Consider the following 132,276-nt stretch of genomic DNA (forward strand, 5'->3'; position numbering starts at 1 on the left):
GCATTGAGTGCTGCTGTACCCAGCCCGGGCTGATTCAGAGCTCAGTCTTCCCTTTGCCTATGGAGGCGAGGGAGGGGCAGAAAAGGCATCCCCAGGGAGCCGTGGTGTGAGTGCTGCAGTGAGCTGCACACACCACTGCCTGTGCCCACCAGCCATCCTGGTGGGCTGTGCGACACCGAGTGCACAGTGACATGCACAGGGGTGTCGGCTGAGCCTGTGGTCCCCAGGGTGTGCTCACTCGCTCTGCCCAGAGATGAAATACAGGCTTGCAAACGCTGCTTGGGTTGCACTTTGCACATGCATTTTCTCTAAGTGTTTTCATCTTATCAGGAGATGGTTGGTATAGCCAATGCAAATTACACATCCATCTTCCTGCAGCAGGAGAAAATAACAGAGGAAGGGATTGGGTGTTTGCTTTGGCTTCTAATGCAAAGTGTTAGTGGCTTTTTGAAGCAGTTATTAATATTTCTCATTGCTTAGCAGATAATCAACAGTGGCAAATCCCGCTGTTTCACATATTAGGCAGCGTGGAGAACTGATGAAAGTAGGAGTTGGAGATGCCTTAGACAATGGCAGCTTAAAGGTCTGCTGTAAACATCAAGCTAGGTGCTCCAAGTCACAAGCCTTACTTAGGTAAGAGCTTTTCTGTCCCTGCAGAGCAGGGATGTGGCTCAGAGGCCAGAGTTGCAAGTCTGAATGAGAGAGTGAAGTCAAAAGTATCCAGCACAAATCAGATCACGAGCATCTCATTCAGGGTTCCTCGGCTGAATGTGTTTGGTAATACAAGATACAATACAATAATACAAGATGGCTATGCTGAAGGCTGCAGTGGCAATGCCACATTATTCAGATGAATGGCTTGCAGAATTCCTTGCATCCTTTCTACCTTTTATCCTTGGGAATAGTGTTCTCAACTAACCTTTTCTTTTATAAATGTTCATTATTATCTAAATTGCTTTTTGTCTTTCAGTTATAACTGCCTCTTCTTGTAGGCAGTGTTCACAGGAACTTCTTCCAAGGAGAGAAAAATGATGAGTAACCCTTTGTTTGCCTTTCCATCTTCCCTTGATTTTAACAGGACATGAAAGGCAAAAATATGAGACATCTGTTGTTTCTTTCAGTCATTTCCACAGAGACATTAGATAGCATTTCAAGCACTCAACTGACAAAACAACTCACCTTGTGAGAACACTCTGATTTATTAGATTGTTGCATTGCACTAGTTTTGTACAATGTAGGAAATAATTTTTTTTCTCTGAGACTTCCTCCATTTTTGCATAAAGCAGTATTTTCACACGGTTTTATGGTATGTTATTATATATATGAGCAATGATATGTTTGATATTTGGAATGTGAAGGAAGTTAGTTAAAAATAATGCAATTAAGCTGACAAATAATTGTCTGATCATACTCAGAAATGTGGCTAATGCAAGATTTGCCATCTACTTTAATTAACAAGCTTTAATGTAGAAACAGAATACAAATCAAAAGCACTGGCAGGGTGAGAATATCATGCATATTACTTCTCGTGAAAGAAATAGTGATAATATATACTATTTCTGGTGATAGAAATGGTATATATAATCTCATCGAAGTAATAGAGTAAACTTCATTTTGTTAAAATAGGGTGAACCAAGAATAATTTTAAACACAAGGTGGTTACTGAAAACTAGTGTGGCGAGCAGGATTTTTACCCCCAATGTTCACTCTTAGGAGTTAATGTATGACCTTTTTTGAGCGGGAAGACACAGTGGAGTGTCCTGTTGCCAAGAGGCTCAGTGGGGGCAGTCCGTGGTGGGTATGCTCTTCTGTGAGGTCCTGCTCCATCTTCACTGTCTGTGATTCTTGGTTTCAGACTCTAGTGGGAACTCACAACTTCTTAAAAGGCCACTTAACACTGAGAAGCTACAGGGCAAACCCCAGCTCCAGCTGACCCATGCAGTGAGATCATTGGGGTGGCTGAGGCCTCACAGAAATGAGTTGTCCTGCACAGCTTCCAAGAGCAGGGAGTCCTCTTAAATTTTAACAAACACTTTGGGCCAAGTTTAGTACCAGTAAAACTCCACTGAGAACAGTTTTTTCTCTCTCCAGAAGAGCCCTTTATGAGCTTCTCAAGCTTTCTATTTCAAGTTTCATTACACAACTTCTTTATCTCTGTTTATAGCATGGCCAGTAATAGCACCTGCGTGAGCTGTAGGAGCTGGTCTGTGGTGCAGCAAATAGGCAAAATGAAGTGTTGCAAGGGTTGTATTTCTTTGCTACCTGATGATGTACAGTTGGGCAAGTGGCAGAAGGTTTGTCCGATATTTTTACAGAAACTAATTTGCTTACTCTTTGGTCCCTTTATTTCTGCCTTGTTGAACAGCTTCCAGAAAAGCTGGTTAACCTGGTGAGAATCCTTATGGCAACCTCAAGCTTTGTCTCTGTCCCTAAATTCTTACAAAGAACCCAATTTTCTGCCAATGTGAATTGATAGAGTTCCACAGCACACAATAATGCCATGGTGATTTTTATCAGCAAAATACCTGGCATAATTATCTTAGTGTAGCCAGTGTGGTCAAGTGGTGTAACGTAATCCAACACCATCTAAAGAATGCATGTGACAGCTTTGTTTTGCAAGAAGGGAGTAGAAAGGCTTGTTGGAAGGAGAGCTCAAATGCCTTTTAATTCAGGGAACTAGCATCTGACCCTAATTATGTGGTAAAATGGAGGTAGTGCAAGCACCAGAAAAGGGACAAGTCTGCAACAGGAACAAAAGCATCAACTGCTGTTGAGCTGTATGCAAAGTTCAACTGAGAGGGAGAGAGACAGACAGACAAAGTGGCTCCAGTTGCACATAAATACCAGATGGAAAGTGTGTTGAGGAAACAGGGCAACGGGTTATTTTTCATAAGCTGCAAAATTGCTTAATATAAGTGAAATGACTTGCCCTTTCTGTAGAAATTAATTATGAAAGCAACTTCGTAGAGCAGCATAATAAAGATGTAGGCAAAAAACGAGTGGCACTGAATTCAAAAGCTATGCATAATGAATGGTCTATTAACATGTTTATGATCAGTACCAAGAGACCTTGACTGTTGTATAGGAACATATTTAAGTTTCTAACTAACTGATTTTATTATTTAGTTTGACATGATGTTAGTTGTTTATCAAAGAACAAGGTCTGAAATAGCACCGCGAGCTCCAGGAACAACTTACCAAGGAATAACTTTTTGTATTCAGTGATACTTCATCAACATCCAGTGTGTTCTTTCTTAAGATTTCTCCCATCATAAACATCTGCCCTCATCAAAATCTGATTATGTCCATGTTTCACAATGAAACTGTGAGAACAGAGATTCTTGATCCTACATGGCTAAGATTTACTTTTTTCACCCAGTCTGATAGGGAAAAAGAGGATTCTTTGCTATTGACATTTATCATCACATAACACATTGTAACTGTAGGGACCATTGGGAATCCATGCTGTTACAGTATTTGCAGATGAGGAATATGCAGATCAGATACCTGTTAATAGGCAGTTTATGGAATTATCAGAGTGCTGATAAGACCATGTGGAGTCACTTCTTTTGGAATGGGGAGCGTCAGACTCTTTTTAAGTAGATGTATTGACATGCAGTCTTACCAGCTCGCCTTTCCTCTGTACAACACCTTAGCAGAGACAGCATCTGACCAGAGGTATCAGTGGAGGAAGAGTGTCTTTCACAAACTGGTTGAGGTTGGAAGGAACATATGGGGGTCATCTTGTCCAACCTCCCTGCTCAAGCAGGGCCACCTCAAGCCTATTGTCTGTGACCACGTCCAGATGACTTTTAAGTATCTCCAAGGATGGAGACTCCACAACCTCTCTAGGCAATCTGTGCCAGTGTTTGGTCACTGTTACAGTGAAAAAGTGTTCCCTGATGTTCAGAGGAAATCTCCTGTGTTCCATTTTGTGCCTCTTGCCTCTTTTCCTGTCGCTGGTCACCACTGGAAGGAGCCTGACTCATCATCTTTGCAACCTCCCGCCAGATATTTGTACACACTGATGAGTGCCCCCCTGAACCTTCTCTTCTCCTGACTGAGCAGTCCCAGCTCTCCCAGTTTTCACTCAAGGGCAAACTACTCCAGTCTCTTAATTGCCTCAAAGGCCCTTTGGTGAAGTCTCTCTTTTACATGTAAAGAAAAATACTAAAACACTTAAGAACCAATAATTAATGTTAAATTGTGGAAAAATTTCCATCTGAAATGAAGGAAATTGATTTGGAAACTGTAAGAGGGACTGCAAACTCTTGAGCTGCAGAGCTGTTACTGACAGAGCTACCGTAGAAATTAAGTTTTTAATGATTCAGGTCACAGGTGTAACATCCACAGCAAAAAATGTGTTAAAATGGCTTTGCAGAAGTGTTGTAGTGGCTCAGTCAGCAGCTTATTCCTTCCCTCAAACTGGACAAAATAATTCCCAGATACTCTGAGCAAACCCAGTAATGCAGTTTCTAAGAAGAAACAGGACACGATAATGTTTGTTGCAAGGACATTCCCATACAAACCCTCTTCTTCTCTGCTCTGAGAGCCCAGTTATCCAAATTGCTGCAGAGAAGAACCCCAGAGGAGCACAGAGAAGCCACTGCAACTGGTGAGACACAGTCTCCCAAGTGATACTGGTGAAACAGGGTCCACCACTTCAGGAAAGGGGTCTGGAAAGCGACTCAATTTCTAGCTTTCCAAAAGTGTGATATTTGTCTCTGACAGGCTGGAAGCACAGGAGATCTCATATTTTTCTGTTAGAAACATAGTGAGTCACCAGTGAGCCATTTGTTACCTCTAAACGTGTGTCCCTGCAGGTGTTGGCAGGTGTTCACACCTCAGCGGGGGAAATCCACCACCTGTCTGTGCTGGCAGGTAGAGGAAGCACCTATTTCTACCAAATTACACGAGGTGAGCATCCAGAAAGTACGATGAACTGCTATGAAGGGTGAGTAGGTATAATTTGCCTTATTATATTTTATAGTTGCAAATTTCATATCCGGAATTGTTAATTATGGTATAATTAGAGCATATAAAAATGCCATGCTAAATACTTAATTTTCCTCTGATTTATCCCCCAATCAATTTGTGCCTTTTTTCTGTGCAGATAGATGTGTTTGCCATCTTAGATGGAGATAACTAGCAAAGATCATGCCAGTGTCTCTAATCAAACGGTTAAGTTTTTCAAATTAATCCACATTATCTGAGGTTTTTTATTTCTAATCATACTTATATTCCAGTTTGGATGTGTGCTGATTAGTTATTTGTCATCTTACGGAGACAAGAAGTGCTTATATTTACCCTGATATATTATGCTAGTCATTATTCAGCACTGATTGGTTTGATGGAAAAATATACATTACCTCAGCAAGATAAGCTGCTTAGTCTTATTCATCATGTTAATTAGATGCTCAAATAGCTATTGCCATATTTATTTTTTTTAGTTTATTAATAGTTGTTTATCTGTGCAGCGATTATGTAGTTTATTTTTCCTTGTCCCCTCTCCCCCCACAAAATACATCTGCTCTGAAAGTGGTAAAGGTGTGGCAGTGGCCATGCCCTGAGGGTACCTGCAGCCTGTAGTCACACTTGTTTCCACCAGGTAGCTCTTTTCAACAGGAGGCTGATGAATCCTGAAGGAATATGCACATTTTAGTCTGGATAACGACTACATCAAATTTCTGATTGTAGTACCTATTTGATAAGGTACCAGAATCTTTACTTCTGTATGTACAGTTATGTGTGTTGTTATCTTAAATAGCTAATTTTCGAGAAAAAAAATTCTATAAAGATTTATAGATTAAGTTCAAAATTTATTGTCTCTAGATGATTTCAGGACAAAATCATTCATAAACATGATAATTGTTTCAAATTTTGTGATTCAAAATTTCAATATTCAAAATTCAAAAATTTTATGATTCCATGAATTCCTAGCTCTTCACTCTAGATTCTATGAATTTAGGAATTATGTGAATTTAGGAATTATGTGACTAACAGTTGCTTCAGTTTGTCAATCTGTGATATTTTCAATTTGCCAAGTCCATCATTTGAGTACTCATCAAAGTCCCATCCAAGAGGAGAACCATGAAAAAAAAAATCACAAAAATTATATGCAAGCTATTTATTAGTAATATTCTGCACAGGTACAACAGCCTGAGTTACACAAACATGTCGGGAAATCATTTTCAGCTTCACTCATTAGTCAGAACAACAGGAGGTGTCCAATCTCACTAAGATCTATCCCAAGGTAAGTCAAGGAAAGAAAAACCTCTTGGTATTTTTTTCTCTTTCATTTTTTTCTGTATAATTATCCTATTTTATACAATTGTTGGCTACGGTGTAATTGAGAATACCAGCCAGATTCTCATTCATTCTCCTCAGCTACGAGCTGGCAGGACCTAGAGGTATGATGAATCAATTTGAATGTTGGTCTCCAAAAGGACATGGATTATCCATGACGTGTCATGTCCAGTAGAAAGTGACTCCATCCTTGATACTGACTGTGTATCAAATCACAATGTGGACATTATATTACATAAAAATAGGTACTACAAACTAACTCTTATTTAAAATAACCCTGAAAACAATGAACTGAATCCATGATCCAGAGAAACATTTCTGGGGATGTTAAATCCTTAGGGGAATCCATTAGCAAATTTAGTAATAGAATTTACTTCTCAGACATCTTCTAACTTAGAAAAAGATAAACAAGATATTATTAATATAATAATATTATTAATATACTAATAAATAATAATGTTGTAGTGGTACCCATCCCAGTATTGCAACCACGATGGTCTGCAATGAGGAGATCCTTGTTTTAAATGGTGACTTTTCAAGGTATTATATCTGGATGCAGGTGTGAATGAAAACAAGAAGAAAAATTATGAAGCTGTGATATAGAAATTACAGAAGTGAATTCTTCTGATGTAGACAAAACACTTTAACTTGAATAAATAAATAAAATAATGGAAGAATTGACTTGTTGTCTCTGCAGATATCAAAGAGATTTTACGCCCTGTTCTGGCTGAACACAACAGACGGAACATTGTTGAAGGATGAAAGTGCCCGGTGTCTTGGCATGGTGCAGGGACAAGCAACATACAACGACTCTTTTGCAAATCCTGCTATTACACTGCATGAAAGAAATTGGTTTGGAAACGAAGGGGAATTATATCAGCAGTGGGAAGAGGGGCTTGGAATTAGACCTGTGGCTGAAGGGAAGCCAACAGGCAGCCCAAGAAAGGACACTCAAAAATAAAAATCTGGCAAAACTGCTCTGACTTAACGTGGGGGCCATTCAAAACTGAGGTCATCCCAGAACTCTAAGGACCTAAATAGGACCTCTGTGTTCCTTCAAATGGAGGCAGTTATTGATGTGTGACTCTATTTGTAGCTTTTACTTTCAGCTTCTGGTTACAGACACAGATTCTGATTGACTCTCTTCCGCTAGGCTGAAAAACCCTCAAGTATTGAGGGTTTTCTCCTGACAGATTATCATAACCCAATAATTTGTTTCCTTTTTGCTCAGTTAAAAAGATCAAGGGTTTAAGGTCTCTGATTGCAAAGAACTCTCCTCAAGCTCTAGGTCTTTTTTTTTTTTCTCTTGTGCTTTCTCCATAAATTTTTCTGTACCATTTTTTTGAGAACTGGACACAGTAGATTTATTTTGGTCTTGCCAATGTTATAGAAGAAACCTTTTCCTTGCTGTCAGCATACTCCCATTCTTTTCCTGCAGTATCTTACTGGCAGCACTTACATAATTACTTTGCCTCCCACTTCCTCTACAGAGCCTTCGTTTTCCAAGGTCATTTTCCATTCTTTGCATATGACTAGGAGCATGAATTTATAACTTTGCATTTGGTACAGTTTAAGGTGTTTTGTGCTGACTAGTTCGAAATAAACTGACTAGCTTATGAACTTGCCTGCAAGGCCTCCTTTGTCTTACCCGGGCATACCACACTTCTGAGACACCAGCTTAGCTCACGTGGATCTCCTGGCTTCTTTCCAGGATGGTATACAAGTTATTAACTACCTCTAGGACACAAAATGCTGTAAAGCATCCATAAGGAATCTCTTCATGTTTTAAAGGTTTACTAGGTCAAAATGGGAAAACTAGGGAACACAGAAAGGAGGTAACTGAGCAATGCTTTGCAGAGAGGTCTTTTTCCTTTCATTCTCAGGTATTTCTAACTAATATTGCCACGCCTGTGGCAATGCTGTGTGTTCTGACCTGCCTGCCACGGTGATCAATGGGTGTTTGCCAAAGAAGGAGGGAGGGAGGCATGTGAACTGTACCTTTGCCCATGCAAATCTGAAGATAGCTGCTGCTCAGCTGACTGCGACTGAAACTCAGCAAAAAGCAGAAGCACAAACAACCTCTGCAGTGTCAGCCTTGGAATAAGCTGGGTAAGGTAATCAATTTAATACAGAGCTTATCATTGGATCCCCTCCTTTTTCAGAACAGGGATCATCAGAGAACAGCAGAGAGAAATGTGTTCTTTTGAAAGGAACATAGCAGGTCCCTGTCAAAGCCTTTCACCTTCTTGTTGTTCCAAAATTGCCATTAAGTGCTGGACACTGGCATGTAGTTGTTTCTCTTGGATCTTCACAAACAGAAATGCAACCTTCCAATTATTATTTTTTTTAAACCTTTTAGCCTTCTTTGTACCAAGGCACTCAAACAGCACTTTTATGTTCCCATCACTCCTCTGGGCTGTGCAGGGATCCTTATTGGAAAGTTGCCCTATGGAAGTCATGCAAAAGGGCTTATTAAAAATGCAGCACCACACCGGCAGCTGTGTGGGGAGTGGAGCAGGATGGCTTTGTCCTGGCTCATGGGGGACTGACCATGTGGGAGACCCTGCCTGGGGTCTGGAGGGAAAGGAGTCATGGCCTCTGCTGACCATGCCAGCTGGGTTATGGGGACATGTGTCTCCATGGGCCAGGGGGCCCGTTGGATTTTTCCTCTCGTTTGCAGAGGGATATGGACAGGCTGGATCGATGGGCTGAGACCAGCAGCGTGAGGTTCAACAAGATCAAGTGCCAGGTTCTACATTTTGGCCACAACACCCCCCTGCAGTGCTGCAGGCTGGGGACAGAGTGGCTGGAAAGCTGCCCAGTGGAAAAGGACCTGGAGGTGCTGATCGACAGTGGCTGAACATGTGCCAGCATGTTCCCAGGTGGGCAAGAAGGCCAAGGGCATCCTGGCCTGGATCAGGAATAGTGTGGCTAGCAGGAGCAGGGCAGTGATTGCCCCTCTGTTCTCGGCACTGGTGAGGCCACATCTTGAGTGCTGTGCCCAGTTCTGGGCCCCTCACTGCGAGAAGGACATTGAGGTGCTGGAGTGAGTTCAGAGAAGGGCAATGGAGCTGGTGAAGGGTCTGGAGCACAAGTCCTGTGAGGAGCAGCTGAGGGAGCCGGGGGGGCTCAGCCTGGAGAAAAGGAGGCTCAGGGGGGACCTCATCACTCTCTGCAACTCCCTGACAGGAGGGGGGAGCCAGGCGGGGGTCGGGCTCTGCTCCCAAGGAACAAGGGATAGGATGAGAGGAAACGACCTCAAGCTGTGCCAGGGGAGGTCTAGGTTGGACATGAGGAGGAATTTCTCCACAGAAAGGGTGATCAGACATTGGAATGGGCTGCCCAGGGAGGTGGTGGAGTCACCGTCTCTGGAGGCGTTTAAGGAAAGCCTGGACGTGGCACTCAGTGCCATGGGCTGGTGTTCGGTCACAGGCTGGACTCGATGGCCTCAGAGGTCTCGGCCACCCGAATGGGTTCCGTGACTCCGCTCACAGCCAGGCCGTGCCCGTGCAGGCTCGGGGCGGGCGCCGAGGGCGCTCAGGGTACCCCGTGCCCGCCGCGCCCCGCCCGCCGGCGCTGCCCGCGGAGCCGCCGCGCCCGCACCCGCACATGCTCACTGGGGCGCCGCGGGAGTCTGGGCATGTGCAGAGCGGAGCGGGCCGGGCCCGCCGCGCCCCGGGGCTGCGGCCGCCGCCGCCCTCCCGCTCACAGGTGAGGCCGCGCTCGGCGGGGCGGGCGCAGCGCTGCGGGGCAGCCGCCGGCCCGCGGCGGCGGTGGCTGCGGCGGGGCACGATGAACAGCTCCGACGAGGAGAAGCAGCTGGAGCGCCTCGCCAGCCTCAAGGACCAAGGTAGGGGTGGGCGGTGCCGCCGCCTCCGGCGCTGGAAAAGCGCGGCTCCCCCCGCGGGGCTCAGGCTCGGCCGGCGGGAGCGCGGCCGCCGCGGGGCGAGGGGAACGGGGCGCGGCGGGGCGGGCGCGGCCTGGGCGTCCCACAGCCCCCCTTCCCCGGCCTCTTTCTCTGCTCGGGCAGAGGGACGCAGTAACAGCCATAGTAAAATAAATCGGGGCGGTGGAAGGTGTCGGCTCTTCCCCGCGTGAGCGCCTGCCTCGGTGCCCGCAGGTGAAGATGGGTTGGGCTCGATGATCTCGGAGGTCCTTTCCAACCTCATTGATGCCGTGGTGGTGTGAGCGCGGGCGTCGCGGGGTCGATGGCGGGAGGCCGAGGCGCTGCAGCACATGGCAGCCGGGGCAGAGTGCTCCGTGTGCGGGTCACACGGCCGACACCCGGGGCTGCTCCCCAGGGAGCCCCATCCCCGCCTTGCCATCCCTCTGGGGAGCTGAGCCTCGCGTGGAGGCCGCGCTGTGCCTGACCTGGCATCATGTCCCACCTCCCGCTCAGCCTGCAGGACCCGATCCCAACCCAGCCCGTCCAAGCCCTGCCATCCCACTGCCCATCAGTGAGCACGCTTCCCGCCGATAGCTCCGGGCTCGCCCCGGTGCGCCCTCAGTTTGTGTGGAGTGTTTGTAGCTGCGGTGTAAATGGAAGGCAGTGCCTGTCCTGGGCTGGTTTGGTGCCGTGTGTGAGTCAGTTTCTGCTTTGGAAATTGATTTGCTGTAGAACAGTCCGGTACCTCCGCGTGGTGCATGGGCAGTTTCAGGAGTGCCTGGTTTGACTCAGAAACTAAACTACTGTCATCTTTAATCCTCTGGAAGAAGGGGCATGGAAAAGAGCTTGGATGCTTATGAAGCAGCCCATTTTGTAACTCTGTTGGTCAGTCTATCCAGCGACCAGGTTGATCCAGCAAAGTATCTGCCTTAGTTAATCATGTAGGCAATGTTTGAAGATCCAGCTTTACCAGCCGTTTAAATTCTGGACGTCTGCTTGTGAGTGTGCATCAAGTGCCTGGTGCCTCCTGTCTCACAGAAGCTGTAGGTCTGAAGTAGCCACACTGCAATCCTCTGCTGGTAATTCCCCCAACTGACTTCTCCTGGTCTCCTATGAGCCTGGGAGGAGCTATTTGGAAAAGACCTGTTGGACAAAGTTACGTAAAACAGTGAAATTATGGCAGTGTGATCAGCACCCATTTTTCCACCATTCATTCTGACTGTAGGTGTGCTTGACCACCTTTGCTGTATAGCAGAAGCTTTTCCTAACCAAATTTCATCTGTTCATCTGTTTATGGTCTGTTTATGACCTGCTCTGGCACTTACTTTTTTGGTTGTTGTACACTCAGGATTGGAAATCCATGATGACCAGCTGCACAGGTTAGATTCTGCCTTGGAAGGGTTCAGTGGGTGTAAAATGATAATCTTATAGCCGTGTGTTTTGATACTTTGGGACCAAAAAATAAGGCTAAAAATCTGTGGGTTTTTGCTGACAGACTGCTTCCCTCCAGTACTGTTGCCTCCAGAGGAGTTGTCTGTGCCAAGAGGATAGTTGTTAAAATGTCAATAATCAGTTGCAAAAAAGATATGTTTGGGTTAATCTTTAAAGAAAACCAAGCCTCTTGAAATTATTTAGAGTGGGGCTTTAGTTCTGCTGTATGAATGTCTTCTGCTCCAGTAGGCTGGGTATCCTTTAATCTCTAATGAAATTTTACAGGACTACAGGAATTAGTTCAAGGGAAAGTTACTGTAACTTGAGGGCTAGCTGTCTAAGATCCACTTGAGCTGTTGAAATAGCAACTGTACTTGGCAAACCCAGTCCTATAAGGCGCTGTTCTTGGTGGTTGTTGCTGTTCATCCCTAAACATAGGAATTATAGTATATTGTTGTGAGGCTGGCATAGGCTTTAGTGATTGTATTGCTGATGAGAAAGTTGCTTTATATGAGTGAAAAGTTAGCCCGTGGAAAAAAAATTTAAAATACTCTTCTATATCCTGTTTTGCATCTAAAACTATACAAAAAATATGGTAGCACACATAGTTAAATTAATAGTTAAATTGTGTTAACTGACAAGTCTGAGGAGCCCAAAGTAAAAAATCTGAGTAATTAAAAGTTAATGAGATGCATAAAATTATTCTAACAGTAATGAACTAAATATTGTTACTATAGGTAAGTAAATTTGCTTAGTCTTTATATGCTGTAAGTTTGAATAGATAATGTCCTCTCCATTCTTACTGATAACAAACCAAGACTATTTTAGATACTGCCAACTTGCCTCAAGTAAGTTTAGGGTGGTCTGTTAAACAGATGGAGCATGAAAAGAGGAGGTGAGAAAGTCTTTATTTTCCTTTTTATTGCTTCCAGATGTAGATAACAGTATTATTTTGGAAATAGATATGGTTGGTGGAAGGATCTGCTGTCGCTGAATATTTGGGGTAATGAATACTTACTTGTCTTATCTTATTGCATTTAGAGTGGTGTATGGCTTCAGATTACTGTAGCATTATGGTCTGTAGTCAGATTTTTGAAAGACACAAATTGATTTGGAGGGGTTTCAGAGAACATTCTTTCAGTAGCCCTTGTTTGGTTTCTCTCTCAGGATGTGTTTTTCTAGTCTTGAGAAACCTGCCTGACACCAGGTAAATGAACTGTCTGAGAAGTGATGCAGAAGGTGGAGGGGAAGCAAAGAGCAGTGTAGGTGGCTGGCTGCTGTCACATCCCCACTGCTGCTCATACTCTTCCTAAACAAGGGCGGTGGATTGAACCCGAGGCAGTGTTTTGTAGCCGCCCGCTCCGTTCTCAGTGGCAGCTGTGAAGATGTCTGGGGCTTGGGCAAGTTCACTTGGCTGTTTGGCAGAGCTCTGAATGGCAACAGGGACACTGAAGCTCTGTGTGCAAGATATGCTTATCTCTCACCCGTGCTGAATTTTCCAAGTCCTGTGTGTTAGACTCGGATACCTGATACTGATCATTCTTCAGCCTCCTCCATTACCAAGTTTAAGGTGAGCACCACAAAGGAACATGATCTCTGTGTTGATATTTAGGACTTAAAAGTGTTGCTCGAGTTTTAATCCTCAAATAGTTTTCAGAGATGGCTTGGTTTAATAAAGCAGATCCACTATAAATATTACTATTACCTAACTCGAAGTGGTAATTCCAATGGTGCACACTTCTGTTCAACTGGCCCTTATAATTCCTATGGGTGAGACTTAAAATCGAAACAAAACCAAAACCAAATCAACTGGGCAAAATCTTGTATTATTAGTGGTTGTTTGTAGAACCTGTGGAGTTGTAGCAAACTTGACCAACGGCTGAATCATAACAGTAGTTGATTACCTGCCTGAAAGATTGCCTTGTTTCTCTTTGGTTTTATTGGCACTGTAGGTACTTTGCCCTTAAAGACAGTTACCTTCTGACATAGTTGCTTTTCTGTTCAGTCGAAAACAGCAGTCAGCAACCAAAATTCCTGGAGTTATAAACTAGGTAAAATTGCACTTCAGCAATGCCACTGTCATAGTCACATTTCTGGTCATTTTGCTACATTACAGTGGTTAACAACTATTGATAACTACGTATATACTGAACAAGTTTATATTGCCTGGATTTTTTTAATAAGTCTGAAAGGTCTAGTCTTGCTCTGTGTTTGCTGGTTGAATTTGACGAAGTGTGATGATTTCCAGTCTCTAGTCCCTAGTCCCAAACATTGTGACTCTATATGTGTTGTTCGTTTGTTTGTTTTTGTGGGTTTTTTGTTTTAATTAAGATCTATTTGATCTTAAAACTTTTTTTAGAATGTCAGAACCTTTGAATAAGGGAATATCATATATCTTTTAAGGAACAGAGCAGACTGACAATCTGACAGCAATATCTCAGAGTAGTACTATTTAGGAATATGCTATTGACAAGCTCTTAATGTGATTTGGTAAATTTATTTTTCTTTGTGGCAGGTGGGTAATTTTTATGGCCAGAGGAATTTCCTAGGACACCTTGTTGGCTGCTGTGCTCCCCTTTGTAGGCCTCTGCTCTGCAGATTTTTTCCAGTGTACGTGTCTGTATATGTTCATACACAGCAGCCATCCTTCCCCAGCAGAGCCCATCCTGCTGGAGTGTTTTCTTCATATATTACTGTGGAATGTTTTTCCTGCTTCAGTTTCTTGTGTTGAACCATGTCTGGTTTTCAGAAACTCACAAAGGCAAATCTTTTGGTGTGAACTTAGGTGGTTGGGCTTTATCAGGCAGTGGTGTGTTTAGTTCTTCTGCCCAGTTTCCAGGAAGCTGTAAGACTGCAGGTTGCAAATTTGGGGTCTCATTAAAAAAATTTATTTGTACACTCTTTCCTAGATTTGAGTAAAACCAAAGCATATGCGAACATAGGCGCAGGGTCCGACTGACAGGAATTGTACTTAACACTTACCTTTGTATATTTACACAGGTGATTTTTATTTGTTTGTTTTTAAGGGCTGTTTGGTAGTTGAGCTGTGTAGGTTTCAGCTGGTAATTTGTGAGCAAAAGCTTGGTTTGTCCACGTAAGCTTTAGGCCTGATAATAGGTTTATATACTGTGAGTCAAGATTTGGAGTCACTGTAAAGTAAGGAGTATAACACCATCACATAGATTCACCTTTGCAGAAGGAGGAGTTAAAAATGCTGCCCAGGCATCAGTTTGAAGTAGTTTGCACGTGGCTGGTGCTGTACCACATCCTGTTGAAGTTGAGATTGTCTGGGCAAAAGGGATCCTTGAGCCTAAAATGGGGAACAAGAGAAAAATTCATCCCTTTTGGCTTTTGTTTATCCTCTTGACAGCCCTTCACAGATCTTGTGCATACTGTGCTTCTAGGGTGACCTGTTTGAGAGACATTTGGCCTCATTCTTCCTGCTCCAAGTACACTGGGAGGAGGAATGTGGTGGCAGCAATTCCATTAAAGCTTCTGGTTCTGACAGGGGTAATTATGTCTCTAATGATACATCCAAAAAGCCAGGTGTTAGTTTACTTCTACCAACAAAAAAATGACTTAATTAGAATAGCTTGTTTCATTTGGAGCAGAGGACTTCTTGCACTGTAAGCTCTTTCTCCTGCCTCTACCAGTAAATACATGCCTGGTCCATAGTCTAGATGTATAAGCAGTGGAATGACACTTGCTTCCTTTGACAGCTCTACTTACTTTTTGATTAAATAAGTAGGTTTGAAATGCTGAAGTGGCATTACTTATTGATTTGGCATGGAAGGGCTCTCAGTCTACTCAAAGGCCACCCTGATTTGCAACATAAATGCTAAGGTATATGCATGTAGCATTTTTAAAGTTTGTGGTGTTGTTTTTTTTTCCTTGAATTTCTGTTTTTTAATGTACAGCTTTGGAAAAGGGGTTGATTAATTTTTCAATAAAAAGAGTAGGAAGAGTCTCACCATCTCGCTCTGTGCAAATGGAGGAGTCTTTTCCGTTGTTCACTATGAATTATAGTCATTACATACTTTTACCCTTATGACCTTGTTTTACTAATAAGTGCTTTTTAGCCATAGTAAATATCTAATACATAAAACATCTAATTTAGGTAATACTTTTCTTTTGGTAGCAAATCCTGGTTCAGGAGACACAGATTCACAAATAAAATTCAAAGACTAAGTTTTAATTAAAGGAGCTTCCGCATACAAAGTTGCGTACTTAATTTAGTGCAGATAAAGTGCATTGATACTGTTCACAGGACAGTCCCCTCTGGCCAACTGAGCTGTGGAGTGAGAAGTTGGTGAATGTGTGGTTGTTGTAAAGGAACATGCTGTGTTCCCTCGTGTTGGCTGTTTTGGGGTTTTATTGTTTTACTGTAAGAAAGAGCAGGGTTGGCTGGGGACATGTTTGGGGTGGGTTAAGAGCTGTAGCCCAAAATATTCGGTTATTTTCTCCTTTTCCCAGCTTTCTTCTCTCCTTAGTCTCGAAGTTGTAGTGTTGCCCTCGTACTGTGTAAAGATAGCCTGAAGCAGAAAAATGCGATTTGTGTCCTAATAAATTGTATATATCATACTGCTGTATATCAGGAATTATTCTACTACGGATAAAGTTAGTGTCAGACAGCAACAGTATCCCAAGAGATCTCTCATACATATTTGTTACAGTTTTTCAGGATTCACTGGGGACTAATGAGTTCAACATGGGCATTTTACTACCAACATATGCTACAATATTGATTCTTTAAGAAAATGATATATAGTTCTGGAATTTTAGTAGCACCTTTAGTGAAGTGTCTTCACTTGTTTGTTTCATTCACTACAAATGTGAAGAGATGTCTTTATTCCAGGATAAATTATATAGAGCATAATCTGAATGAGTCAGGATGACATGTAAGAAGTTTTCAGTTGCTCAGGTGAAGAAGTTGTCACGTATATTGTGTGAGTGCCTTCATAGATTAAGGAGAAGGAGTTCTATCTCTTGGAGAAAGTTTAGGGAAGTCCTTGTACAAAAGGATTTGTTGCTTGTCAATCTATAAAGAGTGGTAATGATACCTCCTAATCTACCAAAGAGGGGTTTTAAGGCTAAATAGTCTGTATGGCATTTGGACCATGTGAGCTGTTGCCTTATATTCCTCCAGTTACTGACTGTTCTAGTCAGTTCTAGAGCAAAGAGATCGTTGTTTCCTTTATGCCCTTTGGTGCTTCAGTGAAGATTATGTATGTAGGCCTTTTTTTTTAGATGGCCTCAAAACTTCATTGTACATTAAACACCTGAAAAACTTCATATCAAAACTTCCCAACAACCCCCACCCCCAATGTTAAAAAAATAAAATCCACCAACTTTCAACTTCTGCCTTTGCAGAGAATCTGATCCACAGCAGATGGGGTTGCCATCCAGGATGAACAACCTGATTTTAAGATACCAGATCCTTACTATGCATTAGCTGTATTCAAGGAAGAACTAAAGTTTTGCAGTGACAGTGAGGGGGTGGGCACAGTAAAAAGGCACTGAAGAAAGTGTGTGAGTGCAGCATGAAGTGGCTGCTGAGTTTCTGTTTGCATTCCACGACAAACCTGCTGTGGATCCGCAGTGAGAGAGGGAAGGGCTGCCCTGAACAGGCAGTTTAATTCCCAGTCTCACCCAGGTGAGCCCTTACTGGGGAATTTTGGACTGTTGTGTAAGTATTCTTGTTTCTGGTAGCTTGTTCTTGTATCCATGCCTTAAGGGCTCATGATTCAGAGTCCTCTGTTCCGGGAGCATGTGAAGAGAGCTATTAAAGGCATGGCAAATCTATATTTTTCAGTCATTTATAAAGTATCGAATAGCAAGTATGAGTTTGCCTTAAAGGTGAGCAAACAGTAGCAGTTTTCAAGTATGAAGAAACTTGAATTGTATCTGTCAATAACAGTTTTCATTCCTTTTTTTGCATCTGGATGCTAGAAATCTCTTTTCTTGCTTTCCTCCAGGGAACAGGGAAATGATTTGAAAGTGGAACAGTGATCAGGAGGCTTAGCTTTGCGTTCCTGAGTAGGAAACATGTTATTTCACTGTAGCTGCTCTGTCTTGGAGCAATGCAGCAGCATGGTTTCTTGCCTGTTCATCTGCCTGTTGTGTTTTTTCTTCTGTTTCCTGAGTATGGGAGGTGGGCAGGAAATTTGGTAGATGAGAAGTGGGGGCAAGTAAAGGGATGGGTAGGAGACCTTGGTTTTACTGGTGCAGGGATGCAGGGCACAATTTTAAGAAACCTGATTTTGTTTGTTCAACTCTTTAGATTTCCCTTTTTACTTGGATGAGCAGGAGTGAGGATTTTTTCCATCTCTTTGATTTAACAGTTTTCTTGTGAGTTTGCACGTGGACTTCACTTTAAGCTTTTTTATTTAACTTTTTTTTTCTTGGAGAGCCTAGAAATTTTTCTACATGGGTCGGTCACAGCAGAGCTGAGATTCTGGCTGAGAGATTTCTGTCATTCCTGTATTCTCTTTCTAGCTAATACAGTCAGCAGGGTCTTGTCGTGACCCCATTGCTGGTCAGGGCACACAGGGAGCAGAGTCCTGTTTTGAGTTGCTAGCCAGAAGCTAATTCTGCTGCCTGTATCCCAGACTTCATCTCTAAAATGATGTGATCTTGAAGAAGAGAGAAATTAGGCTAATTTGAGGTTTTACCTCTGAGGTACTTGTGTGCTGCTGCATGCTGAAGGCAAGCAGAACAGTGATGCCAGACCTCACCTTTAGGAGTGAGTTGAATTAATTTTTTTTCAGGAGATTTTGAAATGCTGGGGAGGGGAGAGAGGGCTGTCACAGCAGTGTAAATGTAACTTTGTACGAGCTTCTTGTTTGAAGAAGTTTAACTGTCTAAAGCTAGAAAGAGGTAGTAGGTTTTCAGGTGGCTGATCTAGCAGTCTACGTGTTCATGTCTTCAGATGTAGGGTAAGACATGTCAAGAGGAAACTCTAACATCTCTGATATTAACAGCTGAAAACTATCTATTCATACCCTTTATCCAGTTTAAATTAGCTTGAAATCCTGTATGCTAGTATAGCTTCTGCTAGGTACAGGGCAAAATTTGAGGAGATGCCGAGGGACTGGAATAAGATCCGTAGTGATGTCAACAGTCCCTTCGTTCCACTCTTGCAGTATGTCTTGAAGACCGACCAGTGTTCCTTTCTAGAAGAGTTTGTTTCTCTAAGTTTGGAGGTGTATTCACCTTCTTTCTGGTGACAATAAAATTTGTATGGTCTCGAAGGCCGAACAGCCCATGTGGGACACACTGAAATAAGAATGGAATTGGGAAGTTGTGGCAATGATGGCACATCCCTGAGGCAGTAAAATGAAAGGTTTACGAGGGGCACACAAAAATATGCAGTAAACTGAAAGTTTAATTGGTAGCTGATAGATTGTTTCTGCACATTATTTACTGGGTTGAAACAGTGGCCTCCCAGAATCCTGGGGGTTGATCCCTTTTCTGCTGATCCCTGCAGCTGAGCTCTTGTGATCTTGGGCAAATCGTACAATCTCTTCTTGTCTCCATGGGGAGTTTAAAGACAAAAAATACCTTTCATAGGACTCCTGTTGGAAGAAAATGTTAATAAACAAATAAATACAGAAAGGTGCTCAGCTACTCTGGAGGTACCTATGTATGGCATTAACTGTGTTTTCTGGCATTGATCTGTAACCTGAACCAGTGTGGGATTAAAATGGTGACTGCAAACCAGTATATTCACCTTGTATTTTTGAACTCAATCAATGAGATTGTTTAACTCTACATTGATCAAAAATTGATTGTTTTGGGAGCTACCATCTTTTTCAGACACTTTCTAATTGCTTCAATTCTAGAAGGATATCCAGTTCATAGGCCATTAATAGGCTGTTAATGAAGTTTATGACCCATGTTATTTAAGAAGTCTGTGTAAGCACACAGAAGAGTTTTCAATTTAATGAAGTGGAGAGCTAATTTGGGAAGAGGTGCTGCTATATTAACTCTTTTTTTTTTTCTTGTACAGCTATTGGTGAATATGAAGAGCTTAGAGCAGAAAATAAGAAAACGAAAGAAGAGGTTTGTATATATAACAATTATTCATTTAATACTAAAATGCTAAATATCAGAGTATCTTGTTGACTATGGCAGGTTGTTGTCTACTTTTTTGAGTTCACTGATACTTACTAGTAATAAGCATTACTTGTACCTGTATGTTTTAAGGAACAATAAGTGCAACTCCCACACCTATTCTGGCTGTCCCACTCCAGAAAGGTTTGTATAAATATATTTTAAGTGATGGCTGCTCTACCCACTTTGCTGTGATTACAGTGTGAGCACAGACCAACTCATGTGTTTAGATAAAATTGTTTCTCTTGGATCTAAAGCTTTATTTATTACGACTTGATTTGCACAAGGGACGGACTTGCTGAAAAGAAAAAATAGAACAACTTCCCTTACCCAGCCCTTCTGAAGATACAGAATGTAGGAATATGATTTCTAAAGGTATTTAAAATCTTCCCCTTCCCATTCCTCCTTCAAATCTCACCCAGTTTTTAATAGGAGAGCAAGATGTCCTAACTTGCAGAATGGTACTGCAGCATAAAATGAATTCTCAGGATATCACACATCTTTCTGTGACATCTGTGTGCCTGTCCAGCTTGAAAAGAAACTTTGATTGTATGATCTGAACTTCATACATTAGTGCAAGCTTCATTTTTTTATGTTCAGAGATACTGGAGTAAGAAACAATGCCTGCTTCCTAGATTGCTCATTGTAGTTACGCTGAACTGTCCTTCTAATACTAAAATTAAGCACATTTGGTAAGGTGTCTCTTTGGTGAGGGATCTCATTTGACGTACCTGCTTCCTGAGAGGAAGCCATTGGGAGCAGAGGACTCTGGGAGAGATGTGATGACAGTGCTGCATTGCAAAAATCCATGTCAGTGTGCAAAAGGTTTTTTTGCAGATAACCTTCCGAAAGGAACTGTGGTCGCTGAGAGCCTCTTATCAGGAGGAATGCAGAGGAGTAAGTCAGTGCTACACTGTATTGTAAACAAAATTCTCCTTTCTTCAGTATTAGTGAGCTAAAGATAGAAGACACCTGTTAGTTTTCAAATCCCTGTTAGCTGCCAAGGCATGTAGCTTTAATTTTGCTTTTTCTGAAGTAATTTTGGAAGGGTCATTTTTAGTCCAGTTATAAATGGTGCAATTCAAGACTGTGTTGAGAAGGCCTTGTCCTTAACTACTTTCTCATTACTAAAGAAAACTTGAAACCTGCCTTCAGTTATGATGGAGCAGTGATTCCATGTATTTCCACTGAGGTCAGCATGCTGTGCCTCACTCCCTCCTACCCTCTGACCTCCTTGTCTTCTTCGCTGGGCTTCTGGCTGCATTCCAGTTATGCTGTTCTACACCAGTCTCAGATAGCCTGGGAAATCTGTCCTCTATTTTCACTATTCAGAAGAAGTGTTCAGAAGAAAAGGCTCCCTTTGTATCAGGACAAAGAGAAGAGAAATTAATTTTTTTAGAAGGTGACTTGCAGACTATTTGTGGAAAGTACCACACAGGAGTTAGATAGCTGTCTGTGTGTATGTGCTTTTGACAAAGTTGGTGGGAGATTTTTCTAAGTCACTGCTGCAACCGTATGGCTTTGAGAGATGAGCTGTGTGTGCAGAAATTAGCCTAGTTCCTGTTAGTCACATGGAACTTGGTGGATAATGGACAGCTAACTTAAGATAAAATTTTAATTTTTGAAAATCTATGCTCTTTGTTTCATATTTTTTTCTTAAGATTAGAAAGTAAATTGACTTTTATGTAGGTTACTTTGTTCAAAGCACTACTGCTTTAAAAGGATGCTAATAGACATGAAAATTCAGGAGCAGAATGCAAGATCTTTGATCCATGGTGTCTCTTCCTCATTGCCTTGAGAAACTGCCAACGTGAAGACCACTGGTGGGGTCTCTGACAATATTGCCACAGACATTTTTTTCATTAACATTTTTAAGTACTTTCAGAAACTGAAGCAAAAATGATATTGGCAGATTATGTCTCTTAGGTCACCTTTTTTGTTGAAGTCGCTGACTGAACACGCATACCAGTCCCCCAAAAATAGATAACTAACGTTCAGTTGCACACAAATATGGGTAACTTAATATGCAGTTCTGACATATTCAGAGTCAGATCATGAATAAATATTTGACTACTTGCTAATCAGACAGAAATGACTCTGAACGCTGGTTTTGACAGTGTTTTGTCAGGCTGCCAATAGGGGGAAAAAAAGCAAGACAGCTATCCAAAACAGTAGGTGTAATACCGTATCTCTGATACATCATTCATGATGTTTGCTCTGTTAAAGCACATGTATAGAGTGGATTATATGTTTTGTCACCAAATGGGAATGGGAAAGGGATTCTGCCTTGATGACATGCTCATTGTTTCTGTAAGTAGAGTATAGCAAATGTCATTGGATACTTGTGAGCACTGTACCAAACTCATAATTTTAGAACAAGCATTAAATCTGCATAAATTTCACAATCTGTGTAAACGGGAAAGAATTGTGTCTTGTGTTGCTTAGCAATGGCTTGATTGACTATATGACTACTACGTGAACTTCTTGCATCCCAGTATCTGGACTGAACAATCTCCTTCTTGTTTTTGCCCTTTGAAGGCCTTTTACTGAAGTCAGTAGGAGCTTATGTGCAAAATAGTTGGCAAAAAAAGAAGCCTGTTAGTAAAGAATAGACAAGAAACCCAGGCCTCCCTGGAATTAGTGGCAAAGAATCATAAGGCTGGTGGGAGTGGGTGTGTGGCTTCCAGCTGGTTGAGTGCATCAGCTTCCCATCCTCACACTCCAGTATCAGGTTGCTGGGATGATGTGGTGCTGTCCTGGTGTTGTTCTCGCCCCCAGTACAGGCTGAGGTAATGTTAATTACTGTCTACATAGGCAGTATCTGGTTTGAACACTGATCTTTGATGTGTACATGGTTTACTTGTAATTAATCAGCATGTCAGTTCTCTGTGCTAGAAAGTAAGGTGCTGCCTCGTGGCTTTGGGGCCTTGAAGGCAAAAATCTGAAATGGAGCGGGATCGACAGATCCTCTGAACTTGTGCCTGCAAAGATGAACAATTGTATGGAGTTATTCACAGAATGAATGGCTACTGGATTTGTTTTTAAAAATACAAATGCAACATCTCTTAATTGCTAAGAGATTATCGTTGAAACCTGTAGCTAGTTCAGGAGTGGAATATTTCCGGTTTCCTTTGAGTTTTTTCAAGTGGGATAATGGTAGTATAAATATTAGATTAAAAATATACTAAATGATATTGAACAAATGCTTGTTTTCCTTTGCAGAGAAGCTGGAACTCCTAACAAAATGAAGTTTAAAAAAAGAAAATTGACAAACAATCCAGGAGTTACAGAATTCTTTATTTTTATTTGAGAGTACTCTTGAGTATGGAGCTATCCCTTAATACTGACAAGGGAAACTTCTCTTCAGCAGTTACATGTGCTTGAATGTGAAAAGCGAACAGCAGATTTTATAGTAATGTTATACTATTTGCCTTTTATTATTTAGGATTACTTATACTTTTATCAATTAACAGTTGTACTGTATATGCCTCAGATTTCTCTTTTGAGAAATGGAGTTGGTGTGAACTTTGAAGGTGTCTGTGCAGCTTTTTGTGTACAGCTCACACTTCTAAACTTCGATATTTTGAAACTTATTTGTTTTAAAGTAAGGTCAATTTATTTTAAAGGGTGACAATAATTTTATTATGAAACTCAGTTTACAGGCTTTTTTTTTGCGTAACCTTCTAGTCTGCCTTTAACTACTTGTACTCTTTCAATCTTAACTTTTTCTAATTATTAGGAGATAAACTAGGGTTTGTTTTTTTGTTGTTTTTTTTTTTTTTAAGGACCTGTAACAGCTCTGCTTGCACGGCTCTGATTGCAAGACAGAAGGCAAAGTGCTTTCCATTGATCATTTCAGCAAGGGCAGCATTCTCCCGCTCTCCTTTTCTTCCTCCTCTTTCATTCCGAAGCACGGTAGCAGCAAAAGGAAAATATTGAGAAAGCTGCAAGTGGGAGCAGGAATTGCTCTGCAGAGACCCAAACCTAGAGACCCTGATTGTGCAGAGAAATGTCACAGTTATGAGAACAGTCAGCTTGCCGTGGTCCAAATGGAGCTCTCTCTGCAAATAGCACTTGAGGTGAAGTGGAATAGGTCATTTAACTTCCCCTTTCACTGCACAGGGAAAGCTGTTGCTGGTGAATTTTAAAAGGAGTTTTTCCTGTCGTTGGGATAGGGAGTATACTATGTCCTCTACGTCAAGGTTTCTGTCAGTAGAAAAGTCTCATTGACTTCCATAGGCAACAGATCAGATCCTCAAAATGCTAATCTTCCTGGTTTCTAAACTGAGCATTAAAGGCATTTGCTCCCTTAATGTGCAGTGGGCTGAAAGCTTGCAGCATGCAGAAAAATCCATGGGTGAAGTATGCCAGCATGGCCACAGTGTTTTTCTGTAAAATACGAAGAGGCAGCGGCTCACACTGATCCCCCTCTTGCAGCAGAATTGTGCTCTGCAGGAACAGTCAGAAATACTACCCCTGTCTTTCACTGCCTTCCGTTCTTAGACTTCACTTCTCCAGTAAGGTGACACAAATTTTTGCTGAGGAAACTGAGAGGGAGGGCAGTGAGCAGCAGGAGTCATGCACAGATTTCCCTTCCTCACCTCTCCTGTGTAGGATTCTCTGAACAGCTTCTTTGTTAACAGGGCCACATGAAACGGTGAGTCCTCGTCCAGCACAGCTTGCTTGGCACGTCCTGCTCCTTCTGCAGCTCTGCCTTGTCTCACAGATCTTACAGCAGCTGGTGACTGACCTGTCCCCCCTGCTCAGCCCCTGTCCTTTGCCTCATCCCCCCAGTGCCACGAGAAGAGAGATTGCTTGCTGGGTGCAGCCGCTTTTCCTCCCCCAGGTAGCCATCAGCTCTGTGGAGGCTGCCCCTGCGGTGACACCAATGGCATCCTCGCCTTGCCCAAGAGCAGATCCTTCTCTGGGCCTTGGCCAGGGTCCTCCAGAGCCCATAGAAGGGTTCTCTTGAATTTGGCTGCCTTTGAATTGGGCTCTCCCCCCTCTTGTTACTTAACAGCAAGCTCCTTTTCCTGCAAACTCAAAGTGGCTCCTCATGTGGAAAAACTGAAAATCGAGCAAAATCATTTCAGGGTTTTGTTTTTTTCTTCCCAGTTCTGTTCCAGTAGCCAGTATCCTTGTAATTGGAGTTGCACTGTAAGGAGCTCAGTCACACAGATCTGTTCCATAAGTTAACTCCTGGTGGTACGTGTATTTATTGCTGTGAACATGCACAGCTGCATGTGAGGAAGGATGTCTGGTACGCCGTGTGTGTCAGACACGTTGTGTGCCAGTCATACTTCTCCTTGGGTCATGTGTTTTTCACACTGTGGTTAATCACTGACTGTCCCTCTCCTGAAGTTTACTCATGTCTTTGAGTTCTTTCATTTACTTATCAAAGGGGTTTTCTTAGAGAAGTCTATTTAACATCTGTTTTATTCTTTCTCTTTGAAGAAAGCTTTCCATCATAAGATCACTGATTGCAGCCCTGTGCAGTGTTAACATTAACCCCAAAATTAATAAAATTGAGGTGGTGGGAAATTCTTAAAGCATAAAAATTAGTGTCTTCCCCTCTACAAGGCTGAAGCTTTGCTTGTAATGTTATGAAAATAAACAGCATGTCCCTGTTTATTGGCTTGAGGTTTTCCTTGCACACGGTAGGTAATGTAGGCCTCTTTTCCGAGTCTATCTGTATTAAAGAAACTAGACTTAAAGCATGCAAGGAGCTTTTACTGTTGGTGTAATGACTGTTTATATCAATTTTGGATAATGTGTCTCTCCTGAAATATCTTTGGAGTAGCTCTGAATTGGAACCTAAAATCAAGTACAACTTGCCAGTTTGGTTAGGAATTTTTTATGCATAATATTCATTGATCTTATATGACTGAGAAGAAAGAGAAATGATTCTTAGATGGGCTTCTGAACCTTATTGTGCAGGCAATTGATCTTTGTTGATTTTGCATGTTGTGACTGACTGCTAATTAAATAACTGGGATCAGTATTTTATTTCAGTTTTCTCTTTCTCCTACAGTGTGACAAAATCAAGCAAGAACGAGATGAGGCTGTCAAAAAACTGGAGGAGTTTCAGAAAAGTAAGCTGATGATGTTAGTGGGATTTTCTCGATATAGTCAGTTTAGGAACAGGCTTTCTCTACAGTGGTGTTAATGCTGAGATTCGAGTCCACTTTGCTGTTTCCCCTTCAAGGCTGTGTTTTAAGGAGCTATTTCAGTGAGACTTTGGCCATTGTCAGACTAACTACTGTTACAGCATTTGTACTGTAACACAGGTAGTCATCTCAAGGTGCAAAATGGTGAAAATACAGGGGTACAGGTATGTCTCTATTCACCTGGATCCTGCAAATGACTTTTGGAATGATACGTGCTTGGAGTGAATGGAATTTGATACTGTTGCTGAAATTAATCATAATAATAATAATAATGGCTTTTTTTCCATGAAGGAGTAAAAGTACATTAAGCACAGACACACCAGTAAAGGTTTTTAGGAGGAACTGCTCTCTCCTGATAATTTTTAGAGCAAGTTATATCTTGTCTGGGCTGTGAGAACGTCAATACTCAGTTTTACACTTTTATGGTGATGGTTCTATTGAAACCGTATGGTGTCTGGAGGCAACAAAGCACATCTAATGGGAGTGGAAGTATCCTGGTGGAATAGCTCCTTAGAAGAGACAATTACAATAGGACTGTGGTCTGTTATGTCTGGTTTGTGCCAGTATGGTGAACTGCACGATGAAGCATCAGAAATGTGGATGAAGTTAATGCAGGAGAAGGCAATCACATGGTCTGTACTTTTGTGTGACTGTGTTAATAGAGGAATTTGCTCACTTCAGTTTTATAATGGTTCATATGATACAATTATGGAAGATAATCTAAAATCAACAGGAATTATCTACTGCCTTAAATGATCTTAGATAATTGTTCTGTGAAGCAAGAATGTTCTCTAAGAAGTATAATTTCTCTGGAAAAAAACTGCTGTCTGTTTTGTTTTTGTTATGATATGAGGAATACTGGAGTGTGGCAGAAAATGTCAAGTACTTAAGACTTCAAATTCGAAGTAATATTTGATGATGTAAGATTTTATAGGTTTCTTTTATCTTCCTTTCACATTTTTAAAGGACATACCTTGTAAACATAGTGATAAAATGCCAGGAATATTAGGATTTTAAAGCAATAATAGAGCCCATTATTTAAACGACAATATAAAAGGCAATTATATTGATGAAGAGCTACATTGGCTTTGTGTCTGTGAATAAACTTGGCCTGTACTCAGCTTCTATTTGTTCTCCTGGCATAAACACATATTGTGTGTGATTCCAGTTTAATGGGGCCCCGTTTGTATGCCAAGCAGCTGCATTTTAGGCCCTATTGCGTGATTTCATAGCTCTCTCAAAATTGGTTCTATTGAGCACAAGAGATAGAAGGTGGTGGTGGGGGGGAAAGCTTCAACACACAATCATTTCTTTTCAATTGGAGCCAGCAAGGTTGATGACAACATGACCATTGTGTTATAATGATAAGACCACTAAGGATCTGTACCTCTCATCAAGGCTTTCACACAACAGCAGATACAATTTAATTCACTGCTCTGTCAGCAGTGCTGATACCATTATGCCGTCTGTCTCCACAGTTATAATCACTGTCCTCCGAGAAATGCAGTTGAAATGATCTTGAGCAGTCAAAGAAACTCTCAATTAAGGCTGCCACTTCCAATGTGTCAGATTGTGTCTTATGCACTTGGTACAATTTTCACTTCCAATCCTGTTTATTTACAATGTCTACCAGTAATTACGCTTAACATGTCATTTAGTGAGGGTGCCCCTGCCAAGGAGATTGTTGGGTGCTGCAGTACCATTGAGTGGGAGTTTCTCGCAGTCAATGCCATCAGCGGCTTTTAGTCCCTGATGGGATGCAGTAGTAATGTTGATAATGCAAGTATCGTGCTCATCAAGTCATAATTAGATGCCACTCAAATGTGCCACTTGTAATAACAGTGTTGATTCATGTTTTCTCAGTGACTGCAACTACTAATTAGTTAAGTGGTTTTTGGTTGGCCTGCATTTGCTGCGGATTATTATTACCCCTGAAAAAAACTGTCAAGGTTAGAGATGTTTCAGGCCACTTAGTGCTGCTTTATGAATATTAATATTGACATAATAAGAACTTTAGACAGACTTAGGAAATAATATATTTTTTGTATTTAATTTGGAAAGACTTTTTCCCCTGAGTTAATCATAATTGCAGGTTAATTAAGTTTAAATGAACCAAGAGTAATCCCTAGTTCTGCCATGTGAGCCCAGTCCTTGTTTCCTAACTTTAGCCTTGCTTGAGGCCATTAGATTCCTGTCTGTGAAATGGGAGCAACTCTCTATCTCCACTGTTCCCTCATCCAGCCCAAAGCATCTCATTGCTCCAAGTTCTTAGAGCTAGGTAGAAAAATATCAGAAGAGATATGAACATGTACTATCTGAAACTTTTCCTCTCTCAAATTAAATGTAGCAGCTGATATGACACACTTGGAGCAGATAAATTCTCCAAAGTCAGGAAAAATGGAAATAAAAAGAAAGAGATATGGTTGCTCTGCTGTTAGAAGACTTCATGTGAATGTAGTTTTTGGACCAAGATTTCTTATACTCTGCCCTGCCTTTTTTTTTTTTTTTTTTTTTTTTTTGTCTGCTCATATTTTGTAAAACCTGTTTCTTTCATGCAGCTACTCAACAAACCAATGTGCTGCTGTTTTCCTATGGTACTGATGAAACTTTAATAATGAAAACTTTAGCTGACACTAGTATAAAGCTGCGTAAATAACACTTCTTAATGGCCTGCTTTTTTCTGTCCTGAAGTTCTGTTTTGTTGTCATTAAGATGACCTCTGTCTTATCAAAGAGGACTTAAATATCCCTCTTCAGTATTTAGGCAAAACTCTGGGAAAAGGGCAAGGGGGATTTTCTACCCAGTGGTATAAAATCACTATGTTTTAAAGCTTATCTTGATGAAAATAAAAGGACGTACTAGTAAAGTGCTCTGTATTCACATTGTATTCTTCCAGCCTTGTTCCTGCTCCAAAGTATTGTTCAGCTGCAGATACTCCTTTCTGTGCATTGAAATCCTGGCACTGGGCTGAGAAGGAGTCTGTGCCGTTTAATGACTTCAAGAATTAGGGTCCAGGCTGTTGGTTGGGATGGATGAGGGTGCGAGGAGCCAAGGGGGAATTGCATCAGTTAGAAAGGTGCTAGCCTGAGAAATGGAAAACTATTCCTGGGTTTTCTGCTTTGCTCTCCTGTGCAACTTTAAGCTTGTCCCTTAGAAAAAGGCTTTCAGCACTGGTAAAGTACCTTCGTAGTGCTGGAAGTTGAGTGGAATTGCAAGCCAAAGCATATTTGTACTTTTAAATTTCCTCTAACTCATGTTGGTATCCTATGTTAGAAAATAAGATTTATTCCATAACCCTTTGGTCACTCTAAGAATACTGCCTGTCTTTGACAGACTGAAATGTACCCACTGTTGTAATGGGGATTCCATCAGTGCAGATGTCTCCCTTGCTTCTGCAGCTGTGACATCAAATGTGGTAGCAGAGCCGTGTGTTTCAGACACCGTCAGACAGCTGGGTCTTGGCCCTGGCCTCAGGGGCAGTTGTGTGGAGGGTGTGGTGGAATCTGTGTTGTGGGCAGTGAAGGTAGGTGCTGAAACCACGGTGCTTATTTTAGGGCATGCTCAAGCACAGAGAGACTTCAAATAAGAAACAGTTCAGACATTACAGCCATGTAGTAACTTGGGTTGTTCAGCTGTGGTTGTAAAAAATCAGGCAGTGCCAGCCGTGTTGAGTTTCCCTCAGGCCTGCATCCATCCTGCTGCTGCAGGGAGCTCTGGACGGGACGGAGTAGAATGAGGTGAAGCAACTGTGCTGTGGCAGTGATTTGACTTCACTGGAGCACATGCTGTAGGAGATGCTGTGAATACGGAGGCTTCAGTCACTTAACTCCTTTCTCCATTTCTTAGTAAACCTGCTTCAGGCCTGGGCTAAATGTCCATCTCGCAGCTCTTCGTGTGCAGTGTGTTTGGCAAGTGTGATGGTATTTAAAATACCATACAAACATGAACACTGGAAAGTAAAAAGAATCTTTGTAACACTCCTGAGTTAACCTGGCAGTTTAAAAATACCGAGGTTCCAATCTTCTGAAAATGGTGTCCATACCAAATTTTCAAGAGGATTCTGATGGCAATCCTAAGGGGCAGTCCTAAAGGTCTCACTCTGATTCCTCAAATGCTAGTGAAAAAATTATGATGAATGAGAATGGTCAGGGAGGCTCCTGCTGGCCTTCTGCTTCCAGAAGTGTATGCTCAGTTCTGCAGTTGCCCCTCTAATGCTACAGACACGGCTTGAGAGAGTTGCTTAAAGAAACCAAGCAAATATTCAGTGTTCAAGACTGTTCCCATCTGTGGAGATTATCTAGGTATGTACTGCCCTGTATTTGAAATGCTTACATTGAAAGTTAGCAGGAAATGATGTACTGTTTCTGATCATGGGAAGCATGTGTCAAACGCAGGAAAATACTGACTAATTTTTGAACTCTTCCCTTAGTTTCTCACATGGTTATTGAGGAAGTAAATTGTATTCAGAACCATCTTGAAATTGAGAAGACGTGCCGTGAAAGTGCTGAGGCTTTGGCTTCTAAGGTGAGATCGTGGTTATGCTGTTATACCTGATCTATTTATTTATTTTAAACTTGAGATTGTGTGCATGTCCCTTGTAAGTTGTTTTTGTTTTTTTTTATAATCTTGTGGATCTTTGAAATGGCAAAAAAATAAAAGCTGCATGCAAGATGAAAAATGCAATTCCTGCCTTTAAAGAAAAAGAATACCCATTCTAGTTTAGTTTCTGTTTTCATGGACTAGCATCCTGATACCTAGTTTTCATATGCTTTTAGGTTAAATGGAAAATAAGTTTTAGAACTCTCCTGTGTGAAATATAAAACAATAATGAGCTTTTCAGTATCTAAATCAAATGGAAAAAGTCAACCACTGCATTACATTTCAGGTGATTGTTTATGAAAGCAAAGCGAGGGCAGGGGAAAGGTGACCTCCACTGCTCTGTTGATTGCGTCTAGTCTGATGAATTTAGCAAGTGTGTAATTTTCTATATTCCATCTCATCAGAAGTGCATTATTATTAAAGAATGTTTTTATCTCTCTTATATATTTTTGGTTGTGTAAAATGCATCTGAGCCACTTCATCAGAAAATGGATTACAGCAATTTTAAACCAAATTTCATTAGCAATGCTGACTGCCTTTTTTTTTCTTCCCCCCTCCTCCCCCCTTCCCTGCCCAAAGTACATCCTTAGATATGGTAAAAATCACACCAGCAAGAAATCACTTTAATTTAGATGCATTAGCAATGTACTTTCTGGAGGTATTTACTTAATTGTTTGCATAATGACACTATATTAGAATTCATAAGATAGACAATCAGCATATAAGTAAGAAAATGAACGCATTTATGCAACTTTCATTCTTCTCTGCACTTTTCCTGTAATGCATGTACAAGGGCAGTTCAAAGACTCACTTTACCCCATGGGGCTCTTTTTTGAAAGCTGCTGTGTTTGTTGCAGTGAGCTGAGTAAACCATCTAAGGTCCCTCACACCACCCTTCCCACTTGCTCAGTTTCGTTCTTTGGCAGTGAGATGAAGAAGTTCTTGAGTAAATCTCCCCTAGTTGAGGGGTTGAGGAAAAGGGGGATCAAAGATGATTGCTTAAATAAAAATTCAGTGCCAAAAAACCTGTACAGCATATGTTTTCTTTAAAGGTGTGTATTGGACTTCTGAGGTCCATGTTGACTGCGACACGTAGTATGGCATTAATAGAAAATTGAGTCTCATTCTCAGACCTGAACACGGGGGATGCTTGGCTGGTGGGTGAGCAGTCACCCTGACATACACCTGAACACCCCCATGTTAAACTTACAGGGAGCTGCTGCCATGGGGTGTCTGGATGCAGGACAGTGAAAGAAATGAGAGTGAAACATTTGCAGCAATCCCTGCTCAGTGTTTGCTGGCACCTTGTTAAGACAGGTGCCTTACAGAACCTCTTCCGTATCATCCACCAGCCAGCCATGTGCTTAAGCATCCATTCTGACTTGTGGTCTGACCCAGAAAGAATTGCCTTATGATATGACTCTCGTCTTACTCTTGTTGACTCTCCAGTAATAACTGAAAAGAATTCTGAGGTAATTCTGTTGCGACTGGAAGTAAAGTACTTTGACAGACTCTTCTTCAGGTCGTTCAGTTGGGACTCTTGATGGTGGTACATGCTTAAGGGTGAGGAGGTGAATCAGCTATCACAAAGCATGTGTAGCATTAAGTAAGCTTGATAGGTGATTTGATTGATTTGAACCTACACGGAGTATTTATTAAATGGAAGTACCAGAGAGGAAGGAAGGGCACAAATAAAACATCATGTTCAATTCAAGCCTATCTGAGGGAAGGAGGTGGATGAGCATCCCATCTTTAGACCATTTTAATTTTGAATAGAACACTTAATCTAATGTTATTTTGTCTTCTTTGTTTGATAGGCCTTTTAGTGATAGAGGAAAAAAAAAAAACCAAAACAGTTGACTTTTTTTTACTCACACAGCTTAAACACAGGCTAACTGCTTACTGTTTGTCTTTCTTAACTTTCAGCTGAACAAAGAAAATAAGACCTTGAAAAGAATTAGTATGATTTATATGGCAAAACTGGGCCCAGAAATTATCACTGAAGAGATTAACATTGATGAAGATGAATCATCCACAGATGCGGAAACTAGCTCTGGGTCATGCAATTCTGTGCATTGTCAGCAGCAAATAAAAGGTGAGCATTGTTGCTGATCCTACACCGCCCTGCAGGGCAGAAGTTGTCTAAAGAATAGCAGGATTGGATTGTACCAGAGGTGGTCTGGTTCTGAGCCACACTTGTGAACGTGGTCAGAATGAAAGGATTTCCAGGCCTGACTGTAAGAACGTGGTGGGCTGGCAGTGATGCTGTGTGACAAACCCGGGGGATATGCAGCCTGCAAAGTGAGTTACAGTGCCATAGCAAAGTGAGATGGACAGCTAACAGAGTTCAGTGTTACTGAGTCAGTAAAAGAAGTATTTCCTGAGACACTTAGTAAATTTAGCAGAAGGACAAGATCACTTTCGTGTTGCTTCAGCTGCTCTGTCGCTATTTCAGAGTTTGTAATAGAGGACTGTTGCTGTATACATTATGCACCTTTGTATGCATAAACTTCATTCATGTTCCAGAGCTATTACTAAACAAGCAGCTTAAAAAGGGACTGTTGTACTGGGTAAAACAGGAAAGCTTGAGAACATGGAAATATATTAATAACAGAAATCTGTGCTTTGTTTCAGAAATATCTAGTTCTTTTTTGAAAGCCAGCTTGTATTTCTGCAATCCAAAATCAGCCTTCCTTTCTAGTCCCTTTGATGAAATCATGGTGATTCTGTTGTGTCACAGTAAAAAAGGGGAATGCCCACATTCTGGATTTAGTGACAAGAGCGATTGAGTGTTTCACTTCAAAAAAAAAAGTTTTCGTATTTTTTCTGATTGCAATTTACAGTAGCAAATGATGTTTAAGTACAGCTTTTCTGAACTTTCAGCCTGACCTTGTTAATTTTTTCTATTTAAATGCAGTGGCAACAATGAAGTGGTACAAATTACCACTGAGAAAAAAGACCGAATAGTGTGAAAATGCTTTTAAAACAGTCCCACCCAAGAAATAAGGTGTCACAGTATCCTTAAGAAGCCGGTTTCCATCCTATAGACGTAGGAAAGCGGCAGCTAATGATGTGATCCCTCCTGAATTGGAAATAAGACTCTGAGGTCCCTCCTGTCATTCCTGGAGAAAGATGTCAAGAATACTTTTAAGGAAAGCAAAGACAGGCTGCAGATCAGAGGAGGACACTGTTAGGAGGATAGCAGTCAAATTAGGGAAATATTTTAGAAAGGCTCTGGTGTATCTGCTTTCTATCTTGATGAAGAATTCATTAAAGAATGAAAAGTGGCATGTTGGGGATTTTGGAAGTCCTTCTCACCATTCAGCAAAGTCTTGGATGTTTCTTGGAGTGATTCCTTCCCTCCCACCACTTTTCTGTAAAGATACACAGATAAGGTAGTAAAGTCTGAGGCTTTTTGTAGTAGGTGGATATGCTTTCTTCTCTAGACGATGAGGTTGATATATGTGTTGTAAAACCAGATTTAATAATTTCAGTGAGACTTTTTTTCTCATTAATGTTACTGGAAAACACAAATCCATAAAACGGACTATTTGGTTCCAGAATCTTCTGGGAAAACAGGTCTTTTTATTTACTTTAGAAAGCGTATGCCTTTAATTTAGGGGACAGTAAGTCTGAAGCTCCTGAGCTGGGAGGGGGGATGCTGGTGTAGAATCAATGTTGTCAAGATGTGAGACCAAACAGAATGACATCTGGGATGTCATCATCATCTGCAGTTGATTAGCCACAATTTTCCCAACTCGTGGCTGGTATTCACTGAACGGCACTACTGTGAAATACTGGAAGCAGGTGGGGAATGAGAGCACTTACTGAAAGCTAATATATATCAATAAATTTTTATTTTTTCTGGTGTTTTTATGTTAACCTAAACCTTGATATATTATGTATGCAAACTGATCTCCTGTTAAGAAGTGATTATAATAAAATGTTTTATTCCATTGTGACTTTAATTTATTTCATATTTTAATAATTAAGGAATAAAAATTCTGAGGGGAAAATTACAAGCATTAGCTCTTCCATCAGTAAAGGTTTATTCTGACTCTGTTCACATAATGTTACAAAGACTATAAATTGGCAGCTGTTCAGGACAATTTCTTCAGTGAAAACCTCCCAAGTATTAACTGCCTGTTGTTTTGTTTATTTCCCTTGTGACAAGAACTCATGATCCAAAAAGAATTAAAGTGCATTAATTTGTTTTAAAGGACGCCTCTTAAAAATGGCTTTCTGCTGCCTCCATACCAGAGTCTCTGTGACGTGACAGTCTCCTGAGTAGGACTGAGGACACTCTGTGGTGGCAGGATTGGCCCCATTGTAGCAGGAAATGAATCATTCAGGATGCAAATAAAGACTGCAGTACTGAACAAGGCAGCTTACCTCAACAGAGTAAATCTGAAACTGTAGCCCTCTTATAGATCTGTTACTTGACACTTGTGCAAATTCCATAAATTATTGAGGATGTACCTTGATTATAACTGGTGCTCGATGTGCAGTTTAGGTGTTTCGTACTCAGCCGTGCTCCCATTGCTATGACATTTCCTTTGTTGGTTTTTGAATAAAATATATTTTTCGTTTCCTTCCTCAAACTGCAGAGCTGCGAGATCAAGTCGTGTCTGTTCATGAGGAAAAGAAGACCTTAGCCATTGAACTGGAAAACCTGAGGTGCAAACTTGTAGAAGTAATTGAAGAAGTATGTATTGTACCATGGAAGGCGAGACCGTGCTAGCGTGTAGTCGGTACTTTTTGTATCTAATTTTGCTAAAAAGGCTCAGTTGTGAAGTTAATTGAATCCTATCTAATCGTGAGTCCTGCCAGCCTGCCCGTGCTGGATCGCTCGGGCTGTGTGCCCACAAGGAGCCTTCTCTGTCAGAGCCCCCTCAGCCCCTGCTGCTGGCGCGGGACCTTTCATCATCTGTGGGATCTGTTCAAATGCCCGTATTGTAACTGTCACCTCCCCTTCCTGACAGCTCATCACAGCCTGCAGGGGTTTTTTGGATTTCCTTTAACCTGTAGGTGTGCAAGAAATACTTTTGTAGGACACGTAGCTTAATCACTGGTGCTACTCCATCAAGCATATCTTTAAGTTTAGCCATTGGCAGTGCCCTGTCATGGTAGTTAGACCAGCAAATTGGCTTTTTGAGCCAGCAGAGTTTCATTCCTGGTTGAAAACTGGATAAGCCATGTACTGATGCAAATCAGGACTTAGTGGCTCTTCCTGTCTATGCAAGACTTGCATTCAGAAAGACACAGCTGACAGCTCTTGGACAATAAACAGAGCCCAGGAAAAACAGCCAAAAGTCTGACTATATTAAAATGCAAAAAGTCAAGGGCAAGCTAGTAACTTCAACCAGGTGCCTGATCCTGAAAGGTTCCAAAGATATTTGCAGCTGTGACTGCAACATGCCGTGGGAGGACTGGCTCATAACCCTTTTATGACATCCGTTATGACATCTCAAGGTGGAGTAAAAATGCTTTCCATCCCATTGGAAACCCTAGCATCAAGCTAAACCTAAGAAACACAGCCGATGAAAGCAAAATACTGCTTGCATTACAGCTGTGCTATATGCCTTATGCCACTGATTAAAGTGCCCTTATTTTCTGTGTGTTCTTTCTACTTTTCTAGGTGAATAAATTGAAAGAAGAAAAGGCTGTTTTGACAACGGAAGTTGATAAGCAACAAAAACTGTTGGAGAAATGTAACAGAGGTGTGTGGTCTCAGCAGGTTCTCTAACAGTTTGCTGCATCCTTTGCAGAAGCCTCAGAGCTTTAATGTTGTAGTGTGAAGAGTAGGTTACAGAACAGCGACTGTGGTCCAGATCTGACACTCGACCTTACTGCTGCAGGCACTGCATAAACACATGGACTGTTCTAGCCTATCCATACTCCAGGAAAATGTGACAATTTAAATAGCAGGTGTTAACATGAGATAGGAAACATTTTTTCTGTGTGGCACAAGTTGCAGTGGCAAAGGCAGTCCTTCCAAGAGGTGGAGTATTGAACCTCAGTTACCTGTTTTACTAAAACATTATATCAGTTTTCATTTCAGTTGGGACACAGCTAACCATTTTGAATATCTAAAGACTTGGGAGCGACTTGGTTTATGTTCAGAGGATGATGAGAAAAAGGTGCTAGAGTGCTAGAATGTGAGAAATAAGATTTCCAAATTATGGAAGGAAATCAGAAAGTGTAAAAAGAGATGTGGCTCAGAAAAGAAAAGCTTTTGCTTAATGAAGGTGAGTGCTTCTGCATGAGCAATGGTTGACCCCAAAGAAGTATAGAGAGGAGGGGAACGTTTTTGTGCCTTGGATTACTGTGCTCTTTTCTCTTGTTCCTTATTTAGCCTCGTGAAATTAAAAATTATTTGGCTAAAAGTCTTAACTGGCTGTTTCACATTTTCCTGAAGCGGAAGACAGTGAGTCTGGCCAAGTTCTGTTAGGGCATATCCTGTAAGCTTCCACCAAGTGTCCATCTCTTCCATGTGTCTACATTGCTTAAGCTTATGACAGGCAATATTTGAAGACTCCTATAACAGCAAACTTCAGATACATTAATGAAACGTGAGCATAAAGATTTTGATGGGATGGTGTGGAAGATGAAAAGTTTCTTAAATGTTTTCTTTTTTCTAAGCATGATCAAAGGAACAACCCCTAGTTTCACATTTGCCTGTTTTCCAGGAAGGAAGGGGAAAGGTCTAGGTCCTAATGCACTGGCAACATAAAGCAAGACTTTTTTGTATGCTTGAAATGAGTTACCAGAGCATCTGTTCAATACCTACTGTATCCTGTGTCTGTGGGGCACTGGATTGGAGCTGTGTACTCAATGCATTTCAGGCAGAGGCGCTCAATTTGTCTTAAGCTTTTCTAAGTATGTGGGTTGTTTATTGGGTATTGTGCTTATCTCCAAAAAAGTAAGGAACCTGTTTACAGCTGTGTTAGAAATCCAGTGTCATCCCCTTGCAAACTAGTCTTCAGCCAATAAGAGCTAAAGCCTACGAAGATATTGCAGGTGATCACTGAGCCATGTTAGGAATAAACAGTTGAGTGCTTTCAGATGATCCTTGCTGTCCTGGACTGCAGCCTGTTCAGAGTGGTTTGGGAAGCATGTCCATGATTAAGCTTTAGCCACCCGTAGAGCCTCGCTTTTGAGAGCACAGTTTAAATACAGGCAACACAAAATTGCACTGCTTTCTTCCTGGGGCTCCTTTAAATCTCTGTTGTAAAGGGGCACATCTAGCCTCACTCAAACCAGGCAGACAAATACAGATGCCTCAAAAATAACACAGCAGTCTCTGATAGAGTCAGCAAAGCTCTCTCGAGGCCTTGGTTGCTTAGACCCAAAGAGGTAAAATATGGTCTGTGCTACCTTGTGTCTGTTACTGGAGATTTTAAGTCTGAATAGAGGAGTATTGCTTCATTCAGCAGATCAGTAATTGTGCATATATATGAGGTTTAGAGCAAGTAGGACAAAGCAAAGTGTAGGCAGAAATGTAAAACTAGGTTACACTGTCAGACAAGGATTCATGACACTAGGGAATAACAGCTTATCAAACATTAGTTCTTTTGATCCATTCGACTTTTATTTCTGATCTTGTTTTATTATAAACAGTGTCTGTGATGGCAGTAGAGGAATATGAAGAGCTCCGTGTAAACTTTGAACTGGAAAAGAACCTGCGGAAGAAAGCAGAGTCATTTGCACAAGAGGTGAGTAGTTGAGAAAAAGGGATCTTGTAAAATTAAGACATTGCAACTAGGCAAGAACTTACCACCTTGGATGACTTGATTTCAATTCACCAATTGCACTCTTGTGCAACCCCATGTCCTACTTAGCTAACATCTATACTTAATCTGTAAAACGAGTTTACTGTTTCAAGAGTGTTTATAAAGCACTTCAGAATTATTCCTGCAGTCTTAGCTATGTCCCCTTTTAAGGTGAGGCTTATAATGGGCTTATAATGATGGTTGGATCTGGGAGGGGTTATCTGCCCCTCTAGTGATACAATCTGAAGCACTGTGTCGTTCCTGAAAAGTATGTAGACTCATAAAATAAGTGCTGCAGAAATACAATATTAGCTGAGTTTTGTGCAAGTTTGGCTGCTGTGTAACATGTACCTTTTGAATAAGCTGTTGCAGGGAGCATTCAAGCTGAAAAAAAATCATTTCCATGTTCTAGAAAAGATATAAACTCCCAAAGAGGAAAATGAGTTACTGGGTAGCATGATGGAATGGCTGGTGGCTGCTCTGTTGGCTTGTGACTGGCAATGTTTGCCTTAGAAAATGCTAACAAATGCTTTCATTCTGTTGATAGACTGAAGCCCTATAAAATCATGAGTTTGGTTTAGGTTGGATTGGGTTTTTTTCTTGCTTTGTTTGCATTCTGGATTTTAAAAGCTCTGCACTTGGTTTTTACTTTCAAGGTTTTCTATCCCAAGCTGTGCATCAATATTTTCTTTAATAAAAACTGGGCTTCCTAAGTAATCATTTTTCAGGGAGCTTAAGTTTAAAGAAAGCCATTGTGTATCAAAATTACATGAATCATCAATACTGAAGTATTTTAAAGGGAAACATGTGATATCTGATATGGAGTTTAGATTTTGAAACCGTGGCTGCCAGCAAGCAGGTATTTAGCCTTCAGGAAGTCAGCTTCGAGTAGAGAGCTCTTTTGCTTTTTATCTTTGCTGCTGCTCTGTCTCAAAAAAAAAAAGAAAAAAGCTAAAAAGTGTATTTAATAACTCCTGTACAGCTGCCTGCATTCAGTCAGTTATTTTAAGCAAGGGCATATATGCATTTTGAACCCGTATAGAAAACAGTGAACAGACTTAGTGTGTTCTGTTAATGTTGTGGGTTTTGCTGGGTTTTGAGTGTTTTGGGTAGGAACAGAATCATTGCAACATTTTAAACAGAACAAAATTTTGGAGAATTTGAGATAGAACGTAAGTAAATTTGACAGTCTGGAAGCCAGGGGTGAGGAAATGAACCCAGATGTTTCTTGCACTTGCTCTCTGTCCCTGACTGTGCTTTGTGAAAAGGTTGGAGAACTTTGCAGCATTTAAGAAAACATATTGCTAAGAATGTACATTTAGCATGCATTATTACAGTATCAATCCTACATCTCCTATTGTTTTGCTTTGTCTTCTGAAGTACAGAATAATTCTGTGCTTCTGCTCATTAACTGACAACAGAAGATTGTACATAAAGGTCTTACATCTCTCAGAAATGAGTATGAATATGTAGTTAAGCTGTTTTTCAGATAAAAGTATAATCTGATACTTGAGGGCAGAATGTTGCTTCTGTTTAGATTCGTAACTGTAATGTTCAGGTACATATTCGTTTTGAACAATTACATTGAAAGTACTTTTTGTAATTGAGTAACAAACTAAGAGGCAAGAAGTTTAGTACAAGTCCAAAGAAATGCTGGTTTTTTGCAAACAGGTACTCCTTGGATTTTGTGATGATTTAGTTGTTGTCTCTTCTGAGAATATGGGCCCCTGTTGTTGCAGGCTGTCACTGTAGCTGCTCACTTGAAGCTTTTCATTCCATGAAATTCTCCCATTCAGATGGAGTCACTACAACAGTGAACTTCAGCCTGCGTTAGTCGTCCCTGTGTGTGCCTGCTTGTCTTCCTTCGGTATCCCGCTGTGCAGAAAGATGTTTAGAAAGTTTTTTGAAATAGGGGAGCATATGACAAAAAAGGCTTTGCTCATGTGTGTTTGGGGAACTAGTATTTCAAGTTAGTTAGAAATCTGTTATCATTGGCATGGTTTCACACTAATGGTGTCCCTTGAGTGACCTGAGACATTAGAGACACAGGCTCTGGCCCACAACTGCAGCCACAGCAGCAAAGCTTTCTGCTTGAGTGAGGTTGTGTGAGTGTTCTCTCACATGGATCATGTCACAAGGTCACAGCTGTGTTTTGAGAGCTAAGTTTTCTAGGATGTGCTTACAGTAGCTGTTGTTTGGATTACGCTAAGGATGTTCAGGGATTTTCTGCTTGTTTTCATTAGCCACCTGGTTTCTCTGTCCATACAGAATGTTTCTTTTAAAAAACAAATTTTCTGCTGAATTTTTGCCTGGATTTTGCAAAAGCCACAGTGGTTGGTTGTGATAAGCTGTGCGGTGTTGAGAGAAGGAATAGCTTTTGAGTAAAGGGCAACACTGTACGTCCAGTGCTTTGTGCTCAGCCTCTTTGGAGCACTTCAAGAAAGGAAATAGGCTCCAAGTAATGCAGTTGTCACCACAGCACCGTGGCAGAGACTGTGGAATGGCACATCTTAGTGTTTGTGATATCTCAAACAGCCCAAACACGTCTTTTAGCTTGAAATATAGAAGTGCTGCCTGCGGAGGGGCTTCTTTGGTGGTGGGCACGTTGTCTTTCAGGGGGCTAGGGTATCTGAAGTTTGCCTTCATGGGGTGGTTGGCCCACGTATTCACAGTCACCCCTTTCTCCATAGTGTGGCTTCATCCTCCAGCTTTGCCTTCCTGAGGTTGCATTGGAGCTGCAATGGGAAGGGACCAGGGAAGGGACGGGTGTAGCCTGCTTTTTGAAGGGGTGCCCTTTGCCTGCTGCCCTTTTAACAGGTGAGGAAGATTTGCCACAGGTGAGCACTTGGGAGTGCAGGTGTGAGAGATAATGGGTGGGTGAGCATGTGTGCAGGAGCAAACGCAGATGGAGGAGAGGAAAGATGTGGAGCAAGAGATGGGGAGTGAGCACATATAGGAGTGAGCGAGCACTTGAAAATCAGAGCTTTTGATTAAAATAAAAAACCCCAATACAGCTTTAATTATAGTCATGCTGCTGGCACCACCATAATATATATTTAATTAATCAAAAATGATCCAACTTCAAACATTAGAATTCATGCTCTTTAGAGGTTCTAAAGAAACTGAGTAAATATTGTCAGCCGTGGTGTGGAGAGGGGGAAGGAAAAGCAAAGAGGATTTGAAGTGAGTCACAATCCGTTGTGAAAGGTACAGGAATCTGCATAAAAGAACTAAATAAATAGAGTGTGTAAGGGGCGGAGGCATGGAAAAATCTGTACCTGCCTGACTAAAACAGGGTTGTTAACACAGGAATCTTGGCAAGCTTAACCAGAATTCTAGTGTCAGGTTTAAGAGACACTGTAAGATCTCTCAGCTGTTTGTGAAGTAGTTTACAGGAAAACAAAGGAAGGTAAAGAGTATCTTGAAGGCCATTGCAATAAAATAGAGGCTAGCCCTGAAAAGCACTCTTCCACAAAGATGAGCAAAATACAATACATACAAGCCAAAGCAAGCCAAAAGAGGGGAACATGGTGTGAGAAGTAAATTGAAAGTCTTAGCGATGTAAAAATCTCAGGAGTTTTACAAAATAATCTTACATAAGTGGTTTGTTAAACATACATTCTGCCTTGCAAAAATATTTTGTAAAGAGATGTTGTAATTTAACCCCAGCTGGAAACTCAGCCCCTTGCTCACTCCCCCCGATAGGAGGAGAGAATCAGAAGATAAAAATGAGAAAAGTCATGGGTTGAGATAAAGACAGCTTCATAAGTAAAGCAAAAGCTGCACACAGAAACAAAGCAAAACAAGAAATTCCTTCACTGCATCCCGTGGGCAGACTGGAGTTCAGCCTTCCCCAGGAAAGCAGGACTCCCATCACATATAACTTGGGAAGACAAACTCCATCACTCTGAATGTCCCCCACTTCCTTCTTCTTCCCCAAGCTTTACGTGCAGAGAATGATGCCATATGGTCTGGAATATCCCTGTGGTCAGTTGGGGTCCCCAGCTATGTCCCCTCCTAGCAATTTGTACACCCCCAGCTCACTTGCTGGTGGGGTTGGGTGAGGAGCAGAAAAGGTCTTGACTCTCTGTAGACCCTGCCCAGCAATAAGGAAAATATCTTTCTGTTATCAGTGCTGTTTTCAGCGAAAATCCAAAACACAGCCCCGTATCAGCTGCTATGAAGAATATTAACTATTAGTTTTTGTCCTTTGTATCGTGAAGAAATAGAAATGAAGTGTCAAACTGCTGAGCAGTTTGCTGGAGTGCCTCTCACTTCTCAGTCTAGCACAGGCTTTTGCTCAAAATGCACAACTGGCAAAAAGTGAAAGGTTTCCCAGGTGTTTATGGTAACCTGTAAAAATGTTTCCAGTTGAGAAGTTGAAAGGCTGCATTCAAAGGAACTAAGATCCAGATGGATAAAAAATTAAGTGGATCTGTAATGTGCATCGTTCATCCTTCCATTGACTTTCCCTCCAATGCTCAATACTTATGGATGCCTTAAAATGCCATGCTACACCTGTCTGTGCTTCTAAGTAACTATTGCACAACAACATGTTTGCATTTAACTTGTATTTCCTCAAAATACCAGCATCCCATAGGTGGGCCAGTGCACAGCTGACATTACTTACTCTGAGACTGAATCTTCCCATAGAGAAAGGTAAAAGGTGGCTATCATTTTATAAGACTTGGGGGAAATTATTGTCATTCTTAACAGATGTCTGCACTACTCATGAGGTTGCATGCAGTGGATTTGGTTATCTTGATGATGTGAGCCCCCAGAGAGTGCTTCCTCAGATGCATTTGTGACTTTTGGGTTAATTTGTGAGGACTTTTGCATTAATGTGCTACATCTTTGAGTGGGTCCTGCAAAACCCGCACTCATGGAGCAACTCTGCTTACAAGTACCACACTCTGTGCATTACCGGGGGAGTTCAGCAGCAACTGATATCTGAAGGTAATTAATTTGCTGTCCAGCTGACTGAACTGGAAATAATAATTAAACATGATAAATAGTGCTTGAATTCTCCTGAGCTTGAATGTTACCACTTTTGAAGTATGATGTAATGCTAATGTTTTTGTTAGGCTTCTTCCCAAGAACATGCTTGTGAAATGGTAACAGATGTCTGCTCCAGGAAACTATCTCTTTGGTCTCTTTCTGTCCCCCCCCCCATCTGTTTTGTTCAGGCAGTCAATCTATGGGGAAAAGAAGTGAAGAGGTTTCTTCCTTTTCTATGTGGTGTGTGATCTACTTCTGAACATATTAGATGGTGTATAAATGCTGCAAGACTGTGAGCATTATAGAATGTATCACTATGCTTTTACCATGAGAAAAAAAATCCCTGTAGGAAATGCAGAAATAAGTAACAATTAGGATTATTTTTTTCCCTTTATTTTGGGCCTTGGGTGGTTGGGCCTCATAAGAAAAGAATGAGTGCTGTAATTTGTCAACTTCTTTTATATAGAACAAGCTGGTAAAATAAATAATACTCTGGTTTTAAGGAAGTCACACCTTTGATGGGAATTCAGTTTTCTCACGCTCAAAATACATACTCCAAGCTTCTCTGTGGTGAGAAGCAAATGATGGACAAGAAATAGACTTAACTACTCCAGTTCTCCCATTCTGAATAAATTAGACCTCTTCTTCTGAGCCACAAAAAGTGCTAATGCTACATCTTTTAACTCTTTAGAAATAGTCCCTTCAGACATTGTCTGGCAATTAGCCAAATAACTAAAACCAGCTGTATTGTAGCTTTATTAGTCTAAAGTATTATTACTCATCTAGACAAGTTGGCTGCCCATATTAGGCACATGTCCTTTTTCATGGTCACATTGCTCAGTTTTCTTTTGCAGTTTGAAAATCCAACTAGGACTAGTCTTTGGCTCCTCTAAAGGAATATATTTTTTTTTTTCCCTGATTAGCCATTGAATTAAAAGCCACACCTGGACTTATATTTTAATCCAAGTACCTTCTGAATTTAGAGCTACTTAGTGCTCTGTCAGGCCATAATCACCAGATCACTGTCTCCGTCACATAAAAATCCTTCAAACAGCCTGTTCTTTTGGGGAGATAGAAGTACCTTGATCCTACCTCCCTTGGGGTGTGTTTCAGGTCTGAACATAAGGCTTCAGGGTACCCAGGATGCAAAAGGCATCAGCTTCTGTAAACTGTGACAAATGTGGATGAATGGGTTGCCACTCCATGAGCATGTCTCACTGATTTTTCACTGGGCTGTGGGAGGGGATGGGGCAGCGCTGCTCAGGATTGAAATAAGGGCCAACTGCTCAGTCAAGTGATCTTTTCTGTTTGAGACTTCCCAAATTTTACTCTGCCTTGCTATTTGCCTTTTGTTATTCTATTCATATTGTATAGTGTTTGCCACTGATTTTTATTTTACTTTATGCAACCAGTGATTACCCCAGTATAAAAGTGCTGCTGTATTGGGACCTTCTTCTCCCTTCAAGCTGTAGCTAAGACAAAAATGGCAAATACCCAAATGATGTACAGATGAAAGTGGAGTCACACATGGATATTAAAGCATTTCTTTTGGCCTCATTTTGCTCCTGGGAGAAGAGTTAGTTGGAAAGCGTCCAGTTTTCCCCTGAACGTTACTTGAACGAGGGTCAGTGTTCCCAGGGACTTGACACTAACGCAGTTGCTTTCTAACTTTTTTAATGAGGAAGAATTCCTTTTTCAGCTCTGGTGTAAACAAAAAGCAGCTGCAGCGAATGCTCTGTTGGGTAATGGTTGGAGCAAGAGTCTGAGAATGAGGTGTGGTCCCACTGAGGTCAAGGGAAAAACTTCCAGTATTTTCACCCCCTTCTCTTTTTTCACCTCCTCAATTCTTGTGTAAAGTCTACTAATGGAAGGTGGCCAAGTCCCAGATTTCCTGCGGTTTGAGGCTTCTCTTCGTAAACTGGGGGGGGAAAGATACATAACTGGTTTGCACAGCACTTGGAGATTTTTAAAATTAGAATGATAGGTGTAAGCAAACTATTTTTCTTTGTGATCTGCCTTTAACTGCAGTTGTGGTCTCAGTGGATTCCTCCACTATCGACTTGTGTTTCCAGCATTGATTGGGATACTCTGCAGATAATTGTCAAGCAGGTGGCAAAGTCGGAACTAATCCATTCGTTGGTTAAATTCCACCTCGTCCAAGTAATCTTGTTAGTAGCTGTTTTGCCCTTTCAGCAGTCACTTTAATTAATATTCAGGGTTGTGCAGACAGTCAGATTTCTGCCCTGCTGAAGCAGGAATTGATTTTTTTAAATTTTAAATTAGAAATAATTTCTAAGGGTCTTTTTTGTCCTGTTTCAAACACAGAGCAGCCTCTTAAAAACTTGCAATCAGTTCATCACCAGCTTTCTGTCTGCTTTGTCTGACACAACTGTCCTGTCTAGTTTTGTCCCTTCCATTTAGAATATGCTGGCACTTAAAGAACATATGTGTAAGTAACTTCTGAAATGGATGGGACTCCCCATGCGGTCTGATTGCAGTCTTACATTATAAGCAACAATTTTTTTTGTGGTGTTGAAGACATTTGCATATATATATATATGTATATAAATTGTAAGCAGGAACGTATTTGCAGTATCATGAAAGCAATTTAGAATGGTGATTGAAAATGCAGGACTTTATGTGAAAGCTTCCGAATGAAAAAATTTTCACCCAGGTCTTCAAAAGGATTTTTTTCATTTTGCAGAAGAACATGAAACAAAGTGAATATGAATTTTCTGCATTTGGTGAAGTATCTGCTCAAGTTGAAGAAATCAAGTTGCTCTACTTGATTTCTTCTTGTTTTGGCAGCTTTCTGCTCCCTCAGGCTGGAACAACTCTGTTGGATCTAGTGGCAGCAACTTGGTGAAGAAAATCTGCAATAGATCACCTCGAACTATTTTTTAGATTCCAAAAAGGATAAATCCAAGTTTTCACTTTGCTTTGAAGGTTCACAGTGGGTAAACTGAGATGTTTGCTAAAGGTGGCTTTTAGGGAGATGTTGGTTCTGTCAGGGTTAAATAACTTCTGAGTGACTTGACTGCAACACAGGAGGCTTTGACCCAGTATTGAGTTCTTTAGCAGTGATTTGGGCCTTTCTCAACTATGATATTTCAAAGATGCTGTTTCTTTTAAAAATATAAACTGTTAAAGGAATGAGTGGCAATGCAAAGGCAAACCTTTATGGATTGTTGTGGGTAACTTTGATTCTGGAATTCTCTTGCCTTTGAATTGGTTTTGCCACTGCCCTACTAGTGTAAGGTAACATAAGCATAATGGTTTGACTGGCAGAATTTAGGGACAGGGAGCTGATGTCCAGTGCACATTTGCAGCACACCACTGTGGCCTGTGTATTGTCATCGATTTGGTTTTGTTTGTTTTCTAGCAAAGTGCAGTACTAGAGCCTACGTTCATCATTTCCTCTCCATCGAATGTTTCCAGTGCTTTATTGCTGCCCCCACGGCCCAGCTCTGCCCAGTGGAGTGTTCAGGGCAGTTTTTATTGCTATTAGGGCCGCATCAATTGGCTCCTGCTGGCCTGCAGGGTCAGGCTGTGCTGCCACTCAGAGTTCAGCACGGTCAGTGGGTCTCTGTCTGCACAGCTCCAGAGAGCTGCTTGCTAGGAAGGCTCAGTTGAAGTGGCTGTGCAAAGCACTGGATGGAGTGCTTGCCACAAATCTGCATCAGCTCGTACTTCTTGGATATCCAGTTGTATTAAAACAAGTAAATCACATAGCATTGTAGTAGCACCAGATGGGAAGAAACCATATTTCGTCTGTACATTTCGTTTGTGAATGAATAGGATGGGAATTTGGAATTTTTGTATTTCTAATACCTTATTCTTAAAATACCTTCGTGCTTTTGCTGTGCTCTACAATACAAGTGTTTTTACGGTCTGAGGGAGCATCTGCATTCTCAGACTGTTCTCTGTTCTCCTGCCATAAGTGGCTCTGCTGACCTGTGCACACTCATCTGAGACCTCAGCATGACCCAGTCCCTGTTTCTGCTGTAAGAACAGGCATGGCTGAGCTTTTCGAGTGGAAGCCCGTGTTGCCTGGGGGAAAACCTCTACCTGAAAGAGATGTCAAGGTGCAGAATAACTTCACTAGGAATTTTTTTGTCAGGAAGCAATCTCTTATTACCGGGTTCCTAAACAGTCTGGAAGGAGCAGATCTCTCACAGAAACTGCATGTGCTGCCAGCCTCTGCACCTCTTAGGTGAAGCCTGGAGGAGTGTGTGGTATTTTTATCAGTGTCAAGTCTTCAGACTATTTGATTTTCACCCCCCCCAATGTTCATTCGCCATATCAAAAATGTAACTTGGGAAGGGGAAAGAACACAAGGATCAGAACTAAAAGGCTGAAATTGCCCTGAAATGCCTTTTCCTGGGGCAAGTGCATACAGTGATTACACAGACATGGAGTGAAATTCGTTTCCCGAAGATTCTCCATCATTCACATATCCAGGTAACCCTCAAATAAATGGGCTTTATGCCAAGGCTTGCATACATGTTTGAGGAGGTAACCTATGAATTCACAGACATTTATCCTCCACCTAGAGTTCTTTCAGTCTTTCCAGAGCTCCCCAAATGGAGGCCAGATTGTTCCCATTTCCAGGAAACAAAATTCAGAGATGTGCTTAAACTTTGAATGCTGCCAACGTGTGGGTAATTGAGGTGTAGCAGTGGGTGGTTCTCAGCAAACACCTGGTTCCTTTCAGTGTGAGCTTAGCTCCTGTAAATTTTACTCTCAAACTTCCTTTCCCCCTCCTTCTCACCTTCTTCCTCACTATTTCTGCCACATTAACACCCTGTTAACTTCATTTTCTTTCCAATTGCTATTTTCCCCAGGATAGCATTAGACTGTGCCTAACTGTTGTTTTTGTTGGGTGTGGGTTTTGTTTTGGCAGATGTTTATTGAACAGAACAAGATGAAAAGGCAGAGTCAGTTGCTTCTGCAAAATTCTGCTCCTGATCAACAGCTTTTGAAGGCTTTGGATGACAATGCTAAGCTAACCCAGACATTAGAAGAAGAGAGGCTTCAACACCAGCAAAAGGTAAAACTGTGTTTCTTTCCCCTTATGTGGAAGTCTTTGAAAGTCTCCAGAATTTAAGGAGTGTCGTCTCTTTATTGTATTCAGAGTTATTTGAGATCTTATCCGCTTAAGAGTTCAGAGTTTATAAGCTAAGTTTCTGAGAAGATTCTGATTCCCTTTTTCTGGGTCACTGTTAAGACACGAGTACAAAACTTGAAGGCTTTTCAGCCTGAAGCCTCTGGTTTAGGTAGGTATTTTATTCTGAATGTCAGTAAAGTGCAGTTACAAGCACTAAGTCAAGTTCCATTAAGTAAAGAGATGACGGGAGAATATGTTGGACATTGAGTAGTGTAAAGGCTATCTTGGGAGGATAAGCTTAGAATACCAGGAGGTGAGAGGTAGGCAGTTCCTAGGCAGAGGTAGTAGTCTGGGTCTTGCTAAAGAAATGGATGGGGAAAAGCCAAGCATACTGGAGCAGGGAAAGGGTAGTTGAATGCTACAGTGTGGATCTAAATAGGATCTAAAATGCTGGGATATAAACAAATATATTCTTTAAAACTGGACTAGATAAATCTCTTAGCTGGGAGAAATCACCATTGCTTTCTCAGAAAATGAGCTTTCCTTTAGCCCTGAGGCATGTTCTCACAAATCTGATAATGAGTCTAGAGCAAAAGGTACATATTTAGGGAGCTGGGACTTTATTGCTACTCTGCATCTGAATGCTGCCTCTGAATCAGGTATTCCATAATTCACCCGCTGGCATCTGCATGAGTTGAGACAAGGGAGCTTAAATAACCAGCCTGTCAGTGGAAGCAGTCAGTAAGAGAACAAAAATGTCAACGTTCTCGTGCTTCAAATGAGGAAATGTTCTGAAATTAAATTCTAATTATGTGATAAAAATTCTATAAAAAGAAAAGGGAGCGACTTACAGCTTAAGTACTTTAGAGCTAAAGACATATTCTAAAGAAGAGATAAAGCAAGTTGGGATCATAATAGGAAATTCTGACATCTCTCGGAAAAATCTCTTCAGCTCTCGTTCAAACATTTTCCTCTTTCTAGGACTTGTAGTTCACTCCTATACTATAACATTATGTTTTCAGGATAACTGTGCCTAGTGGGTTATTTGTCAACAGGAGGGACAGAAAATGGATTTTATTGAGATGAATGCTCTTGTTTGCCAACTGCAGATCAAAGAATTGGAAGAGCAGCTAGAGAATCAAGCACTGCATAAGGAGATTAGTCGTCTTAAACAGCAACTAGAACTTCTGGAAGAAGATAAAAAGGAACTAGAGCTTAAATGTCAGCACTCCGAAGAAAAAGCTAGAGACCTAAAGCATTCAGGTAAAATTGTGTAATGACTTTCATTTTAGAGGTGAAGTGTGTGGAGGGTGATTGGTGCACATCTAATGGAATTATACATGTTATATTTGAGACCTCAGAAGCTTTTGTTCAGCTGAGATCCAGGCCTGTATTTCACTAGACAAAGTACAGCAACTGCCCTTAAATGCAGAACAATCATGTCCAAAATGTGTGTGAAAAAATAACCTTGTAAAAACTTCTGTAAGGTATAAAAATACTGTTGTTAAATTGCCCTGAGTCTTACAGATGGATATATACATGGTATGGGTGTCTGTGTGAAAGACACAATCCTTCAAACTCAATTTTCTTACCTAGTTTAAAAAAAAGTACAGTGGTATAACTAAGCAGAGGTTTGTCAGACTGGGGAGTCTTCATTGTATGAATTGTACAAAAACATCCCATAATTATCAAGCTACCCAGCCGTTTAATAGTCTTGCAATAGAAGACACCAGTGAAAATAAAGACACGTTTTAGCTCTTCATATTGACATGTGAGAAAACCATGTCTGTTGATGTGAGAGGGTCTGGAGGGGTGGGCTGTTGTTTTTTATTTAAACAGTTATTTCAAAGATGAGTACTGCCTTCAGAGCCCTACAAAGGGAGTTAGCCAAGCAAATCCAGGGGGCTGTTATGGCTCATATCCATGAGAATTACACATCTAAATCTCTTACTTGTGGTTGAATACTTAGTTCAATGAATGAAAGGAAAGAAACAGGCTTGCTAGCTACTAAGATGTAAACTAACTCCCAAAGAATACAAACAGAAAAGATTCACAGAATATTTAGTAGGGAACAACTGTTGCAGTGCAGGTTCATACAGTTATTGCAGTCAGGATGGTGCCTGGCTTGTCTGTAGCATCCTGTCCACTGAATGAGGAAATTTCTGATCTAAGGCTCTGAATTTGAAATTGGTTTTAAAAAGGGCTCTTGGTGTGTGTGACCTCATTATAGGGAATGTGGGGCCATGGCTGGTTAAGAATTTGCATGTGCATTTGCTTGCAGTCCTTGTTCAGTTCAAGGCCCATGCAAGTGCAAGGTTCAAGTTTGATACCTGCTCAGAGCAACGTTTGAGCCCCTGTCACGGGAGGCCAAAGTCTCTGTCCTCGGTTAAGGCTTCATGCATAGCCATGTTTTTTTGAAACATATCCTCAAGAACAGGGTTATCTTTGAGCTTGTTAGCAGTCCTTGTTGGAAGAACTGCTTTGTGTTAGTTTTACATTACCCACCCCTGCCACCCTCTACCTACAATATGCCTGGGCAGCAGATTGTTTCCATCCAGGCTTGTTTGTTCTTCAGAAGGAATTTATCAGCATAAAGGTTGTACCTGGAATTTAAAGTCACTCAGTTGATCTTTAATTTTTTTACCTTCTAAAATTTAAAATTAAGTGTAAAATATTGTAATTTTAATTTGAATCTATCATTACAAGAGCAAAGAACCTGTGCAGGGCTAAGAGTTGGACTCAATGATCCCTGGGGATCCCTTCCAACTCAGGATATTCTGTGATTCTGTGAGCCATATCCACGTGAGATTCCTATTGTATCAGAACAATTGCTGAGAATTTCTGTAACTAAAAGAAATTCAAGACTTTTTTTCCCCTCTGTTTCTGCCCTTCCCCATTAATTACACTTGACAGCATTTCAAGTGCAGAAAAGTAATTTCCGTGTTTTAGATCTGACATGTAAACAGAAGAGAAAGAATATACTTTCTGTTACCACCCAGATTTGACCATTTTTATGGGGAAAACCCACATCACCATCCAGTCTGGAAGCTGAAATTGTCAACTTCTTCCATCTCGTTAGCTCATTCTCAAATGCAGCCTCAAACAGACCATCACCGGAATGGGATGAAGTTTTCCCTGCTCTGTCATTTTATATGAAGAATCCTGTATGAGGGGGAGTTTAATGGGAATCCCATGTGTCTAGGACATTGTTCTTGGTAGAAAGTGTTGCTGAAAATAGGACTTCCTAGCAGTGGTGTGGTTTAGTATCGTTGTTTGTTCTTTAGTTAATAAGTAGCATTTTTTTCTTCAACCGTCAGAGTTGGTTTTGAGACTCACTGTGGTTTGTTTTATTGATCTTGTGCAGTTGATGAACTTCAAAAACGAGTACAGCAGTCTGAAAATCCTGCACCACCTCCTCCTCCACCGCCCCCTCCTCCCCTCCCTCCGCCCCCCCCTCCCAACCCTATACGGTAAGTGCTGGGAGGGGCACAGCGTTAATGCTTTAATACTTTGCACGGGCACAATTCATTACAGGAGCTTGCATCCAAGCAGGAAGAGTGTCTTTAAAGAAAAAAAAGGCTTTCTCCACCTGTCTTGGGCTCTTTACCAGCAGGACACAGACTGTGCCCCACCTACCAACAGACTAACACCCTGACCAGTTTTGAACAGTTTCTGCCTTGCCAAGCTTAACAAATTGTCTGGACTCTGACCCTGAAGGAGGAGGAGGGATACCTGTCTCCTCTAAATTTAGGAGATTTTTCTTTTCTATTCACCTGATAGCTGTAATTACAGACTTGTGAAATGCTTTCTGCTGCAAAGAAAACTCCTTTGAACCAAAGGATATGTTGGATTACTGTGTGTCCCTTCATGTCGGATACTGATGATGAAAATGCAGGCTCCATTGAGTTCCCATAATTACTTTCATAAGTTAAAAGGAAGAAAAAAAACCCAAACATAAAATCATCACCCCATCATCAGGTGGTTTGGACAAAATTACCAAAATTGGGCCTGATTTTTGCAAAGGACTATAAAAAGAGGCTGACCAGTCTGATGTATCACGCATTAGACCCAAATGAATTAATTAAGTAAGCCCCTAATGGGTGCTCTAGTTAATTTTAGAAACTCAGCTAATCTTCATGTTGTCTGCTTGGTTTTAAAAATAAATGGACTTCAATGACACTTTCCAACCTTCTGTAGTAGAAATGACACACAGGAGTCTTGTTAACTACTGTATTAAATATATGAATAGAGATGATTAATAGGGAGAATGCATCCCTTTGTGCATCTTGCATTGTTTTTAGAAACTTAACACTTTCTGAACAGTTGCGTTTGATCTTTTGCTTCTTTTATGTCCATTAACTCATTCAACTCGCTTGCTTGTTTCACACTAATGTATAGCATGAATGTGTAGAGGTATTGTAAGGGGGTTTTTGTTTAAATTTTTGCCCTTTACTATTTGGAATAAATAAAACTGTTCACTTTAAGCCCTGTAGTAGCTAAGTCAGAGTATTTCCTCATGCACTGTGATGTTTATGTGCATAGAAGTTACTTCAGAGCGTAGGCACTGGATGCTGCTTTTTTCTGGTTTTGACCCTTTATGCCAGGGATGCCACTACTCTGTAAGGAGCAGTGCTCAGTAGGGACTGATAGGCCCCACTGACACATCACATGTGCACAGGAGCTTATACTTGAGCTTGAAGATCATTTACTTGCCTGGACTTCTACGTTTTGACTGTAGTGAGGGGATAATTATTTGACACTGTAAGAAGATTACAAACTTGGAGATGGTGAGGAGATACTGATCACCATATTTAAGTGTCCTCTGGAGAACAATACTTCAATATCTACAGCTCTTCTTTCCATTTATTATGCTGGAGCAGCTTCAATTTGTCATGTGTCACAATGAGACTGTCTTTTAATATTCAGATCTGGAGTGTTTTGATTTGTGCCTAATGTCTGTTAAAAAGAAAGAAATTTCTCTGGTGCATTTTGATGGGAGGCATTGTGGGGGGTAATTCAGTGCATACATCTGCTTTCAAGAACAGTTAAATGAGTCTTTTGTAAGTAGCTGTATAATCAGGTATAAGCCAGCTGTTGGTGTGTGGCATTCCTGCTCATTCTGACAGTGTGTAACACAGGACAGAATGACAGTCTGCACTTTCATTTCCCCCAAAGGTCTCTCATGTCAATGATTCGCAAGAGATCTCACTCCAACACCAATGTGAGCAAGAAGGAGAAACCTCCTCAGCAGGAGTCAGGTATGGCTCATCCCTTCTCCAGTCCTGTGGCTCATGCCCCGGGTCCTGCAGGTGGAGCTGGTGGGAGTGAGCTGTGGATGCAGAGAGCCATTCAGATGCTTTTTGTTGCCAACGTTTCCTACAGCTGTCCATGTCCCAGCACACTCCTCTACCTTGAGTCCAGAAAGGGGATTGCAACCCAGGTATATGTGCACCGAGATGGGAAGTGGTATCTTTGGTGTTCCTGTGAGGGGTGGCTGAGGACTCTGGGCTTGTCTAGTTTGGAGAAAAGGAGGATTCGGGATGACCTGAGAAGATAAGCATGTAGCTGGGTGGGATGATGTGCTGGGTGAGATGGGTGGGGAGAACAGGACGGTTCAGTTTAGGCCCCATGCTGTTACACTGGCCGTGTGCAGCTTGTTGAGTTGCAGCCTGGCAGTTTGGTGCTGCCTGAAGTAGTTGCACTGTGGTAGCATTGAGGGGTTCAACCTGTGCCTCCAAACTGGAGACAGTGCAGCACGTCACTGCAGGACGGTGTGTGCAGGGCTTTGTGCAGGTTCCATGGAAGAGGCAGAGGAACAAACCCAGCAAGCATTAAGCAGAGAGCAGGTTGTATACAGCATAATACAGGGAAACTTCCAAACTTCCAGATGGCTTCTTGTTTGCAGTTTCTTCTGTCCAGAGCCTCTCCACAGAGCTTGTTTGTTAAATGCTTTGGTTTTCATCCTTCGATTCATATCTTGTGAAATTACCACTCAGAGTTGACTGTAATGCTAATCCTTTAATAATACTGAAAACCTAAAACAAAACAGAGCCCTGCACTAAGGTGGCTCTGCATGCACAGTGTAACAGCTGAAATTGCATTTTATTGTTGTTAATGGAAGCTGGAAGCTTAGTAGGTTGAGAACAGGAGTTAAGCAGAGATTTACAGATGATCATGAGTGCCTGAAGAGTCAGAGCTAGTTAGGCAGGCATTGCCCGTTAAATAACCAAGGGTTTTCTCGCTGTTTCTCTCTTCCTTCTGAAACAGCAGGAGTTTGTTTGTGGTGAATTGCTTAACTCATTTGCTGACACTCAAACAAAGAAGGAAACCTGGCTGAAATTATGGGTATAGGATATAACTGTTAAAGAAAAATCTGCTGTTAGCAGACTAATGGTATGTAAGTAAGGCTGGATTGTGGGATGGAACCAACAGGTGAGAAGTGGGGGAAAGAATTACCCTTCCCATTTCTCAGGTGAGGAACTGAGGAGTGTTGTGACTTGGGCAGATCCTGGGGAATTTTTGGGAACTGGTTACCAGTCTGAGAGAAATAAGGGTGTTGGTCTGGAAAAAAAAAAAAAAGAGAAGTGACCTTGTACCAAAATCTCTGATGAAGAGTCAATGTTATCTTTCAGTAAAGGTCCAGTTATGGTGTCTTCATTTATCAGGGTTCCTTACCTTGAAGTATCCTAGATGTTTTGATTACACCTTTTTGTTGAAACTATCCCAAACAGTGATTGCATTGCAGTAAATACTATGAAATTCACTGTATGTTCTCTAAACCCCATTCTTTCATTATTTATTACCAAACTTCAACAGTTCTTACCTTTCTTCAATCACACATAAACTCCTTTTTTCTCTCTTTATAGTTGAGCTGTTCTTAAAAATAAAAAAAGGAGAAAGTTCTTTCTTGATCTAGTTATTATATCCAACTTGAGGCTTGTTTTGACCCTCGTTAAGGACTTAGAATGAGTGGTTTCTATCCCATACCACCAATTAAGCTTTTATATTTGAAACAGCCTGTTTGTGAAATTAAAGCCTGACATTAAATCGGCTTAGAATACAGAAACTGCGTTTCTATGAATCATCAATAGTACCCTGACAAGTGAGAGAGCAAAAGCCTTTTTAATATTCCTGTTATACAAGGTACAGTCTTGCAGCTTTGAGTAGCATCGACCCTATTTCTCCATGTGTTTACTTTAAGTACTCTTTTCCCCCCACTTTTTGGTATGGCATGTTAAGTGTCTTTTATTACATTATCCAGAACACTGACAAGTTAACAGGTTCATCACACAGCATCCCATGTCATCTGAATATTTTGCAGTCCTAATAGCAGATCTCTTGAGAAAGCAGCCATTTCTTTTCCTGGTATTTCAGTTTTGCCCTTTCACTTGATGTGATGCAGTGTTATTTAAATGTTTGGGTCCAGTTCAGTTTGAAGTATTGGTGTGTTGTTCCAGCCAGGTTCTCAAACCACGTGGAATAGGAGACACAGTTGGTACTCTTGTGCACATGGGCCTTGCCATGGGGCATTGTCAGCTTGTGCTGTGTCAGTGAAGCTGCAGCATTTCTGCCCAGCCACAGAGAGGAGACACAGTGGAAGCAGAGCTGTGTTTTTCAGCCCCTGGGGCTTCAGCCTCTGGCATTGAGCTTTTACCATTCCCAAACACTGACAGGAGCTTTGCATTTTCAGGATCTGGGACCTGCTTCTGCCCAAACTTCTGCAGTTTGGCATTTGCAGCATCCACAGCAGGATCCTCGATAGATTGGCATTTTATCCTTGAAGAGCTTGTGACAGTTTAGCTGATAGCAAAGATCTCTAATAGCTCTGTATCCAGCAGTTCTCATAATCTAGAATTCTTGTAACTAGAGATGAGGTTGCTGGTTTCTGCTGCCATACAGATGTGTGCATTGTAAGGTAACCTGCCTCTTTGTGGTGTGGAGAAGGAAGAGTAAGATAGTATTCCTGTAAGAAAGGCCCTGTGAACAGCCCACTTATGGGGGAAAAGATAAGCGTATATATTTGTGCTTATATCTTTTTAATAAAAGTGGGAGAAAGCGTGGATCTGCATAGTCCATGAGCAATATGCATCACACATGCAGGCAGGAAGACCTACTGCACAGAGTATAACTAAGAACACTGTGTATGTAAATGTTGTTTCATCATTAAAACTAATTTCTGATTATGGTAACTGGCTGCCTATGGCAAGCAAGCTGTTTAGGAGGCTGTATAACACATTTTGTCTTTGTACCAGTTCTCTGTAGTTCATATCTGAAATATGATAGAGTCTTTGATTTTTGGAACAGGTGAAGAAGTTACGGATCTGAAGAGACAAGCTGTTGAAGAAATGATGGACAGAATTAAAAAGGGAGTTCACCTGAGACCAGTCAACCAGTCAAGCAGGCCTAAAACAAAGGTTTGGAATAAATAGCAGAGCAATAATATTAGCTAAGTACAGTAATTTACACTGAAAAGAAATCAGACTTTAACATTCTGAAGAATGCATTTTCCTCACCTCATTTACTTTGATTGATTTTGGATAAAATTCATTACAGCAGCATATAGCTGAACAACAGAAAAGGAAATGAAGGCAACAGTAGAAGGCCAGTTTCTTTGACACAGAAAAGAAACTTGTAAACAAACAGCTACTGAGAAATAAAAAGCACAGAGAGCGTAACTGAACTGGGTAGAGGAGTTGATGAAGTAGTAGACCATATTTAGCACTATTTCTTTCTTTTATGTAATACTTACACCTAATACCTGAGTGTGGCTACTATAAAATATTGCTTACCTTCTGCACAAAAGTATAATCTTTATGTGTAGTCTGTGGTTCACAGTGTTAAGAGCTGAGGCTCTTCCCTTCAGCTGTGTAAGAGAACAGACTGAATGTTGTCCATGTGCCCACAAAAAGAGGGAGCAGGAGAACGTGCCACAGCTGTAGCCTGTGCACAGCCCCTGGTGTGAAGCCTGTCGTCGAGTGCAGAGACTGTCGTGGTCCGTGTCATGTGTTCTTTAACACGCATGTGCTGTGCTTGTTTACAGCCAGAAACACCAAAGCCCTCTGAAAGTGCAATGAAGGAATTAAAGGGGATTCTGGTAAGAGAACTTCCAGTTTATATTTCATTTTCTTTTCTGGGTTGAAAGCATAGAGCAGTTTTGGAGCAAATCCCCCCAATTCCACCTTTGACTTATGGTTCGACTTAAGGGTTGGTTTTGGTCTTGCTGTTGGTTTTGCTGCCAGAATGTGTTCTAGGGAGACTAACCTGTGAACTCTTCTGGGCTTGTACGCGTCTGCCACTAGAGGGGATGTTATGGTTTGCATCTGCCACAGATCCTTTGGAAGCTTTCCAAGTACTCACAGTGGGGATGCTTAGGGATGGAGAGACAGCTGAATATCTGTATCTAGTCCAAAGTAAAGCCCCTGGATTGCACATATAGTAGATGTAGAGTTCTCCTCATCAACTGCTGCTCTCTCCAGAGGCCCCAGATTTCTTGTTATGTAGACAAAGCCTAAATAAAGCAAGAGCTTTAGTCTGTCTGCATTTATATTTAGAAAAATTTGATTCTGAATAGCTGTCCATGTACCCATTTATCACTAAATAAAAACATTAGGCGTGTGTTGGGTCCTGCTGAGAGCAGTGTGCTAAGTTTGCTCCTGTTGCGTCCTTTACTCATACGTTGAATTGTTTTAACTGGCTGTATCTTTTGCACAAGTGATAAAACTGTATGAAACAGTCAGAAGGAGCTGTAGTTCTTGCTCCCTGACTTCTGTAACCCTGAAACTTTCGAGTTGATGTACAACTTTGGCACATAAGGTGAAATTCCACCAGTATTGCAGCAAAATGCTTCACTTGCACTCTACAGAGGATGAGGATAATCATTCTTGTTATTCATAGTAGCACGAGTGTGGGCTCAGCCTGTGCTGTGATCTAAATCACAAGTGGGGCACCAGTGACATGTTACACTTGCTGTTCTCTGGACACATGAAGGCAGGAGAATAAGGGAGGAAATGATCTAGAGAGCCACCAGACCTTAATGCTGAGCTCTGATTAGAGGGACACATAATTAAATGCAGAGGTAAATAGGAAAGGAATAAAATGCAACACAGAGACTGTGTTTTAAATGGAATTCCATACTTACAGGAGTAGTTGGATATAGTGTGCCCTTTGGACCAGTGAGGGTTGGACAGGACGATCCTGCCAAAGATCCTTTCATTTTCTAGTAGCTGTTTTATTTCTTCAGCACTTGTCACTGACATCAGAGGAGCCTTGATTATGTACTTCAGAAGGAGCAGAGAGAAACCTGCAGTCACTGCACTTCTGTATCTGGCTTGTTGCTTGTTGCTTTCAGGGTCTTTCCAGTGTATGGCAAACTGTATAAAATCCAGCTCCAGTCTATTCTTGAGACCAGTGATTATGCACAGTCAGACAACAAACATGGGGGTGGAATGTGATGGAGAGTAAACATTTGTTGTTACTATGCTAATAATGCATTTTGTGTAGACCTCCATGTAATTATTACAAACAAAACACATTTATGTTTTGTAAATTGCAGAGTTTGAGGGACTCTGTTTTTCCATACGTGTACATTTGTACAGATCTGGAGTGTACTGCTAATGAATAACCTGCTTAGTTAAATTTCAAATAGTTAAGAATGAAAACATTTTACCTTCTAGGAAGGAGTGAAGAATTAAGAGTTACTTTACAGGGTTTCTAAAAGCAGCACAACTTCTGCAACTTGCAATGCTAATTCCTTTCATCTTTGGCTATTTCTGCTCAAAAGTTATGTGCTTGTCTACAAAAGATGTCAAGAGTATGTTATTTATGTGCTGGAAAAATGCTATACGAGTCTGATATGTTTTGGAAGGCTGAATAAACAGGATTCCTGGGCATTCCTAAAGATGGCAAGACTTAAAGGGAAAATGAAATAGTATGTGGGCACCAAATTTTCAGTTGTGTTATATAAACATTTTGGGGAAATTTTTTTCAATCAAATTCTGATCCAATGACTGACTCTTGTAATTTGGGAAATGCATGCAGTATGCACTGTATGCATCTTTAAATTCCTGTGGCAAGTTTGTGAGGTTTCAGGCTTTGTTCAAAGCTTCTTAAATCCTCTTTCCCCCCACCTTAAGAAAAGTGCTCCGAGACTTGCAGCTTCACTGATACTACATGCTGACCTTGGCATAAGGCAGTAATTGTGTGTATTTCTGGTTTGTATGTATAAAAAACTGTTTCAACCTGTGATCTAACTCTGTGAAAAAGAGTAACCTCGAAGTATGTAGACATAGGGTCAAGTTTATAGCAGATCAGCTAGATTATAGGATAAAGTATGCTGCAGTTGTAGCTAATAAAGATGCAGCAATGTGGGACCATGCTAAAATATAAAACCTGCTGGAGCAGTAAAATATGGATCTTTAGCTTTTTGATGTCAGTGGGTAATTATGAGCATGATGATGGTCCAGCAGTTTTTTAAGATCCTTTAAATGTTTGGATGGAGGAAGTTGGCAGTTCCCTGCAACATCAGAATTTGTTCATTGGTGATCCAGAGTATCTTTCTTAAGCCTGATATCAAACTCTGATGTGTGATGTGTGGTTTATGCCTACATCAGGAAATCCAAGGGAGTGCAGGAGTGGTGAGCTGATCCCCAGGTGCTCACTGTCGTACTAATGGCACACTGCTCTAGAACTGCAGTTGCTTTGATGCAGTTTAAAAGATTCTGAAGTTGTGCATATGAGATGCTTGGTAAGACATTAATATGTCCTCAGAGAGTTTCTCATGCCTATTTCTTGCTGTAGGAAACACTGAATAAATCCACTAGTTCCCGAAGCTTGAAGTCCCTTGAGACAGAGAGCGGCGAAACGGAGCTGGAGCGAGTCCTGCGCCGCCGCAAGGTGACCACTGACCAGGACAGTGGCAGTAAGTGGCTGCACTCCTTTGCAGTTCTCTTCCTCTCCCTGCATTAAGTGACTCTTGAAGCTTTACTTTCTCTTCCAGACCATTGCCATTTCAGCCATTATGGAGAACTCTGCCTGCTTCCACAGTGACTCACTTCCTGTCGCACCTGTTACTTTTCATGCCCATTTTCTCCAAGAGATGCCTCTGTTGGAATTTTCTGTGTGCACAGACACCTTCACTCGGGTTCTCTTTCCAGCCCATAGCTCAGACGTTGTTGCTGGAGTTAAGTCTGGGCCTACTGTGAAAATACTCCTGAAAGTAATGGTAACCAGAGAAATGAGGGTTTGGGGCTGATGATTTGAATTACCCTGCTCTGTGGAGCAAGTTTTATGCTGTGCTTTACTGTCATCTGTAAAAAACTTAATGTTCTGCTTGGTTACAAACACAGTCTGTGCAAGTGTAAGTCCGTGCCATAGCTGATGCAGATGTGGCTGGTTTGAATGTCGCTGCATAGTTTTATCTTGAACTTTATAGACAGTTCACTGGCTCTTCATCAGTATTGAGAACAGGCTTTTCTGTTATCAGGCTGGTTCTCCCTCCTGCTCCAGCTGGAAGAGCACTGGCAAGCTGTGACTGGGTAGTGCTGTGTGGACAGCAGGACTTGCCACCCCAGAGGGTGAGGGGATTGAGTGCATGTCTGTGTCAATACAGCAAACACTGCTTGTGGTAGAAGAAAGGGTTAATCTTGGTGGGGAGAGCAGAAGCTACAAACACGATGTTTTGATACTCTCCATGAACTGTTCATTAAAATTCCATTTTGATTTCTGCTTGAGTTCTGCTGTACTCGTGTTTTTTCTAGACCAGTCAATCTGGGTAACAGAAGCATTGAACTTTCTTTGGGTTTTAGGTCCCACTGGAATCTTGGCCACATCAGAATCAAAATCTCTGCCTGTGCTAGGTTCAGGAGCCAGTGCTGCACAGACAGCGTTGAACAAGAAAGATGTGGAGACAGAATTTGCTTCCAAAGTACCCAACTCAGGACCTGTCTCTAACCAGCCTCAGGCTGCAACGGGCTCCAGGCCTACTTTGCAGTAAGTAGAATATGGATTTCTAGATATGTTTTAGTAGCAGATGTGTTTAGATGGTGCATTTTGAAAGTGATTTAATATCAATTTTGGTTAACAAGATAAATGTACAGTCTGCAGCTGTTTACCACTGACTTGTCAAATAATTTGCAGTCTCTTTTGGAAGCAGAAATAAAATTCTCTATAATAAAGTCCTTTTCCTTTTAAAGTCTGTGAACAGTCTTCAAAAAGAGTTCATCTTTTCTGCCACAAAAAAGAATTCAAGAGTTTTTGAGGAATAGCAAGGTCGAGGGTTTTTTCCATATCTTGGAGAGAAGAGGGATGATAGTTATATTGTTAACTCTTGATTAAAAGTAGTTCTAGCAAATATTTAAAAAAATACAATCACATGAGTTATACTGGTCTGTATGCAGGTGTGAGGGTGGTTTCTGTTGGACAAAAACAAGTCCTGACTATTCCTCTTAAAAGTTTGCTGGTAAATACCTTGAAATCTCAAGATAAAAATAAAATGCAGCTAGTGCTGCATTTGCACACATGGGCAGCAGAATCTTTGGTTACAGCAGATTGAAGACCCGAGGTGCCAGTTCAGTATCAGAGAGTTAAACCTGCTTTAGCAACATTTATTTCATACAGATTCCCCGGAGGAGGGGTTTGTTTTACAACAATACCAAGCTCCTTTTGGATTGGGCTGTGCACTTGCTTTGGTTCCCTTGCCAGGTTGTTTGTCATTTTGTCACTTCAAGGGAAGGAAATAGATAAGACAAATCAGATCAGCAGAATATTGTAGTCATGGCTAATTAAACCTCTGATTTCCTGCTCTGTCAGTTAACAAATACCACCAGGACCAATTCTAGCAAGTCTCTGTTGCTTGGTTCAAATGGTAGAGTCATGACAAATGAGCTGGATATTCAGTTTGCATCTCTTTTATGAACTGATACTTCACTCTTCTGCAGGTACTTTCATCATTTATTTTTGAGTGGATAAAGAGCCCAGTTTCCTTTTGTGCTTTACAGTTGTATTTAATTTGCACTGAGTATTAAAAGCAGAATGCCTTTTCCAATCATATGTATTTTCTCCTTTTATTTCATTTAAGTATCCTTAGAAGAAAGATGATCTTCATTTTAATTTAATCAGAAAGATGAAGATTTGTTCAGCAGTTAATTTGACATGAATAATGCCATTGCATTTTTCTTGAACTGCTACCCTGGTAGAAAGATGAGGTTGTTCCTGAAAAGTACTGTTTGTAGTTTGTGGATTTCTACAATTTTGAACAGATCAGAAAATACAAGCAGCTCCCATCACCTTTTGTGTACCTTTATTCCACCAAACTAAGTGGAAATTGCATTTACAAGAAAGGAAATGAAATAATTGCAGGCCCCAAGGTCTCGCAGAATGCGTGGTGAATTGACAGTGAAAAGGATCTTGTGCTGACAGTCACAGTTGTTATGTGTTATAAAAGCATATGTGAAGCTCAATTTATTTCTCAGCTTGCCTATTCAGTGACGTACTGAAAGACACGTTTCACTTTAATTTATTTGTTTAAAGCATTAAAACAAATGTGGTGGGCCAGATTCCTTGATGCGGCAGGGCTTCTTTGCAGTGTGTCACTGCTGTAAACCTGCTTAATTGGAAAAACTCATCGTTAAGGATGACTTTCCGGCGAGGGAGAAGGTGCTGGGGCTCTCCCACGCTTCTGCAGCTGGGCTGGCAGGGAGCAGCAGGAATAACCTACAGGCTTCATGTTGCAGTGCAGTTACTTTTCTTTGCTCTCCTGGGTGCTGTTTGCAGCAGCCCTCAGAGTCAGAGGTGTGATGGCACTGGTTGGAAGCGGGGCTCTCTGGAAGCAGGGCTCTCTGGAAGCGGGGCTCTCTGGAAGCAGGGCTCTCTGGAAGCAGGGCTCTCTGGAAGCAGGGCTCTCTGGAAGCAGGGCTCATTGGAAGCAGGGCTCATTGGAAGCGGGGCTCATTGGAAGCGGGGCTCATTGGAAGCAGGGCTCTCTGGAAGCAGGGCTCATTGGAAGCAGGGCTCATTGGAAGCAGGGCTCTCTGGAAGCAGGGCTCTCTGGAAGCAGGGCTCATTGGAAGCAGGGCTCATTGGAAGCAGGGCTCATTGGAAGCAGGGCTCTCTGGAAGCGGGGCTCTCTGGAAGCAGGGCTCTCTGGAAGCAGGGCTCTCTGGAAGCAGGGCTCTCTGGAAGCAGGGCTCATTGGAAGCAGGGCTCATTGGAAGCGGGGCTCATTGGAAGCGGGGCTCATTGGAAGCAGGGCTCTCTGGAAGCAGGGCTCATTGGAAGCAGGGCTCATTGGAAGCAGGGCTCTCTGGAAGCAGGGCTCTCTGGAAGCAGGGCTCATTGGAAGCAGGGCTCATTGGAAGCAGGGCTCATTGGAAGCAGGGCTCTCTGGAAGCAGGACTCTCTGGAAGCGGGGCTCATTGGAAGCGGGGCTCTCTGGAAGCGGGGCTCTCTGGAAGCAGGGCTCTCTGGAAGCAGGGCTCATTGGAAGCAGGGCTCATTGGAAGCAGGGCTCATTGGAAGCAGGGCTCTCTGGAAGCAGGACTCTCTGGAAGCGGGGCTCATTGGAAGCGGGGCTCTCTGGAAGCGGGGCTCTCTGGAAGCAGGGCTCTCTGGAAGCAGGGCTCTCTGGCAGTGGGGCCCGTTGGAAGGAGGCATCAGAGGGAAGTTCCTCTGGCTGACATGTCTGAGAGCTCTGCTCTGTAATTAGCCCGTTTGCTGGGCTCCCCTGGGGACATCTGTACTAGCGGTTTAGTTTGGATCAGCAGAGCACTTCTGAAGCAAATCTGCCTATTGTCCCTGTTTGCTGTGCTTGGATTTGTATCCTGGAGCGTTCTTAGTGCAAAAACTGGATTCCTGGATTCATTGGATGAGTGAAACTAAACCAGGAGGTGTGATCCAGCCTTTAATGGGTGGCCCAGGGGCCATGTGAAAGCTGGTTCAGTGAAAGTACCCCCCCAAACCATGTATTCTGAGGACATTGCTCTGAAGCACAGGGGGGTTCCCTCTACACAGGGGGTTTCTGCTCCTGTTGCACCACATTCCCTGAAGCAGCCTGTGTTAAATAAACAAACACAACGCTGCCTGGACCAGATACCCTAAATTACAAGGGCATACAAAAAGTTTATTGTGGCTCCTCTTCTCCTTGTTCATACCTGAGGTTAAAGGATGCAGTCCTCTTATCATTTGCAATTCCTTGAAATCTCACAAAGGTATGACTTGTTTCAGCTGTTTGCAGCAGCCAAGCAAACCTTTCACAGCACAGTAGAGGACTGCACATCTCATAATTACCAGGTGTCTCTTGCAGTGCAGGGTTTATTCTTTTTTCTTCACCTAGATTTTAATGTACAGCTTCCTATAGGAAACCGTAGGAATAGTTGTGCATTAAATACTTCTGTTTGCTACACTATCCATTTATTAAGGCTTGTAATCTGAGGGAGGAGGTGATACTTGCAGACAGCCCTATATTCATCATACTTTGTTCATGTTGAGTAGCAGTTGAGCACACCCCATCTCATGGAGGAAGAAGGTCACACCCTTGAGAAAGCCCCTTGAAAATATATCTGTGATCAGTATGTAGACAGCAGTCAGCTCATTAAGTAAAATCCTGTATCCTTCCCACTTCATATCAGTGATGATCTAACCTAAATATGCATGAGGTAAAGAATTTCAGTGTTTGGTTGAAGTAGGGCTCCACACATGGTCAAGTGTAAACAAAGCACTGGCCTTCAGCTGAATTGGCTGGTCCAGTGGCCAAGGGAGGGCTGGGAGGAAGGGCTGCAATGTTGGTAAATACAGGTTAATTCTGAAATTTTCCTGTAATCAAACTGACAGATGATAGCTTAGAGAACGTGGAGAAGAGGAGAGTGAGGGCAGACCTCATTGCAGTCACAACTTCTTCAGGAGGGGCAGGGACTGAGCTCTGCTCTAGGGGGACCAGGGACAGCACCCAGGGAATGGCTGGAGCTGTGTCAGGGCAGGGTCAGGTTGGATCTCAGGGAAAAGTTCTTCCCCCAGAGGCTGGTTGGGCACTGCCCAGGCTCCCAGGGCAGTGGGCACAGCCCCAAGGCTGCCAGAGCTCCAGGAGGGTTTGGATGATCCTCTGGGGCACAGGGGGTGACTCTGGGGATGGGCCTGTGCAGGGCTGAGGGTTGGACTGGAGGGTCCTGGTGAGTCCCTCCCAACTCAGCACGTTCTGTGATTCTGTAACTTAACTCAGAAGAAAGATCTGAGTTTAGATCCTCTAGGTGAGGTGTTATTTCAGTGCAGGAGATTGTTAGAGGGGTGTGAAACCATTAAGCAGGTGATTTGGAATGCATAAAATTTTGCTGAGGTGGTGCTTAGGGGGGAGACATCAGTGATGTGTGTCCTGGAGAGAAACTGAGGCCTTGCCTGAGTGTGAAGGTAACTTCCTCTGCAAATCTCTTCCCAGTGTTTAACCCAGCATGAGTGTAATTCTGTGGCACCTGCTTGGCAGAGAATAGGTGACAGTTCAGTTCCCTTGGGAGCAGAGTTCCCGTGACCCCCTGCAGTGTTTAGGCACAGAAGGGAAAGGTGTGTCTGGCTCTCCGTTTTTTGGGTGTTTGGTGGGGGTTTTTTTAGCACTTTGTAAACATTGTGTTTCTGGGCAGCAGAGTTCTGTGCTAACAGAGTGAACTATAGAGAGGGTTGGTCTTAATCTGATGATTTTATACAATTAAAGGATTTGTCCTCCTTCTCCTGCCTGTAATCTTCGTACCCCCAAATCATCTACCAGCTCTGCAGGGAGCAGCTCAGCCTCAGCCTCACAGAACTGCAAAGGTTTTCAGTGCAGCTTGAACATGGACAAATTAGTTTGACCAACAAATGAACAAAACAATGAGATGTTCTGGAAGTTTGAGGATGTTCTCAGTTTTAACTGTTTTAAAAGTTACTGTCACACGTTTTTCTTAGCATGTACTCTGTGTTCCTTCTCAGTGCAGGTAGAAGCTCTCCAAGATTCTTCATTTAAATGAATTTGCCAATCTTTTTGAGCATTTTCAAAAAAAAGTGCCTAAAAATGGGAACAGTCTCCATACTAAAGGAAGTCTGCAGTGCTGTTCTGCTGGCTGCTGTGTTGGCCACCTTTCTACTAGATTTAGCAAGGGCATTCTGAAATGGAGAAGGTTTCTTGCACTTTTTTCATAGATATCTGGTGTTACAGGTAGCACTGGTATCAGAGAAGGGAACAATGGACTAAATCACTAGTGTCACTGTATTCCTAATAATTTCCTTTTGACAAATACTGGTAGTAGTGGGATGGAATTTTTTGTTCATTGAAGACTTCCAAAACTTGGAATTGGTGTATTTTTTTGCTATTGCTCAGAATTAGCCTTTCATTTTGTCTTTTTTATTCCCCTATCTTCTTAAGAATCCTAAAATGTTTCATAAACACATCTGCAGTTTATGCTTTTATTCTTAATGAAAGTTCTGAACTGCAGATAAAATTAACTCACCCTTTGGCTCATATCCTGTTAGTAATAAATGTAAGTACTATCCCCACTTTGAGTCTGTTTTGCCTGTGAAGGGAATCAGTCACTGACCTCTCCCAGCTCTTATCTCTACTCATGAATCCTTAGCTGTTTTTTTTTCTCTCTCCTCTGTCCAGTTGCAGAGGGGGGTGAGAGAGCAGCTTTAGTGGGTACCTGGTGTCTGGCCAGGGTCAACCCACTACACACAGGCAGTCCTCAGTACTGCATGGGACTTTGCATATCCCATACAATTAATCTAAAGTGTATTTATCATCTAAATCTGAATTTTCCAGTACAGATTTTATGTGTTTAGTCATAAAAATATATGCACAACTGTGTGTGAATGAGTACAAATAGAACTAGGTTCTCAATTTCTAGCTTAAATATATAGTTGGGCAAATAACAAGAATACTGATAACAGCATTAACAGTTTTAATGAGGGAAGAGCTTTGAATAGAACTAAATGCAAATACCTTGGCTAAACAAATTTGTAATTGTTCAGAACTGTGGCAAACTCCGTCTGCTTTTCCCAGCTTTATTCGTAGCAGTAAAAACTGTTTTTTGAAAGGGAGCACCAAAATTATGTTCATTCTTGCACTGAAACGTTCTGCTCTTGACAAACTGTTGAAAGTGAGCTGTGAATACCTGATAAATAAGGTTAATAATTTTTAACAGTGCCTCAGCTGTAACAGCAGCACTGTCAGACTGGTGCTGCACCAGTGTAAAGGATTTGAAGAAGGGAGTACTAGTACAAGGAAGCTGGATAGTAATTCTTATTTTTATGCTTGAAACGCTGATTTAATCACCAGTTTCCTCCATTAAACTACTTTATATCGACATCTTTCATTTTTCTGTCTTTGAAGGTGGTAAATATGATTGCCATTTTATCCATTTTTGTTATAAATGAAACAGACTTCAGAGCATTTGGCTGTGCATCAGTTGTTGGAATGCTGCCATACACTAATGCAGACTCCCCACTGTGAGCCCAGTGAAGAATTATACTTTGATTCACCAGATTGTATTAAATAGTCCAGCTGTTGGGTTTGAAAGATAGTTACCTCCAAAGTGAAATAAAAATGAACTTGGCATTTATGGCTTGACCATTTTTATAGTGTTGGGCAATCAGCTTTTCAAAAGTAGCACTTTTTAAAATAACCCTTTTCTGGTTACACTGCTTTAAAAAGTTTAATTTGCTGTAACATTCAAAATACCCCACCTTGTATTTTTCGGAATGATTGGCAACTTCTGCATAAAGTCAGCATTATTTTCTTTATGAAGTCACTAGCTTCTGATGATAATCAAATGAGTCTGAAACTGTATCTATTAGTGCCAATTTCTGCATTAATTAACTTATACCAAAGTTCTGATGTTAGAGACAATTCTTGTAATTAAAGCTTGAACGTGGAATTTCATTTGCTGTATCCAGCGCTGCAGTAGCAAGCTGAGTAAATTCTTTCTGAAATGGAAAGTGCAGCAGCTGTTGTTTCTATGATTATTTATTTGTTTTTAACCTGTTCATTTACTCTCTCCCTGTCAGGTGGGAGCCAGTCCATTCCCCACCCCGTGCTCTAATTGTTGGTGGGGTGACCTCTTTTCTTCTTTGTCATTTTCTCTAGGACAAAGACCGTCACAATAAAGGGCAGTTCATAGCAGATGGATCCAGTAGCCGAATTTCTTTTTCTGGCCTCCAGTCGATTCTGCTTTTTCGTTTCTAGGGTGTTATCTTACCAGAAAAAGGGGAAAATAGAGGCTCTTGACTAGCCAGTGCAGTTGTGTGCAGCAGCTCCACAGTCAGGCTTCCCAGGGGAGTGGAGCTGCACACCCAGCAGTGTGTGTAGGACCTTCCAGCAGGAAGGATTTTACCCCTGCCCAGTGTGGTGCTCGTGGCTGTGTGAGTGTGGGTGCCTGCAGTGGGTCCATTCCACTGTGCCGAGTACCCGTGTGTGTGACTGCCTTCCCTGAGCCTGCCCGGCTCCGTGACCTCGGGCACATGGGCTGGCAGGCTCTGGAGGGCTCAGTGAGGGAGGTCCAACCTGTCTGCCCACCCAGCAGGGTTAGGATGGCATTGGGAAACACCCCAATCTGCCACTTGTTCGGGTCGAGCGTTCCCAGTGTTTGCCATATTCTCTGCTGGTGCATTCCAGCTAATCTGAGGATTTGCCTGCATGTTTTCAACACTGGTATGACGCCTTTGAATATAGACAAGTGCTTTTAGTGTTTATAGCACGATGCCAGCCTGGACAAATAACCCGTGTGTCTCTGCCCTTTCCTTCCTGCCTGCTCGGAGGGCTCTTTATCCACACAAATCCCTGCCCCCAGGCAGTCGGGGTGTAACCCCAGCTCTGCAGCACAGAGTGGAAGTCTAACGCCCTCAATAGTTCAGCAAACCCAGCGGATGAATTTCCAGAAATCACTTGCACTTGCTCCCAGTGAGACCAGTGGCAGTCACAGGGAACACCTGGTTACACTTCCCAGTCCTGCAGTGGAGTGCAGCACAGGGACAGCCCCGGGCAGGTGGCTCTGGGATCCAGGTGTGGAGGAACCGTGTGCTCCTTCCAGGCTGCAGGACTGTCAGCACACACACTGCAGGAGCTGGTGGCATTTTCTCCAAGTGCAGCTGCTCTTTTGGACATGGGGGAACCTCTGAGATGAGCAGAGAGAAAATAAATTCTTATGGCTGTCTTTAAACCAATACTTTCATAGTCTAAGGATTTTTTCACTGCCTTGTGAGTTCATTTTTCATCTTCCATGCCCAGCTTAACAAATGATTCCTGGGGGGTAAAGTGACTGTTGCATTTTTTGCACTACTATCTGTACATAACAGCTGCTGTATCTGTAAATCTATTTACTAGCTTGGTAGACCTGTCCTGGTCATATATGCTATTAATAGAAATGCTTTTCTGTATATTTATAGTCTTCCTCCTGAATATGTGAACTGTCATCTGTATTAATATGTTTATTCTTTTTTCCTTTAGATCAACTAGTCATACAGAATTTACAAGAAAAGCTTCTAGCAGTGAAAAAGACACCAAATCCGTTGTAGTTTTAGATCCTGTGTCCACCAGTGGGGATCAGATGTCTGAAAACACGCTGAACCAGAATGAAATTAAGGAAGAAAAAAGCAAGCCAACACATAAAGAAAATAATGTTGAGAAAACAAAAGAAACAGATAGTTCTAACTGTTAATTGTTGTTCTGAAAGGCTGTAACTTTTGGGAGTCATTATCTGGACATGTGAATTGCTTAGGTGTGTTACTCGGGGCTACAGCCTGTACTCCAGACAGTTTTCAATAATACAGATTGAAATGGTCTTTTTGTATGCAGTTTTGTTACATGCACTGAAGTGTTAAATAACTGTGTGTCACTCAAAATCCCTTTCCCATTTTAATTTTGCAGAGAAGGTTATTAATTTCCTAGATAGTGTCAGTTACCTTTACTTTTAAACTGTATTTGAAAAGGCTTTTTAAATTCTTTTATTGAGAAGATGCCTTGTTAAAGGTTGCCAGAAGCCCCTTGCATCCCTCTTGAACTGGACAGCTTTGGGTTAGACCCTGTGAAGGTGATTACACCCTCATCAGCTTCATTAGGGGGGGTGTTACTAATTATTAGAAAAAACAAACCAATGTGTTTAGACACATTGCTTTAAAAATATTTGATATCTACTTAAACCAAGATCCTGCTGGTCTCCTCCACACATTCCTTTGAGGAAGTGAAAAGCACAAGCACAACCCTCCTGTTTCAGGTTGCCCAGAAACCTAAAAGCAGAGGCAGTGCAGCATCTCATTGTGGGACCAAGATTTTTGGCAACAATAGCCAGAGTCAGAGGTTTGTGGGCTGAGACTGGTGCTCTCATTTGGATTAAAAGCTTTGCAAAGGAGGACTTCTTCCTGCTTTTTGTTTCAATGTTATATGGCAAATTTTGGAACTGCTGCAACTGGAGTCTGTATTTGCTGCAAAAAAATAACTTGCCCTAGGCTATGGCTGGCACGGGCTACATTTGGGATTCAGTCGTAATATTTGGAATCAACATTTTGAGAACTCTCAGTTGAAAGCTCACAGTGCTAACAAATTAGCCCCTGCTTTGAACCTGGCACACACTGATGGCAATAATTTATTAGGTGACACTCGAGATATCTGTATTTGATAACAGAAATCCCAGTTTCCCTCAGCCCTTATTTCCTTTGAAGACAGTGAGATAGGAACATGACCGATTTGCTCCACTGCCAGTTCACATTCCACTGTAGTCTCTTTTTAAATTCAACACAGTATCTCATTCTTTTATAATGAATGAACAAATGTAATCAGGGATTTACCTAAAGATTGGTGTAACTGGAATTGGGTGGTCACGTACTTGAATGCACTTGGATTCTTTTTTTATTTAATTATTTGAAACAGTGATAGTATTGAAGGATGAATGTTCTGAGTTTGTTGGTTTGGCTCTGCATGCAACTGTCTGGTGCTTTTCCTAAAAATAAAATGATAGTAATGAGTGTGGTGGTTTCACATCTATTTCGGTGGGTTTTGCATGTTTGCTAAGAAAATCTTGGACTTGATCTAAGTACTGAACTACATACAGTTCATAAACTTGGGGAAATCTGTCTCTCATTGATGTTTTCATTTCTTGGGGGCCGTTGGTTCTGGTTGTTAATTTGTCAGTTATCTGTTACAGTGAATTTAAAATGCAACATTTCATATATGTGTTTTTCCTCAAATTATTGCTGCTGTATTATATGTTCAAATTTTCACATTATACAAAAACCAGAAGTTTTTTCAAGAAGTATTTCTTTTTCTTAAACTGTTTTGTTACCTAGGGCATAAATTATTTCTTTAACTTTTCATTGTTGCTTATTAAAAAGACTCCTGACAAGTTTCCCAGACCTTGTGGAATTGACTTGTTACTCCCTTCTTCCGAGTGATGCCAGTTCCAGCTTCGTGCCCTACATTTGGGGCTTGCAGTGATGCACTAGTGTTGATGCTCCAGCTGGAGTCTAACAGCAGCATTGAGGGTGTGGGGGGATGGAGCAGCACAACAGTCAAGGCCTTTGTTTTTTGTAAAATGTGGTGAGGTTTTTTTTTACTGTTTGTCAACAGCTTGCTCTTTGTATAGAGAGACATTTCCACTTCCCCAAAACAAACATTTAGCTTTGGACTTAACACAGCACAGTTTGTTTGGTCAATTTGTAAACGCAGCACAGAATTGTGTGGTGTTTTCAAACTATAGTCACTGCTCAGTTAACTTGGTTTCAGCTGAAGGCAATGGTCCCTGGGAAAAGAGAGGCCACTATTTGAAAGCTTTTAGAAATGTTTGGCTAAAGTGCTTGAAAATAAATGGATTAAAGAAAAGTTAATATATGAATTTCATACTAGAATGAAAATAAATGGATTAAGGAATAGTTATATGAGTTTCTGACTAGAATATTTTTTCTTAGAAATTTATCCTAAAGCTCATGTTGACAGCTGGGGTCAGTGTGCTGTTCTCTGGGAGCTGAGCAGGCAGGCTGTGAACCTGCAAGAGCTGCGGAGGCAACTAATCCTGCTCTGGGGGAGGAAGTTCATCAGAAAGTTGATTTTCTGGCTGTGATTCTTCAGCGAAAGCAACAAATTCAAGTTTTGTTTCACCTGAAACAGAAGAGAAAAAAGAAACTTGTGTTTGGTGTAATCTGGTTTCTTGTTACATTCTCTGGTGTGCACAGATGTTTTTAAGATGCCACATGATGCTTACAGGAGTTTAAACAGGTTTAATAAGTCTGGTCCTTAGAAAGAAAGGAGCACCACTCCTGCACTTTGCTTACAGGATCAGGGCATGGTGCACAGCAGCCTGAGCTGGGATATTTATTGCATTCCTTCCTTCATGGATTCCTCACCTTGCCGCCCTATTTTTTGAACATCCATCCTCCTCTGCACTGGTGCTCGTGCCAAAGTTCCCCCCAGCTCACTCTGCCCTTCTCTACCCCAGCCTTTAACAATCTTATGTAAGCCCATGTCCCGATGCTGACCCCGTGACTACAGTTCACAGTCACTGCCGCTAACCGCTGTTTTCCCAGTTCTGTTCTGCTTCCGAACCTCACCGCCCCACTCGCTGTTCGGCCACAGGCACAATGACCCCCCTCCCTCTGTGCGACTGCAGGGAAGGGAAGGCAGGTCTGTGATCCAGCAGCTCGCACACCCATCCAGGTGAGGGTGGTGGCTCATCATCGCTGAGCTCTGCACACCCATCCAGGTGAGGGTGGTGGCTCATCATCGCTGAGCTCTGCACACCCATCCAGGTGAGGGTGGTGGCCCATCATCGCTGAGCTCTGCACACCCATCCAGGTGTGAGGGTGGTGGCCCATCATCGCTGAGCTCTGCACACCCATCCAGGTGTGAGGGTGGTGGCCCATCATCGCTGAGCTCTGCACACCCATCCAGGTGTGAGGGTGGTGGCCCATCATCGCTGAGCTCTGCACACCCATCCAGGTGTGAGGGTGGTGGCCCATCATCGCTGAGCTCTGCACACCCATCCAGGTGAGGGTGGTGGCCCATCATGGCTGAGCTCTGCACACCCCCGGGACTGCAGGGCAGGGAAGGCAGCGGGAGAGCTGCAGTGGGTGCTCCAGGGCACTGCAGCCTCCCCGCACTCCCGAGGGACTCCCGGCGGGTCGGTGTGACCTCTCAGGACGAGCCCTGGGAGCTGTCCCGCACACTCTGCAGCGTTCCCGGCCCGCAGCCCCGCCAAAGGAGAGCTCGGGGGGCGGCTCAAACGCGCTACCGCACCACTACCCTGCTGGGGATTTACCTACCGGGTTTTGGTTCTGCCAAACCATTAACGCTGTTGGGGATTGTTGCTATTTTAATTCATGAGCTATAGGTCTAAATATTTGTCAGACTCGAGCTCCTTTGCTTAGACTATACCACTTGACAACAGTAGGGAATATATTAATATTGCTGAGGCAGTTAAAATTCATAGTTCTGTACTTAGAAAAGTGCATTCTGTGCAAATACTTCCTTAGCAAAAAAAAAAATTCCTGTCTATGTTTCTATTTTTCACAATGATTATTTATGAGCAAGGGAGAGATTTCAAAAACCTCAAAATATTTTCAATTAAAAACTTTCAACTGAAACCTTTGTTCTGTAGTGTGCATGTCAAGTGCTGCTACCCTTTGTATAGAGCACTGAAAATTACTAGAAGCAGGAGAGTAAAATGACTTCGTTCTCCTTCATGTTTCTTTTTCTTGGGCTTAATAAAATTCTTGCAAACCCTATCCTTCCTTTCTTCCTCTCCTTGTGTCTCTGCCTCCCCTTCAGACTGCATTTCTTTATTCTAGCTTGATTGATACCTGAGCAAGTGAGAAGTGGCTCTAATGAACTGTTAAGCATTTAACAGTGCCGTGGTACAGTGTAAAAAGAAGATGCAGACCCTGAAATGCAGGCAGGCAGATGCATACAAGTGGCTAAGGCTGAATGTGCATCGTCAACTTCGGGTTTTTTGGGGTTTTATTTAGGGCTTACCCATGCAATTGTAGTTTTCCAAACACGTTTTGCTGGAAATGTAACATACAAAAGAGAGTTGTGAAACGAAGTTTTGTTAGCAATATATGTTTAGGGGCTTGAGGGAGGTGGGGTATTTGGCCTAAAATTCCATTTTGGCAGCTTTTCTACATGTTATATGCATGGGTTTTGTTTTGTTCCTTTTGCACTGTGGGCTTCAAGATTTCAACCAATTAATTCTGCAAAAAAAGCCTAATGTAGGCTACTCCTCAAGAAGGGGTCTATTTTAACATTCAGTAAACAGATAATCCATTAGGACAACAATATACATTGTGGCAAGTGCTATCCTAGGTTTTTTTTGTCAGCCCTTATTTATAGGCTTTTGATTTCACTTCCCTCCTGTGGTGCAGTTTCAATCATTCTCCCTCCAATCTTTGTTCCCGTATTCATTGCAGGCTGAAAACAAAGTAAGAAAGAAGCTCATACGTAGATTTCTATTCTTGGCCAGTTCTTCCTCTATAGCCAGAAGGCGGTTGTATTTGGTCACCCTTTCTCCGCGGGAAAGACCTCCCAACTTGATAAACCTGGCACCCAGTCCAACGGCCTGAAATGAGAAAGTGTGCATTTTAAAACCCCACAGTTTGGGAAGTGAAGTCATTTTTTAATTATTAAACATGGTATCCTACTTCTAATTTAACACCCTCATCTTTCTACAGAGAAAAACCCCGCAATAAGTAGAAATAAAATCTCTTAATTAAAGATTTGCCGGGTGCAAACAATAATTTTCACTGGCATATGAAATGAAATTTTATTTGCAAATGTAGCTTTAGTACAAAAAGACTAAATATAATAGTGTTAAGAATTTTTGCTAAAAATATTATTACTACACAGGAATGTTTTAAGTAACTCACAATTTTTTATTAACTAATGCAACCAAACAGATCATACACACTCTTGAATATACTCCCCGTCTTGGCAAATTTCCTGCGCGTTCTCTTTAAACTCAATAACTCTCTGTGAGGAAAAAACCCAACTCTCTAGAAAAAGCCCATTTTGTAAAACATTGTTTCTTTCTGAAGCACAAAAAGGCTTTCTCCTTAAAAAATTGTACATGTTAAAAGCAGTATTTTGGCAATTCTGCAATTGAAGAGCTTTCAATACCTACCAGATCCACGAGGCTGTCATCAGAAGATTCTCCATCTGGGCTTCCTAATATGGTAATATGTCTCTGACCTATATATAACGGGAGCGAAAACTTCCATTAGCGTATATTTTATATATTCAGCACAGAAACTGTTTGGACTTCTCATTCATTTTTTACCCTTGGGTTATCTTAGCTTAAATACAGGCAGGAGTAAACCAGTGAAACCCATTTCATAAAAATGTAAGCGATATAAGTTTGCTCCATTAACATTGTGCTTTATTTTCAGCATGGAGAAGGGAATATCCTCTCCTAGTTTCTGTCTCACCGATCTGTCTGATCAGGCTAGAAGGCTGTTCTATTTATTTTAAATGTACTCCTCAACATAGTAATGATTTTTCTTCACTGTAAAAAAGAATTTACAATCCTGACTGAATGAAATCTTTTAGTTGCTATTTACTCTCTTTGATATAGTGATTCCGGGTGTTTTTAAGGAATAAGGAAAGAGCTTAGATGTATTAAATTTGTTCATCTATCCCTTGGGTATAAAAATGAGTAAAGAAAAAGTGATACAAATTAAAATCTTACATAGGAAACTGCACAAGTTCTTAGTACTGTTACCATGAAGGCTCAATAATTTGTAGTCAGTAATCTGCATAAACCACAATTTTAAACATTTTGGACTTGTTTGGATTTTTTAATTAAAAATACTAGTAATAGTCAAAATTCAGATTAATTGACCACATCTTTTTTATTTTCTTTAATTCTGATATCTAACTGTGTAAAACTTAGCTGCAGTGTCAAAGGGCACCCACATTCAGAATATCCACAATGTATTAACTGACTATAGTTGAAGCCTTGAATGCGGTTTTAAGCCCCTGGACAGACATCTGTGAATCAAAACATGAATTTCAGTTTCTTCTGACAAATGCTTTCTAAATTAGAAGTGGCTATAATTAAAAAAAGAAATGTAATCTTTACAGGTGTAGCTTGTAGGGTTTGAAAGGCAGCCTTTCCCCCCTCTACTCACCATCGAGAATTCCAGTAAGTTCTATGAGGTCTGATACCTTGGTTTCGTTAACATATTTCAGGACAACACCACTGCACACTGGTGTGTTTATGGTTTGGTCAGTTTTAAGTTTGGAAATACATGTGGCAGCATCTTCAGCAATCAGGTAACATTTGGAACCAAGGGCACAACATATGTTACTCCATTGTTCTCTGTCCTGTATAAAACAAATCAAGTAAATAACTAGAGTTTAAAAAACTAAACTGAATGAAAACTCTCAGGAGGTAAAAATAATTTCAAAAAATTAAATAAATTTGGGTTCAATCCTAAAGATATCCTTCATATAAAAATATTATATTTTATACTATATTTTAAATCTGTCTACCTAAGAAAAACATACCACTGGGATTTTCCCTGGATTTTAAGATTTTGTTAGAAAACATATATGTTAATCTGGAATTAATCAACACTATTTGCATAAAATATAGTTTAAAATATTTCAAATTAAATTAACTCTGGGGGATTGCTATTTTGATTTCCTTCCTGAAATTTATTTAATTTTAATGGACTATGAAATAATTTTCTATTGTTTTATTCAGATGTGTTAATATTTGAAGTGTCATAGTTATTTGAATGTAAAATAATGCAACAGGAGACAGTCATAGACTCAATGACTTGTATCAGGACAGGATGATCAGAGCTGTAAGACTGACACATAGGGAACAGCAGAATACAACGCTCTCTTTCCAGCAAAGCTCCATTTTTTAGGGTCTTTGTTTCTTGATTTTAATGCACTGTCCACATGGTACATGGTACAGGATAAATAAAGGACAGGGATATTTTAAAAATGAGAAAGAAGAAAATTATGATTTGATTGCTTTGTGACCACAGAATGCAAAGTTGAAAATATTATTTTTCTACTTCATAATTCTGCCAGTAGTAATTCTTGGTCTGTGTATCAGACAGACTTTTGTACCCATCTAGTTGCAATCTATATCAGAGTCCATTCCTGCACAGATTTCAAGCCTGTATGTATGTGAAAATGAAGTTTTGGACACCTGAACAAATGTTTAAACTTAAGCACTAAAGTGGTCTCGTGTCTGCCAATGAATTATTGAATTGGTATCAGAGCTAATCATCAAGGACCTACAGATCCATGGCAAACACGTGGCACAGGGAAACTCTGCAGACTTGCTAGGAGGAGGAGAAGCAGAGGAGCAGAGGCATTTTCCTTCATGGTTCTCTGATTCCAACTGTACTGCACCAACTGTAATTCTCCTGCAGACTCTCATACTGCAAATATGTTTCTTCATAAGGTTTCTCAAGGAAGTTTGCAGCCCCAGCAGGAGTGGGGAATAATCTGATGCTTTGGAACATGATAATTCAGAGAGTCAGACTGAAACAACACAGGGAGGCAAGGCTAACTAGAGAAAGGTAAGAGTAAATGCAGATATTTGAAAAATGAACTTTTAACATTCTAGTTAAGCACAGAATCAGATGGATTTTGCAGTTCATCCATTTTAGAGTTATTGAGTCAAGCACTAAACAGATTCACAAAACCAACATCACTTTGCTTCTCCCTTCAATCACAGTCTTTGTGTTTTGGTCATGAAAATGAACAAAATTTTTATTAAGTTTTGCAGCTGCAGAATCTAGGTCTACAACTGTAGGTTCTGCAACAAAGTTTTTATCTTTTTTGCAATACATGACTTAATCTTATGTATAAATTGTAAATATCTAAGGTTATGCAATCTGTCTCTTTCATCCATCCATAACTTGATATCATGCTTAATAGTATTTCATTTTATTGTTGTAGTCGGTTGGCCAGACTAATTAATTCCTCTAACTTTGATCACAGAGGTAATTACATGGTATCTTACTACCACTTTAAAAATTCTGCTAAGCAATGCTGCCAGTGACAGCATTGTCTTTGGTTATAAATTTCCATCAGAAAGAACTGCATCAGTATTTTTTTTTTGGTGATTCTAAGGAATATACAACCACATCCAAACTTTTGCTTCTCTAATTTAATATAATAAAATATTATATTACAGTTGAATTTTATAGTTTTATAATCTCAATTGTTTGCATAAAAAGGAAAACATAATCCAAATAATAGTGGTTTAACAAGTAGAATCACACAAAAAAGCAATTTTTTATAATTTTTTAAAATATTTCTACTGACTGTATTCTGTTCAGGTCAGGATTATTTTGCATCGAGAATTAAGTCAAAAGTATAGAAGAATGTAGAGTTATTGTCAATAAAAGACATGCAAATGAATTGTTAGATGCATTTTTATAGTGATATTTTGTGCTTAAAGACTCAAGAAACCAAAAGCCTTGTATTCTGCATATTTTGCAAAAATGAGAAAAGATCAGTGATGTGCCACTGAACAGTATTACCAGTTTTTCACAGGCTGCACTGTGGTATCTTACCTCTTTTCTTAAGGGATCTATTAATGCAATAATAAAAGGAAATTTATCAATCAGTTCTCCATACATAGCAACCATTTCATCAGGGCTTTTAAAAGTTCCAGTCAGTATTTCATATTTTCCTTTGTCCTAGAAAGTAAAGTAAAAAGCATAAAAGATAAGGAAGGTAAGAGCTTAAAAACCAGAGTACTAATGTAAGCATACACATCTTGTGTATGCTTACATTTATTAAGATATGTGTGTTCTTCAGTCAGGAGGCATTTACTCCTCTGCTTCACTCTGTGTCTAAGTTGTTAGCACATTGTTATAGAAAACTGCTTAAAATGACAGTGGGTTCCAGTGGGCTCATGCCAAAGTCTCTGAACGATGTCACTGCCAAAACCAGAGGGACCTTTTTCAGCATTGTGTAGGCAACACTGCCAGTTTTACACTACAATATCATAAAGCCAGCAATATTTGACTTTTTCACTGAATCTCGCTTGCAAAAAATCTCATTTTTCACTTGCAAAAAAGGTCTTTTTTTTTTTTTTTGTCCTTATTTTCATAAAGAAAATATTGTTGGGGAAATGAGTTCACCCTCAGTGCTCAAAACCAAGATACTGCCTTTCCTTGTCTCTTTCCCCTTTCAAAAAAAAAAGACAAGTTTAAAACCAGTCTCATCATTCTGGGAATCACAAACTGCAGCCTAGGAGGAGTATTAAAGGCAAACTGTCAAACTGTGCCACGATACCCACTGCTTTAGTGACTTTAACAGTTCAGTAACAGAAAGTTACAGAATTACTGATAATTCAAGGGTAAAGATTTTGTACACTGTTATAAGCTACAGACATCACAGTCAGGAGAGCAACTGCTTTCAAGAAAGATATTGGCTATGGAATCTTTGGCACTATAGAACACCCAAATACACAAAATCTCATAAGCTATTAAATGGAATAGGAAGTTTCTTTTTTTTCTGCTTAGAAAAAAAAAACCTGATTGATCTTGGAACAAGGGGCAAGAACTGTAAGACTTCATCTGGAGATAAATAAATTGTGTCAAAAATATTAAAAAATGAAAAATTAAAAAATGAATGTTGAGGCACAACGAGATGAACATTAATGTGTGTACAAACTTACCATAGAAAAAATAAATGGATATGTCAGGGTAGTTTGAAGAAAACAACAGATGTAGTGTAATATAATGGAAAAATGAGCATCTAGTGGTGTTAAGGAATTACAGAAGTATAGTTGTGTAAATAATTTCTTGTTCTTCATCTTTAAAATAAAGGTCGATAGAATATAATTATTTAATTTATACCTCGTGGTGAAATTAAAAAAAAAAAACAACCAAGCAACCAAACCAGGATTTGCTGCTTTATACTTTAATTCCAAATTGGCTGAGGTGTAATGTGAAATGAAGCTGGTTTGTTAGACAGAGCATGCAGGAGGTGTTTACCCATTAAAGCAGTTTGCTATATTTGATACAAAGTGATCTGAAAAATTGTGTTAAATAAATAGAGAAAAGGAATAAACCTGGCTGATACAGGCAGGCTTATACCATTTGAATGATTCAAGTGAAGCCATGGAGGTACCAGAGACTCCTGTAGAAGGACATGAGCTGTAAGAGGGGTCTGCCTTGGCCCAGTGAGCCTTATTCTCACAAAGTACCACCAGGATGTTGGTACTGGGAAGGAGGAACACACATGTTCTCACTGCTCCTGCTGTGTCAGGCTGCATGTCCCATCCCCTTGCACTCCCAATCCAACGACATATCTGCCACACTTGTAGGACTGATTCAACCATCATTTATAAATGCAGAGGTAATTCTTTTCATTTGCTTGATTGCTACCTTAAAAATGGAGCTAGAAGCTTCTAGGTGAGTTTGCAATGCAATAATAAATAACGTTAACAAACAGCTATGTTCCTTTTGAAACCCAAGAAAATAGATATTGAGAAATAACTTACATAATCCATTAATTCATGAGCAGCACAATTTATTGCTAAGTACACATCTGTTCCTAGCTCCAGACCTATGTTCCTGCAAGCTGTTTGCATAACGAGTAGCAGTTGTTCTACATCATCATATCCTGTTGTTAGGCAACCTAAGTGTGATATTCTTTTTAAGAACTGTGGCTGAAAACAAAACAAAAAAGAATCACTTCATTTACAAACATATATATAATATATATGCTCACTATCATTTCAGTCTGCATTTAATCTTCAAATTATAAATCTCAAAAATTGCATTGGCAGCCATAAGGACAATTCTCTAGGAAAGAGGGATAATCAGTTGCTAATGAGTAGAGAGCTAACAGTCCTTGGAAACGTGTCTCATCATGTAGTTCTTCGTCCTGTATGTCCAGTACTGGTTTACAAGAAGATTTTAAAGGCACTCTTAACAACTACTGAATTGTCACAAGGAACAAACTTGAGAGAGGGGAAATACCTCTAGCCCAGCTACATGCAGTTATACTTCAGGGACAGTATTCCTGGAAATGTGTCACAAGCCGAGTTGTATTGAGCAAATATTTCACATGTTCTTCTGTTGTCAGGGGTTTTTGTAGGTTTTTAAAACACTGATTTTTAACTTTAAAGTCTGTGAATTCTGGATTATAAAGAATGACATTAAGCTGCCTAGAAAGCAGCAGGATATAATCCTGGGTTAGACTGGAGAGATCAACTGGAAGGCATCAGTTTTGACAAGAGCTAGAGAATTAACTACAGACAGAACAGGTACTTAGCTATAGAGGACATATGAATGTTTCTTCACATAAAAATTGGAAAGAAAATGAAGGTCAAATTGTTATGAGATTATTTTGTAGCAACATACAAGACAATCTGACTTGTTGCTTGTGGAGCACAAAGCTGCAGCAACAGACAGCCAGAAAGGCTGCAGGCTTCCTGCAATTAACCTCAGATAGAGGTTGAGTCTGCAGTTCCAGGTGATTTTCAAGGTATCCATACGTTGTGTCTTGTTACATTCCACTAAGAGCATTGTTTCTCTTTATAAAAACATTTTTCTCTAGCATTTACTTCTATAACCTAAATAAGTTCTTGTTCACTGCCTACTTTGTCATTTTTCCTTTTTTTTCTCCCCACAGAAGTTAAAACTAACCTTGCGCTTTTATCAGTTTAAACTTCAGTTTAATTACTACCTCCTTTAGTATTCCTTTGTTGAAATAAATGGATTTTTTTCCAGAGAATCTAATGCATTTTTTCCTTATGTATATCTTATGGAATTATTCTAACTAAGGCCAGCAGCTTAATGATGAAGAATTTTGTGTTGTGTAAGCAAGAATAAAATAGAAAAACTTTTGTTCATCCTTTCTTTTGTATACTCCACAACAGTGACAATTCTCACTTGATAATATTTTAATAATCTCAGATTGGAGAGAAAACCTGCATGGCATTTCCATCCCACAATTTGGAAAACTCATCTGTAAACCACAGGTTTTGAAGTGATAAAAAAAGATCATTTGAGTCATATAAAATAATGTTCTGTGTTCTGTTGTGAGTGTTGCCCTTCAGCTATTGGTTTGTATCTGCCATTATCTGTAACCTCATACTGGAACTGGGAACTGGATGCAGCACAATTAAGAGGGGAGTTATTCTCCCAGGGTTAGGAAACAGCACAATATGCAGGTCTTACAGGTAGTAGTTTTATGGCCTACATAATCAAAAGGGCATGTTTCTCTGCTGGTGCTATGGGCTTGCAAAATGCTCATTTGGATAATTTACCAGGATTTCTATATAAGAAAAATTACCAGACCCCAGAAAAATGTCCCCTATTTCCGCTATTGTTCCACAGGAAGGGAAGGTATAGTCAGAAGGATCTAAATTATTATGTAAGATATGAGCATTTGGAATATTTAGGTCTTGCCTTGACCTTTCCAAAATGGTGATGTAGATTAATGCTTCATTTCTTAAGAATATTTTGGTTCTCTGCTGTTGTTAATACCTTGTTGAAGGCTTAAAATGAAAATCTCATTTCTTACCAGACTTTTCTTCCCTGAATTTTGTGCTCTTCCTTTTTTACCGTCTGCTGGTTGAGGACCAGGCTGTTGAGGGTGAAAGAAGAAAGAAATCAATTCCATGGAAAAATACAAAGATGACAGAAAGACCTCAGGAAAAAAAGGAAAGAAAAAAAAGAAAGATTGACTGAATTTCGGTCTAAAGAGATTACAAATATTTAAGCTAGGAAATAACTCCTATTTAGTCTTAAATACTATCAGCAACTATCCAGTTTTATTTTGTGCTGGTGACTCATTTCAAATGTTTATTTCTACGTGAGCATCAGTCCAACCATCATTTGTTTTTCAAAACATTCTCACCCAGCCCATCAAAAATACAGGGAATCTCAGAAATGAGAATCTAGACTGTACTTGGAGAAACCCAACAACCTTGCTTTCCAAAAAGCATATGCACACACCAAGACTGATATACTGCCACAGTAATAGTACCTTGAATAAAACATGTTGTGTGTGAGAGGCATAGCAAGATCAGAACTATATATATTGTACATTCATTCCAATATGATTCACTTCCAGTATATTTCTTCAGGTAAACAGAAAGTCTTACTATGCTTAGAACAATGTTTTATTCTATATTTTCTAATGTAGTATCACCAAATGGCCAATGTTTTACTCATCTGCCAGAGAAACACATCTTCTGTTCTGTGTCATGACATATAAAAGCTAAGTGTTCCATGTTTATGTTTAAAAAGACAGTAGTAGCAGATCAAATGAAGTATATCACTTTATTAGTACACATTTTTATTATACCATTTTGCCTGGAGACTCCAACAGTCTTGTCATTTCCTTCTGAATATCCAGAACTCTTTCTATGCCCTGAAATTAAACAACAATAATCTTCAAAATAAAGTTATATTATTTCATTTTAGCAGCTTAAATCAGAAAACACTTATTCTAAATACAAATCTTAATATAAAGTCTTAAAAAAAAAAACCACAACTATTACAGACTCCTTAACACAGTCTCTCCACTCACAAAATGCAGCCAAGTGCCCAGCCATAAAGGGTTAGTAGCAGTGGAATGAACAGGAATATTTGATCATGCTGCTGAATGGGACAGCAAGAAAAGCAGTCTCTTCCCCAAATGTAGCCCTTCCCAAATCTAGCAAGTAAACAGCATCCAGGTCTGCATAATATCTGAGAAGTGAGAAGATAATAATCCCTGTTCACAATTGTGACTCTAAGACTTCCTAACTGGAAACTCTGAGAAGATTGAATGCATTTACTTCAGAATATTTCCAGGAAGCACGAAAAAAATCATTTTCTTAATTTTAAACAGTGGGGAACACTCCAGTTAAATGAATCCATTGCTTTTAATGCAAGACTCGTTTTCTTTTTCAGCTGAGTTAGTAAAATTCAGTAAAACTAGTAAAACTTGGTAAATCACAGCTGAGATTTCCTCAAACTGTGCCAGTAAAGGAATACTGAAGGGGGCAGAAGTCAGTCACAGCTGACAACACATCAACACGGGAGGAACAGGCTGTTTTGAACGGCAGCAAACAGCTTGTTACCCTCCCATGAGCGCTAGGAGGCATTCTGGCTTTGAATGGCACAGAATTAGCAACCTTATTAACAGCTCTTGGTGACAATTCGAAAAAGTTAAAGGAAAAGCAAAAGGAAAGAGAATCGAGCTCAGCTATTTGTTCAGGTCACCAGCGTGCAAAGCAGAAATCACAGCCCTAATGAAGCATCTCGTGCCGATATATTCTTTAATACAACACATGGCTAAACAAAAAGAGATGGTTGATCCATCTGTCTCACCCATCCTTCTTGCTCTTTGTACTCCCTTCTATCTTCACAATTTCATTTTAAAGCAACTTATTTCCACACATTTTATGCTCTCCTGTGAATTTGTTGAGTTTTGTTGTTTTGTACGCTATATCAATCAACTGATACATACATTTTTAACTTGAAATATTTCTGGTTTTTGTTTTAAATCTTCATCTTATTGCTTGATTTAATATTATTGGTGTTAGAATTCTGCAAATTTGACAAATTTAGCATTTGTTAAAACTTCGGCCTTGCAAGCAAACAAAAAAATAAAAAATACAGTTTCTAAGGACTATATTGAAAAGACCTATATATTTATTTACACACATAGTTAGTATGGTGTCTGTAGAACACATTTATAAAAAAACAAAAATTAATCAGTACCTGTTTGAGTGACAACTGAACTGGTGGTATAAGCATAACTTCTTTCACTAATTTCAGCTTTGAAGGTGACATTTTTTCACAGTTCAGCAGAGTAACCATTGGGAGTGGTAGAGTCATTTCTTCAGGTGACTCCTGTAATTGGGAGTACCGGGTGAAAATAAAAATGTAAAAATCAAAATAATTCTTATATATTTTAATTATGGCATGAGGTTCAAAGACTGCTACAGGCAATGGTGTTAAGGGTGTATTCTATGAGATAAATTTAATGACACTGTCAGGAGGCACTGCTGGCTTCAGAATTCAACAACAACTATGATAACTGGGATAAAAGAAACAAACTGGCAAAAGCCACATGTACCTGCTCATGTTTCAGCAGTGCAATATGTGAGTACAGCGGGATGTGGCTGATGGTGGCCCCAGCCTTTGCTATGGCAAGGGATGTTCCCCCAATGGCCAAGCTGCCACACAGCACCGGCTCAGCAGGTTCTGCAGGGGGGATGGGTCTCTCTGCCACTGATGACTTCTTTCCTACAAGACAGAGAGTAGCAGCTAAGTATTTTCTTGTTTTTAAACACATGCTTCTGTATCACAGTTATATGAGTAAATACGATATTGTCATTTCAGGGTGTACTCAATGTATTAACAAATAATAACTTTTTTTTTTAAAACTTCATCTTGTCAGTTGTTTTATATGGAATGACCTTACAAGTAAGCAAAGTGTCTGTCCTTGCTCTGGTTTCAAATTTATTTCAATTCTGTTTCTTTTGGAGAACTTTCAGACACTGAAATCTGTATTTTTATTTATCTATGTTTACATCCAATAACATTATATAATTTTTCAGGTTCCTTTCAAAAGCATGCTTTCAGTCTTCTTTATTGTAATCCTTCAATTCTCAGCTTTTGCATAAACAACCTGAAAGACTACATTATAACCTATTGGGAGTATGCATACTTGATTTCTTCTAATGATGACTGTGAACAAAAATTAGGCCTATTTCAGCTGGAATTTCCAAAGAGAAAACAGATCTTTTAAATATTACACATCCATAGTCTTATTACATTTTCATAAGAATTTATTTCCCTTACAGATACAGTAACTTTTTCAAAAAATGCTTAAAACAAAGCACTTCTCACCATCCTCTTTATTGGCTACAGTTCTTACATGAACATGTACAATGAGCACCTACGTGAAGCTGACTCCCAAGTAAACCTGACTATTTCCTTTAGATCCTAACAGGAGTGTCATACAAATTCTGATTTCAATAAAATATAAATACTACAGCATACAACTGACATTTTAGGAGAAAATGTTCTTAGTGGGTCCTTAATTGGATATGCTGACATGACAGTGACTGACAGATTAGAGTATACATCTTTTGCATACTATGCACAGATTCTATACCTTTTACATTGAGGATGAAGAGCTGCACACAGACATCAGAGCAACTCTGACACAGGGCAGAGTTTTTCAGAGACCCTTCACCCTACACTACTTTGTAACTGGCATAAACCACAACATAGATGTTCCTTCTGAAGGAACCTGCTGGAAGTCACCATCTGTTAGTGGTCTCCTGTAACAAGAAGTAGCTTAATAACCATTGGCTCCAAATAGTCAGGCACTGAGTCTAATAATAATATGACAGTCCATGTCATAATTAGTGAAAACAAGTAATATATGTATCAGCAGAAGCTTGACTGAAAGTGTAATATACACCAGGCTAACATGTGGGTGGACCTGACAACTGCAGAAGTTACATTTCAGGTCAAAGATGAACTTACTGTGCACACATCTAACATATGAACTGGGAGGTTTTACTGATAGCATATGATAGTTATAACCCAAGTGGTGATAAATAATAATATGCCAACACTTTCTGCCCTTATAATAAATGGTAACAAGACTTTTTTTTCTGAGTTTAATGCATATATGGAGATAACATATGGTGCTTTCTTCCTTTGGGTTGGTTTTTTTTTTTTGGCCATGTGTTTTTACCTTCTTTTTCTAGTCTCACACCATTTTTTCCTTTAGTAGGATTGTTTTCTTACTTCTTTTTACTCCATACTGCCCATCATTCCCATCTCATCCCCTTCCTTCTTTCTCTTTTGCTTTTCACTGTATTTCCTCCTTTTCTCAGTGTTAGAAGGAAAGTTTCCTTCCTCCCTCTTTCAATTGTTTTCAACTTATCTTAATTCTATTTCTATTTTCTTTTCTTATCTTTTCATTTTTATTCTTCATTTGCATCCTCCTCCATTCCTATTCCTCACTTTGAAGAGTAATAACCTCCTGTCTAAGCCAACTGTAAAACAAAGGCAGAAACTCTGTTCAACCAATGCATGTGAATGATGAGAAAACTGTATTTTTCCCTCCCTCATTTTGCTGCAGAAACTGTTGTGATCAAAAAGGGCAGGAGAGAGTAACCAAACCCTTTTAACATGAGACAGTGTGTCATGTGTTCTGAAGTATCCCATGTCCACAGAATACATCAGAAAGTTATTTAGGACATTTATCAATATCTGTATTGCAGAAAACATTAAAATCAAATAAACAAAAACCTGGTTTTGCTGATTTTTTTTTCCCAGGTGGTGTTGCTGGGGATGGAGTCCGTGGAGGAAGGGCAAGAGTGGCTTCTGCTTTTTCTTCTTCTTCTTCTTCTTCTTCTTCTTGCCTTTGAATTTTCTTTTTTTCTTCTACCTTGTTTGTAAAGTATTCACTGAGGGAAGAGGCATAAAAATTACTGGCTTAAAATATTGTTAGACATGTGACAAGTAGACACACACAATACAAGCTAAAGAACATGCTAGGAAGTGGATTAGGTGCATCTATTTGAGCTTCTGCCATTGGTTCACTACGTGAAGCTGGAGAGGTCAGTACATTTATTATATCATTATTTTTTGGTAGTCATCTGCAGGACTGGTTAAACAAAAAGAACCACAAGTAAGTATCACAAACCTTAACACATGCTTTTTAAATCACACTGGTTTGAAAGTCAGCTCTGAGCAGACAATCTCAGCATGAAAGATGTATTTGCTTTGCGTGGGCAGTAACAGATCCTGGCATAACTTCCTGACATACAACAGCCTGGCCAAGGTTGCTAATCCAAGAGCTCAGTTGTACACTGGTTATCCAACTGGTTGCAAACTAAGAGGTGGCTGAATTTCAATTACGTGCATGAACTGGAAACTTTAGGCAGGGGTCACAGACATCCAAATCAGGTAAACTGAGTATGTAAGATATGTAAAGTAGTGTAAACAATGCATTAAAATCTTATTTACACTCACTTTCCAATTGAGTCCTTATTCCCTTCATCAAGGTTTTCCCAAAGCTAGTCCATGTGGAAGGCAATTAGGTCTGTTCAATACAGTCTGTGTTCAGTGTGGCAGCCCAACCTCTACCCCTTCCACACAGGGTCATTTCCCTCAGGGGTGCAGCTGAAGGGAACATTTCCAACTCCAGAAGAGGATGTGAGGCCATATTACTGCTGCCAGGGTGCAGACAGCCATACTGTTGCCAGGTGGCTTCTTCTAAGTGTACTTTAAAAATACATTCAAATCCATCTGTGATACTTTTACCTTATATATATTTTTTTCTTATAAAAGCCAGACATATTTCTTTGAATGGATAAATATGGCTGTTGTTTTTTACTTTGGGATGCTCTCAAGAAGAAATATTTATATGAAAAATAAACATGGATGTTTATTAAAGAAACTGTATTTCCAAACAAACTAATTACCCTAGTAAGATGTCTTCTGGAGCAGCTTGCTCAGAAAGAAAGCTCCACCAGGACGTGAAAGCTACACACATATACATGTTTTTGTGGATTAGCTCAATGCAGCAGACTCACACCCAGGCCATTTGCACCACTTGCCTTTTGCAGGGCCATAAACAGAAGAAGTGGAGTTGCAGTTTGAAAAAACCTCCCTACTAAATTAAACCGGCACTGAACGAATTTCTTAAATGTTGCCTTTGACTCATGAATGTGTTCAGGTATTTTTTTCTTAGACACCCTTATTTTTGTATCCCATGGATGAAACCTTGTAAAAACCAGCACGATTTTCATATCAAAATTATGAAACAAGCAGACAATAATATAGTGCAATGGATCAGAGACATATGCTACCACCTAAAAATATAAAAAATAATAGTAGAAAACACTAAATATTCTATATGCTTTCCATTAACAATACAAATAATATAAATTACACATATAAATTATATTATATATAAAATTAGATACATAAATAATATCATATAAAATTATATAAATTGTATTTTATATAAATTATTTGTATATTTCAAATGCATTAATTTGCATAATATGCAAGACCTACCCAAGCATCTTATCAACTTGACACTGGTCAGTAGGCTCCAAGTCCCTCAGCATTGTGTTGAGTGACTCATTGACCCATTCCACAGCAGTATTAACAGAGTCATTTCTTTCTTTTTCATCAGCTTCAATTTTTTCAGGTAAAGCATTTTCAGGTATTTGAGAATGGCAAGACATTACAGTGGAACAAATCCTCTGCATAAATAATAATTAAAAAAAAAAAACACCCATGTATAAAGGTTTTAAACACTATTTAATTTCTAACTTTGAAATGTCATTTGAAAGACTAAGAAGTATATGTCCTTACCAACTCTACAAGTACATATCTCCAAATCTACTGCTTGCTCCACTTATCTTTTTTCATCCTGCACCTTCTTTCTAGCCTCTTATACTTTGGTAATCACAGACATTATTCAAGTTTTTTGATCTAAATTATAAGTACGTAGGCAAAAACCTTCTGACAGATCTCTTTATATATATATTATGCTATTAGAATAGAATGGAGTTATTTTAAGGACCATAGTCATTAGGACATCTTTTATTGCAGCTGTTTGTAGCCTACTGTACCATGATTCATCAGCATTCATGCTTAATGCTATCCCTCATGGTCAGTTACTGTTGTCTTAGATAATTTAAGCTCATCTTTCTGTACTGATGAAGAATAAATGATATTAAAAGAATTCACTTAAGGAAGACATCATTTACAAATTTCACAGTTGCCTGCATTAATAGTATTAACTTTATACACTGTGAATACCTGTGAAGCTACATTTAATTCAAGAAAGAAGGGGACCATAGTTTAACTGAGGGAAAGTAGAAATAATTACTCCAAAATAGCTACAGCTGCAAAGACAGTAACTTGAATATTGCAGGATGGGGGAGAGATGTACCACCAATTTTGCATTGCAGGTGCTGGGGGGATATGTTTGACTTAACTATCACCCACATCAACCTATTAGCTTGGTGTAAAAAAAGTGCCTTCACTTATACTGTGCTTTTCACCTGTGCTGTGTTTTTCTGAAAGACTGTCACACAAAGAGAAATATAAGGATATGAAAATTAAAGAAAAAGGTAAAAGGAAAGTGATCTTACAAGGCTAGTATGGGGTGTAAGGAAAAGCTACATGAAGACAGATAAAAACTTAATATACAAAGATGCACTCATATCCCACTCATAAAATATTGTCTAATTCATGGAAAGAAAATTTTCATAGTTGCTTCCACTGTCTAACTTTTCAGGACACCTTTTTTTTCTAAGTTACAATACTCAACTCTTGAGTCACAGGGATTTATATCTCCTCACAAAGATGGAAAATAAAATGTTCCTTGGGATGTGAGAATAGTACCTCTTCCTGACATTGTCCTATTCAAATAAATAAAACAGGAACAGCTCATACCTTCTCATAGTTTTTAACTGTACAGTATATTTCCACTTCTAATGTTGACTGACCAACTCCATCAAGAACTTTTCTTCCAACTAATTTGCATATTACTGGAGCTTTTGAATATTTAGAAAGGTAGTTAGCCTTAAATGAAAGAGAAAGAACTTCATTAAAAGTCAATTTCCAAGTAAAGAGGTTTTTATTCCACAAAATATATTTCAGTCAAATCCACCACTGAACAAATCCATTATGAGTCGCTTCCAACTCAGCATATTCTTTGATTCTATGATTTATATGTTACAGCAAGTTTTGAGCCCTGTGAGAAAGGTGAAAAACGAGACTTCTGGTAGGCAGTTCACTTTCTTCTTCCAACATGGTCTTTAATGGGCCTGATGAACTGTCATAATCCAATATATTTTCACCTCTGTCCATAGGTAATACAATGTTGCTTTAGAAAACTGATTAAGTCGCTACCTGAGGTTTACTACATACTTCCTTACTAGTTTCATTATTTAGTCTGGTATTGGAGAGTCACCAAACCATGACTTACCAAATGGGAAAAACTGGAAACTCTTATAGCTACATAGAAAAGGAACATGTCAACAACCAGGCAGAGCAAGAAAAGGTGTTACCAGTTCTAGTCCCTTCCACTGGCGATAGCAAAACACTAGATGGGAAATAGCACAAGATGGAACGAAATGTTTCAATTCCACTGACACTTTCCCACTAAACAACATAATAGAAACCATTTTTTTCAAGAGTTGCTTGCTATTGTAGCGTTGGCAATTCTTGTATTGCCACTAATTGAGGTTTCATTATGACTACTGTCAACAATATTTGGCCAACCGGGAACAGATGAAATGGGTGTGACTCTCGACACTTCCCTTTCATCAACAGCTGCAGCTGAATAGCACCCAGTCTCTTGTCACTGCTGGCCCAGGAGAGACACCACTGTGCTGAGCAGCGGTTTTATTAGCTATGTCCATTTGTGCCCTCCCACTTTGTTTTCACAGAATCATAGAATTAGCCGGGTTGGAAAGGACCTCTGAGATGACATCAAGTCCAACCCTCGATCCAACGCCGCCGCGGTTACCAGACCACGTGTCGAGAGGCACGCGGTTACCAGACCACGTGTCGGCAAAGGGCCCGGCTGCTGCTTGGCCCGGCGTCAAAGTGCCCCTGACCACAAACACCGAAACACCGCAGTCGGGAGGAACCACTTCCTTATCACAGAGACGTCGAGCTCCTCGCTGCGCCCCTTCCCGGAGGGCAGGGACGGCGGGGACGGGGTCGGGCACTGCGGGCAGCCCCCCACGGACCCCCCGCGCCGCCCTCGCCCTGACGCGGGGCCGGCACAGCCCGCCCGGCCCCCTCCAGGCGCTGCCCCTCCCGGCGCTACCAGCTCCCCGTAGAGATCCCCGGGGCTCAGCGGGAACAGGGCGTTCAGCGCCTCCTCCATGCGCTCCGGCACTCGCTGCCCTCGGTAGTACTCGGCCGCCTCCCGCCGCCGCGCCCGCCGCCCGCCCGCCTCCATGGCGGGGCCGCCGCCGCTGCCGGGCAACGCTCCGGGGAGCGCCGCCCTTCCTTCCCTCCCTCCCTCCCCGCCGCTCCCTCAGGGGCACAGCGGCCTCCCAGGGCGCCGTGCCCGACCCCGCGCCCCGAGGGCTCTGCTCTCGCCCAGCCGCCCGGGAACAACCCCCCGACCCAGCGGGGCCGGGCTTTGTTTCGCCCTGGTCCGCTTTGGTTCCTCCACACCGTGCGGTGCTCGCGCTTCCCTCAGAGCCCGGTCAGGGCCTTCCAAGGATGCCGCGAGCAGGCGCTCCTCGATTTAAAAAGTCACCATGCAACAAAACTGTATAAAATTATCGCCCTGAAAGAGAGACGGAGTATGGTTTGGGAAATGTCTAACGCTGCCAAACGCGTCAGTAACTCGTGCGTTTAAAAGCTCTTTACTTTCAATGAAAAGAAACATTTCCCAGCCTAAATGGTTGTGGGTTTTGTTTTGTTTTGTTTTGTTTTTTTTTTAAGTCTGCAATTTCCTACAAAACTTTCACTTTGTTACATTGTTCATCGGTAATTTTGTTGGAGTAACTGAAAATGGAGATACTTAAAAAGCTGTTAGCTGCACACTTCCCCTGCTCTAAAATCAATATGTGTGGACCTCTGCTCATTGTGTGCTCACTTCTCCAGGTGGGGTGATAATGAAGAAAAATCCCTACAGAATCATTTTCTTCTCCTTTCACATCCTTCAGAAATAGTACAGTACCTCTCCAGAGAGTTAAACCCTCTTTTCCTTGGAAGAAGTTTCTAAACTGACACTTCCCCTTCCTTTGAGGACAGTGGGCAGCAAGTACCTCATTAGATTTTCTTCAGAAGGAGTTAACGTGGTGGGTGGCTGCCCTTTGAGCTCCTAACTGCTAGGAGGGGCTTGTGCAGTCGGAGGGCTGGGTGGCAGCAGTCAAATAGTGCCAGATCCGTGTCACATGCACAGGCTTGCCTCAGAAAGCTCTGGTTTAATTAAATAGTCCTGGAAGAACAGACCTCTAGAGGTGACAGTGCTGTTGTGTGCTGATCACACACTAGGTAATGCAACCCATCACGGGAGCTGTACCTTCTGATACATTTCAAGGGTCTCTAGACCAGTTTCCCACCTTTTGCCTTCTAAAGGGCTCTAAATAAAACACATTGTGAAGGAATATGGCAGTGATAAGATGAAGACTAGGGAAAATGTTGGCCTTCTCTGGAAGGAAACAGCAGAACTGGTTGCCCAGGATATGGAGGAGGCTGAGGTACTTCACAATTTTTTTGCCTCTGTGTTCACTGGCAAGTGCTCAAGCTGCAACACCCAAGTTGCAAAAGGAAAAGTCAGGGACTGAGAGAATGAAGACCGGCCACTGTAAGAGACGTTCAGGAACATCTAAGGAACTTGCAGGTGCACAAGTGCATAGGACGTGGTGAAATGCACCTGTGAGTCCTGAGGGAACCTGTGGACCAAGTAGCTAAGCCACTATCAATCATATTTGAGAAGTCATGCAGGTCAAGGGAGGTGATTCTCCCCCTTAACTCCTTTTTTGTGAGATCCTACCTGGAACACTACATCCAGGTCTGGGGGCCCCACCATGAGAAGGATGTGGGCCTTCTTGAAAGGAGTTCAGAGGAGGGCAATGAAGATGCTCAGAGGGCTGGAGCGCCTCTGCTATGGACACAGGCTGAGAGAGCTGGAGGTTTTTGGCCTGGAGAAAAGAAGACTCCAGGGAAACCTTAGAGCCCCTTCCAGTACCCAAAGGGGGCCCCCACGAGAATGACAGAGAGGTACAAGTGCATGTAGTGATAGGACAAAGGGTAATGGCTTTGAGCTGAAAGAGGGTAGATTTAGATAAGATATTAGGAAAAAATTCTTTACTGTGAGGGTGGTGAGGAACTGGCACGGGTTACCCAGAGAAGCTGTGGATGCTCCCATTCCTGAAAGAAAAGAAACTGGCCAGCTTGGCCTTTAGCAAAGCAATGAGCTGAAGCAGATTGATACTCAGGTTATTTAATAACCCTAAACTCCTGTTTTTTAATAAATTGATTGAAATACTAGTAGGGATTCCCCGAAGTATTTATCATTTTTGGTTCATGATCAGGTGAACGCTACGTGAATTATCTGTATGGCTATGTAATTTCCATTAATTGTAAGAATGTAGAAAGAGGATGGCTTATCCTGTGATCCTCCCTATTACGAAGTAGTTAACTGATTAAGGTTAGGATACTGCAAGCCACTTCATACCATCAGTGAACTCTCTGCAACCCCATTATCTTCATTAGGCTTGTGTGGGTGTAATTAATTGGTGTTTAGTTACCAGTTGTGTTGAATGAAAAGAATTAGTTCTATTTCTCTTAGTTTTATTGGCCCCATGGTGCTAACAGGCTAAAGTGTAATTAAAAACTCTCTAATCAAAGTATATGTAGCAAGAGCCAAGAAACAAACTCAGTGAGGAAAAGCCTGTCATTGGTGTAACTCTGGCCTTTGAAAAATGAAGATGCTTCACTTATATTAACATGTACATTAAAAATGTACAGAAAATGTATAAGATTGCAATCATAACATTCCTAGAGGTGTCCAGTAACACTGTATTTTGATGTCTTCTCAACAGATTTTCCCCCAAGTCTCTTAGATTGCATAGTATTTTGGGCGCACAGATAAATGGGTCTCATGTTTCTTTTGAGAGCAACTGTACATAATTCTTTTTCACCTCTTGCCTTTACTATAACTCTTGCTATGATCAGCTTTTCCTCATTTATGACACTGTACTGTGTGCATTCTTTCTGTCACATGTATCTCCTTTGAGTATATGAATATGTGGTGCTAATCTGGCATGCTCTAAACCCAAGTACAACATGGCATGCTTAAGCGTCGTGTGAAGGATTTGCTTTTTGCTGTTCTAAAATGCTGCTTTAAAAATATAAACTTGACCTTTAAATCATGGTCTCACTGCCATCTCTGTTCTAGGATTTCACAGAAGAGTAATGTGTGCTTATTCCACTGACAGGGTCTTCTTTGAAGTCAACTCTGAGTATGTAAAAACTGCCCATTTCTGATAAAATCAGGATTGTCTTTTTAGCTTGGTGATACAAGTACTCTTGTACAGGTACATTACTGCTTTTGAGGCATTTTAATTTCTTAAATAAAAAAGAAATTTTAATTTTTTTCTTTTTATACCTAAAATGCTTCTGTAGTGTTTCTTTTAATTTTTAATATTTTGGGTTCTATAAAGAATAGACTCCAGTAACAAAACTAAATATGTGTGTAAGAGTAAAAAAAAGATTCTGTCGAATGTGGCTGAACACATTTAGACTGGACTTTGAGTCTAGATAAAAAACTTCTAAGAACTTAAGTAATATATATACTGCATATTTGGAAATTTCTAATAATTATTGAAGTCTTTTTCCCCCCCAGCACTATTATTTTAATTTCCGGAGTACCCATATGAGAGTTCATTTGCCTTGAGTAATCATTCTCTGCTCCAGTGGTTCCTTCAAGTTGAGTGGGTTTTAGTACTAATTTCTTTCTAAAGTTTGAGGATTCTTCCTGTGGGTCTGTTCAGCTCCTGCTGTGCAAGGGTGAGCCTGGCCTTCTCCAAAGGAGCCTGCTGAACTGCAGTGTGAGAGCTCAGAGGCTTTGATTTATCACTCTAAAGGTGATTTGGAACACACACTATTTAAAGACAAGTTTTTGAGCTTGCAGAAGATTGCCCTCAAATTTCTGTGATACAAATAGGTTTTGTGGTGTTTAGATTTTTTTTAATGTAGTGCACATGAATGTTAGGCTTATTCTTGGATATCAGGAGTCTGCTACAAGATTTCATGCATTTTGAAGTAACTGTTATGAGCTTTAAGGCATTATTAAAACCTACCTAGTTCAAGGACCCTGCCATGATGGATTACAGGGATTTTTCTGTGTACATTGTCAATATCATACTCTGAAATGTTAACACACAAGTATATCCAGAGTCTGAATGTTATCAGTCTCTGTGAAATTCGTATGAAATATTTCCTATGACATGAAAATATGTGCTCATACATCAGTTACTGCATATGAGGTATTGACTTGATTTCAAAGAGGATGTAGCAACATGGCCATAATACATTTGCAATTTATACAAACCAGCAATCAAACTTGCAGATGAACAGAGTTAGAAAAGTGGGAACATGTACTTCAGTTTTCTAGTTCTGAGGCTAGATAATTACTAATAAAGCAAAACTTACTTTTACATAAATCAGCGGAGTTTATTCTTGTTTGTCATCACTTTTCATGGTCAGAGTGGCTTTCTCGATGTTCTAGTTTGAACCTGTAGTTCAAACAGCAGACAGAAAATGTATTAGAATGGAACTACTTTTTTCTACCTGTCTGTTGAAAGAAGATAACTTTCTGAAAAGAATGACTTCATACCTTTTCAAAGGTTCTAAGCATTAAAGCACCTTTTTTTTCTTTTTTTTGTAAAAAAATCTGTTCACTCTCACTAGAAAGAATTTTGCTGAAGGGGTTTTCTTTAATGCAAATTTTTTTAGCTTCACCCCTCAGGCTTTGCATCTTCTTCTTTCCTTTTATATTGGACTAGAAACCTAAATTTGCTCAAGTATTTGAGAGCAATACTTCCAGTTCCAAATACAGAAGCTTTCGGAGTGTTTGGAAGCACTCTGTAGGTTATGTTACTGCTTAGCAGAGCAAAGGCTTACACAACGAGAAGTGAATCCTGACTAGTGCAGATGGACTCGTGATCTGGAGGGTACTTGGAAAATAAAGTTTGAAATCTGAGTTAGCTACAAGTATGTAATAGTTGACATGAATGTCCCAAGGAGTGAGAAATAGTGTTAACTGAGTTCTCAAGTCCTGTAACTTGTGGGCAGATTTTAACAGAAGCCTTTATATTTCTTTCTAGGAAAAGTGAAGCTGATAGCAGAGGGGTTTAAGGAGTCCAAATAAAAAGGTAATTTTTGCTTTACTTTACTATAGAAAATTGGGTCATTCCTGTATCCTCTAGGTTGGTTTTTTTGGTTGGTTGGTTGGTTTTTTTGCTTAAACATATTTTTTCGGAACAAACTGAGTATGGAAGAAGAGTGGCATTTTTTTCCCCATGGTATATCTCCTGATTTTTACAACCTTAATCGCTTGGGGCATGTCTTGAACTTTTAACCTTCTTTCCCCAGCACTGATGCAGTGAATAATGGACTCTCCTGCTTGACACATAACTAGATTGCAGTTCAAAGTGGATGTCACAAACACTATTGCACCATCTGGAGCAGAAGCTTGACTATCATTTCGTGATAAACCCATAAGATCATATGAATTTATAACTGACTTCATTTTTTCCATTCCACTAATTTAGGTTTCTTTAATTCAAAAATATGTTGGGTTTTTTTTTTTTTCAAAAAGCCTTCTGTTGTGGTATTTTTTGTACAACATCCCAAGAATTTTCAAATCTTGTATGAAAGTTATAGGACATTTATAACCACTTTGACTCTTTTTCTCTTATAAACAAGATTTAAACAGTTCCCCTGAGGCTAGGGAAACAATGTGTGAGCTCTGGAGATAAAATTTGTTTTCCCCTATTTCCATTGTTATCTTTAATTATTTCATTCAGTTCAAGACTCAGTTAATTAAAAAAAAAAAAAAGGAAAAGGAAATATTGCTTGTATATCTTAAAAAATATTCACATTTTTGAAGGTAGGTGTGATTGTAAGCTGAAAATCTTTTCAGAGTCTTAGTTCTGAAGACTACAGTTCCATGTAAGACACTCAGCCATATGTTTGAATAACATCCAGCTGATGCAATGAAATATACCTTATTTTGTTGGAAAAGAATCTATTGACTGATATTACTGCTTGGGGGTGTATTCATCCATGAAATACAGTTTTTATAAATTTTGTGTACTGATAGAATTGTATTAAAAGCTAGTTGTGAGGTTTGTCTCAAAGCAGCAGATTTTGAGTGAGCTTGAGCACCTTTGACTTTCACTGGAAGTCAATGAGACTTGTAAATCCATAGCTATTTTGACAGAATGGCTTGAAATTAAAGAGTTCTGTGACCATGAGGTCAGTCTGGTGAGTTTGTAGTTTTTTGGAAAAGATGTGACTGTTGGAGAAATAACCAGGCATGGCACATTTGCACAGAGGGGATTAATTCAGATTTCAAATTAGTTTCAGACTTATTTTCTAAAATTAAGCAGTGGCTGATACAAACATAAGAGACAGAGAATGCTTCTAATACAACCCCCCCCTTCATTATCTTCTTCAAATATTGATAAATGTACAAGATTCAGATACATATGAGCAAATGTAGAAATATTCTATTTCTGAATGTGATGGGTTTGGAAAATAGTTTTGGTTCTACAAAAGAATTGAAAACTATACAAAATAAATAAGGTAATTAATATGATGACTAGTAGAAGAAAATGCTGTTTAATATTAACACAGTATTTCAGATAGAGCACAAGTGTACAGCTCTCAAATGAATTTTCACAAAATTGTTCTTTCCTTCTTGAAGCAATACTATGATGTAAATTACAGAAATTTAGGTTGCAAGAGTGCCCTCGAGATCACCTCCTCCATCTCACCTGCTCAAGCACAGTCCATTCCAGCAGGTTGCCCAGGACCATTCAGGTTTTGAATATCTCCTAAGAGGGAGACTCCATAACCTGTCTGGGCCACCTGCTCCAGTGTTTGACCACACTCACAGCAAAAGTTGTATTTTTATCTTACACTGAATGTACTAGTTTTACATTTGTGCCCATCGCTTCTCGTTTTGCCAGTGGGAACTACTGAGAGGAGTCTGGCTTCCTCCTCTTCATTCCCTCCCATCAAGTATTTATACACATTGATGACTGCTCCCTGAGCCTTCTCTCTTCTGGACCGAAGAGTTCCAGCTGTCTCAACTTCTCCTATTATGAAAGACACTCCAGTCCTTTAGTCACCTGCACAGGACTCACTCCAGTAAGTCCATCTCTTTCTTGCATTAATTGCACTGATGGAATTGCATAACTCTGTTTGGTTGTGGTGGATTGATAAGATGTATTTCATTATTTTAGAGTAAGAAAAGTTATGGGTCAATGGAGCATAACTGGAATTGTGTTTAAGAATAGACTTCAGTGTCAGATTCTCAGTTTCTCTCAGGATTTGTATATTTGTTAGAAAACATGCATGTTGTCTCCTGGAAACATTGCCTACTCACTGGATGTTGTGCTGAGAGGAGTGTACCTTTATACAGAACTGCTGCTTTCTAATCTCCATTTCTTACATATAGATAATGAAAGCAACATAAAGGGAGGAAGTGATAAAAAGAGTTTTTTGGCAGAAAACCCTCTAGAACAGGAAGAAGATAATGTTCTGTGAAATGTACCTTAAGCAATGAGAAGGACAGTGTGTAACTCATCAACCAGGCTTCAACCAGCAAGCAATCACTACAGCTATTGTGTCCAATTGTCCATCATAAAAATCACCATTTTCTTCAGAGAAGGAGGAGGATGTATTTTTTGTCAACTGCTGATGTTTAGTGATTAAGCCAAAAGTAGTACCAAATGCACACAATTGTATTTGTCAGAGTGTAAAGTAAAGGTAAAAAAACCTTTATGTTTTCTGACTGTGCCAGTATATTCATTCTCAGTTACCTGCTTCCTGCATGGGGAGGGAAGCAGTCCATCATACACAAAATAGAACATTCTGGTAGCGCGAACTGTGTATAAATAATTAACACAATGAAATTATTTTGAGACGTGCTTGCTATTGCTCTATTTTAAAGGTTAAAGGGCATCCTAGCACTTACAAGCTTAAATCCACAAAAGACTATTGGATCCTCTACTCTTCACCTCCTGTGTATATCAAGCACATGATATATGAGTTGAAAGGCTTTTAGGCTTTAATTTGAGATGGATTACTGCCTGCTTGCAGCAAAGTATCTTAATAAACAGCATAGCTCTCAGTTTTGTGTTTTAATTCTACCCATATTCTGTGAGCATTGACTATAAGAAGCAAGAAAAAGAGCACAGGAATGTCTTACATTCCCTGGCTCCTTGTCAGAAGATAGCAGAGGTTTTCTTTTGTGCTTCCTACTTATAAATGGTCATTTTTTCAGGACTGCCACGAAGTGTTTGTGAAGGTACTGCACTAGTCTGCCCTGTAAAGGGAGCTCATTCAAAGGCCATGTTGTTTCAGGACAAGCATCAGTAGCAATTACCACTTCCAGCTTTTCTCTAGAAAGTGTGAGTTTGTGTCAAGGGCTCTAGAATCAGACTGCCAGCCTGAGCTTCAGGCACAAAGAGAGATCAGTTACTCTCAGTTTCCTGTGTCACAGTTCCTGATGTTAAAATTTTAGATAGAATTTCAAGTCTATTTTTGACAAATAAGTTGTGGCACTATTTGAAAAAATTGTGCCTCTTGCAATTATTGAGTTTTGTGAAAAGAGAAAGAGGAAATTATATTTCATTTGTCTGCTGAATCCTTACTTCACTGCTGTAAAACATACCATCCAGCAAAAGCTTTAAAGGAATTCAGAGTAAGTTATAAAGTGGACTTTAGAAATCACTGCTTAGTTTAATTGGATACCTATGCTATAATTCATTCAGATTATCAGGGAATAAGCCCTACTGAATGTAGCTCTATATAGCAAAATTTAGCCATGAAATTAGTTCTAAAATAGTGTTCAGTTTCTGAAATATCCAATGCATGAACAAGTTGTGCATCTGGCTCTGAAGTAGTTAAACTAGTGCAAGTCTGGCTGAATTATACTGCAAGGCTGGAGCCTGTATCTCTCCAGATATAAGTCACTGATTTGGATGCTTGCCATCCAGTGATGCTACAAAAACAAATATCATATAGTTTCCTGTGTTGGAGTTCCTTACCAGAGAATAAGGAATTTCCCTACAAATAGCCCATAGTGATCCAGTGCTGATCCAGCTCTCCATCCTTTTCACAGAACTCTAAGAAGCTTTCAAAAGCTCTTTATTCTTTATGGAGTTAACAGTAAAAAGAATTGATGGCTATGACTATGTGATAGTGTATTATTGGTGACAGTGCACAGGTAGTATAGAAAAAATGTGATTTGAAAAAGGATAAAGGATGAGGCTTTGTGCAGTTTTTCCAGCTGTGCTCTGAATAAATTTTTGAAGGTGTGGATTTTTCTTGCTTATTTGTACTGTCAGTCAAGTAGATGGAGATCTTGATGTCATACAAAATCTCTAGAGCCTGCATACTTTAGTGATAAAAAGCATAATGTCTGTGGGTGTGCTCTCGAATTGTCCCTCAGTGTGTAATGTGTTTGTTAGCAGTGGCAGCATGTGTTTCAGGTGAAGAAGTGAATTAAATAGTAGCCTGAACTATTTCTGGTATTTTAATTGTATTAGATTTGGAGTGTGATAATTACATGACCTTTTCTTGGTGTAGCACTTTTCTATCAGCTGTCACTTTGTAAAGCTACAGAGCAGAGCTACACTGAACATGGTCTTGTTTGGATATTTGGAAAGTCACTGTTGCTAGCAAGTGACTAAATCAAAAGGGAATTAAATTCACAGCACTATTTAATAACTCCACTCCAGGCTTTCCCTGAAATCTCCTGTATGGAGACAGTATTTTAAGATTAAAAAGGAATTGAATTAGTTTGGTTTCTAAGAAATGGAATGGGAATTGGGGAAAATGGAGACCAGGTGATTCCATAACATTGTCTTCCAAAGCTGAAGTAAATGCCATACAAATCAGAAGTAAATGAGATAAATGCTTCCTCGTGAGGATTACGGTGCATATGTTTGCATTGGTCAGCTCCTTAAAAAGGTCATAAAAATATAAAATATGCTCAAAGTGTTGCTTATAAAGCAAGATCATCCAGGAGAGCTGGCCACTGCAAACTTGCTAAATATACACACAGATACATCCACGAACAGGAGCTGCTTCTTTTTTGCTTACTTGTTCTTGAACTTCACTAAGAGCTTTCAATTGCTCTGACATTTTCAGCAAAGGAAGTAATAGTTGTTGCTGAGCAGTATTCTGCAGGCAATTATCTTATCTGATTGTTGGAGCAATCCTCACTAGAAAGGAACCAATACGATCAAGTTAAATCATTACAGAAAGGCAAGAGAAACAGAGGAAGGAACCAATAGAGGGAAAAGGGGCTCATCTCGTTAGCGGGTGCCTGTGCTGGGGTTCAGAACAGCAGACAATGAAGTTACCCTGTAAGACAAAGCTGTGGAGTTGCCTCCTGTAGCTGTTGACAAGTCTGAATCCTCTCTTCCAGAGCCTTTTGTGGCTACAGTGCGAGGCACCTGCAGAAAGTGTGCCAAAACTAGGCAGGGAGCACTAGCTTTTCAATAAGCTGTCACCTCTCTCTCCCTTCAGCTACCCCTCAAGATCCCAGCAGGAGAGGAGAAGCCATACTGAAGAACTAGACTGGAAAAATAGTCATGTGATGGGAAAAGGGGTGACATACAGGCACTTTACAGTTACCAACTTTCTGAGCCTGGTATGATTGAGCTTTTTGGGCAGTTCCTAGACAGCATTTTTTCTTTTTTGCTGCTAGTGCTTTTAAGCTAAAGACCTCTAAAAAACAGAATCATGGGGATAGGCAAGTCACCTTGTCAGCCAACACATATTTTTAATATTTATCTCTTCCTATTTCTGCTCTGGAAAGAAAGACATGAATTTTGTCTTTCTTTTAATTCACTGGTAAACAATTATTTCAATACTGCCAAATTCAGCTGCTCACTTGCTCTCACAGTTTAGTCAAAAGGTCAAGTCAGGCTTCCTAAATGGATTTCTCAACTTAGTATTGTACTTTACAAATCTATATCTCGAATTCCATGTTGTTTCAAAGGCTACACATACTTGTTTAAAAAGAGAATGAAAGCACTTGTTTGTGTATACATACACACACACACACACACACACACACACGAGAGTAAGAACTTGCATCTTACAATCTGTAGATCCCAAATAATTTCCAAAGGAGAGGGTTTTACCCACCCTGTGAGCAGATAATCCTTGTGAGTGTGAGCATATTCCTGTGTACCATGTATGTGTATAAGTCTTCTTTTTTTCTCTGTTATAGAATGACAGATTTGTGAGGCACCTGTTTGAAGACTCGGTCTTCTGGTTTTCCCCATCAGGTGATGTGTGGAATCTCCCTTTGTACTGAGTTCAGGGTTGAGGAGGAAGTTTGACTTATTTAACAAACTGAACAAGCAGCAATAAGATGGTGTCATTGTTTAACTCCAGCCAGCAACTCAACACCACACAGCTGCTCACTCTTCCCCCTGCCCCTGTTTGGAGGGGAAGGGGAATTGGAAAAAAGGTTAAACCTGTGGGTTGAGATAAGAACAGTTTAATAATTGAAATTAAGTAGAATATAATAATAATACTAACATTAATACTACTAATAAAAATGAAAAGGGAGGTAACAAAGAGAAAGAGAAATAAAAACCAAGGGAAACAAGTGATACAGAATATAATTGCTCACGACCCACTGACCTATACCCAGCCCATCCCCCAGCAACGATCAGGGACTCCTGGGCAACTCCCCCCAGTGCACAAACTGCACATGATGTTCTATGGTCTGAAATATCCGTTTGGTCAGTTGGGGTCAGCTGTCCCAGCTGTGCTCTCTCCCAACTTCTTGTGCACCTGCTCACTGGCAGAGCATGGGAAACTGAAAAGCCCTTGACTTAGGGCAAGCACTAGTTGGCAAAAACTAAAACATCAGTGTGTTACCAGCATTATTCTCATACTAAATCCAAACCACAGACTGTGCCAGCTACTAGGACGAAAATGAGCCCTATCCCAGCTGAAATTAGGACAGATGCATAGCCAGATTTTGGGTTTTTGTTTCCCTGATGTACATGGCTTGGAAACAGCAAGGGACTGGAACCTCTGGGTAGGCCAATGTGTGAGAAAATGACAATACTGTTATTTCATTTTTTAAAATGCTATTCTGAGAAAAGGAATAACCTTCCATTGGCTCAGAGCAAGACTGAGGAGCTGGGGTTTGAACCAGCATCTTCAGTACCTTCATCCCAAATCCTTGCATGGACTATGTTAATCTCTTACTACATTTGTACGTTATTGTAGAATAAATGATATTACATGCAGCTAGCAGGTAATGAAAAAATCCTTGGTGTAACAAAAGTGTTGCTGATAACATATGGCTGTTATAGATAGAGGGGGGAAATTCCAAAATCTGAGGTAATTTAGTCTTTATCTGGCCTAAGGAAACAGCCCTAGTGAAACAATTTGTAGCTTCCATTGGAGGAGGAAGGAGCTAATGGGTTCCTTGGGATTGGGGCATGTTTGTACAGAGTAGATGTAATATACTGGAGGACTGTACACCTTTCCAAGTCCTGTCCAGTTCTTTACTAGAAAGTATGTTTGTAATAATTTAATTTTCTTGTGTTTCTTATCTCCAAAATCTGTGCCAGGATTTTAGTCAGATATTGATAAATTAGAGAAACTCTTCAGTTAGAGAGTCTGCAGAAAAAAACTGAGTCCTAATAACTGTCTCAAGGCTGCATTACTCTTCTGTATGAATAAATAACTTTTCACAGATAAATTTCTGCTAGTGGGGACTTAATTAAGGTAAGTTGCTAATATGCTTGAGTGGTATTTTTTGGTAATCTTCTGTCACAGGTAATGTGCAACAATTAAAGAAATTACAAAGAAAGAGGAGAACTGTATATTCTTAGATGTTCATCCTTTTACATTGCTGTAGTGTTTGATAGCTGTGGCAAACAGTTACAGGCTTACTGGGCTAGGTACCTGCTCTTGGATGTAACAGAAAACAACAAAACTGCAATGAATACGCTTAGAACAATCAGGTGAATATGGGCCTGTGTTTGGCTCTGTTCTAGTGTGGGTTATGCATGCTTTCCCTTTCAGATGTCCCCTCAGGCATGTTGCAGGTAGGATTGCATTTAGCTGTTTGCTCACTCACACGCTTCCCAAAAGGCAAGAGTTTGTGTCTGGTTGTTTAAGACCTTGCTTCTGCTTCCAACATGTCTAGTTCCCTTGGAAAAACAGTCTCTACCTCCCCATCCCCCTTTAGAGAAAACAAGTGAACTATTCATGCAAAAAAGTGTGTGTGTGGTTGGGAGAGTGGGGGGGGCATGCAGTGCCACCGACAAACCCTATTGAAATGCACTGGCTGTTCATTTACATTCACACTTTTTTTAATAAAAATGTTAACTAATGATGTTAAATGCTTTGCCAAAGGTCCTGGCGGGTCAGTTGCCCAAGTGCCATTTCTGCCTAATTAGGGCTCTTGTGGCAGGCCAGGGGCCTCCTGATGTGGTGGGTGACAAGCCGGGAGCTGACAGCTTCAATCGGCTCCAACAGGAAGGTTGGGCTGGTCATGTTTTCTAACTCAGCCAGGTGTTAGCTGAATGTAGGGGGGGTCTTGGCCAGACCTGAGCACTCATTTGATCTTCCCCTATTTCACTTGCTCTATTTTGAGCTCTTCCCTTTGCCTGTCCCATCTTGTGTCAAGGTCAAGAATGAGCTTCACTAAATCAGCAATTTCACTTATCTCTGGGAGATCATTAGCAGTCCTTCTCCCTCCCCTCCCCAAATAAACCTTAGGCACTGGTGCAGAAACAGCACAGGTTCCAGAAACCAGACACTGGGCAGTCCAGATATGGAAAGGAAAAGGAATGAATGCAGATCCTTCCTTAAATAATATTTTTTTCTACTTCTTTTTTGCAACCTGTTCCTTATTATTCATGAATATTAAATACACTCCCCAAGTAACCCTCAAAAACATAAAATGCTTCCACAGTCACAATTAAAAGCCTTGAACAAATATAAAATTTTATTTCACCACTATTCTAGAAAAAGTATTTTTTTTAAATAGCAAGAATAATACAATAAATAAAATTTTCCTTTGACCTCACCTGTTTCTTAGTAGCAGACCGACCATCTTCATATGTGTCCACATGCTTTTGAACAGCTGGCCAGTTTTAGGCATCTTGACGGTTGACAACTGTAAAATTGGATCGTGAACGTATTGGAGAATTGGCTTTTTCTTTGCCTGATTAATCAATGGCACTTTTACCTCAGCTGAGTTGTGCTAGTTTATGTTAACAGAGAAAAAAGCCTTTAAAACTTAAACGCGTTGCTGACCATTGTGTAAATAACTCAAGATTTCAAACTGCTTTATCCAGAAATGGCACGAAGCATTAGATTGATCAAGGGGGAAATAATTACTGAATTTCTTAAATATAAGGTGAATATAATTTCCAGAAGTTGTCTGGTTTATAGATCTTACAGCTGAGATTTGTTACTTCTCAGTTTAAGCTGGTGAGTTTAACCATTCTCTATTTACATAAAAGTCACTACATGCAGGAAGTGCTTAGGCCTCTATGGGATGGAACCACTGCTGCAGTGAAAGGCAGCACTTAGATAATAACAGAAAACTGATTAATAATACTCAATAACATTAAGGGCAAGAAACAATAAAGGAAAGCACATTACTTGGTAGCTGTAACCATAATGTAATGATAGGGTGTGTAAGGTTTTTTTAAACAGGAAGACTATAACAGGAAACAGTCTCATCCTTCTTATTAATAATGTTAAACACTTCCTTTTTTTTAAATTTATTTTATTTCCCCTTGTCTTTGATCCAAAAGAAAACTAAAAAGTAATTCCTGTCTGGATAGAACAAATGCTGTTCTACTGTATTCAGCAAAATTGTAACTATGAGACAGCAGAAAATAGGAACTGACAGCTGAGAGGCAGTTATACATTATGAGATCAAGATCAATTGAAGTGTGATTCCATTCCAATATTTGAATAAAACTCCATTTTCACTGAGGGCAACTATTATAGCAGCAAGACATTCCAAATGCAGGAAAGTTGCTGGTTAGGTGACAAACTGCAGGATAATTTCCAAAAGGTATAGTTTTTTTTCTTTTGACAGGATTTTTTTTGAAAGGTAGTTTTTTTTTTATACTGGACGCAGAAATTCTTCCTTGACACTTGGAGTAGAAGAGCTTGAAGCAGAATTCTTGCTCTTTCTGTGTTACTAATTTCCTGCAGTCTAAAGGAATTTTAGCCTTCTTTTAGTAATGTTGACTGGTTTTGGAAAGCTGATGATGATGACCGTGCACAGACATTTTGCCACAGAGGTCCAACAGGAGCACGATTATGCAAATATGCATTGGGAATACTAAAACACCAATTACCAATTTGATAATACCAAATCACAACGTTCTGCAGTCTGTCCTCTCTTTTCATATGTAGTTTGACTTGGTGTCTACTGTCACAAAATATGCAGATCTCAGCAGGTTTCAGAAATGCATGTATGTCTGAATGAGTAGGTAATTGGTTCTTGTTGCATACTGAAAAAAATTTATTTGCTGTCATGTTATAACATACAAATCAGTTACTGAAAAAATGTACATATCATACATTTTTAACATCTGAATGTGCAGTGCCTGGAAAAGTGAAGCTGCAATGTGGAGTTATTCAAATTACAAAAACAGTTATAAAATGCAGAAAACTGTGAACATAATGCTGGGGTAGGTTTTTTTTAAGACAGTTATGGAAATATATCTTTGTCTCCCTATTTTATAGTGTAAAAACATAAAGTAACCTAATATGTATAATCATGAATTTTAAGATGGGTATGTGGGGAGGACAAGGCTGCCTTATAAGCAAATTTCCTCTGCTCTGTACTGTCCTGGGAACACAGCCAGGAGCTTGTGCTGCTGTAGCTTACTTCAGACTGTGTAGGCTTAGATTAACCTGCAGCATCCAGCAGTCCAAGCATCCTGCCTTGCAGGTTATCTTCATAAAGTAGACAAAGTGAATTGAACCATGGACAAAGAACCAGGTTTTGCCAATTTTCCTCTGAATTTCCTCTCAATTTCTACGATTCAGAAATGTTTCTACACCCGTTAACTCTTCCAGCAAAAAATTCATGCTCAAGCTGAGTATATCTGTTGCAGAAGTTTAGTTACTTCCTTTCTTTGTGACTAGCCAGTTCACATGTGTATTGTTCTGAGAACTTCTTTCATTATTCTAATTGACTGTTGTAATTTTTCCATATTTTTTTAATGGAGGATGAATAAGCCCTTGTCTTGAAGTGTTTTGTATATGAATCTTAAGAAAATTATGGCTGATTTACTTGGTCTGACCAAAAGCAGGAAGAAAAAACATGCACAGATAGGAAGAATTCTGCTCCTGTGCAGAAATCTGCACTGATCAGATCCATTGCTCTTGCTGCCACAAGGTAGATCTGAGTGTTCAGAACTGGTACCTGCTTTAGACTACAGCTGTCTCTTAGGAGTTGTCGTGACCTTGGAGATACAGTGTGTATTAGCAGTCCTTCCTCATCTTACTGACTCAGAGGAACATAGTGCCAGTCACCTTCTTAATAGAGTCTTTTTAATTCTTCTGCAGTTTAGGGCGGGAACAAACTGTGAGGCCTGACCACTGACCCATGAATCCAGTGAAGATTCACCCACTGACCTGCACTTAGCAGTGATTCAAGGTTTTAATGATTCTACATTTTTCCACTCTTTTCATGTTTTCAATCTTTTATTTCTATTTTCATATCATATCAATAGAATCCATCTGTTAAAGCTAAATACAGTGACATGAGGTTTGAAAAGGTCAGGAGCAGAACAGATTTCTTTCCTCCAGATGGAAGCTTTAAAACAACAGGGAATAATTACATATAAATGCAAGAATGGTCAGGTAACTGATCGGATTTTATCTGCCTGATCCTTGCATGGTGCGAGGAGATCGACCTGTCCCTGAACTCTCTTGGCAGCTTCACGGAATGACTTAAACGAGATCAGCTAAAATGATTATACTGGATGGGTTTTAATGATTAGTCAAAGCAATTTATCAGCTTGTTTCTCATTGGTACTTTCATTCCACCACAATACACTGGCTGACTTTATGGTCTGGCTGCATCTTGTTGACAAAACAGTTTAAAATTTTGGAGGTACAGCTTTTGAGTTTAATAGATAAGTCACTTCATAAAATACCTATGCACGTGACATGCACACTGTGATATATCAGCAGTAGGCAGTCATTGAGTTAAGCTGCTGGAATTCTTAACTTCTTAAGAGTGATTTTTTGGCAATGTTATGTTAAAATCTTAGGACACTAACACCAAAACAGGCCTTCCAAGCCTTCTGAGCTCACAAAAACATCCATTGTAGTAAAGACAGAATTAAATAGGGAAAGTCTGTAATAAAATCAGTCTAAATATTCACACTCTGATTTTGAGTATCTGGAAAAACGAGAATGAAAAACCCGGAGTGCTTTATTGTGTTCATCTAAACTTTAGAAGGTCTGTTGAGGAAAGAGGATATTCCATCTGAACATAATAGAGCAAATTCCACAATGATTAGAGACTGTGATGTCTAACTAATTAGCTTTTGTGGTAGTTAATTAAGTGGTCAAGAGTAGTATATGAGGCAATAAAGTCTGCTTCTAGCATTTAGCAGAGCCAAAGATTATTTAAAGGGTACTGATAGTGATGTAATTCTATTGTACTTGAATAGAAACATATTCATTAATATGCTGTAAGACTTGTAATGTTTTTAATCATGAGAAAAACAGTTAAGCCCATGGAAAAATCTTGTAGTGAATACTTGGGCAAATTACTGTCTATAGACCCAGGTAATAAATTATTCTCAGATGTTCATCCCTAGGATTTTAAAATCTACTTCCCATCAGTAAAATGGGCAAGCAGAAAAAAAAATTGCATCTTAAAAGCAAAGATGGGAATTTTCTCCTATTTTTAGTAGTTTCATGTTTTTTATATTTTTCTATCTATCTAGGAAGCAGGCTTATGTTTAGGATTGCCTCTGTGATTTCTGAATAAAAAAATCCAGGGTTTTGTTAGTGATTCCCCGATGTTTAAGATTGCAAAGGCAATAAGATTTGTGGATATAAACCAACATAGTATCTCCAGGACTTTTGTCATCATCATGGCTGGGCTTCGCGAACGAAGATTTGGGACAGGACTTTTGTAAGGTTGCTTGGAATATCATGTCAAATCCTTGAGATAAGGTTTAAAGTTCTTGCATATATCCAGTAAACTGAAAACACTGAATATTACTGATAACAATTTAGATGTCTCTGTTGACTATTCACTGTTGACTAGCCACCCCTCAGTTTTTATTCTTGTGGAATGACAGCGTGAACACTGAATAACTTACTGCAAGTGCCATCTTACCTGATATCAGGACTGGCTACAGATAAACAGCTCTGGCATCTAAGTTCAGTCTCCTGATGAATAAAGGAAAAGAAGGACATTCTGACTTAGGTGTTCTTCATCCTTAAACCTCCTGAGGACAGCCAGGTCAGGTCCCTAAGGCCCCTGCTCTCCCTGGAAGGATCACTGCCATGCAGAACAGCACATTGCAGCAGTTTGTAGTGTCATCCCATTTGAAGTCTATGAAGTGTTGCCAGACACAGCCCACAGGTGATGCTGGAAGGGTACAGGGTTTGGGAGGGTTGCCCATCCAATGGCACACTTGGGTCCTGCAGAGACAGAAGTGAGAGGGAAGGAAAAACAGGATGAGGTGGGTAGAAGGAGCAAATCAAGTGTCCCTCATCCTGCAAAGAGTTGTGTGGAATGAGTAAGTGCTAATAGGTGATACCAACCCTGTGCCTTTTCCATACAAACACTTTCCCAAATGTGGGTTTTCCAAATATGTTTTTTCCATTTCTATGTCCAATACAGAAACTGCACAATGTTCCCTTTTCACTTATCTCTTTATTGAGACCTTCTACAGCTTGTGGTAATAAATTTCTTTTCTTTCTTCTTTTTCTATTATTCACGCTTAGAGACGTGTACTGTATCTCCAAACCTTTCTGATAGATTCCTTAGAGAAGAAAATGGTTAAGGGAAAAATCTTTGAATGCGTTTTTTGAAAAATATTAGGACTAAAGGTACCTTAAAACTCCCTGCAGGTTTAATGAGAGTGCCTGTTAAATTTTCTGGATATGGAAAAGTAATTTGCTAAACAAAATCCCTGCAATCATACCTTAGTTGCTTATCTTTTTTATCTGTTAAACTTAAGAATAAATGAAAAATTGATCTGTATGGTCACTGAAACATTAAATTGTCTTATCTGTCACTTGTTCAGCGTCGACTTCTTAAAAGGGAAAACAACAATCACAATCAGTAGTTTCTCAGTGCCTAGAAGAAAATAGAAGCTATAAATGGACAGATGAATTATGTGCTTCCAGTGGTTTTCAAGGGAAGCATTTACTGAGGGAGAAAATTGTTTTAATCTTATAACAACTAAGGAGTGTAGAGTTTGTAAAAACATGGAACACCTACACATAAACTTGATTTTTGTTGCATAGGAACATATACAAAGTAGCTTTCAACAAAAATGGCGGGGAAACAAGCTCTTTCATTGTTTGGTATGCTATTTTATATCTTTAACAAATCTCTGTGTAGCAGTCAGGGAAACCTAAACACAGCAGGTTATTTGAGTGTTCAACCTTTATAGTATGAGAAAAAAAAAAGCGTGAATCTTTTTTTAAAATGGAAATAAAAATACAAAATTATGTGCAGTGTATCTTTTCTTTCCTTATTTTTAAAGGGTGGAGGAAATGAATAAGAGGAAGCTAGAATCAATGCCAGACAAAGAGCAGCCTCTGCATTCTTTTCATTTCCCTGTCCCATGTTTATTTCTAGATTTTGCTTAAGATTCACTGAAGCAAAATACAGAGTTGCAAGCCTGCCAGTTGGAGACATTCATCTCCTCTTTCATTGATTAATTAATCCTGGCCATTAGAGCATCCTTTCTCTCCTTTTTATTTTCTTGTCCATTTGTTTTACATTCAACAGCAGAATAAAAACAAAAAAAAAAAATTTGGGGAAGGAAAAATCAGAAAGCTTTCAAGAATTAAATAGTTTATTTTCTCTTGGTGAAACTGAGTAAACAAAGTACTGGATATAAAAAATAACATAGATTACCTGTTAATAAAGACAGAAAGGTAATATCTGAATCCTTTGTCGTGATGAGAAGGTAGTAAGAATCAGAATCTGATCCTTAAAATTTGGGTTTTGACTGCTAGAAGCCAGGTAAGGCTAAATAGAGATACCCTTTTTATCACCATTGTAATGCGCTGCCCAGTGTAATAATGAGATTTTCTTATGTCTGCCCTTTGTGCAGGTGTGGTTGAACTGTTTAACCTATCAGGAATTCTGGGGGGAGAGGGGAGGAAGGGGAGAGAAGATTGTTGAGGACTGGGAAGTGAGGCTGTTCTTTTGTTTTTACTTCCAGTGTGTGCAGAGCTGGGAACACAAAGGCAACCTGATATTTAGAACACTAACTTTTGCACAAGGTGGCTTATCTGCCAAATGTTTCCAATGACATTTTCCTTTCTAAGTGAAAGCACAGGGATGCAATACTCAAAGCTGAGTAACGCATGGGAAATGTATGAGAAATGTAGATCCCATTCCTTCTTCCACTGATGTTAAAGTAGATGTGTAAGACCAACTGTTGGTAGAGCTCTGAGCAGAACTTAGGAAAGGAGAAGCTGCTTTGTTCTGGAGAATTTAGGTTTCCTAAGCTCTTCTTGCACACTTTGCAACGTTACATGCAGACAAAATGCTAAGCAAGTTCCCATCTGCTTCTGCTTTATTTTGGTGGAGCCACATTGTGGGAGGTGTGTAAGACTCCACTAGTACAATCACTTTGAAGACAGAGTTCAGTTTCTTGGGTTAGTGAAATAATTATAGCAAAAGCCATCTAGCTGGTGGTAGCACATTTAAGAGTATTTATGTTGTTCCAAAGGCAGCGAGTGGAATATTATGGGTGAAAAGTGGCAAATAAAGTCAAGAAGTTATGGAACAGGAAAGCTGAAGTCCTGGGGTGAAAACTGATAACTGGGGATTCAGACCCTGTATGGAATTCTGACAGCTGTTCTTTACTCCTGAATGGTTAGATTCATTTGACCACAGGAAAAAAAAAAAAAAAAAGAAAGGGTGAACAATGTCTGCAGGGGATAATTTTTATTTCACTTTGATCACAAATAGCACGCAACAGCAGTAGCTGACAGTGCTACAGCTAGAGAGGAAAATGCTTAGAGAAAGGCAATACACATTATGTTCTGTAGAACAGTATTGTCCATAGGCTCCTGTAGAAGGTTAAGCCTGGTGCTAACTAATGACTCCTCTGAATACTCATACAGTTTTCTCACACACTGAGGGGGTTATTGATACACCCACCTGTCTTTGAAACATACTCTGAATTCTTGAAGTATTTGACTCTTAATTTTTATGTCTTCTCTATGTTACATTGCCACTGCTTACTGCCTTATATGGTAGAGAGCAAACTTACGCATTCCATTTAAAAGGCTTTTTACCATGAATCAGTATTTTTAGGTTTTAAACAGAATGTCCACTTGGGATTTATCCACTGTTACACAGATAAAATAACATTATTATTTTAATTTTATTCGATTACTTGGGATAGGGTGGCCTGTATATTGTTTCTTATAGGGGTTTTTTTTGTGTTTGCACCTCTAGATGAAATGAATTGAAATTAAAAAAAAATGCACAAAGAAGATTTTCCAGCCTAGCAGATGTTTAGGGTTCAGTTCATAAAGAACTGCACATTACTAATTGAGAGTTACACAATGTAACAGGAATGACCAATCTTTAAGATCAGAAGTCTCCCTTCCATGTGAGGAGTGTGGTTTTCAAGAATGGTGAAAGATTTAATGCCTTAATGAACAGATGCCTATGTTCCAACAAATATAACACTCTAAAATAGTTGTGGTTTTCAACAGAGATTCTGCCAAAGGGAACTCTGTCAAATAAATAAGATCCTGATGATTACAAAAAGACGCAGCCTATCTAATTTTTTCCTTGACCTTATTTTACTGGCTTTTTGGGCTATATTTTTGAGGAAAATTGTTAAATTCTGCTAAGTTATTATGCCTCTGTTTATGCAGTGCTATTCCTGGGTTTATGGAAATCTCACAGAGGACCATGTGCTTTGGTGGAAGCCTTCTGTATCCATCAGTATGGAATAAATGGTACACAAGACCATGTGCAAGTTACCTGCACAGAGGTATTTCTCAGCTCTTGATCTTCCTTGGCATAGTACTAAAGGTGATGAAAAATCAGGCCAGAGAAAGAAATGTCAGGAATAAACAAAATTTTTGTTAACGTGTTTGTCAATGAAATACAGCGAGAGGTTAACACAAAGGAGAATTAAACATGTGGAAGAATCTAGAGAATCAAAGTTTGTAAAGAACTGCAGCCCTGAGGCTTTTAATATGTCAGTCACTGGCCTTCTCTGCTGAGAGCAGCTAAAATGTTTACGGTGGTTTTTTTGGGTGGATGACATTTAAAATCTCAGCAATGAAATACTTGCCTTTTTCATTCTAAGTAACTGCATACAAACATGTACTTATGAAATGTAATTTTTGATTGCCACAAAGAGAGACTCGTAAGTAGGCATAAATCAGTTCACAAGTGTTACCTTCACCATAAGTACTTCTTTATTGCCTTTATATTCTGTAAATCAAGAAGTCAAAAAAACCAGAATTCATGTTGTTTTCTTTATGTCTCCAATAGCTGACCAATAATAGCATAAGGGTAAAGCTGGGGTCAACAAAAGGTTTCTTGTGGAAATAGCAGCCAGATCTCTGAGTTCTCATCGTATCTCTTTCTCCTGAAGAAATTTCATGAGAAAGCTAAGCCTATGAATACAGACCTGTTAAGTCTCTGGTCTCCAGACATGAGATTCCATGTGCTGGGGCACAGGTTATTGTGCAAGGTTAGGTGATAAGCATATGTCCAGTCATTAAAGAGCTGAATCCTGTAGCACATAGGCTTAGCAGGGAGCACGCCTTCTAGCAGGGCTCCTGTCAGCACTGGGTCCTGCTAAAGAGCACATTCCCCAGCTGCAGTGCCAGGACTGTGACCTTTCTTTTGCTCCTTGACCCACACATCAGATGCAGCTGGTCAGATAATCACAGAGCAGACTGACCACCTGCATCTCATGTGTGGGATCCAAAAGTGAGAGAGAAGCCACGGTACTGCCACGTAAAAATGTGCAATGCCGGCAGGGACAGAGTGTGATACAAAAGAATGAGTCAGTGCATGAGACTTGACAGGGCTGCTTTATAGCACAGCTGGGGATTCACCAGATCCCACAGCACAGGGAGTGGGAAGTGCTCCGTGTGCTGCCCCCTCTTTGCAGAACAATCCTTAGAAGCCTGTTTCTGCATGCGTAACTCACCAGCCTACCTAATGAGATTTGCACCAGCACCACCACAGCTCAGTTTGTCTTACAGATAGTGTAGAAAGCACTTTAGCCTAAGAAAACATGATTTTTAGCCTCTTCCCCATTTATTTCATAGAGAGCTCTTGTTAAGCATTCAGGTTTTGAGTCAATGTCATCAGAGCTACATGTTTTGACAGGTTCTCTCCTGTGTGTGTGTATATGGAAAGGTTCTTCATATACGTCCTAAGTTGAGAGATATAATTTGAACAGAGAAAATTATGGTTCATAAAGTGCTCTTGTTAGGTGACATGACTATGCTTAGTCCACTGCAGGACAGCCTACACAGAGAAATGCATATTTCCATACAAATTACAGTATACTGCAGCCAAGAGATCAATTAGAATGTCTGCGACCAAGAACTCTCAAGTGTCTCCATTCACTCTGCCATTCAAACGAGACAGAAATGCATTCAATTGGTGTAAAGAATTTGAACTCTTTCAGGGAATGTGTGGAGACTGCCGCAAAGTGGCATTCCCTGCAGGGTGGGACTTGCAGATTCTGTGGGATCCAGCAGGGAATTTTAAGGGTTCTGTAACCTAACATTTTGTCTCCCGTTGAGAGAAAAATTGCAGAATCTGCTGAATACTGTGGAAAGAATGAGGATTTTTCATTGGTCAAATATAACTGACTATGCCAGCTCTCTCATATTACAGCAGCCAACTTGATCATCTCTGATCTGTGCTGTATTTTGTTTGAAAGGATCTCAAATGATTTTGCAAGCTATGTTGCAGATACAGCACCGGCATGTCTGGTGTTGACATGCAGGTCTTTTGGAATGAAACATCACAGGAATAAAAGGTCATAACTCTTTAACTATGTATAGTCACAGTTCACACACCGAGACAGGAAATTCAGGTTTAAAAAACCTTTAAAAGTTAGAAGTTTATATTTTCAGGGTGGCAGAGTATGATATTATCTACTCTTTTGAAAAGTGCTTCAAGATATTCATTTGACCAGAAGCTATCAAAAGCTGTGTTTAGCAATTCAAAGTGCCTACCTTCCACCAAGATGAACTAAGATCCCTCCCTTTGACTGGAACTGTAAAGTTCCATTCTCACTCAAGTCAATGAAAAAGTTCCCATTGACTTCAGTAATACAGCAACAGAATGCATCCCAGCTTTCCCAGCTTTCATTCGATAAAAGTCCTTACCAAATGAAGAAACTTAATAGAATTTAAAAGTTAAAAAGTTAGAAATACCTTTAATAATTATTTCTGCATAATACAGTTATATAGAAGTCAATAATATTATAGGTAGTTTATACTTTAAATAGTGTGGCATTCATATACATTGTAATTTTCTTCAAATATACTGTTCCTGTAGTATTTTTTTATTTTCTTCACTGAGTGATTTGAAATATATTTGCTGTGTTTTACACAAAAATGCTCCTCCCAGCAGTTAATGAAGGTTTTTTTCCAAGGCTAGCTTCTCCCATTCAAAAATATTCTTTAACTGTAGGAAAGATGTTAAACTTAAAAGAGAACTTTAATTCAGAGGCAGGATTTTTTTTCCTTCGTGATTTTTAAAGGTTTCCCCAGACACAGGATTGATAAAAGTCTCAGAAATTTTGAGAAGGGCAGAGTTTGCAGGTGTTTCCTTTGGATCTAAATTCTCAGATAATCTTTTTTTATTGGTTCCTGTTTCAAAAATTTCATAATATTTTAGGATGCCTCTTCTTGCTCATTCTGGTATCTGTTTACAAAAGAGGTATTCTTAATGATTGCATGACTTGCTGGGTGTCCAATTTTGAACAATCTTTGGCATAAAGGGATATGAAAGCTCTTTTCTGGCAGGAACTGGCTCAGGTTCAATATTAAATATGGGTTTGAGGTGAGTTCAGCCTAAAATTCTCAGAAGCAAATTGGTGTTTAGCAGCTCAGACAATCAACTGGGGTCAGAATCTTCACTTTTCACTGCAGACCTTTCATGCTGCAAAAAATTCTCAGAATCTTCGAAGAGCTGTGGGATGGTTTTCCTGGAGGAGTGCAGTGTGTGCTGGGCTGGGGTACAGGGCATGGAGCGGGTGGGCAGAGCTCCCAGACCCCGGGGAGCTCAGGGGCTCGGGTGGGCAGCACCCCCCAGAGTTAGGGCGTGTAGTGAGCACTCGGATTTACCCAGGAGGTGGCGAATGCTGGTGTCAGCTCAGTGTACTCACCTGTCTCCTGTTACATGGGTACGGTGCACGCACTGCTGATTTGAGTCTGTTTTCAGTGCCCTGGAGCTTTGCCATCCCCTCCCCACAGCCGAGGCTGTCCGGGCTCGGCTCCGGGGACCCGCTCCCCATCCAAAGCAACAGGACGCCCTCCTCTGGATTGCTTGTCCAGTTGCACGTCCTTCCCACATCAAAGGTAACATTAACATCAAAATAAGGGAGGTGGGAAGGATGAGGGTCTGTAAAAGACTTCTTTATAAACTGGATTTTCTGGAACATAATGGAAAATTATGTAGTACAGTATATGTACAGTATATGGCATAACATACTGAACTATCTGTAGGATATTCCAATGTATCTGTCCTCCCAGTATGACAGCTGTAAATAAAGGGAAACTGAATATATAAAGATAATGAATATGTCTATGTTTTATATAAATAAATGAATACATATAGATGAGTTTTACAAGTTCGTATATAGAAGTGCCAGAAGCAAAGCAAATTTGACTTTTTATTAACTGTATATCAGAAAAATATATTTTAATACCTTCCAGGATACAATGTAATTGCAAAAGTGATTGAGTCAGGACGACCTTTTTCCATGGACATGTGAAAACAAATACCTGTTGTGAGCTTTGAATGCTAAATAACTGGGACGAGCTTTGAATGCTATCTTCTCCGAGCAAGTTGTTTACTTGACTGTAACAACTGAGTGTCCCTTAGAGGTGCTGCTGCAATCCTTGTGAATAAACATAAAGATAGCCTTTTAAAGCAAGCTGTTGCTTGTTCACTGTGCAGTAACAGTTATGAGTGACAACCTGTGATAGCCTACCCTCTCAAAGTCATATTCTTAAAAAGTACCACACCAGTGTGATACAGAACACCAGCAGTGGTCCTCAGGGCTCTATTCCATGGCATGTTCTGTTCAATATATTCATCAGTGATCTGTGTGTAGGGGTGGAATCCTCCATGAGCAAGTTTGCTGATGATACCCAGCTGGGAAGAGCTGTTGACACTCTTGAGGGACAAGATGCTCTGAAGAGGGATCTTGATAGCTTGGAGCATTGGGGAGTGATTAATTGGTTGAAATGTAACAAGTCCAAATCCCAGATTCTGCACCTAGGATGGAGAAATGCCAGGCACAAGTAAAAACTGGGAGAGGAGTGGGTGGAGAACAACTCTGCAGGAAGGGACCTGGGAGTGCTAGTTCAGTATGAGCTGCAGCAGGCTCACCATGAGTCAGCAGTGTGTCCTGGCAGCCCAGAGGGCAAACCCACCCTGGGGTGCATCAAACAGCACAGCCAGCTGATCAAAGGGGATGGTGATCCTGCTGTGTTCAGTGCTGGTGTGACCTCACTGTGAGTACTGTGTGCAGCTCTGGGCCCCACAATCTGGGAGTGATGTGAAGATCCCTGCATTTGTCCAGAGGAGGGAAACAAAGCTGGTGAATGAACTGGAAGGAATTCCCAAGAGGAGTGGGCAAAGATTCTGAGCTTGTCTAATTTGGAGAAAGGAGTCTAAGGGACAACCTCATTGTTCTGTGCAGCTTCCTGAGGAGGGGACAGAGAGAGGGAAGTGCTGAGCGCTTCTCCTTGGGATCCAGTAATAAGATGTGTAGTAGTTGTTGAAAGCTGCACCAGGTTTACACTGGATATTAGGAAGCCTTTCTTCATGGAATGGGTGGTCAAACACTGGAACAAGCTTTCTAAGCAGGTGGTTGATGGCCCAAGGCTGTCAGTGTTTTAGAGGCATTTGGACAATGTCCTTAATCACGTGCTTTAATTTCTGGTCAGCCCTGAAGAGGTCAGGCAGTCAGACTAGATGATTGTTGTATGCCCCTTCCAGCTGAAATATTCTAATCTCTTCCATTCTATTCTGTTCCACTATCCTAGGTAAAGTGCTACCTACAGCTCTTGACTTTCCTGGACAGCGTCGACTTCCTAGCACTATGAAAGCAGATGGATTTTTTTAAAAGCAGGATTAGCTATTAAAGACAAAGTTGTAGGGAAGAAAAAGAAATAGTGACTTTCTTCTGACAAGTGCATATCATTGGATTAGTCAGGACCTTGCATGAGTGTTTCAAAGAGGGGAAATGACTGGCCCCATGTGAATGTTAACCTCGTGGTAATCATAATCCTTTTTTCTTCTGTAGTAGACTAGAGAAGATGAGGCATGGTCTCACTGTTCTATATCTTGGAAGATCAGTCAGTAGATGCACAAAGCAGTGTTTCTTTTGCACTACTTCCCCTTAAATTTCAGATTCTGAAGGGCTTACCTTCGAGTTAGTCCATCGGGATCTGTAGCTGAATACTTAGGATTAAGAGAGCAAGTTATTAGTAGAGAGAAAATTGAGAGAATGACTAGAAAGCCATTGGCTTTTTGTCAATTCAGAGAAGCAACCGACCAAGAGATGTCATATGCATAAACACACACATATATAAAAAAAATATATAATTATTCAAAGAACCCACACATTTTGTTTTAATTGAAGTAAATGGAAGGATAGCAGTGGTCTGCATTAGGAACAGTCCACTATTGAAGTAAAGCAAATGAAATACAGTTCATTTTGAATAATGTTACTGAACATTTTTAGTTCCTCTAATCTGAAGAGGGAATCAAATTATTTGTTCCCTTTAAAAAAACCTCAACTTTCAATAAACACTCTGAAAGCATGAAGCACATTATTAGCATAATAGAAATTAAAACTGTGAAAGATCTGTAAAAACATCCTGGTATTCCATCAGTTGCCGCTGATACCCTGAACCACACGATGGCAGTGTATTGTTGGATAAAGACAAGGAATCTCCTAAACTGGTCTGAAAATCAACTTCACAGATCATACTTTTACCTAGGGTTACAGAAACTTTTGTCTTATAGGCTCATTGAATCCCAATTGTAGCACAAGGAGGATTTTCCCGAGGATTTGGTGAAATATATCCATAAAGAAACTCTTTGAAAAACAACAGAATCTTCTTTCCAATAAATCCTAGAGCATAAGAGTGACTTGAAAAAGTGACATCATCTTCTCAGTTTCAGACTCCACGACCTTGTGGACAGTAGATCGTCTTTGGATGCTAAATATAACTCCGTGTTTCCACTCCTGCTGAAGCCAATATTAAAACTGTTGTAGTATTTAGGGAGAATTGGATTAGTCTTATAATTATGGACAGCAGAGAAAGATCACAATTCTAATGGGTTTTGTAAGAAGCACCACAGAACGGCCTTGGAAGGGTCACTTGCAAAAGTCTGGGTCGATGCGTGTGACTCCCTTTAAAAGTTGGGCACTCTGGTTTCATCAGTGGCCTCTCTTGAGGGGGAGAAAGAGGCAGCAATTAACTCCCTGACAGATAAGAAGAAATGGACTGAGTGCTTGGAGTCTGATCTTTCCTCAGTGTCAATTAGTGGTAACTGCTAAACTGAGTTTCTTGGAAGCTAAGATTTTGTACATGACCTTTTGCCTTGGTCATTAACTGCCAAGTCAAACACCCTCTGCATTGGTCTTGGCCGTTCCTACAAAGCAAAAGAAAGGAGTGAGGGAGACTGATACTGCAAAATTGCTTTATCCAATTTATTTATTTGGTCTAAAATATTCTTGTCCATAATCCACAGCATAGTTTTAAAACAATTTCAAAACAAATTAAGCAAAAAGTGTGACAGAGTTTTCAGTGGGAGATAGCCCATCCCTCCCTCCTCTCACATTTGTGGAAACTTAACTTTCTTCCAATGTGCAATGAAGGAGTGCCCCAATGTGGTTTGATAGTCGAGTTCTGCTAGATCAGAAGTAAAACAAACTCCAGAATTAGGACTCCTGCCCTTCCCCTGAACAGGTCTGAATGGAGAACTGTTACAGCTTAAGACCTGCTGAATCTTATTTGTTACTTAGGTTGGTGAGAGGGGCTGTGTCTGAGGAAACCAAAACGGTCATTTTGGCTGAGATTTTAAAGGTGGGTAAAATCTTTATACTCTGCTGGGTTTTGTAGCCTAGCTTTCTTTAGCAGCTGTAGAAAAATCCCAGCTTTGTGGCTTTACAGACAATTATGCAGCCACAGCCATTAATGGAAGAGCTCTCACAGGTGCAGTCAGTGTAAGCTCAACGTGCAGTGTCTTACAGTGAACACTGAGGGCTGATTTCCAGCCAGTGGGAGATCAGCTGTGCAGCAGAGCAGGTCAGCGAGTCCAGGAGCTGCTTGGGCCATGCCTTTTCTTGAGAGTGTCTTAGGGACAGGCTGCAGCCTGGATGGGCAGGTGACAGCAGCCTCCCACTTCTATCTCCAAATTATTTCCTAAGTGACATCATCATCTGTTCATAATATCAGATTTACAATTTTAAAATACTTTCTGCTATTTAGTGTAAACATTGCTTTTCATCTTTCCATTCCATTACAGTTTTTTTAACAGTAAACAATTATCTCCCTCACTACTGTGAGTGACCCCATATTCAGCAGATTCGTGTCAGAGGTTGGGTAACACTGGCTACACCCATGCTGCCTTCTGAAGGTAATTAAATATGTACTACCCAAGCACCTTAATGATATTCACTCTTCTCTGAATCCCCTCCAATTTCCCATTAGGCTTTGTTACAGTCATAAAGATTAATAAAAAAGATATAATCCTGTTTCGCAGTTTCCGAGTCATCTTAATGTAGCTCAAGACAAAACATAGTTATCACGAAGGGAACAGCAGGTCCAGCAAGAGATTAAAAGAGCAGCGTGATTCTGAATAAGCTGTGAACTTTAAAAAAAATAAAAAGGCTGCTAAGAAACAAGTAAAGGAACCAACCAGAGAAACACCAGTACTAATGTGTTTCTTAGCATTAAAATGACATTAAGAATTTTCAACAAGCTAAATCTATGGGATTGTTAATAACATATGCAAAACATATATGTGAGAAAAGTAAGGGCAAGGCGTATTTAACTGATGATTCCAGGGATGCTATTTCAGTAGAGATTTTCCAAAAGAAGGTGAGAAGTTGGGGCTCATCTGTGCTTATGCTTTTGAAATCTTTTCTATATGAAAAGACAACAAGGAACTGTCGATATAGGTCTTAAATTATGTTTGTTTATGGTGGGGTGTGTGCACTGCAGGGCAGGGGATGGGGTGTGTGCACAGCAGGGCAGGGGATGGTGGGGTGTGTGCACTGCAGGGCAGGGGATGGTGGGGTGTGTGCACAGCAGGGCAGAGGATGGGGTGTGTGTGTGCACTGCAGGGCAGAGGATGGGGTGTGTGCACTGCAGGGCAGAGGATGGGGTGTGTGTGTGCACTGCAGGGCAGAGGATGGGGTGTGTGTGCACTGCAGGGCAGAGGTGGGGTGTGTGCACTGCAGGGCAGGGGATGGGGGGTGTGTGCACTGCAGGGCGGATGGTGGGGTGTGTGCACTGCAGGGCAGGGGATGGGGTGTGTGCACAGCAGGGCAGGGGATGGTGGGGTGTGTGCACTGCAGGGCAGAGGATGGGGTGTGTGCACTGCAGAGCAGAGGATGGGGTGTGTGCACTGCAGGGCAGAGGATGGGGTGTGTGTGTGCACTGCAGAGCAGAGGATGGGGTGTGTGCACTGCAGGGCAGAGGATGGGGTGTGTGTGTGCACTGCAGAGCAGAGGATGGTGGGGTGTGTGCACTGCAGGGCAGAGGATGGTGGGGTGTGTGCACTGCAGGGCAGGGGATGGTGGGGTGTGTGCACTGCAGGGCAGGGGATGGGGTGTGTGCACTGCAGGGCAGGTGACAGTGCCAGCAGTTTACCAGCCATCTTCTCCTGTTCTGTCTCACCTTTTGATATTTTTGCAGCATGTCTGTTCTAGTTTCTTGGATTACGTAGCATGTTCATAACTATTCGGGATTCCTTCCCATTAAAGACCTTTGGTAGATGTTGGAATTAAGGTTCTCTCTTCTGCCTTTGAACACTGCCTGATGAGTCTAATTAGGCAGAGCTGTCTGTCAATGGAGATTTGTCCTACAGTTGGGTGTCCTCTGGGTCCAAACCCAATCTTAAAAATCTCTTGTTATATGGAAAATATCTCTAAATCACTCTTTAAAAAGCACTGTGAACCCTATTTGGCTTTTATACACCTTACATAACAGTATGAACCAAATACAGTATTCCAAGTGAGAGCATCATGTTGAACACAGCTCTGTATCTGAGATACACATTTTTAATTTGGTTCTTCTGTACTTCTTGACTTTTGCTTGTTTCTTGATAGCTGGTGGATGGTGTATTTGCCAATGACAGAAAGCTTTTTTTGTGGGATTCATTTGGAATTTAGCAGTATGTACAGGATATTCAAATTATTCTTCCATAAGCTGCTTTGCATTTGTTTTCCTTGTGCACCGTTGGGACATTGTTGCTAATTTAAAATGTAATCTTTCTGCATTACTGGTGTCTGATTTTAAATATACATCACCTTTCACAGTGCTGTTGGTCTAAAGTACTGTCTTTGTGTTTCTGTAACATTGGAAATAGAACAATGAGCTGGCTTCAGATTTACACTGTTGGAATTGTAAGCAGAACTTGATTGATTTCCTCCATGAAGTTAAGCTTGAATATCAGCTTGGCTGAAGGAAAAAGGTCACATCAAAGGACACTAATCAACCAGCTGGAACAGTGTCATTTAGCTATGCAGAAAGCACTGGCTGTGTGTTTCTGGAGCTCCTGTCATAACACTTTTTTTTGGTATGTTGTATGCCATGCATGGAGATGTCTGACAGCAGATACAGTGAGAATAACACTGAAAAGGCAGGAATATTTTTGTCAGCGATCAAGTTCTTATAGGTTTTGTAGAGAGCACTGAAAAAAACCTCCAGGCAACTTCATTTATGCCTGAGAAGAAAAGGTAATCTAAGGATACAAATTTGTTGTAGAATTCAGGCCTCGGGGCAAAGAGGGTTTGGTCTGGCAGTGCAGCAGTTTTTGCTGCTTTTGTGAAATGCAGGCACAATCTCAGATTTATGTTCTCTCAGATCAGTTTAGCTTTTAATTCAGATTTTTGTTGATTGTTCCTGCATTTGGGTTTTGTGTATGGTTTTGTTTCTGTTTTTAAGATGTGTTCAGTTCATAGCCAATGTGTTGGCAATTGTGAGTTTGGTTCTGTGTTATGTGTTTGGAACTGGAGAGGCAAATCAAGGTGATGTTTATCCAAAAATGCTACTGGATTCAGGTTTGCCTGTCAACTCAAAGACTATGTATGATTGTTTTGTAAGGAGCTGATTTCCATTTTATTCTTGCCTGAGTATGTTTAACATCCATCGGCTTAAAAGAAGGTCATGCAAGGTTGTTGAGGGACAAAACAAGCACTGCACAAACAAAATAGATAATGAGAGCGGATTTCTGAAGACGATATTGTGCCATTCTGAAGACGTCCTTGGCTGTTCCAGAATGCTTAGACAGCAACAACCGCCAGGAATGCTTTTATCATCTGTGTTTGCCCAGGAGTCTGCAACCTTTCCTTTCAGAGGTTGGCCTGACATGGTTTTTCATGCCTCTGTCACCTCCTGAGTAGATTAGTGTAGTACATGGTATCTTGAGTAACACACTACAGTCGTTGGAAACTTTAGTTGCTGTGGAAAGTGGCTGTTGTCTTATTTAAAGAGAATGATTCAAGCGTTCAAAGTCCTGAAGAATTTGGATCCTGCATGATTCTGAAGACATCTGTCTGAATGACTTACTGCAGAAGCTGATATAAGAGTACAGGCTGTAAGAGTACAGGCTTAGAGCCTCATGTCGCTCCTTTCCCTACTTTGAACCTTGAGGGACATAGACACGAGGAGTTCGGGAACTTTGAGCCAATGGGCATGTGTTTAACTTACACCTTTTGAGCTTTTGATTAGAGCATAATATTTTTCTCTTAGCATAGATTTTCCTGCAGAAATTATTGATTTCAGTAGGAAGGAGCAAGGAACCTCTACTGGGGAAATTTGGCAAATAATTTAATTTGGGCCTTTTTAGCAGGGTTTTGTAGGTTTGTAGGTTTGTGGGGGTGGCATGCCTGTTGGTTTGTGGGGATGGCTGTCAGGGAAGCAAGCAGGAAGTTATGGCCCACTTTTTTGTCTTATACTGCAGAAACACCTGCCTTAGGTCCCCCTTGGTTATTTTAAACATAAATCTACATTTGGCTTCAGCTTTGCATAGTTAGTCAATTTAATTGAGGCCTATAAATTAAATCTGGTACCTGCACAGTGCTAGGGTGTGTATTTCAGATTATGTTACACTGGAGAATGGAGCAGAGGAGACAGCCTGGGAAGCAGTTACCATAAACAAAGATACCGGGCAGAAATGCATCCCTCAATGGGTTCATACTATTACACCTCTTTTCATATTCAAAGTGGGTGTCTCACATTGACACGAACAAACTCTTCTAAATTCTTAATAGATTTTGTATTTAGAGAGAGTTTAGGAGATCTTTACCTTAAAGATTTGAAATTTTTAATGCTTTCCAGACTGATTTGTTTGGGTTTGGTGTGTGTGGTTTTTGTAGTTTTGGTGGGTTTTGTTGTTGTTGTGGGGGTGGGGGTGGTGTTGTTTGTTTTTGTGACAAGTGACATTACTCACATGAAGATATTTAGAAGACCTCTTGCTGTGATAAAAAGAAATTCAGCTGGCACAGGCCTAGACTTTTAAAGGTATTTGAACATTTCAGTCCCTGGCTCTGCCTGTCTCCAATGAGTTTTGTGGCTACATCGAGTCCTCCGTTCCAGGATTCCCTCAAGCAATTTATAGGGAAGAATTAGGCAACCCAGAGCAGTCCCTCATATGTCAGCTCTTAGGAAAGAAAATCTTACTAGACAAGACAGGAACATCGAGAACTGTGATGAGACTAAGATGGTCTTTGAGCAAGCAGACGCTTCCACTGGGATTCCTAAATGTTTGGGGTTTTTTTTCTAGAATTAGGGTTATGTCTAAATCATCACCATGAGTGTGTGAACAAGAGACATGAAGGAAGTGGTGGATATGCCTGGAGAATGCTGGTATGTTCTCAGTATGATGTGGAAAGGTTCTGAACCTCCATATCTTGACTGCAAGAGAAAGTTCAAGTCTCCTTGTTAGAACACCAGAACACCTGTTTGAAAGCAGGGAAAGACAGGTACCTCTCTGCCACTTATACACACCTTTTGGCTTAGGTATGCTCAAAGCATCTGGAAGGATCAGAAAGCAGTGGTAGTGAAAACACAGCAAGTCCTACTTCCAAAATCCTGCTTCAGTTCCTGAGGCATCAGCTGGAGCTGAAGCTGCAATTTATTAGCTGGGAAAGAGTACGAGCATCTGCCAGCTGGCAGGAACTCAGGTACCCACAGACTCAGAAATATGTTACAGCAGGACATTGGGAAAGCAGTGGACCCTGACTGGTGAACAAGGGAACCTAGAAAGAGACCAGTCCATCACTCTTATCTAGTGCATCTCCTCAGCTGTGCCAGTTGAGAAGGGCCAGCCACATACAAAATGCACATTACAAACAGAAGAGCCTGTAATGACAAGATCTAGCAGTGGATTGAAAGGAATAATGATTGCAAGTACTCATCTGAAATTGTACTTTTTGTCTATAAACTTTACCACACTGATAGGAAATTATGGTATGTGTCCACTTAAAACTTGTTCATGCATAACACACAAGATTTCAAATATAAGTAGAACTGCTTCCCTTCACTGTCTGTGATACCTGTATGTATTCAAGTCACTCAAAATCCTTGAAATTTCAAATGCCTGTAGGAAGACACAGTTTTAAGAAGAACTACGTCAAGACAAACTTAATTGTCTTTCCAGCAAAAATCTTTGTAATTGCTAACGGATTATAAAATCTTGCAAACACATGGGTACACAGAAACATCTATTACAGGGGAATACACTTGTGCCAGTAAAGTTGTCAAAGGACCTAGAAATTGAGACCACTTTAGAGCTGGCTTTGAAAAGCATTTTTGCAATTATCTCCTATGATTTTCACTAGGGATTAGGTGACTGTGAATTTGAAAATCAAGATAGGCATCCAGCTATATCAGAGTACTCTAAATGCTCTTTCTGATGTTCAGCAGCTGCATCTCAGAGAAAGCAGCAGTAAGTCACGCTCTTTGAAAACCTAAAATTCACCATTCAGAATTAGTGAGTGCTTCTGAACTGTTGTTGCCCCACCTTAAGTATTGAGGGATACGGAACCCTCACAATTCCCATGCAGTGCTATGGAAAATGAGTTATGGACACCTGTGAAAAAATGACTTTATAACCCCTTGTTTAAGTCACCTGAAGTGCAAAATTGAGATGATGAGAATTAAATATGTTGCTTTTGTATAGATTAGACATTCAGCATTGAAAAGTTTGAATAAGGAAGGGTGACTATAAGTAGTTATTTATGGCAACATTGGGATTGCTTACATGTCCATTGTCTGCACGATCTGTTTACAACTGGAAATACAATTTTAAATTAACGTCATTCCAAGCCCATTTATCTGCAGAAAGTGCCCCTGAGATCTTGCAAGGGTGAACAGGAAAATGTATTTGATACAAGCACCCTATTTTCCCTGTAGCTATATACATTATTTCATGTCTTATTAACATAATCTATCTACAGTGAAGTTTATAGGCTTTGACAGATAGTACTTCGGGTGAGAACAAAGATGACAGAGAAAATTTACCTTTACAAAGTCAGTCCTTCTGAATCTGTTTTTGGGCAGCTTGACACCAAAGGCTATAAACATAGTCTGGAATCTGAAACCTTTTCTGCAATGACCTTGTTTTCGAAAATACTATTCTTATCTCCTTATGCTTATTCTTCTCTCAGCCATCACTCCTTGCTATAAATTCCTCACCATGTGCTCCTTCTGTTTCTTGAGCAGTATCTTCATTTTTATTTGTTTACTACCCATTTTTGTTTAAGTCATGCAATCTGAAGACCTACTTTATGCTAGTCCCAGAATTATGTCAGTGAACCATTTCATTTGATACAGACTTGTTGTCTCTGCTTGTTTCTTTTCCATTTCTTTGGAAGAAGGCTATTCCAGGAGGAGGACTTCTCCTGCATTGAGCACTGCATTAAATTATAATTTAATGGTGGTAGTTTTGTACCTTTAAATTTAAAATTGCCCATTCTTTGTATTAATAAAAGAAGGCCACTACTTTCTAAATAATAGAGCAGTCATATGCAAGCTTAAGGCAAAGGACTGAAAATAAAAACTCAGCCAAAAATACAGTCCCTTGGAAGACAGATGTCAAATAGATTTGAAGAGTATTTTCACACATATTTCACTATTTATAAACATTACTTTCCATAAGAAATGTTATGCTGCCATTCTAATCAAACCAAATGCCGTTTCCTGTGGTGATGATTTTTTTTACCCTGCCCATATGACACACATTTTCTGCAGAACTGATTTAAAGAAGCCTCTACATTTACTTTCATTGCCCTGTGTTTCAAAGTCAGGAGATCTTGGGTGGACAAAGATCATCTGAGGTGTGACTGCATTAATCTCAGTGCATTTGCTCTGTTTGGGTTTCCAAATGTCCTTACTGAGATCTGCTGGCATTGCAAGATTCTGAAAGCATTTTGGTCTCCTTTTCAGCATTTCTCTCTTTTTGTGGTTTTTTTTTGTTTGGTTGTTTGTTTTTTTTTTCAAACCCAAATTCCTACTGGGGAGCAGCCTTCTTAAAACATCTGACTGCAGACTCTGTGACAGTCATTGTGGTGATGTAGACAATCCCAGTTTCTGTGAAAAAGCACAGGTGAATGAAGTGCTGGCTAAGGAATATCTATCTGTATTAGAAATATTGGCATATGTTACATGTTTTATTCTACAGTTCCCAGGCACCAAGGCAGCTATCACCTCATCTCAGTGCTTTGGTACCTGGTTTAAAATTATTAAAAGCAATGGGAGATTTTCCATTGATTTGAAAAGACTTTGGATCCAAACCAGGGGTTGCCAGAATGTCTTAAATACAAAAAGGCATGGAGTATTTTTGTGGTCAGTGAAAATCCTGGTTTTATAAGACACACATGCATACCCAGAATACTAAAATAATAATCTGTGTCTTTCTCTAAATGGTAATCTTCACCAAGAAATAAAAACCAGATCTTTTATTGTAGTTAATGGGGTCAATGTTATGTGATTCTTCTTTAGTCAATGAAAAACAAATTAAGGTGATTTCATTATGTTTCTTCAAGTAATTAAATCATCATCTTTTTGGTAGTTAAGTTTAAGAAAGTGGCAACATTTAAAGGATCATTAGTTTTTTTCCTGAGCAAATTCTTGGTTTATTGAATTACCAGATTTGAGCAGTTTAATAATAATTTAGGCTAAACACCTAGAGGAATGTCAACAACATTCTTTTCTGCTGGCAAAGATGACTAAAATAATAAATCTTTATTGAAAATACCACAAGCAAATCCAAGAGATGTAATAAGAGGAAGGATGTTTCTTGCATTGTATGTGCCAGTTTAAAGATTTTGGTACAGTTTGTTGTATTTGAATTAGAATGGAAAAATAAGGGACTTCTCCAATTCACAGCTTTATGTTTCATCAAAGCAAGATTTGAATCATGGTTTTGGATTAAAATTACATTTTAAGTCAGTAGACTTCTGCTATCTTTTGGGTTCTCTTTTTATTATTGAATTCCAAAGTCAAAGACAAAATGTACTCATGTTTACATTTGGGTAAATACAGGAAATGGCTTATTTTTGCATCCATTTTTATATAGCTGTGGTAATGAATTCAGTATTCATTTATAGAAGCTAAATATATTGCCTACTTCAGTGATGCTAATCTTCTAAGATGAACTACTTTTCTTAAAAATAGTCATGTCTTTGTTCCAGAACTGTTCGATTGTTACTTATTATATAATTTTACTTTTTACTAACTTGCTACTCATGGGATTTCCTCACCTTTTCAGGAATAATATGACTTACTGATTCATAGTCTTTATTTTAGCATACTAGACTCCATGTTTAGAAATTGTAAAAAACTGGTATTGATGTCTTTCTTCAGAGAGATTTTAAAACAACTGATAGAATAGTATAATCATATGGATTTTGCATCCCTTTAGTGATAGGGAAAAAAAAATTATCAGAGGGCTCACATAACCTGTGGTGAGATAAATTAGACATTGAGTGGAAAACTTACTCTGTTCATTTGGGATATTCTGTACTTTCATTTATATGTGTGTGCCCTCATTAAAGATTCCAAAAATAGAGCATATGGTATTAAAAAAGAATGCACAGAGAGGAGTGGCACATCAAGATTTTGAGAAGATGTCGGTGATGCTCGTAACACCATTCATTTCTGACATTTAAGCAAAAGTAAATAAATGACTCACAGTGGTGACTGACTGATGATTTAGCCTTTTAATTTTTACAAATGTGTTAGTTATTTGAATTTTCTCAAATGTTTTGTAAGAACATACTTCAACCAGTTGATTAATGCTAAAATATCTATTTCTACTATGTCTAGGAGCACATCTATTTTTCTTTCCTCTATGTGATTTACTATGCTAATTCTAACCGTGATCAGATAAATGGTACCATTTGATGTTCTAAATTTAAATTTCTATCAAATATTCTTTTTAAAAATAGTTATGCTCTGAAAAAGATCCAGCAGCACTTATATTTGTGGATTTATGTTTCATGAGCATTTCCAAGACATATATTTGCAAAACACCTTTTACAACCGTTTAGCCTTTTCTTTTTGGATAATATTCTTAGAAGTAAAAATCAAATCATATAATGTTCATATATATGAAATGCTAAAGGTTGTAAAACCTATCAAAATATATTTGTAATGTTAAAAACATTTTCAGTATTCACCAGGCATTTCTTAAGAGTGTCAGAGGGGTTTTGCTTATTCTTTATTTCCCTTCAAAATCTAAACTGTCCCAGTCCTGCTGCATTGTTAAATGTCAGATGGAAGTTGGAGGTGAGTGGAATTCATTAAGATTTACTCTGGTAAGTAATCGGTTTGTCCAGCCTTAGGTGTAGGTACAGATTCCTCTCTATGCTGCAAGTAGTTTCTTGTAAAACTGGTTGTGTTATTTCTCATTTACTCTATGACTTTGCTCACCTGAATTTATTCAGTTGGCCTTTAAACTTCCTTTATTCCTCTGTACGTGTGTATCTCAGTGTAAGCACTTCTACCCCTTAGACAGAGGGTGAGATGCATGACATACAATGTGCATCATAGTTCCCACTCTTCCAATTTGTTCTGTACTATCCTTGATGATCTGGGTGACATTTTCATTATGTCTGGATATTCCCCACACAGTTCCTTAAACATCTTAGGGAAAAAACCCCAAAACAAAAACAAAACCGTTAACCTGATATGTTCCTACAGGAAACATAAATGTCTGTTTCCTATGAGTAATCAATCTATGGAAATTGCATATAATACTAGTTTCAGATTTGCCCCTCAGATACAATTTGTTTTGAGTATCATGGCAATCATGTGTTGCTTATCTTTCAGTATTCTGTCTTTTCTTTCTAGTATTTAATTGGACCACAGGAAGCTTCAGAAAGCAGTTAGGTAGGAGTTTGGTAACTGTCACATGTTCTGTGGATTTCTGTGATGACATTTTTATCTATCACAGGTGTACAGTGAAAGAATGTACTC

General features: G+C 40.3%; 2 protein-coding genes and 1 long non-coding RNA gene across 7 annotated transcripts; 2 read left to right on the forward strand and 1 right to left on the reverse strand.

The window, feature by feature from the left end:
- Nucleotides 1-10,002: 10,002 nt before the first annotated feature.
- Nucleotides 10,003-72,253, forward strand: SHTN1 (shootin 1). 2 transcript variants are annotated; one of them, XM_027726094.2, is made up of 17 exons: nt 10,003-10,156; nt 19,632-19,684; nt 25,767-25,827; nt 30,332-30,426; nt 32,428-32,596; nt 35,109-35,206; nt 36,140-36,221; nt 38,122-38,216; nt 48,175-48,321; nt 49,488-49,641; nt 51,743-51,848; nt 53,554-53,636; nt 56,683-56,792; nt 57,419-57,472; nt 60,175-60,295; nt 61,233-61,365; nt 69,833-72,253. In XM_027726094.2, the coding sequence occupies exons 1-17, from the start codon at nt 10,099-10,101 to the stop codon at nt 70,041-70,043; spliced, it is 1,830 nt and encodes a 609-aa protein (XP_027581895.1). In that variant the 5' UTR covers nt 10,003-10,098; the 3' UTR covers nt 70,044-72,253. The 2 variants fall into 2 exon arrangements, with proteins under 2 accessions (XP_027581895.1, XP_027581893.1); XM_027726092.2 differs by having other exon boundaries at nt 10,005-10,156; nt 61,182-61,365.
- Nucleotides 72,254-72,255: 2 nt separating this feature from the next.
- ENO4 (enolase 4) lies at nt 72,256-92,333 on the reverse strand. 3 transcript variants are annotated; one of them, XM_027726097.2, is made up of 14 exons: nt 92,174-92,333; nt 90,790-90,918; nt 89,398-89,588; nt 87,622-87,779; nt 85,427-85,596; nt 85,069-85,200; nt 83,666-83,731; nt 82,880-82,942; nt 80,850-81,017; nt 78,910-79,035; nt 76,495-76,690; nt 75,489-75,556; nt 74,810-74,927; nt 72,256-72,475 (listed from the first exon to the last, which is right to left on the reverse strand). In XM_027726097.2, the coding sequence occupies exons 1-14, from the start codon at nt 92,306-92,308 to the stop codon at nt 72,384-72,386; spliced, it is 1,812 nt and encodes a 603-aa protein (XP_027581898.1). In that variant the 5' UTR covers nt 92,309-92,333; the 3' UTR covers nt 72,256-72,383. The 3 variants fall into 3 exon arrangements, with proteins under 3 accessions (XP_027581898.1, XP_039243088.1, XP_039243087.1); XM_039387154.1 differs by lacking the exon at nt 92,174-92,333 and adding an exon at nt 91,621-91,805; XM_039387153.1 differs by lacking the exon at nt 92,174-92,333 and adding an exon at nt 91,325-91,805.
- LOC113990556 lies at nt 91,939-100,216 on the forward strand. 2 transcript variants are annotated; one of them, XR_003541663.2, is made up of 5 exons: nt 91,939-92,257; nt 95,307-95,405; nt 97,197-97,244; nt 99,066-99,246; nt 99,557-100,216. It is a non-coding gene; the product is annotated as an uncharacterized LOC113990556 (long non-coding RNA). The 2 variants fall into 2 exon arrangements; XR_005565752.1 differs by lacking the exon at nt 91,939-92,257 and adding an exon at nt 94,064-94,086.
- Nucleotides 100,217-132,276: the final 32,060 nt, after the last annotated feature.

The sequence above is a fragment of the Pipra filicauda genome, unplaced genomic scaffold, assembly GCF_003945595.2.
Source record: "Pipra filicauda isolate LSUMZ 115617 unplaced genomic scaffold, ASM394559v2 scaffold536_size338551_pilon, whole genome shotgun sequence".
Classification (NCBI taxonomy): Eukaryota; Metazoa; Chordata; class Aves; order Passeriformes; family Pipridae; genus Pipra; species Pipra filicauda.

Bases quoted from the DNA above. Each gene is read 5' to 3' on its own strand.
- ENO4 (XM_027726097.2), bottom strand. From the start codon at position 92,308: ATGGAGGCGGGCGGGCGGCGGGCGCGGCGGCGGGAGGCGGCCGAGTAC. The intron at 90,919-92,173 runs GTAGCGCCGGGA...CTTTCATTTAAG, and splicing joins GGGATCTCTACGGGGAGCTG to GCTAACTACCTTTCTAAATA. The intron at 81,018-82,879 runs GTAAGAAATGAG...TTTTGTTTTCAG, and splicing joins ATTCAGGGAAGAAAAGTCTG to CCACAGTTCTTAAAAAGAAT.
- SHTN1 (XM_027726092.2), top strand. From the start codon at position 10,099: ATGAACAGCTCCGACGAGGAGAAGCAGCTGGAGCGCCTCGCCAGCCTC. The intron at 56,793-57,418 runs GTTTGGAATAAA...GCTTGTTTACAG, and splicing joins CAAGCAGGCCTAAAACAAAG to CCAGAAACACCAAAGCCCTC. The intron at 61,366-69,832 runs GTAAGTAGAATA...TTTTTCCTTTAG, and splicing joins GGCTCCAGGCCTACTTTGCA to ATCAACTAGTCATACAGAAT.